General features: G+C 36.5%; 11 protein-coding genes and 4 pseudogenes across 14 annotated transcripts; 4 read left to right on the top strand and 11 right to left on the bottom strand.

The window, feature by feature from the left end:
• Positions 1 to 7,592: 7,592 nt before the first annotated feature.
• Positions 7,593 to 10,390, bottom strand: LOC147273093 (putative disease resistance protein At5g63020 pseudogene; annotated as a pseudogene).
• Positions 10,391 to 19,501: 9,111 nt separating this feature from the next.
• On the bottom strand, positions 19,502 to 22,502 carry LOC147273092 (putative disease resistance protein At5g63020 pseudogene; annotated as a pseudogene).
• Positions 22,503 to 31,613: 9,111 nt separating this feature from the next.
• LOC147273091 (putative disease resistance protein At5g63020 pseudogene) lies at positions 31,614 to 34,886 on the bottom strand (annotated as a pseudogene).
• An 8,012-nt stretch (positions 34,887 to 42,898) lies between these two features.
• On the top strand, positions 42,899 to 47,597 carry LOC147273090 (protein ANTI-SILENCING 1-like). The gene is made up of 11 exons (XM_086256704.1): positions 42,899 to 43,248; positions 43,459 to 43,483; positions 43,824 to 43,992; positions 44,925 to 45,104; positions 45,191 to 45,445; positions 45,499 to 45,767; positions 46,111 to 46,203; positions 46,482 to 46,536; positions 46,695 to 46,785; positions 47,320 to 47,428; positions 47,535 to 47,597. Exons 1-11 carry the CDS (start codon positions 42,899 to 42,901, stop codon positions 47,595 to 47,597), a joined length of 1,659 nt encoding a protein of 552 aa, XP_086112830.1.
• A 1,391-nt stretch (positions 47,598 to 48,988) lies between these two features.
• Positions 48,989 to 49,396, bottom strand: LOC147273089 (RNA-dependent RNA polymerase 1-like). Its single transcript, XM_086256703.1, has one exon. It carries the CDS (start codon positions 49,394 to 49,396, stop codon positions 48,989 to 48,991), a length of 408 nt encoding a protein of 135 aa, XP_086112829.1.
• Positions 49,397 to 52,349: 2,953 nt separating this feature from the next.
• Positions 52,350 to 56,684, top strand: LOC147273088 (U-box domain-containing protein 43-like). 2 transcript variants are annotated; one of them, XM_086227422.1, is made up of 4 exons: positions 52,350 to 52,692; positions 53,407 to 53,975; positions 54,074 to 54,383; positions 54,907 to 56,684. In XM_086227422.1, the coding sequence occupies exons 2-4, from the start codon at positions 53,421 to 53,423 to the stop codon at positions 56,481 to 56,483; spliced, it is 2,442 nt and encodes an 813-aa protein (XP_086083548.1). In that variant the 5' UTR covers positions 52,350 to 52,692; positions 53,407 to 53,420; the 3' UTR covers positions 56,484 to 56,684. The 2 variants fall into 2 exon arrangements, with proteins under 2 accessions (XP_086083548.1, XP_086083547.1); XM_086227421.1 differs by having other exon boundaries at positions 53,404 to 53,975.
• A 489-nt stretch (positions 56,685 to 57,173) lies between these two features.
• On the bottom strand, positions 57,174 to 60,438 carry LOC147273087 (F-box/kelch-repeat protein At5g42350-like). The gene is made up of 2 exons (XM_086257534.1): positions 60,289 to 60,438; positions 57,174 to 59,341 (listed from the first exon to the last, which is right to left on the bottom strand). Exon 2 carries the CDS (start codon positions 59,283 to 59,285, stop codon positions 57,543 to 57,545), a length of 1,743 nt encoding a protein of 580 aa, XP_086113660.1. The 5' UTR covers positions 59,286 to 59,341; positions 60,289 to 60,438; the 3' UTR covers positions 57,174 to 57,542.
• An 18,870-nt stretch (positions 60,439 to 79,308) lies between these two features.
• LOC147273086 (uncharacterized) lies at positions 79,309 to 83,521 on the bottom strand. The gene is made up of 4 exons (XM_086256697.1): positions 81,282 to 83,521; positions 80,220 to 80,531; positions 80,017 to 80,119; positions 79,309 to 79,932 (listed from the first exon to the last, which is right to left on the bottom strand). The coding sequence occupies exons 1-4, from the start codon at positions 81,560 to 81,562 to the stop codon at positions 79,309 to 79,311; spliced, it is 1,320 nt and encodes a 439-aa protein (XP_086112823.1). The 5' UTR covers positions 81,563 to 83,521.
• A 4,073-nt stretch (positions 83,522 to 87,594) lies between these two features.
• ISI1 (binding protein) lies at positions 87,595 to 92,057 on the bottom strand. Of its 3 annotated transcripts, none has more exons than XM_086256842.1 (7): positions 91,813 to 92,057; positions 91,398 to 91,463; positions 89,250 to 89,707; positions 88,965 to 89,170; positions 88,748 to 88,846; positions 88,584 to 88,657; positions 87,595 to 88,070 (listed from the first exon to the last, which is right to left on the bottom strand). In XM_086256842.1, the coding sequence occupies exons 3-7, from the start codon at positions 89,542 to 89,544 to the stop codon at positions 87,845 to 87,847; spliced, it is 900 nt and encodes a 299-aa protein (XP_086112968.1). In that variant the 5' UTR covers positions 89,545 to 89,707; positions 91,398 to 91,463; positions 91,813 to 92,057; the 3' UTR covers positions 87,595 to 87,844. The 3 variants fall into 3 exon arrangements, with proteins under 3 accessions (XP_086112968.1, XP_086112967.1, XP_086112969.1); XM_086256841.1 differs by having other exon boundaries at positions 89,250 to 89,612; XM_086256843.1 differs by having other exon boundaries at positions 89,250 to 89,609.
• Positions 92,058 to 98,833: 6,776 nt separating this feature from the next.
• On the bottom strand, positions 98,834 to 100,975 carry LOC147273084 (uncharacterized). Its single transcript, XM_086256696.1, has 4 exons — positions 100,865 to 100,975; positions 100,447 to 100,804; positions 100,084 to 100,271; positions 98,834 to 99,034 (listed from the first exon to the last, which is right to left on the bottom strand). Exons 1-4 carry the CDS (start codon positions 100,973 to 100,975, stop codon positions 98,834 to 98,836), a joined length of 858 nt encoding a protein of 285 aa, XP_086112822.1.
• Positions 100,976 to 108,251: 7,276 nt separating this feature from the next.
• Positions 108,252 to 109,140, bottom strand: LOC147273083 (early light-induced protein 2, chloroplastic-like). The gene is made up of 2 exons (XM_086256740.1): positions 108,869 to 109,140; positions 108,252 to 108,749 (listed from the first exon to the last, which is right to left on the bottom strand). The coding sequence occupies exons 1-2, from the start codon at positions 109,016 to 109,018 to the stop codon at positions 108,312 to 108,314; spliced, it is 588 nt and encodes a 195-aa protein (XP_086112866.1). The 5' UTR covers positions 109,019 to 109,140; the 3' UTR covers positions 108,252 to 108,311.
• Positions 109,141 to 117,848: 8,708 nt separating this feature from the next.
• Positions 117,849 to 121,780, top strand: LOC147273082 (Profilin family protein). The gene is made up of 5 exons (XM_086227637.1): positions 117,849 to 118,008; positions 118,090 to 118,159; positions 120,654 to 120,763; positions 121,241 to 121,355; positions 121,508 to 121,780. Exons 1-5 carry the CDS (start codon positions 117,945 to 117,947, stop codon positions 121,590 to 121,592), a joined length of 444 nt encoding a protein of 147 aa, XP_086083763.1. The 5' UTR covers positions 117,849 to 117,944; the 3' UTR covers positions 121,593 to 121,780.
• An 8,169-nt stretch (positions 121,781 to 129,949) lies between these two features.
• LOC147273081 (protein FAR1-RELATED SEQUENCE 5-like) lies at positions 129,950 to 131,688 on the bottom strand (annotated as a pseudogene).
• A 1,508-nt stretch (positions 131,689 to 133,196) lies between these two features.
• Positions 133,197 to 136,376, top strand: LOC147273080 (TLR4 regulator/MIR-interacting MSAP protein). Its single transcript, XM_086256806.1, has 9 exons — positions 133,197 to 133,338; positions 133,479 to 133,505; positions 133,592 to 133,671; positions 134,214 to 134,286; positions 134,357 to 134,414; positions 134,726 to 134,777; positions 134,933 to 134,957; positions 135,058 to 135,149; positions 136,099 to 136,376. Exons 1-9 carry the CDS (start codon positions 133,240 to 133,242, stop codon positions 136,148 to 136,150), a joined length of 558 nt encoding a protein of 185 aa, XP_086112932.1. The 5' UTR covers positions 133,197 to 133,239; the 3' UTR covers positions 136,151 to 136,376.
• Positions 136,377 to 136,564: 188 nt separating this feature from the next.
• Positions 136,565 to 140,036, bottom strand: LOC147273079 (putative protein phosphatase 2C 27). The gene is made up of 4 exons (XM_086256805.1): positions 139,212 to 140,036; positions 138,638 to 138,829; positions 137,813 to 138,018; positions 136,565 to 137,465 (listed from the first exon to the last, which is right to left on the bottom strand). Exons 1-4 carry the CDS (start codon positions 139,419 to 139,421, stop codon positions 136,913 to 136,915), a joined length of 1,161 nt encoding a protein of 386 aa, XP_086112931.1. The 5' UTR covers positions 139,422 to 140,036; the 3' UTR covers positions 136,565 to 136,912.
• Between the last annotated feature and the right edge of the window lie 963 nt (positions 140,037 to 140,999).

Raw genomic sequence — 140,999 nt, 5'->3', positions numbered from 1 at the left:
AATGGAATTTCCTTTGGACCATTTACAAAAGCCCAAAACAATTTGTCCTGTGGTTCTTTCTTGCCGTCCTAAGTACACGCTTTTAGGTTTTTGTTTTGTTTGCCCCAATATTCTTCTTCATCTTTCCTCTTTCCTTTAATAAATAATAATAAGACTCAAATATTTGACTTGGAAATTAACAGGATTTTGATTTTGTTTGCTTCCAAGCTCCAACCCAAGCTGCTTTCTCATCCTATTCCCGCCACCCACTTTCTAAACCCGCCTGCAGTGATTTTAGGAAATTCATAGTTGTGACAAAGGGCCCTTAATGTGTTTTTGATGTTTTCTACTTGAGGAATTCCCAGTTTAAATGTGTGTGCCTTACAAATATAAGAATGTTATAAAATATGTAGAGATTAGGGTTTGTGGAAAAGAGGAGGCAGAGAGAAAATATCAGTCTATTTCATTCATGTTATAAATATCTTATATAGAGGTAGGGTTTACTAGGTTTTAAATATTTACTAGTATACCCCTACCACTAATTACAGGAATAGCCACTTAATTATAACAATATATTTACAACACTCCCCCTTGGATATTCCATGTCATTAGTGTTGTCTCTGCTATGCACTTCTAAGTTGCCTCGTTAAAACCTTGCCAAGTAATAAAAACCCTGTGGGAACAAAAACAACCCTGGTCGAAGGAAAAAGAGTGCAACGCGCGTGAGTGTGGAGTAGTCGCATCAGGACCTCGAAAGTAGGTGAAGTCATATCTTCTGGATCATGAGCAGATAGTATGTCTATGGGAGCGGGGTGCATTAGAGTTGCTACACCAAAACCTTGCCCGGTAAACCCAATGGGAAAAACCCGTGGTCGAAGGGAAAAGATGAGCAAATGCATATATATCAGATCAACACATCTTTAGGATGTAGTATGAGTAGGGTGACCATGCCAAGATGTGCCTCATTAAAACCTTGCCAGGTAACAAAACCCAGTGGGACAAAATAACCCTGGACGAAGGACAAAAGAGTACACGATGGTCAAGCGAGTATGCTTCGGGATACTCCCCCTGATGTCGACTCCCCCTGAAGACTACATACTAGGTAAATCAGCCAATCTACGCAAACCAATACCTCGAATATGCATCAAGAACGTGGACTTTGGCAGTGACTTGGTGAAGAGGTCTGCATGGTTGTCTTGAGATCGGATCTGCTTGACTTCAATCATCTGATGCTCTTGTTGCTGTTGACTGAAGAAGAACTTCGGTACAATATGCTTGGTGTTGTCTCCTTTGATGAAATCCGTCTTCATCTGCTGGATGCAAGCGGCATTTTTCTCATAGATAATCGTTGGTTCATCAGTGGTGGAATGCAGCCCACACGTAGTTCGAACATGCTTGGAAACTGCTCTTAGCCATATACATTCACGAACTGCTTCGTGAAGGGCTAGAATCTCAGCATGATTCGAAGAGGTAGCAACAAAGGTCTGTTTCGTAGACCTCCAAGATATTGTTGTATTCTCAATGGTAAAGACATAACCAGTTTGAGAACGCGCCTTGTGCGGGTCTGATAGATACCCTGTGTCAGCATATCCAACAAGGCGGGCATCGTTCCGAGGATCGAGGGGGTTCGATCTATTCCTTGATGCATAGGGATAGAATAAGCCCATATCCGTTGTACCTCTAAGGTAGCGGAAAATGTCTTTTATGCCATTTCAGTGGCGGCGTGTTGGCGCAGAGCTATATCTAGCTAACAAGTTCACAGCGAATGAGATGTCCGGTCTAGTACATTGAGTCAAGTACAATAATGCGCCTATTGCACTTAGATATGGGACTTCTGGTGCCAATATCTCTTCGTTATCATCTGCGGGACGAAACGGATCCTTCTTAGGATCTAGACTACGGACGATCATGGGCGTGCTAGAAGGCTTTGCTTTATCATCATTAAAGCGCCTTAACATCTTCTGGATGTAATTCGATTGATGGACTAGAATTTCATCTGCACGGTGCTCGAGCTCCAGGCCGAGACAGAAATTCGTTCTCCCAAGATCTTTCATCTCGAATTCCAACTTCAGGTGTTTAGCTGTTTCCTTGATCTCTTCAGAAGTACCAATTAGATTCATGTCATTGACATAAACAGCTATAATAGCAAAACTGAAACTTGTTCTCATAATAAACACGCAAGGGCATAGATCATTATTCACATATCCCATCCCGATCAAATACTCACTTAGACGGTTATACCACCTCCGTCCGGATTGTTTCAATCCATAAAGTGAACGCCTCAAACTAATGGAGAGCGTGTTCCGTGGTCTGGAACTATTTGCATCGGGTGTCTTAAGTCCTTCGGGAACTTTCATATATATCTCTGTAACAAGATCCCCATAGAGATAAGCAGTGACCACATCCATAAGCTGCATACTCAGTTTTTCGGAAACTACCAAACTGATAAGGTAGTGGAACGTTATAACGTCCATTACGGGGGAATACTCTTCCTCGTAATCAATCCCAGGGCGTTGAGAAAATCTTTACGCCACTAGACGAGCCTTGTATCTCACAATCTCGTTTTTCTCATTACGCTTCCTTACAAATACCCATTTAAATTCTACAGGTTTAACATGGGGAAGGTGTAGGAACGACAGGCCCAAACACCTTTCTCTTTGTCAAGGAATCTAATTCGACCTGGATTGCTTCTTTCCATTTTGGCCAGTCGTCTCGACGTTGACATTCATCGACGGAGTGAGGTTCGATGTCATCGCTAGTTATGATTTCGGTAGCTACCGCGAATACAAATATATCATCGATGATAATCTCTTTTCGATTCCAGAGCTCACTTAAGCATGCATAATTTATAGAGATCTCTATGTTCTCGGGAGTGGGTTCTAACGTTGGAGCGTCCCCCAACGCCGTCTCTTCTGGGACGGACCCATAATCCGGAACTATTTCATGAGATAGATCGATTGAGATCGCGATGTCAAGGGGACTCGTTTATGCCAAATTTATCCTCTTCCAGGGATAAGAGTCCATCGAACCTAGTGGTCAACCTCACTTCTGGGCAGGGACATATGACTGGTTAGCCGCTATGGTTGTACCTCGTCCATCTGGGACGACACGTCCTCCTGGGACGATACGTTCTTCGGGGACGAATATCCTTGCAGGCACGTTTGCAGCAGGTATATGTGATCTCGTCACTTTAGCTAGATCAGAGAATGCTTCTGGCATATTATGTGTTATACTCTGTAGATCTAGAATTCTCCGCACTTCGCTATCACATTGTGCGGTTCAGGGATCGAGATGAGACATAGTGGGGACATTCCACGTCAATTCACGTCGTTCTTCAGGAACAGTGACGTTCTTATCATTCTTATCTCCCCCTAACGGCGGGAAGACTGTCTCATCAAAGTGACAATCCGCAAATCTAGCAGTAAAGAGATCGCATGTCAAGGGCTCTAAAAAGCGTATAGTGGATGGGGATTCATAATCGACATATATGACCATCGTTCGTTGAGGACCCATTTTGGTACGTTGTAGCGGCGCAACTGGCACGTAAACTGCATACCCAAATACGCGTAAGTACGAAACGTCAGGTTCGTACCCAGTCACCAGCTGTAACGCGGAGTAAGGTTGGGTAGCAGTGGGCCTCAACCGGACCAACATGGCTGCATGCAAGATTGCATAGCCCCACGCAGAAATTGGAAGCTTGGTGCGCATAACCAAGGTTCGTGCGATCATTTGTAATCTTTTAATGAACGCTTCTGCGAGACCATTCTGGGTGTGAACATGGGGAACTCGATGTTCAACATTAATCCCAAGGGGCATGCAATAATCATCGAAAGTTTTCGATGTAAACTCTCCGGCATTATCAAATCTTCTGGACTTTATAGGATAATCCGTGTGGTGAGCCTTCTGGACGAGAAGTTTAGCAAAAGCAGCGTTTCTTGTGGACAATAGTGTAACATGTGATCACTTTGTCGATGCATCAACCAAAACCATGAAATATTTAAATGGTCCGCATGGTGGTTGGATAAGTCCACAAATATTCCCTTATATCATTTGCAAGAAAAGGATGGAGTCTTTACTAGTCTTTGCATATGATGGTCTAGTATTCAACTTTCTGAGCGAGCAAGTTTGGTATAGTGTGTCACTAAACACAAGATCCTTATTAGTAAGGGGATGCCCGTGTGATGAATTGAGGATACGGCGCATTATACTTTGACTTGGGTATCCCAACCGGTCATGCCATAGAAAGAAACTGCTCGAATTGGTTAACTTCTGGTTAACTATGTGATTTGCCTCAATTGATCTAATGGTGGTCATATAGAAACCACTCGATAGGCAATTCAATTTCTCCAATGTACGCTTCTGGCCATACAAATTGGAGGTTATGCAAAGATATTCCACTCCATTTTCCTCAGTGGTTTCAACGTGATAACCGTTGGCTCGAATATCCTTATAACTCAACAACGTTCTTCTGGAACTTGGAGAATATAAGGCCTCATTAATGGTAATTCAGTACCATTGGACAACATAAAAATGGGCTTTGCCATGGCCCTCTATCAGGTTGGATTGGCCTGATATGGTTGTCACAAAGGTATGAGTAAGCAATAAGTTTGAAAAATACTTCCGATTTTGAAGTATGGTGTGCGTAGTAGCACTATCTGCCAGACAACAAACTTCCCCACTAAACATGCTTATTCATAAATTTAATTCAATGGATCACATGTATGAAAATAACTTGATTGAATTAAATAATATTCGAGCATAACCAAATTTCCAGAACAAATAATCCAAGTCATAAATCACCAAAATAATCCAAATAAGAAACATTATTCAGAAAATAAATACGGCACAAGTGCTGATCATATCCATGTCATCGAGTTTCTAGTCCTCGAAGTGTCCAGATTCAGCCTGGAAATCAGTGACCTCTAGGGTGGTATCCATGATCCCTCAATGAGGTTGATCTCTCGAGTTCCGCGACTGGCGTGATACTCATTTACAGCTTGCGCTGATGCACGGCAGGTGCGAGAGCAATGATCAGCTCCTCCACATCGGTAACAGAGATCATTCTGATTCTGATTCTGGTGGCGACGGGCCGGACCAGTGTTCCTCTCATTTCAAGTTCTTGGGGCCGAGGGACCGTGGTTCCTACCACGTGGGCCTTGGTCTCGGTCATACGAGCCATTCCTCTGAGAACCTTTCCTTCCATATCTTGGGCGGTCGGACTTTGTGCCCTTTCTATGACCTCGGTATCCTTTTTCACGGTTTGAATCGCGATAAGCAACAGCGTTTGCTTCAGGCAATGGTGCTGCTTTAGTACCGACAGGTCGGGCTTGATCATTTCTCATTAATAAGTTGTTGTTCTTTTCAGCGAGCAACAGAGTGGTGATCAATGCCGAGAACTTGGTAAAATTCCTCTCCCTGTATTGTTGCTGCAGGACCAAACAGGAGGCAGGAAAGGTGGAGAAAGTCTTCTCCAATAGGTCAGCTTCGGTGAGCTCCTCCCCACAAAATTTGAGGAGCGACCGGATCCGGCAGATCTCCGAATTATACTCATTCACGGATTTGAAATCTTGGAAACTAATATTCTGCCAATCATGTCTTGCTTCAGGCAAGAAAATGGTCTTTTGATGGTCAAACCGCTCTTCCAGAGCAACCCAAAGAGCTCGTGGATCCTCTTCAGCGAGGTACTCAACTTGAAGTGCTTCCTCCATATGCTTCCTAATGAAGATCATGGCACTTGCCTTAAGAGATTCTGCGACAACATTGTCTGCATTGATTGTCGATCTCATCTTCTTGGCAGTGAAATGAAGCTTAACATCTTGAGTCCACTTTAGATAGTTTCTTCTGGAAACTTCCAAAGCGACAAAATCAAGCTTGTTGAGATTTGACATTCTTTGGTTGAAAGGAACAAATAATTATAATTAGTGCTTCGGGCAATAATATCCATAAACAATAAATAAGAACTTCAAGTTCTATAACATGGTATAGACATGTAAAATCTACTGGTTTTATCATGTATGGTGAATTTATGAAGGAAACTTCAGGTTCCTTATACGGCATTATTGAAGCTACAGGTTCAATATTTATGTATGAACTACTGGTTCATTAATTACCTGCAATTTCTACACATATATTCTAGTGCAAAAATTTAAATAAGTAAAATATTCATATACCCAAGTAGAACAGAAAAATATCACAAAATTATTTGAATAAAAGTTTCTGGCATTTAGGATATATATATTAAACGGTTTGCATACTAACAATAAACTATCAGCAGCACAGTGGTTAAGCTGTTGTCCAGCCCCAAAATTGGACAGCATACAGGGTTCTACCCACACTTGAAGGATTGTGTAAATTCCTAACAACTTAAAATTCACTTTTGTGTAAATCTGTCATCTGATCAGATCTAATTTTGTAAGCTTGGAAGGAAATATTAGGATCAAATTCATATGATAGAATTTCTTTTTCTCTGGGGAATTGGTCAGCCTGTGATATGTATCACTTTTTCCAACAACTTTGTTATTGACTAGTTGTGCATTTTGATGCCTAAGTATACCATTGTGCCATTCATGGCTGATCTGTTAATTTTGCTGATCTGTTAAGATTGATTAGTCCATTTTGAAGCTTGCCATGATAAAATTATCTACCTAATGAGTTTAGTGCTAAAAAGATCCACCATTTTAGGATACTAAATCCGGCTCACATTATAAAATGAGCAGCATGTTTCACAGGGTCAAGCACTTGATCATGTTGCACGTTTACTTGTTCCAGATAGTTAACATATTTGCCTCCTGTTAGGGCTTCTGCCAAATAGGTTCATCAAATCAACTTACTAAATGATGTGTTCGTATACTTGGTAGTATGTTATTTGCTAAAACTAAATGAGGTGGAGAGTGGGTTTAGATTTGAATAAAATTTGATTCGTGTAGTATTATCCTCATAAATTGAAAGTTTAAAGGAATTGACTATAGATCGAAGCTCAAGTTTATATCTATAAATTCTTGGATTTATCAAAATATTCTTTGACCAGAATTCCATATTTATACTTGGCCACTGAAAAAGAGCTCTTGTATCCTGTTGAAACACTAGCTTGTTATTGTTTCTCACTCCATTGTGGAGTTAAAAGAGTACAAAAACAACAATGCAGAAACAAGTAGTGGATTACAAACTATTCCAGGTGAAACAATAAAATGAATTAGAAAAGAACCATAAAGTATTTAAGTGGTATATACGGACAATAAAAGCTGCAAATCCTATAAATGTTTCTTGCTCATGAAATATTGAAATCTCTAAAAAGCAGCAAATCTCATTAAAAGTTAATATCTTATTTAATCATTGGATGAATGCAATGCAATTTTGATGACAAGTTTGTTTGTTTGATTAAAAGGGAATGCCAACGAAGAAAAAAACTCATATTGAAAGAGTGTTATTTAATCGATCTACACATACAATTTATTGGGTCCTATCATAGAATCTACACACTACACACACCATATATGAGGGATCCGGATCCAAAAGGGATAGAGAGATGGTTGAGTTCAATAACATCAACGTCGTTTTATCCATAAAAAAAAAAAGAATAATTAAAAAAAAGAATGAAAAGAGGTGTTCGTGCAGAAGAATAATACATATATGATGTATTTCATTTGGTAGCATGGGAAGTGACCCAATTCAGACAATTAAGTGGCTACCTGCAAGTCTGCAACTGCAAGTGGGATCCACCAGCTCAGCTGCCTGCCTTTACTCAATAGGTTTGAAGGTGGGAAGGAAAACATTTGGAGCATCTTGGTCGTCCCACTCTAACCCATTCCACCACTCTTCCTCTCCTTCGATGATGAGATTGCATCCTTGGGCACTCCTTGAGTCCAGTGGCAGCTTCTTCAGTTCTGGACAATCTCTAATGTAGACTTCCTTCAGATATGGAAAGGGTAAGGCACCTTCATATATGCTCTGCAACTTTGGTAGATAGCTCAAAATCAACTGTTTAAGTTTTGCAAATGGGTTCAATTCTTTTACCTCATTTGCCACTCCACCCAATCTTTCCAAACTCATTATTTTTTCCATTTTTGGGCAGTGCTGTACAAATAAACTGATGAGATTTGGAGCAAAAATGAGCCATGTCAGATCCTTCATTTTTGGGCATCTAAGTACACTTACTCTTTGAAGGCCAACGAAGCAACTTTGGTTTATCGTCATCGATTCGCGAGGATCATTAGGACCTCGTGCTTCCCAATTAACCTTCAATTCTTCCAAATCAGTACACCATTCAATTCCAAGGTAATCAAGATTGGCCAGAGATGATGATATATCAAGAAACCTCGTTTTGTCGGAAAGTTGGAGGCTGAGCTCTCGAGTGCAGGTCACTAAGTTCTTGTAGCTAAATAACTGTTGGAAACAAGAGGCACTTCTTATGGTCAAAGTCAAGACCTCTAGGTGTTTCAAACACTGCAATTCATCCAACATTGCTTTTTCACTGTCAAAAGGACATTTGTCATCATGACCACAATACAGCATTCTCAAAACTTTTAGCATGGAAAAACTTGATATTATATGCGGTGGAACAAATTCAAGGTTCTGCGTAGACTCCAAGTTCAAGTATTTTAGCCTTACCAAGGCCTTTAACTCCATCGGCAACTCTCTTATACCAGTTTCTGACAAATTCAAATGGTGTAAAAAAGCAAGTTTTGAAACTCCAGATGGTAGTTGGGTTAAATCCCAATTGGAAGACAAATTCATAACTTGAAGAGAAGGCATAGAATCAAAGAAGGTTTCGCCAATCTTCTTCAATTTATTTTGTTGAAGAAATAAGGTCAACAAATTAGAGGATTCTGGTCTTCCAACTAAATTTTCAATATGATTGTTCATTAGTGACACCCTTTCTACGCCTTTCCATTCTTCAACATTCGGTGCTTCACTCAAATTGGCACCTGATTCCACAAGGAAATTCTTGTTTGTTTTCTTTGGATCACGAGACAGCCACAATGCCATCTCGCGAACCACATCATGCATTTTTACCAGACGTTCATCATACGCTTCCAACAAACATGCATTGAGAAGAGTGCCTATGATATCATAACTCTCATATTTCGCTTTGTCTACATTACCATATTTCTCAAGTATTCCCTCACACATCCAACAATATAACAATTCAACTTTATCTATGAGAAAATCTTCTGGAAATAAAGCACAGTATAAGAAGCAGGATTTAACTTTCTCACTTGGTAGATTATTATAACTATACTCTAATAGGCGCAGCACCTTTTCCATACCTGTAAACTCCCAGACAGAATTCTTCAAAACATCAATTGCATATTTCCATTCTTCAGGGGTCTTCTTGCTAGCCATGGCCTTACCCATTGTAATTAGTGCAAGTGGCAAACCGTCACACTTTTTTGCCACTATTTCAGCAAGTTTGAGGATTTCTGGATGAAGAAGAAGTGTTTCTGTCCCAACATTCTTCTGAAACAATTCCCATGCTTTGTTCCATGCTAAATAATCCACTTTAATCTTATGAGCATACATCTTCGGATCGAGTTGTGAAGATTATCTTGGACTTGTTTTGATCATCAGGAATAGGAACCCCTACATGGATTATTTCAACTGGCTCCCATATATCATCCAACAATAACACAAACTTCTTTTTGTTCAAGATGTTGAAGATGTCTTGAGCCTTTCCATGCCGCTCTTTTTTCTTCCATTCATCACTGGAAAGCCCAATCTTTTCACCAATCTCATCTTGAATAGTTTCAAGTTTGTGGTTCTGAGAAACCACTACCCAGATCACAAGATTGAAATCATGAAGAGCGTGGACGAACTTGTTATTGATTTGTTTTAGAAGGGTGGTCTTGCCCACTCCACCCGTCCCATATAAGCCAATTTTTCCCACTTGATCATCTTCAATGAGTCTCCAAACCTTTTCAAGCATGGATTCCATGCCCACAGTAGGCTCAACAGCTACTTGATTGACTACAGGAGCAGCTACTCTTTCTGTGACCTCTGCAAAATCTTCCTTGCTCTGTTTCTTTAAATCAGCGACTTCCAGCAACTTCTTGGCCACGTGTTTTCCATACTTGTAGCTGGACACGTAGTTTGTTGAACAGTAACCTCCACAACATAATTTCCCAATTTCTTGGCTGCCATCGGTTACAACTTGATTGACTTCATCCTTTGTACTTTCCACCCTTGAAATCCACCACTGCACATGCTCTGACCGCTTCATGAATGGCTGCTGCTCCTCGACCTCAACCCTTCTCTTCACACCATTCTTTATAGCTGTTAATTCTCGCAGAGAAGTTTGCAGAGCTTCTTGGTTTTCTTCGAGCTTATGAACATATTCTGCTCGTCGCTTAATTGAATCCCAGCAGCGAGAAACAATGCCATCGCCTGAAAATGCGACTGAGAAGATGTTGCCCATTGCTTGCAATTGAATAAAAGATTGTAAGAGAAACACAAATCTTGATGAATTATTAGATCTAGACCTTCTCAAATGAATTCTATAATTGTTTACTGCGTTAGTGGTTAAAATATTAAAACAATAAAAAATGCATCAAAATAATTGATTAAAATATGACTTCTCTCTCAATTGGTTCACAATTGATTAAAATAATATGCTTAAAATAATATATATATATATATATATGTCAATTGGTTCACAATTGACGTAATCATCACATTATGACTTCTCTCCAAGGAGTAAAATTTCATTTTTAGGGGTATGAACATTTTAATACCATACCAAATTAATTTCGAAAAATTTCGTCGAAATTTTTCAAAATCTTCGAAATTTTGGTGAAATTTTCGATGTAGAGACTGGAGAGAGAGAGGGGAGGCAGAGACCGAAGGGAAAGGGGAGGTAGAACACCGTCGCCGGCGGGAGAGGAGATCGGAGAGGGAGCTACAGAGGCGCGTCGTCGTCGGAGTCGGAGTCGGAGGGAGAGAAGAGATCCGGGGAGGGAGAGGGAAGAAAGAGATTAGGAAGGGAGGAGGGAGAGGGAAAAGAGAGATTATGAAGGGAGGAGAAAAATTGGTGAAGGGAGAAGAAAAGAAAAATTGGAGAAAAAAAAAAAAAGAGGAAAGCCACTGGAAGACGAAGACCACTGGGGGAAGAAGAGGAAAAGGAAAGAAAAAAAAGAAGAGAAAAGAAAGGAAAAGGAAAAAAAAAAGAAAAGAAAAGGAAAGAAAAAAAAAAGAGAAAAGAAAAAAAAAGAAAAGAAAAGGAAAAAAAAAAAGAAAAGGAAAGAAATTTATTTTTTTTTTTTAAGGTAGATTGAGATTTGGAGTTTTTAGGCAATTGGAAAGAAAAAAAAAAAAAGGTTTGGGATTTTATTTGGGGTTTGATTTGGTCATTTTGGTGTTTCGTTTAGTTGTAAACATAAATTATGAAAAAGAAATTTATCCCCTTATCATGAAGTTTAATTTCCTTAATGTTTGGTTTTCTAATTTTGATAATTTGTAAAATTGAAATTTTAGGTAAACCGTTGTCGCCGCTGCTGCCATCGGATTGGTTCTATTTTAACCCAATTCGGCTTAATTTAATTATCGAAAACCATTTACAAGTCCCTTTGAGTAAGCTTGCTACTTTCTATTGCCACATTGGTGATTTATTCGTGTAATTTTATTATGTAATTATTAATTAGTGAAGTATTTTTTTAACAGTATTGTTTCCGGCGCGCATTATATTCACCACATATCATATGAAATCTACTATATTATTTGATTTCTTCAATGTTTTTTATTAATGTAGTAGATAATATGTTAAATAAACATATGGTCAAGTTTTATTCAAAATTTCCATATTTTGATAGCAATTTTCGTCATTTTGTCCAATTTTATCTAAATTGAAATTTTAATCGAAATTTTCGCGAAAATTTCCGTCGAAATTTCCATCGAAAATTTCCTCGAAACCGAAATTTTACTCCTTGCTTCTCTCTCATAATATGCTTAAAATAATGTAAAAATAATGCTAGAATTAGCAGATTTGTTCACAATTGATGTACATGTAACCAAGGAGAAAAATTTCATTTTTTAGAGAAGGAGAAATTTTATCAAAATACCAACATATTTTTGTTAATATTTTGAGAAATTTTGCCGAAAATATCGGCTTGGGGCTGGGTGAGGTGGGGTGGGGCTGGCTTGGGGGGAGAGGCGGGGAGGGGCTGGGTGAGCGGGGGTGTGTCGGGGATGGGCTGGGTTGAGGGAGAGAGGCGTTAGATCTAGACCTTCTCAAATGAATTCTATAATTGTTTATTGCGTTAGTGGTTAAAATATTAAAATAATAAAATATGCTTAAAATAATTGATTAAAATATGACTTCTCTCTCAATTGGTTCAATATTTAAATAATATGCTTAAGATAATATATATATATATATGTGTGTGTGTGTGTGTGTCAATTGGTTCACAATTGACGTAATCATCACATTATGACTTCTCTCTTATAATATGCTTAAAATAATGTAAGAATAATGCTATAATTAGCAGATTTGTTCCCAATTGATGTACATGTAACCAAGGAGGAAAATTTCATTTTTTAGAGAAGGAGACATTTTATCAAAATACCAACATATTTTCATTAATATTTTGAGAAATTTTGCCGAAAATATCGGCTTGGGGTTGGGTGAAGTGGGGTGGGGTGAAGTGGGGTGGGGCTGGGTGAGCGGGGGTGTGTCGGGGATGGGCTGGGTTAGGGGAGAGAGGCGTTAGATCTAGACCTTCTCAAATGAATTCTATAATTGTTTATTGCGTTAGTGGTTAAAATATTAAAATAATAAAATATGCTTAAAATAATTGATTAAAATATGACTTCTCTCTCAATTGGTTCAATATTGAAATAATATGCTTAAAATAATATATATATATATATGTGTCAATTGGTTCACAATTGACGTAATCATCACATTATGACTTCTCTCTCATAATATGCTTAAAATAATGTAAAAATAATGCTATAATTAGCAAATTTGTTCACAATTGATGTACATGTAACGAGGAAAATTTCATTTTTTAGAGAAGGAGAAATTTTATCAAAATACCAACATATTTTCGTTAATATTTTGAGAAATTTTGCCGAAAATATCGGCTTGGGGCTGGGTGAGGTGGGGTGGGGCTGGTGAGCGGGGGACCGGGGGTGTGTCGGGGATGGGCTGGGTTGGGGGAGAGAGGTGGGGTGGGGGCTGCTGTTGGGTGGGGAAGAAGATAGAGGGATGTGAGATCACAATAGTGTAGGCTGGGAGAGAGAAATGAGAGGGAAGAGAGTCACGGGCAAGGAGGAAATGAGAGGAAAGAGAAATGAGAGGGAAGAGGGAAGAGAGAGTCACGGGCAAGGAGGAAAATGAAGGAAAGAAAAGAAAAGAAAAGGAAGGACAGAAAAAAAAGGAAAGAAAAAAAAAGGAAGGAAAGAAAGAAAAAAGAAAAAAAAGGCTTTAGGGTTGATTAGATTTGGAGTCTTTGGGCAATTGGAAAGAAAAAAAAGGGGTTGAGGTTTGGTTTTGCTCTTTTGGAGTTTCGTTTAGTTGTTTTTAAACCCTAAACCTTAATACATTTATATATAGAAAATAATTAAAAATACCCTAAAGGGCCTATACCCTAATATCTTATATTATATTGTAACAAATATAGCGTATATAAGGTTTAATGCATAGATTAAAGAATATAAAGAGTATTAGGATATATAGAGTATATATGATTTAATATTATGGTTAGTGTATAGATTATAGAGTATAAAAAAATATACTAATTTTATTTATTCATTATACTAATTTTATTTAATAGTATTTACCTCCAGCGCGCATTATATTCATCTTATATCACATGAAACCTATTGTATAATTTGGTTTCTTCAATATTTTTTATCAAAGTAGTAGATAATATGTTAAATAAACATATGGTATGTCAAGTTTTATTCAAAATTTTCGTATTTTAATAGCAATTTTTGGCGTTTTTGTCTAATTTTTTCGAAATCAAATTTAATCGAAATTTCCATCGAAAATTTCCTCGAAACTGAAATTTTACTCCTTGCATGTAACTCGAACACAATTCTAAGATACAAATAAAATAAAAAGAAAATGATATATGTGAGTCGGTGAGTGGGACAAGAATATTGTTTTAAAAAATTATTTCTAACAAATTAACAATTAGTCCAAGTTTCTTAGAAATCATTTTTCTAAAAAATATTATCACACTCACATAGTCACATATATTGTTCTTTAAACTTTTTGTCATTTTCAAATACCAAACTAATTTTTCATTTTATTTTTTAGGGCTATTAATTACAAACTCCATGTCAATATTTTCCTAAATGTTTTGTCCGCACCACGATGAGAATTTAATTAATGGACCGTCCTCTTTAACTTTTCTAACACTTTTATTTTGGCATGGAAAAAACTGCATTTTCATGAAACAAAACCAAGCCACAAAGGCGCGCAGAGTACGAGTATCAAACATTCAAACCAAAAAGTAGAAAACTAGAGAGAAAAACTCCTCACATCAAAATAGCAAAACTAATATAAGGAAAGACCATCATCCATATTAGCTTAACCATCCACCCAACTCCATTGCACTAATGAAAAACCTGAAGAGTGATTCCATATGTCACTCCTCTGACACTGTTAAATATACTAAAGAGAAAATTACAGATTTAGTCCAGTTATTTTATACCTAGTTCAATTTTGGTCCACAATCTTTTTTAAGTTCTGTTTTAATCCACTAATTGTTCTATTTGTTCAATAAAGATCCAGATTTGTTTTCTCAAATTGATCTGTCTTTTACCCTATTAAATCTCACCCAAATTCAGCAAACGTATACTTATTTTAAAGCTATGCATTTCTTCTTTACAACCATATAAAGATCATTTAAATTGGAGTTCTAAAACTCAAGATAATTGACCCCAAAGTAAGGTATCCGAAACTGCCAATTTTTCAAACTTCACTCAATCTCAATTCTCTTAGATTCTAATACCCCAAATTTATTTTTATGACTAAGAAATGATGAAATATAACTTATACTTCAATTATAATTGAAGAAAACACAATCCAAAGGATTTAAAGTCACAAATTTGGACCTTTATTGAACAAATGAAACAATTAGTGGACCAAAACAGAACTTAAAAAAAATCGTGGACCAAAATTGAATTAGGTATAAAATAAGTGTACCAAATCTGTAATTTCCTCATATACTAAAACATGGACATTTTGCATCCGTGGGAGACAAACCCCAGTCCAAATATTTTATTAACAATTACATCATATTTTTCTTTAAAAGGAGAACAATTACACCATCTTTCACTCAATAATAAAATAATTGTCTGTTGATTAAAAATATTTATTTTCAAATAAAAAGACAAAAAGTAAGAGTATAAGTATATAACAAAAAAAATATAGATTTAAACAGTTATACTATACAACGATTACAATTACATAGTTATACAGACAAACATTATTGTAATTGTTTAATACTTATACGTACGTTTGTATCATACGAATTGTCTAACATTTATGTAAACTTTAAAAAAGAAAATTGACACGTGACCTTTTTTGTGCATTGTGCAGCCATGTGCAGCCATGTGACTTTTACCGAATCAATTGACTACTGAACTTTGACCAAAAAAAAAAATTGACTACTGACCCTTAGTTACTTTTCAGTACTCAGGAATTTTTTCTCAAAATCTCAAGCCTTTACTATTTTTTTTTTTCACTTTTATTATCTCTTTCTGTCTTTGTCCAATGGTATATACTGTAAAAATGTTCGAACAAAAAAAAAATACTGCAAGAATGTTGCATGTAAATAGATCAAATGGACATGGGGTGGGGTACGTAGTTGAGTAGGCCACCTTCACCTTGAATTGGTCACATGTAAATCCAACATAAAATACGGAGAAAAAAATAAAAGAAATGATGACTCGGACGGAGGAGACAAGGTGGTGGTCTGAGAGCAATTATTGTGAGGACGGAGGAATGGAGGATGAAGTAGATGTATGGTTTTTTGTCGAAGGCGTTATTGGTATGCTATTTGCTGCTTTGATTAATCTGCATTAATTACAATTTTTTTTTTTAAAGGGTGTGTAAATAACAGTTTTTTTATTTTTTTGTAACCGAGGGTGTCATGGGTCATCTTTCGCGCACTAAACTAGTTTTTTGGGCCGGTTAAAGGCAGAACATCCACGTCAGGTCTAGGGGATTCACAAAGGATTTTACCTCCCTTGCTGCATGACTCTAAGAGTCGAGCTGAATATTCGAACTCGGGTGCCTGGGTTTACAGCTACACCTCCGAACCAACTTCTTCAACACCTTAGAGTTAATTTTGTCTCTTTTTTAATTCACCATATAACTTAAAAAATTAAGTCAATATGTCATTTTAATTTATAATTTTGTAATGTCACACCCGACATCTTCCGTCACACTTTCTCTTAAAATAAGCACTTTGTAAGGAGTTTTTTTGGTACTTTTAGGCCCAAAAAAATACAAAATGGAATTTAGGGTAATTTTAGGCATTTTTTAACTAGCCAATTGACCTAAGAGAAAGACCTAAAAGGACAAAAAAAAAAAAAAAAAGACAATTTGGTATTTCATCTAGGCCAGGAGACACCAAAAACTCTATGAAAAATAGGTCACGTGCGACACACATGCTTATTCTTTATCATAACCTGTGATGGAAAAACATTGAGATTTGACATTGTAAAAAATTAAAAATTAAGGTGAAAAATTAACTCAATTTTTATCACTGAGTTCAAAAGGTGTATTATGAAAATCAATATTTTACTTAGAAGTGAAATACGCATGTCCATGTACCAAAAAGAAAGGACAGAAATATCCATGTCCAACACGAAAAAGTATTATGTAATTAATTTCCTTAAATGGGGTAGTACAACTTATAAATTTAAGAAGGAGCAAGGTGCCTATATTTCCACAAAAAACTCCGGGACGTGGATGGAATATGTAATAAAGGCTAGAAGAACTTGAAGAATAATAGAACATAAAATACTGGACGATGAAAATAAAGCTGATACATAACTAAGACAGAAACTGACTTGAGCGTCAGAGTATGTTTTGCAGTTACCCGTCGGAGTATCTTTTGCAGTATCCCTACCCGCCATTCATAAACAAACCAAGATCATAGCGCAAGCCCATCTAACCGATCTTGAGTCTGATTCTGAAGTCTGCATCAATACTTGTAGGCCAAGTTTTCTTCTTTGAAGATTTTGGGTCCAACATACATCTACAAGTATATTCATGAGATTTGGAGCAAAATGAGCCATGTCAGATCAATGAGTTTGTGGCATAGAAATACCTCTACGCTTTGAAGGCCAACGAAGCAACTGTGGTTGATCGTCATTGAGTAGCGAGCAGGGACGAATCCAGAAATTGAAATTAGGGGGTGCTAGTCAGGTAAAGCCCGGCACTGCGAAGCGACGGAGAAATTTTTTAGGAACCGGGCAGGTAACCAGCTGAGGCAAGTTCCCAAGACTGAGTTTCGATTGCAGAGACAAAGCCATGTTTAATTCGCAACTCTAATGAGCTTTGTGAGAGGAGGAGAGAGCTTTTTGATCTCAATAGCTGCCTTCTTTGATCTCTAATTGAGTATGATATGGCCATGGAATGGTGTTTACTACAGGAAAGGTCAGATTTATGGCAGAAGGCATTACATAAGGTGCTTTCGATTTTCATAAGCAAAGTATGTTATATCAATGTATATAACAGTTCCAGGACACATGCACTGCACACCAACCTTTTACCAGAGATTTTATTATTTAAAACATTTGAATTGATATATAGGTTTTGTTGGCATAATTTTTTTTTTTTTTTTTCAGCCTGAAGGTTTGTTGACATTACGTATCTCTGAAAATGCTTATGAATACTCTTTTAGATGTGTACAACATGTCATAAATTCTATTTTCAAGTACCATATTACAATCTATAAATTAGTTAGTTTCTTCTAACTTACTAAGAGGCCAATAGTCAAACTTTTGGTATGCAAAAAAAAAAAACGCACTTTTTAATGTACTTTGCCACCAATTAAGAAAAACTTTTAACTCTTTTAAACCCGCCTGCAGTGATTTTAGGAAATTCATAGTTGTGACAAAGGGCCCTTAATGTGTTTTTGATGTTTTCTACTTGAGGAATTCCCAGTTTAAATGTGTGTGCCTCACAAATATAAGAAAGAATTTTCTCTTTTTCGTTGAATGTTCTAACTTTTTTCTCCCCTTTGGAGGCCCCTTCTCTTCAGGAACAAATGGAGGAGATAGAGTCGCTAAGGAGACAGCTAAAGTCAATTTTTAATTAGCTAACATTGTATTTCATCGATACATTGGGTAAGCTTACCATCCTACCTTTTTCATCTACAAGTTTTACACTAACATACTAAATTTATTAGTTATGTTTCTGCAGGAGAAAATTGTTCTTTTTGTGATTACAGTAGAGTCAGAGAAGGGTGCCCCAAAATTGGACAGCATACAGGGTTCTACCCACACTTGAAGGATTGTGTAAATTCCTAACAACTTAAAATTCACTTTTGTGTAAATCTGTCATCTGATCAGATCTAATTTTGTAAGCTTGGAAGGAAATATTAGGATCAAATTCATATGATAGAATTTCTTTTTCTCTGGGGAATTGGTCAGCCTGTGATATGTATCACTTTTTCCAACAACTTTGTTATTGACTAGTTGTGCATTTTGATGCCTAAGTATACCATTGTGCCATTCATGGCTGATCTGTTAATTTTGCTGATCTGTTAGATTGATTAGTCCATTTTGAAGCTTGCCATGATAAAATTATCCACCTAATGAGTTTAGTGCTAAAAAGATCCACCATTTGAGGATAATAAATCCGGCTCACATTATAAAATGAGCAGCATGTTTCACAGGGTCAAGCACTTGATCATGTTGCACGTTTACTTGTTCCAGATAGTTAACATATTTGCCTCCTGTTAGGGCTTCTGCCAAATAGGTTCATCAAATCAACTTACTAAATGATGTGTTCGTATACTTGGTACGTTATTTGCTAAAACTAAATGAGGTGGAGAGTGGGTTTAGATTTGAATAAAATTTGATTCGTGTAGTATTATCCTCATAAATTGAAAGTTTAAAGGAATTGACTATAGATCGAAGCTCAAGTTTATATCTATAAATTCTTGGATTTATCAAAATATTCTTTGACCAGAATTCCATATTTATACTTGGCCACTGAAAAAGAGCTCTTGTATCCTGTTGAAACACTAGCTTGTTATTGTTTCTCACTCCACTGTGGAGTTAAAAGAGTACAAAAACAACAATGCAGAAACAAGTAGTGCATTACAAACTATTCCAGGGGAAACAATAAAAGGAATTAGAAAAGAAACATAAAGTATTAAAGTGGTATATACGGACAATAAAAGCTGCAAATCCTATAAAATGTTTCTTGCTCATGAAATATTGAAATCTCTAAAAAGCTGCAAATCTCATTAAATGTTTCTTATTTAATCATTGGACCAATGCAATGCAATTTTGATGACAAGTTTGTTTGCTTGATTAAAAGGGAACGCCAACGAAGAAAAAAAATTGATATTAAAAAAGTGTTATTTAATCTACACATAATTTATTGGGTCCTATCATAGAATCTACACACTACACACACCATATATGAGGGATCCGGATCCAAAAGGGATAGAGAGATGGTTGAGTTCAATAACATCAACGTCGTTTTATCCATAAAAAGAAAAAGAATAATTAAAAAAAAGAATGAAAAGAGGTGTTCGTGCAGAAGAATAATACATATATGATGAATTTCATTTTGTAGCATGGGAAGTGACCCAATTCAGACAATTAAGTGGCTACCTGCAAGTCTGCAACTGCAAGTGGGATCCACCAGCTCAGCTGCCTGCCTTTACTCAATAGGTTTGAAGGTGGGAAGGAAAACATTTGGAGCATCTTGGTCGTCCCACTCTAACCCATTCCACCACTCTTCCTCTCCTTCGATGATGAGATTGCATCCTTGGGCACTCCTTGAGTCCAGTGGCAGCTTCTTCAGTTCTGGACAATCTCTAATGTAGACTTCCTTCAGATATGGAAAGGGTAAGGCACCTTCATATATGCTCTGCAACTTTGGTAGATAGCTCAAAATCAACTGTTTAAGTTTTGCAAATGGGTTCAATTCTTTTACCTCATTTGCCACTCCACCCAATCTTTCCAAACTCATTATTTTTTCCATTTTTGGGCAGTGCTGTACAAATAAACTGATGAGATTTGGAGCAAAAATGAGCCATGTCAGATCCTTCATTTTTGGGCATCTAAGTACACTTACTCTTTGAAGGCCAACGAAGCAACTTTGGTTTATCGTCATCGATTCGCGAGGATCATTAGGACCTCGTGCTTCCCAATTAACCTTCAATTCTTCCAAATCAGTACACCATTCAATTCCAAGGTAATCAAGATTGGCCAGAGATGATGATATATCAAGAAACCTCGTTTTGTCGGAAAGTTGGAGGCTGAGCTCTCGAGTGCAGGTCACTAAGTTCTTGTAGCTAAATAACTGTTGGAAACAAGAGGCACTTCTTATGGTCAAAGTCAAGACCTCTAGGTGTTTCAAACACTGCAATTCATCCAACATTGCTTTTTCACTGTCAAAAGGACATTTGTCATCATGACCACAATACAGCATTCTCAAAACTTTTAGCATGGAAAAACTTGATATTATATGCGGTGGAACAAATTCAAGGTTCTGCGTAGACTCCAAGTTCAAGTATTTTAGCCTTACCAAGGCCTTTAACTCCATCGGCAACTCTCTTATACCAGTTTCTGACAAATTCAAATGGTGTAAAAAAGCAAGTTTTGAAACTCCAGATGGTAGTTGGGTTAAATCCCAATTGGAAGACAAATTCATAACTTGAAGAGAAGGCATAGAATCAAAGAAGGTTTCGCCAATCTTCTTCAATTTATTTTGTTGAAGAAATAAGGTCAACAAATTAGAGGATTCTGGTCTTCCAACTAAATTTTCAATATGATTGTTCATTAGTGACACCCTTTCTACGCCTTTCCATTCTTCAACATTCGGTGCTTCACTCAAATTGGCACCTGATTCCACAAGGAAATTCTTGTTTGTTTTCTTTGGATCACGAGACAGCCACAATGCCATCTCGCGAACCACATCATGCATTTTTACCAGACGTTCATCATACGCTTCCAACAAACATGCATTGAGAAGAGTGCCTATGATATCATAACTCTCATATTTCGCTTTGTCTACATTACCATATTTCTCAAGTATTCCCTCACACATCCAACAATATAACAATTCAACTTTATCTATGAGAAAATCTTCTGGAAATAAAGCACAGTATAAGAAGCAGGATTTAACTTTCTCACTTGGTAGATTATTATAACTATACTCTAATAGGCGCAGCACCTTTTCCATACCTGTAAACTCCCAGACAGAATTCTTCAAAACATCAATTGCATATTTCCATTCTTCAGGGGTCTTCTTGCTAGCCATGGCCTTACCCATTGTAATTAGTGCAAGTGGCAAACCGTCACACTTTTTTGCCACTATTTCAGCAAGTTTGAGGATTTCTGGATGAAGAAGAAGTGTTTCTGTCCCAACATTCTTCTGAAACAATTCCCATGCTTTGTTCCATGCTAAATAATCCACTTTAATCTTATGAGCATACATCTTCGGATCGAGTTGTGAAGATTATCTTGGACTTGTTTTGATCATCAGGAATAGGAACCCCTACATGGATTATTTCAACTGGCTCCCATATATCATCCAACAATAACACAAACTTCTTTTTGTTCAAGATGTTGAAGATGTCTTGAGCCTTTCCATGCCGCTCTTTTTTCTTCCATTCATCACTGGAAAGCCCAATCTTTTCACCAATCTCATCTTGAATAGTTTCAAGTTTGTGGTTCTGAGAAACCACTACCCAGATCACAAGATTGAAATCATGAAGAGCGTGGACGAACTTGTTATTGATTTGTTTTAGAAGGGTGGTCTTGCCCACTCCACCCGTCCCATATAAGCCAATTTTTCCCACTTGATCATCTTCAATGAGTCTCCAAACCTTTTCAAGCATGGATTCCATGCCCACAGTAGGCTCAACAGCTACTTGATTGACTACAGGAGCAGCTACTCTTTCTGTGACCTCTGCAAAATCTTCCTTGCTCTGTTTCTTTAAATCAGCGACTTCCAGCAACTTCTTGGCCACGTGTTTTCCATACTTGTAGCTGGACACGTAGTTTGTTGAACAGTAACCTCCACAACATAATTTCCCAATTTCTTGGCTGCCATCGGTTACAACTTGATTGACTTCATCCTTTGTACTTTCCACCCTTGAAATCCACCACTGCACATGCTCTGACCGCTTCATGAATGGCTGCTGCTCCTCGACCTCAACCCTTCTCTTCACACCATTCTTTATAGCTGTTAATTCTCGCAGAGAAGTTTGCAGAGCTTCTTGGTTTTCTTCGAGCTTATGAACATATTCTGCTCGTCGCTTAATTGAATCCCAGCAGCGAGAAACAATGCCATCGCCTGAAAATGCGACTGAGAAGATGTTGCCCATTGCTTGCAATTGAATAAAAGATTGTAAGAGAAACACAAATCTTGATGAATTATTAGATCTAGACCTTCTCAAATGAATTCTATAATTGTTTACTGCGTTAGTGGTTAAAATATTAAAACAATAAAAAATGCATCAAAATAATTGATTAAAATATGACTTCTCTCTCAATTGGTTCACAATTGATTAAAATAATATGCTTAAAATAATATATATATATATATATATGTCAATTGGTTCACAATTGACGTAATCATCACATTATGACTTCTCTCCAAGGAGTAAAATTTCATTTTTAGGGGTATGAACATTTTAATACCATACCAAATTAATTTCGAAAAATTTCGTCGAAATTTTTCAAAATCTTCGAAATTTTGGTGAAATTTTCGATGTAGAGACTGGAGAGAGAGAGGGGAGGCAGAGACCGAAGGGAAAGGGGAGGTAGAACACCGTCGCCGGCGGGAGAGGAGATCGGAGAGGGAGCTACAGAGGCGCGTCGTCGTCGGAGTCGGAGTCGGAGGGAGAGAAGAGATCCGGGGAGGGAGAGGGAAGAAAGAGATTAGGAAGGGAGGAGGGAGAGGGAAAAGAGAGATTATGAAGGGAGGAGAAAAATTGGTGAAGGGAGAAGAAAAGAAAAATTGGAGAAAAAAAAAAAAAGAGGAAAGCCACTGGAAGACGAAGACCACTGGGGGAAGAAGAGGAAAAGGAAAGAAAAAAAAGAAGAGAAAAGAAAGGAAAAGGAAAAAAAAAAGAAAAGAAAAGGAAAGAAAAAAAAAAGAGAAAAGAAAAAAAAAGAAAAGAAAAGGAAAAAAAAAAAGAAAAGGAAAGAAATTTATTTTTTTTTTTTAAGGTAGATTGAGATTTGGAGTTTTTAGGCAATTGGAAAGAAAAAAAAAAAAAGGTTTGGGATTTTATTTGGGGTTTGATTTGGTCATTTTGGTGTTTCGTTTAGTTGTAAACATAAATTATGAAAAAGAAATTTATCCCCTTATCATGAAGTTTAATTTCCTTAATGTTTGGTTTTCTAATTTTGATAATTTGTAAAATTGAAATTTTAGGTAAACCGTTGTCGCCGCTGCTGCCATCGGATTGGTTCTATTTTAACCCAATTCGGCTTAATTTAATTATCGAAAACCATTTACAAGTCCCTTTGAGTAAGCTTGCTACTTTCTATTGCCACATTGGTGATTTATTCGTGTAATTTTATTATGTAATTATTAATTAGTGAAGTATTTTTTTAACAGTATTGTTTCCGGCGCGCATTATATTCACCACATATCATATGAAATCTACTATATTATTTGATTTCTTCAATGTTTTTTATTAATGTAGTAGATAATATGTTAAATAAACATATGGTCAAGTTTTATTCAAAATTTCCATATTTTGATAGCAATTTTCGTCATTTTGTCCAATTTTATCTAAATTGAAATTTTAATCGAAATTTTCGCGAAAATTTCCGTCGAAATTTCCATCGAAAATTTCCTCGAAACCGAAATTTTACTCCTTGCTTCTCTCTCATAATATGCTTAAAATAATGTAAAAATAATGCTAGAATTAGCAGATTTGTTCACAATTGATGTACATGTAACCAAGGAGAAAAATTTCATTTTTTAGAGAAGGAGAAATTTTATCAAAATACCAACATATTTTTGTTAATATTTTGAGAAATTTTGCCGAAAATATCGGCTTGGGGCTGGGTGAGGTGGGGTGGGGCTGGCTTGGGGGGAGAGGCGGGGAGGGGCTGGGTGAGCGGGGGTGTGTCGGGGATGGGCTGGGTTGAGGGAGAGAGGCGTTAGATCTAGACCTTCTCAAATGAATTCTATAATTGTTTATTGCGTTAGTGGTTAAAATATTAAAATAATAAAATATGCTTAAAATAATTGATTAAAATATGACTTCTCTCTCAATTGGTTCAATATTTAAATAATATGCTTAAGATAATATATATATATATATGTGTGTGTGTGTGTGTGTCAATTGGTTCACAATTGACGTAATCATCACATTATGACTTCTCTCTTATAATATGCTTAAAATAATGTAAGAATAATGCTATAATTAGCAGATTTGTTCCCAATTGATGTACATGTAACCAAGGAGGAAAATTTCATTTTTTAGAGAAGGAGACATTTTATCAAAATACCAACATATTTTCATTAATATTTTGAGAAATTTTGCCGAAAATATCGGCTTGGGGTTGGGTGAAGTGGGGTGGGGTGAAGTGGGGTGGGGCTGGGTGAGCGGGGGTGTGTCGGGGATGGGCTGGGTTAGGGGAGAGAGGCGTTAGATCTAGACCTTCTCAAATGAATTCTATAATTGTTTATTGCGTTAGTGGTTAAAATATTAAAATAATAAAATATGCTTAAAATAATTGATTAAAATATGACTTCTCTCTCAATTGGTTCAATATTGAAATAATATGCTTAAAATAATATATATATATATATGTGTCAATTGGTTCACAATTGACGTAATCATCACATTATGACTTCTCTCTCATAATATGCTTAAAATAATGTAAAAATAATGCTATAATTAGCAAATTTGTTCACAATTGATGTACATGTAACGAGGAAAATTTCATTTTTTAGAGAAGGAGAAATTTTATCAAAATACCAACATATTTTCGTTAATATTTTGAGAAATTTTGCCGAAAATATCGGCTTGGGGCTGGGTGAGGTGGGGTGGGGCTGGTGAGCGGGGGACCGGGGGTGTGTCGGGGATGGGCTGGGTTGGGGGAGAGAGGTGGGGTGGGGGCTGCTGTTGGGTGGGGAAGAAGATAGAGGGATGTGAGATCACAATAGTGTAGGCTGGGAGAGAGAAATGAGAGGGAAGAGAGTCACGGGCAAGGAGGAAATGAGAGGAAAGAGAAATGAGAGGGAAGAGGGAAGAGAGAGTCACGGGCAAGGAGGAAAATGAAGGAAAGAAAAGAAAAGAAAAGGAAGGACAGAAAAAAAAGGAAAGAAAAAAAAAGGAAGGAAAGAAAGAAAAAAGAAAAAAAAGGCTTTAGGGTTGATTAGATTTGGAGTCTTTGGGCAATTGGAAAGAAAAAAAAGGGGTTGAGGTTTGGTTTTGCTCTTTTGGAGTTTCGTTTAGTTGTTTTTAAACCCTAAACCTTAATACATTTATATATAGAAAATAATTAAAAATACCCTAAAGGGCCTATACCCTAATATCTTATATTATATTGTAACAAATATAGCGTATATAAGGTTTAATGCATAGATTAAAGAATATAAAGAGTATTAGGATATATAGAGTATATATGATTTAATATTATGGTTAGTGTATAGATTATAGAGTATAAAAAAATATACTAATTTTATTTATTCATTATACTAATTTTATTTAATAGTATTTACCTCCAGCGCGCATTATATTCATCTTATATCACATGAAACCTATTGTATAATTTGGTTTCTTCAATATTTTTTATCAAAGTAGTAGATAATATGTTAAATAAACATATGGTATGTCAAGTTTTATTCAAAATTTTCGTATTTTAATAGCAATTTTTGGCGTTTTTGTCTAATTTTTTCGAAATCAAATTTAATCGAAATTTCCATCGAAAATTTCCTCGAAACTGAAATTTTACTCCTTGCATGTAACTCGAACACAATTCTAAGATACAAATAAAATAAAAAGAAAATGATATATGTGAGTCGGTGAGTGGGACAAGAATATTGTTTTAAAAAATTATTTCTAACAAATTAACAATTAGTCCAAGTTTCTTAGAAATCATTTTTCTAAAAAATATTATCACACTCACATAGTCACATATATTGTTCTTTAAACTTTTTGTCATTTTCAAATACCAAACTAATTTTTCATTTTATTTTTTAGGGCTATTAATTACAAACTCCATGTCAATATTTTCCTAAATGTTTTGTCCGCACCACGATGAGAATTTAATTAATGGACCGTCCTCTTTAACTTTTCTAACACTTTTATTTTGGCATGGAAAAAACTGCATTTTCATGAAACAAAACCAAGCCACAAAGGCGCGCAGAGTACGAGTATCAAACATTCAAACCAAAAAGTAGAAAACTAGAGAGAAAAACTCCTCACATCAAAATAGCAAAACTAATATAAGGAAAGACCATCATCCATATTAGCTTAACCATCCACCCAACTCCATTGCACTAATGAAAAACCTGAAGAGTGATTCCATATGTCACTCCTCTGACACTGTTAAATATACTAAAGAGAAAATTACAGATTTAGTCCAGTTATTTTATACCTAGTTCAATTTTGGTCCACAATCTTTTTTAAGTTCTGTTTTAATCCACTAATTGTTCTATTTGTTCAATAAAGATCCAGATTTGTTTTCTCAAATTGATCTGTCTTTTACCCTATTAAATCTCACCCAAATTCAGCAAACGTATACTTATTTTAAAGCTATGCATTTCTTCTTTACAACCATATAAAGATCATTTAAATTGGAGTTCTAAAACTCAAGATAATTGACCCCAAAGTAAGGTATCCGAAACTGCCAATTTTTCAAACTTCACTCAATCTCAATTCTCTTAGATTCTAATACCCCAAATTTATTTTTATGACTAAGAAATGATGAAATATAACTTATACTTCAATTATAATTGAAGAAAACACAATCCAAAGGATTTAAAGTCACAAATTTGGACCTTTATTGAACAAATGAAACAATTAGTGGACCAAAACAGAACTTAAAAAAAATCGTGGACCAAAATTGAATTAGGTATAAAATAAGTGTACCAAATCTGTAATTTCCTCATATACTAAAACATGGACATTTTGCATCCGTGGGAGACAAACCCCAGTCCAAATATTTTATTAACAATTACATCATATTTTTCTTTAAAAGGAGAACAATTACACCATCTTTCACTCAATAATAAAATAATTGTCTGTTGATTAAAAATATTTATTTTCAAATAAAAAGACAAAAAGTAAGAGTATAAGTATATAACAAAAAAAATATAGATTTAAACAGTTATACTATACAACGATTACAATTACATAGTTATACAGACAAACATTATTGTAATTGTTTAATACTTATACGTACGTTTGTATCATACGAATTGTCTAACATTTATGTAAACTTTAAAAAAGAAAATTGACACGTGACCTTTTTTGTGCATTGTGCAGCCATGTGCAGCCATGTGACTTTTACCGAATCAATTGACTACTGAACTTTGACCAAAAAAAAAAATTGACTACTGACCCTTAGTTACTTTTCAGTACTCAGGAATTTTTTCTCAAAATCTCAAGCCTTTACTATTTTTTTTTTTCACTTTTATTATCTCTTTCTGTCTTTGTCCAATGGTATATACTGTAAAAATGTTCGAACAAAAAAAAAATACTGCAAGAATGTTGCATGTAAATAGATCAAATGGACATGGGGTGGGGTACGTAGTTGAGTAGGCCACCTTCACCTTGAATTGGTCACATGTAAATCCAACATAAAATACGGAGAAAAAAATAAAAGAAATGATGACTCGGACGGAGGAGACAAGGTGGTGGTCTGAGAGCAATTATTGTGAGGACGGAGGAATGGAGGATGAAGTAGATGTATGGTTTTTTGTCGAAGGCGTTATTGGTATGCTATTTGCTGCTTTGATTAATCTGCATTAATTACAATTTTTTTTTTTAAAGGGTGTGTAAATAACAGTTTTTTTATTTTTTTGTAACCGAGGGTGTCATGGGTCATCTTTCGCGCACTAAACTAGTTTTTTGGGCCGGTTAAAGGCAGAACATCCACGTCAGGTCTAGGGGATTCACAAAGGATTTTACCTCCCTTGCTGCATGACTCTAAGAGTCGAGCTGAATATTCGAACTCGGGTGCCTGGGTTTACAGCTACACCTCCGAACCAACTTCTTCAACACCTTAGAGTTAATTTTGTCTCTTTTTTAATTCACCATATAACTTAAAAAATTAAGTCAATATGTCATTTTAATTTATAATTTTGTAATGTCACACCCGACATCTTCCGTCACACTTTCTCTTAAAATAAGCACTTTGTAAGGAGTTTTTTTGGTACTTTTAGGCCCAAAAAAATACAAAATGGAATTTAGGGTAATTTTAGGCATTTTTTAACTAGCCAATTGACCTAAGAGAAAGACCTAAAAGGACAAAAAAAAAAAAAAAAAGACAATTTGGTATTTCATCTAGGCCAGGAGACACCAAAAACTCTATGAAAAATAGGTCACGTGCGACACACATGCTTATTCTTTATCATAACCTGTGATGGAAAAACATTGAGATTTGACATTGTAAAAAATTAAAAATTAAGGTGAAAAATTAACTCAATTTTTATCACTGAGTTCAAAAGGTGTATTATGAAAATCAATATTTTACTTAGAAGTGAAATACGCATGTCCATGTACCAAAAAGAAAGGACAGAAATATCCATGTCCAACACGAAAAAGTATTATGTAATTAATTTCCTTAAATGGGGTAGTACAACTTATAAATTTAAGAAGGAGCAAGGTGCCTATATTTCCACAAAAAACTCCGGGACGTGGATGGAATATGTAATAAAGGCTAGAAGAACTTGAAGAATAATAGAACATAAAATACTGGACGATGAAAATAAAGCTGATACATAACTAAGACAGAAACTGACTTGAGCGTCAGAGTATGTTTTGCAGTTACCCGTCGGAGTATCTTTTGCAGTATCCCTACCCGCCATTCATAAACAAACCAAGATCATAGCGCAAGCCCATCTAACCGATCTTGAGTCTGATTCTGAAGTCTGCATCAATACTTGTAGGCCAAGTTTTCTTCTTTGAAGATTTTGGGTCCAACATACATCTACAAGTATATTCATGAGATTTGGAGCAAAATGAGCCATGTCAGATCAATGAGTTTGTGGCATAGAAATACCTCTACGCTTTGAAGGCCAACGAAGCAACTGTGGTTGATCGTCATTGAGTAGCGAGCAGGGACGAATCCAGAAATTGAAATTAGGGGGTGCTAGTCAGGTAAAGCCCGGCACTGCGAAGCGACGGAGAAATTTTTTAGGAACCGGGCAGGTAACCAGCTGAGGCAAGTTCCCAAGACTGAGTTTCGATTGCAGAGACAAAGCCATGTTTAATTCGCAACTCTAATGAGCTTTGTGAGAGGAGGAGAGAGCTTTTTGATCTCAATAGCTGCCTTCTTTGATCTCTAATTGAGTATGATATGGCCATGGAATGGTGTTTACTACAGGAAAGGTCAGATTTATGGCAGAAGGCATTACATAAGGTGCTTTCGATTTTCATAAGCAAAGTATGTTATATCAATGTATATAACAGTTCCAGGACACATGCACTGCACACCAACCTTTTACCAGAGATTTTATTATTTAAAACATTTGAATTGATATATAGGTTTTGTTGGCATAATTTTTTTTTTTTTTTTTCAGCCTGAAGGTTTGTTGACATTACGTATCTCTGAAAATGCTTATGAATACTCTTTTAGATGTGTACAACATGTCATAAATTCTATTTTCAAGTACCATATTACAATCTATAAATTAGTTAGTTTCTTCTAACTTACTAAGAGGCCAATAGTCAAACTTTTGGTATGCAAAAAAAAAAAACGCACTTTTTAATGTACTTTGCCACCAATTAAGAAAAACTTTTAACTCTTTTAAACCCGCCTGCAGTGATTTTAGGAAATTCATAGTTGTGACAAAGGGCCCTTAATGTGTTTTTGATGTTTTCTACTTGAGGAATTCCCAGTTTAAATGTGTGTGCCTCACAAATATAAGAAAGAATTTTCTCTTTTTCGTTGAATGTTCTAACTTTTTTCTCCCCTTTGGAGGCCCCTTCTCTTCAGGAACAAATGGAGGAGATAGAGTCGCTAAGGAGACAGCTAAAGTCAATTTTTAATTAGCTAACATTGTATTTCATCGATACATTGGGTAAGCTTACCATCCTACCTTTTTCATCTACAAGTTTTACACTAACATACTAAATTTATTAGTTATGTTTCTGCAGGAGAAAATTGTTCTTTTTGTGATTACAGTAGAGTCAGAGAAGGGTGCCCCAAAATTGGACAGCATACAGGGTTCTACCCACACTTGAAGGATTGTGTAAATTCCTAACAACTTAAAATTCACTTTTGTGTAAATCTGTCATCTGATCAGATCTAATTTTGTAAGCTTGGAAGGAAATATTAGGATCAAATTCATATGATAGAATTTCTTTTTCTCTGGGGAATTGGTCAGCCTGTGATATGTATCACTTTTTCCAACAACTTTGTTATTGACTAGTTGTGCATTTTGATGCCTAAGTATACCATTGTGCCATTCATGGCTGATCTGTTAATTTTGCTGATCTGTTAGATTGATTAGTCCATTTTGAAGCTTGCCATGATAAAATTATCCACCTAATGAGTTTAGTGCTAAAAAGATCCACCATTTGAGGATAATAAATCCGGCTCACATTATAAAATGAGCAGCATGTTTCACAGGGTCAAGCACTTGATCATGTTGCACGTTTACTTGTTCCAGATAGTTAACATATTTGCCTCCTGTTAGGGCTTCTGCCAAATAGGTTCATCAAATCAACTTACTAAATGATGTGTTCGTATACTTGGTACGTTATTTGCTAAAACTAAATGAGGTGGAGAGTGGGTTTAGATTTGAATAAAATTTGATTCGTGTAGTATTATCCTCATAAATTGAAAGTTTAAAGGAATTGACTATAGATCGAAGCTCAAGTTTATATCTATAAATTCTTGGATTTATCAAAATATTCTTTGACCAGAATTCCATATTTATACTTGGCCACTGAAAAAGAGCTCTTGTATCCTGTTGAAACACTAGCTTGTTATTGTTTCTCACTCCACTGTGGAGTTAAAAGAGTACAAAAACAACAATGCAGAAACAAGTAGTGCATTACAAACTATTCCAGGGGAAACAATAAAAGGAATTAGAAAAGAAACATAAAGTATTAAAGTGGTATATACGGACAATAAAAGCTGCAAATCCTATAAAATGTTTCTTGCTCATGAAATATTGAAATCTCTAAAAAGCTGCAAATCTCATTAAATGTTTCTTATTTAATCATTGGACCAATGCAATGCAATTTTGATGACAAGTTTGTTTGCTTGATTAAAAGGGAACGCCAACGAAGAAAAAAAATTGATATTAAAAAAGTGTTATTTAATCTACACATAATTTATTGGGTCCTATCATAGAATCTACACACTACACACACCATATATGAGGGATCCGGATCCAAAAGGGATAGAGAGATGGTTGAGTTCAATAACATCAACGTCGTTTTATCCATAAAAAGAAAAAGAATAATTAAAAAAAAGAATGAAAAGAGGTGTTCGTGCAGAAGAATAATACATATATGATGAATTTCATTTTGTAGCATGGGAAGTGACCCAATTCAGACAATTAAGTGGCTACCTGCAAGTCTGCAACTGCAAGTGGGATCCACCAGCTCAGCTGCCTGCCTTTACTCAATAGGTTTGAAGGTGGGAAGGAAAACATTTGGAGCATCTTGGTCGTCCCACTCTAACCCATTCCACCACTCTTCCTCTCCTTCGATGATGAGATTGCATCCTTGGGCACTCCTTGAGTCCAGTGGCAGCTTCTTCAGTTCTGGACAATCTCTAATGTAGACTTCCTTCAGATATGGAAAGGGTAAGGCACCTTCATATATGCTCTGCAACTTTGGTAGATAGCTCAAAATCAACTGTTTAAGTTTTGCAAATGGGTTCAATTCTTTTACCTCATTTGCCACTCCACCCAATCTTTCCAAACTCATTATTTTTTCCATTTTTGGGCAGTGCTGTACAAATAAACTGATGAGATTTGGAGCAAAAATGAGCCATGTCAGATCCTTCATTTTTGGGCATCTAAGTACACTTACTCTTTGAAGGCCAACGAAGCAACTTTGGTTTATCGTCATCGATTCGCGAGGATCATTAGGACCTCGTGCTTCCCAATTAACCTTCAATTCTTCCAAATCAGTACACCATTCAATTCCAAGGTAATCAAGATTGGCCAGAGATGATGATATATCAAGAAACCTCGTTTTGTCGGAAAGTTGGAGGCTGAGCTCTCGAGTGCAGGTCACTAAGTTCTTGTAGCTAAATAACTGTTGGAAACAAGAGGCACTTCTTATGGTCAAAGTCAAGACCTCTAGGTGTTTCAAACACTGCAATTCATCCAACATTGCTTTTTCACTGTCAAAAGGACATTTGTCCTGAAGACCACCACACCCCCGCATTCTCAAAACTTTTAGCATGGAAAAGCTTGATATTATATGCGGTGGAACAAATTCAAGGTTCTGCGTAGACTCCAAGTTCAAGTATTTTAGCCTTACCAAGGCCTTTAACTCCATCGGCAACTCTCTTATACCAGTTTCTGACAAATTCAAATGGTGTAAAAAAGCAAGTTTTGAAACTCCAGATGGTAGTTGGGTTAAATCCCAATTGGAAGACAAATTCATAACTTGAAGAGAAGGCATAGAATCAAAGAAGGTTTCGCCAATCTTCTTCAATTTATTTTGTTGAAGAAATAAGGTCAACAAATTAGAGGATTCTGGTCTTCCAACTAAATTTTCAATATGATTGTTCATTAGTGACACCCTTTCTACGCCTTTCCATTCTTCAACATTCGGTGCTTCACTCAAATTGGCACCTGATTCCACAAGGAAATTCTTGTTTGTTTTCTTTGGATCACGAGACAGCCACAATGCCATCTCGCGAACCACATCATGCATTTTTACCAGACGTTCATCATACGCTTCCAACAAACATGCATTGAGAAGAGTGCCTATGATATCATAACTCTCATATTTCGCTTTGTCTACATTACCATATTTCTCAAGTATTCCCTCACACATCCAACAATATAACAATTCAACTTTATCTATGAGAAAATCTTCTGGAAATAAAGCACAGTATAAGAAGCAGGATTTAACTTTCTCACTTGGTAGATTATTATAACTATACTCTAATAGGCGCAGCACCTTTTCCATACCTGTAAACTCCCAGACAGAATTCTTCAAAACATCAATTGCATATTTCCATTCTTCAGGGGTCTTCTTGCTAGCCATGGCCTTACCCATTGTAATTAGTGCAAGTGGCAAACCGTCACACTTTTTTGCCACTATTTCAGCAAGTTTGAGGATTTCTGGATGAAGAAGAAGTGTTTCTGTCCCAACATTCTTCTGAAACAATTCCCATGCTTTGTTCCATGCTAAATAATCCACTTTAATCTTATGAGCATTCATTTGACCACATACATCTTCGGATCGAGTTGTGAAGATTATCTTGGACTTGTTTTGATCATCAGGAATAGGAACCCCTACATGGATTATTTCAACTGGCTCCCATATATCATCCAACAATAACACAAACTTCTTTTTGTTCAAGATGTTGAAGATGTCTTGAGCCTTTCCATGCCGCTCTTTTTTCTTCCATTCATCACTGGAAAGCCCAATCTTTTCACCAATCTCATCTTGAATAGTTTCAAGTTTGTGGTTCTGAGAAACCACTACCCAGATCACAAGATTGAAATCATGAAGAGCGTGGACGAACTTGTTATTGATTTGTTTTAGAAGGGTGGTCTTGCCCACTCCACCCGTCCCATATAAGCCAATTTTTCCCACTTGATCATCTTCAATGAGTCTCCAAACCTTTTCAAGCATGGATTCCATGCCCACAGTAGGCTCAACTGCTACTTGATTGACTACAGGTGCAGCTACTCTTTCTGTGACCTCTGCAAAATCTTCCTTGCTCTGTTTCTTTAAATCACCGACTTCCAGCAACTTCTTGGCCACGTGTTTTCCATACTTGTAGCTGGACACGTAGTTTGTTGAACAGTAACCTCCACAACATAATTTCCCAATTTCTTGGCTGCCATCGGTTACAACTTGATTGACTTCATCCTCTGTACTTTCCACACTTGAAATCCACCACTGCACATGCTCTGACCGCTTCATGAATGGCTGCTGCTCCTCGACCTCAACCCTTCTCTTCACACCATTCTTTAAAGCTGTTAATTCTCGCAGAGAAGTTTGCAGAGCTTCATGGTTTTCTTGGAGCATACGAACATATTGCTGTTTTCCAATAATGGAATCCCAGCAGCGAGAAACAATGGCATCGCCTGAGAAGGAGACTGAACAGATGTTCCCCATTGCTTGTAAATGGATCAAATTATTATTAATTCTACGGGATCGAAAGAATTAAAAGATTTCTAACTATTTTTGAGATAGAGGAATTATAGTGTAGGTAGCCTAGGCAAGGCAAGCACACACACATACAGGGGAGAGAGAGAGAGAGAGAGAGAGAGAGAGAGAGAGAGAGATGAACCGGCTTTGATTGAATGATTTTTTTTTTTTTTTTTTTGTTTTTGTGTGGAAAAGATAATTCCTCAACCAAAACAGAGGAAACCAGATACCAGTGAATTAACGGTCCAGAGGGAATGGCACAGCACCAAAAAAACAAATTTGTGAAGATTTATCCTTATTCATATTAAAAAAGAAAAAGTTTAATATAAAAATTTAAAAACATTTCTTCTATTAATTCTATAGTGCCATCGCCTCCTTCTGTGACTTTTCCTCACCTACCATTACCAATCCCATCACAGCTTGCCAAGTGCATGATTGTTATTGTAGTCGTGTGCTTGCGGTCAGTCACGATTTAGACCCTTAATTGGTTCCTGCTAGCTTGAAGACATTAGGTATGAAAGATACAAAATCATGAATTATTTTTTGATTTGTTTCAACTTTCAATATTTTTTTCAATTATACAATCCAAGAGTTCAATCTGGTGCAATAATTATTATGATTATTTTATCACAACTAGTTAAAGATAATGTTTTTTTAAATATTGTTGACATTTTCATATACCAAACGAATTGATTAGGCCTTCCGAGAGCTCAAGATCAAGCTCTGTTTCAGTGGTGAGAATTAGACCCGAATATAGAAGCAAGACTTATTACAACCATAAGCAAGAAATGACCTGCAAAGACATGTTACCAATAGCATGCCTGCTGGCCCATCTGTTCTGACTGACTGTTCATAAAATTTAATTAAAGGACTCTGTTAGTGGACTCTAAAGTAGAGGAGAAGTCACCCACACCACGCACACACAGAGACACATCATACTAAGGATCATTCTCATATCAACTTTTTGTTACTTACATAAAAAGAAAACATATGTCTTCACCATGGCAATTAATGAGGACAAAAGTCAGAAAAGTAACGACTAACAGCCCTGGCATGGTCTTCTCCTGATTTCTAAGACATGCATCTCCTGATTACTAAGCTATGTATTGAGATCAAAGTCAATTCCCACACCTATTCAGAAAACTAAGATGTTAGAGGAAAACACAACAAACTTCTTATCTGTACAGGGATACAGTACTAATCTCTTCATCCTACCATTTGACACACTGTTGGCAGTCTACAAGTCCTTGAATTGGCTGTGTAGCCACAACGATTCTGTAGTTCTGTAAAATTCATGAATGTAGATAGATTCTAGATATCATGAACTGACTCGAATTTATAACTAGAGATGGCTAACAATGGTGCATATATTCCATTTCTCCAATGGCCAATTCGAAATGAAAGTTATGTACTTTGAAATTCAAGGTAAAACAAAATACAAAAAGATGCCAGTCAAATTCCATAAACAACTAATTCACAATAGATGTATCTTTTTCTTTGTTTTTTGTACATCCAGGCACAAGTAACAATCTCACTCTCCAACATATAAACCAATTTGCAGCAAAAGCAAAATATTGATAAGGCTTATTACCACTTTTGTCCCTTGAAAGTGTAACGAAATAACAATTCCCCCCTTCTCGTTTCAATTGTCTCGATTTGCCACCTGATAGTATATCTCGTGATTCAATGTATCCCTTCGGCTCAATTCCGTCATAACCTCTGTTAGTCTTGCTGAGATGACCCTACTTAGTAGGGCATATTGGTCATTTCGACCAGCTTGGACCACTCAGCACCCCTCATTTTGCGACATAGACCCAAAAGTGGGACTCACCCCTTTAATTTAATACAAAACTAAAAAAATAAAAACAATAAAAGAAACAAATGAAAGAAAAAAAAACCCTCCCCCTACACACGGACCCCACCCCTTTCCCCCCTTCCCCCACCCACGGACCCCACCTCCACCCTTACCCTTTTTTTTTTCTTCTTCTTCTTCTTCTGCAATTCCCTACCCTCCCCCACCCAACACCAGCCCCCCCGCCTCTCTCCCCCAACCCAGCCCCTCCCTGACCTACCCCCCACCTCTAACCTCTCCCCCACCCAGCCCTTCCTCCTCCTCCGTTGCACTATCGCACCTCCCCCCTCCCAAACTCAACCCCATGCCCCGTCTCATCCCCTCCCACCAAACCCCAACCCCAACCCCATCGCACCCACCTAACCTTCTCTCTCTCTCTCTCTCTCTCTCTCTCTCTCTCTCTCTCTCTCTCCCCCACCCCACACAGCTTCCCGACGTCGAGCAGCTGCGCATAGTTGTCCAATGGGCAATCCAAGGGCACCACATGACTCAGTGCGATGAGAGGAAGACAACATGACCGGTTTGGCGTCACAATTCCGCTGAAAATGACGGATCACCGGTGAGGACTCGTCGGCGTTCAAGTCGGGTTATGGGTTTTTTGGGTGATTTTCCGGGCAAGTGAGTGGCAAATTAAGGGGGGGAAGAGGGAAGGACGACAAGCAAAACCTGACCAACACCTTCGACATTGACTGCCGGACAGAGCGTCACGCGCTGATTATAGGTGCGGCGAAGGAGAGAGAGAGAGAGAAAAAAAAATGAGAGAAAAAATGAGAGAAAGAAGATAAAAAGAAAAAGAAAAAGGGGAGGTGTCATGGGTGAGTGAGGAAATGACCAATATGCCCTGCCACGTAGGCACCACGTCAGCAAGGCTAACGGAATTGAGCACATTGGATCACATGATATACTATCAGGTGACAAATTGAGACAATTGAAACGAGATGCGGTGAATTGAGATTGCGTTAGACTTTCGATCAATGGGCAAAAGCGGTAATAAACCTATTGATAATGTCAATATGAAACCATACATATACAATATCAATTTCATAAACTGGAAAAATTTCCAAGTCTTTTTTTTTCTTTCTTCCTTGCTTGGAGAAGCCTTTCAAAATAATAATTGTGAAAATTTCAATCAACTTAATATCACATATTATCAGCCATCACCAGTAATGCAGTTCAAATAAATAGTTTATATTAACGTTTTTCCATTAAAAAAATTGAAAAAAAAAATAGATGAAGAGGTGCACAACAATAATAGTGATGAACTAATTTGGTAGCTAACTTACGTAGACAATAAATGGGACAAGGTACAACATGCAAATATTTCACATGGAAGTGATGGAATTGAGACACGTATGTCCATAAAGGTAAAATACAAGAGTTTAATACAAAAGAGTCATTTAGATATGCACTAGAAATTGTGCTCGTGCATTGCCGTGGGTGTTGAAAGCTTATAAAATGTGCATAAGGCTTATAAAATTTTAATGGAAAGATACAATCTTTAATATATCAAAGTTTAAATGGCTGTGCCCAGCCTCATAAACCACCATCAATCAAATTTTAATCAAATCAAACCAAATATTTGTTAGAGAACATTATATTTCTTTGGGCAAAAAATGTAATAGACAATATAGTATAAGAACTAAAAGTGAAATGGGCCAAGAGGGAGGATGACATCCTAATCCTACACGTATGAGAATTCAACATTGGTACAATGGTTGTATGTTATACAGCCACATCCAGGGGTCAAAAAGTGGTTGTATGACAAAAATTTCTCATTCCACTTTAATTTAGTGGAATGTGATAAACAACGATCACCTTTTCAAAGTATCTAATCTGACGTCAGTATATTGTGTCATGCAGAGACTAGTCGCAATATCCGGATGTGGTCACCTTCCTCATGAAGAGTGTCCGAAGGCATTACTTGCAGCAATATCGCCCTTCCTAAGCAGACTCTTAATCAGACGAGACTCACAAAGCCAATAGTGTACCTTCTTTTTAACTTCTAATTAGGGTTTTTATCGTTTGTAGGTTCCTTTTCCTTTTCTTTCCCATTTTTTTTGTTTTGTTTTGTTTTTTTCGTTAAGCAATTTAGCCCAAGGGAAGAGACTAAGGTCATCTCTTCTTTTTGCTATTTTTGATGTGTTAGTTTGGAGCCTTACCCTAGCCCACATTCTTTAGGGTTTTAGAGCTCTTTTCTCTTGTATTTTCATATCCCTCTATTCCTTCTTTTTCCTCTTTTGAAAATTTTAGTTTTATTTATTGTTGTTTGAACAGTACTTGTTATTATTCCCCACTAAAGGGGGTGGAAGATAGCATATATTTGTACATTTTTATCACATCGTGAATGCATGAATTTTGAGAATGGTTTTGTTCCACCAGTCTGTTGAATTGTGATTCTCTATGCCTAACACCCACAAGCACTAATAGGAGGCTCTTGAGCTGTTGTATGTTCCTTCCAACCAATGCAACCTTAAAATTGATGAATGGCAACATCATTGAGTGGTACTGATAATTTGTTTTTTTGGGGAGAAGGGGAAGATTTTGAGCAATTGTGCAAGATAGTTGAAAATGAATTGCGACAGGCACGAGTGGGTTGAATTAGCTTGTGGTTAAGTAGTATTTATCTTTACAATATTGAAGAAGTTTCATGTTCGAATCCACCATCCTCAAGAACCGAAAAACCTTCTCAATCATAGAACAATACAGCTGTACAGGTCCTTTTTGGAAAGACGACAGATCAAGTGTTTTAAGGGTTTATACATTATCAATGGAGATGGACATTACCACAGGATGTTACTTTCAAGCTATCAATTATGGGAGGGAGTACAATTACTTTCCTCTGAATTTGGCTATCATTAAGCTAAAGAAATTTGCATCATGGGTTACTTAAAGGATGAAAATTTGCTTAGTAGGTTACTTAATGAAGGAAATTTACTTTATGACACTGAACCTACAAGTACTTGGTTGAAAGACTAATCAGAACTATTCAGATCTGCAATGAATGACTCATGCAAAGATGTTGATTGATGTGAATGTTGGCATGTTGCTTTGCAAGAATTTAGTATACAAATTTAAATAAAATTATTCTTTACTTTAATGTATCAGTGGAGAACTACTAGAGATGGCATGCCACTTTGTCATGCAGGTTAATGTTAATTTAATTCAAACTTTATTAACTCCTTATCAATAATTAAATCACATATCACTCAATTTAAGTTATATTTTAAACTGATTAATCCAACGACTCAAAAATCTTACAGTCAAATTTTCATATTCTTTTGCCTAATAGGGGATATGACTTTTATTTTTTGTTCTTGTTTTGTTTTTGATATGGGATTTTTGTTTCTATGTTTGGTTACAATGGGGGTTATGCTTGTTTGCTTGAACTCACAGTGAAAGAGTGGGGCGTCATGTTTAGCTTATTACATCATCCCTTATCTTTTTGCCATTCTTTTTGTTGTTGGGTTAAGATTATAAGATGGTGGCTCTGTTTTCAGATATTCATAATTTACTACTTAACAATTGTTATAATTTTTATTTTTTTGTTACAATAGGGGTTATAAATTTTACTCAGCCAGTTGTTGCGCTCTAAAATCTTTATTTAAAGTTATTATAACTCATATACATCTTTTCTTGATTGGGAAAAACTGAAAAACACATACATAATTTCTTTGAATTATTATTGGCAAACATTATCATTTCAATTTGCACATATGTGGTACGACTCTGGCATTTTTCACACATTTCCAAAAAATTAGATACAATTCCATAAAAGGAGGGACAGTCGCGTGACTTAAAATTCAAAAAGATGGCGCGTAGAAAATCGTCTGCATCCGTAAACCCGTACTACCTTCACGTAGATAACTAAACCCCTATTATGAAATCCACCGATCTTCGCACCAAGGGTGCGTGCGAAAACCTGACGCTTCTCTTCTCGAATAAGACAAGCACGTGAATATCACTACAAATGAGACGCGCGTGAGAATTCAACGTTCTGTCCTGCCTTCCCCTCAAAGGCGTCGCGCCTCACCTCACTACCCGCGTCAATTCAGAATCCACGTAAGGATTGTGGAGGAACAGTACGCACCCGGCGCACTTTAGCACACTTTCCATTTTGGTGCTTGCTTTAATTTCGCTCTGTGTATCAAAACCTCACATACCAGTACACCACCTTGACCGTCTACACCTCTCTCTCTCTCTCTTCTCACTCGCACCACACGCTTTCCATTGAAACACTTTCTTCTGGACTCCAAAATCTCAAATGGGGCTTCTCTGTCGTTTCGTTCATCATCGACGTTGAGGTATATATCCCTCACTAAGCCTCCGTTCCAAGTTTTTTCTTCATTTTGAGCTCAACATTTGTTTGTGGGTCATGGGTTTTCAACTTTCTTTTTGACTGCCTTTCCAAAGCACCCAATGTGTTCGTTTTGTCTCTTCTTCTTTTTCCAGCTTTTCTTTGTTTTCTTTTTCAATTTTTTGTGTGTGCCGGTTCGTTTATATACATTATGCTTTGTATAAGATTGCACAGTTTTCTGCAACTTAAGTGTGCATTAGTGATTCGCTTGATTGCAAGAGGAGGCTCTGTTTCTAGATTTTCACATTCTTTTGCCTAATAGGGGATATGGCTTTTATTTGTTGTTCTTGTTTTGTTTTTGGTATTGGGTTTTTGTTTCTTTGTTTGGTTACAATGGGGGTTATGAATGTTTGCTTGAACTCACAGTGAAAGAGTGGGGCGTCATGTTTGGCTTATTACATGGTCCCTTATGTTTTTGCCATTCTTTTTGGTGTTGGGTTAAGATTACACGATGGAGGCTCTGTTTTCAGATATTCACAGTCTACTGCTTAACAATGGTTATGGTTTTTGTTTTTCGTTACAATAGGGGTTATGAGTTTTGCTCTGACAGTTGTTGCGCTCTAAAATGTGCCCTAAATGGTAATGCGCGTAGAGTCTGGTTTGCTTCAACTCACAGTAAAGGGGCATCATGTTAGGCGTATTACATGGTCCCCTCATGTTCATGCAATTTTTTTTGGGTGTTAGGATTAATACCCAGCAAATATATTCGTAGTTTTCCTCATGTTTGATAAATGTCACAGCTGATACAAAGTGTTGTTTTTAGAATTTAGGAATTTCTTAGCTCAAATTTTGAAAATAATAAACATTTATCAATGTCTGTGACTTAGTTTGAAATATTGATGCCCTCTATGTCATTTAGGCTCCTTCGAAAATTTATTACCTTTATTATAAGGTTTGTAATGGCATCTCAGGTTGAAGTGCTGAAGCATTATTTTGCTTGCAGTCACCATACTTGTGTCCAGCTGCACACCCTGATAGGTACCTGATGGAAATAGAACCTGATGAAAACATTCTTTGCAGGAATTTTAGGAAGTTTTGGAGATAGTAGAGGACCATAGAGGTGGATATAGTTTATGTAGGGTTCTTTCAGAGTATAAACAACGCAGAAAAAGTTGTACTTGATAATTAAAGCAGGTTTAGATTGAATTGTTTTTAGTTAACATAAAGGTGCAAAAAGAAAGCTTAGAAACTCTTGCACTGAAGAGTAATCTAAAAGAGAGGTTTTGTTTTTCATGTTGGGGCTCTGGTCCCATTTCAACCAAAAAAAGAATTACTGAGTTATGGAACACAGGAGATCCAAAATTTTTATACCTTCTTAAAATTATATTAGTGATTTTGGAGTTTCCTTTAGATCTTTGGATCAAAACTTTGTAAAAGGGTTTGTTGCAGCTAGCAAATGTCCAACATATCTTGCCCTGTAGGTGTCTACAGGGGAATGCTTTTTTCTTTCTTTTTTTTTAGCGTGAGGTTTTTGAGGCTCCAGGGCTCTAATGATGGTATAGAATATTCAGGGACAAATCTGGACTTATTGCTCTGCCTGATTGTTCTGACCAGAAGAAAAAACAGTGTAAACCTTTTTCTTACTTCCTCTTCTTTAAACAGCTCCTTATGTATCACTGTATCAATTGACTCTATAACACATTAAGTCTTGTGTACATCTTCGGTTTTTTAATGCTACTGGATTCTCTTGTACTCGACGAGGTACTTTGAGGTTGATCAGATGAGGAAAACACCAGGAACTACTAATATATAAATTTCAGCTTAAGTCCTAAGATCCCATATTCTTTAGATATTATATGGAATTTGGTTGCCTGCTGAGCTATGATCAATTTTGTTTCCTGACTACAGCTTAGTAGCTTACAGTATATTGCATAATTTGTTTTGCATCTCTGGTTTGAGTTTTATTTTTTATTTTCTTATTTGTTTCTTTTTATGGTTCATTTATGATAAGGTAATTTACTGTTTTAGGTTCTTGAAAACTATTGGATGGGCAAAGAAACAATGGTTGAGTTTGAAGATAGATACGCCATGGCGGATCCTGAAGAGACAAATATGGAAGATGATGTTCAATTTAGGTGGGGCAAGAAAGGTGGAGCTGGGAGAAAGAAAGGTGTCCAGTTCTATGAGTCATTCACTTATGAAGGCGTGAAATACTCCCTTTATGATTGTGTACATGTTTATCGCACTGGTGAATTCGAGACTGATGTTGGTAAGCTTGTGAAAATATACGACACAGAGGACCATAGAAAGAAGATAAAGCTCGTGTGGTTTTTTCGTCCTGCTGAAATACGTAACTTTTTGGGTGATTGTGAACCATGCTGGAACGAGATATTTTTAGCTTCTGGTGAGGGTGCAGGCCTCTCCAATATCAATTCTCTGTAAATTAGATTTAATTAGAGACATTTTATAGTCATGTCCACTTTATGTTTTCATACCTCATTTAAGTAGAATGCTATGCATGGTATAATCATTGTAAAATTAAAAGGGACAAATGAGTCTTTCTTCTTAGCATCTCTCTGGGCACCTTTGTCTATACATTTTAGAGATATTTAGAGATATTCCTTAACCTTTTAGTGTTATTTTTCTAGGTTTTCGGGTGGCTTTGATTTGAATGTAATCTGTGTTTTTGCTTGAGGATGTTAACCTAGATTTGATGGTTATCTCATGCATCCTACTCGTATCTACTTTAACTGCATATATACTTTTTATGGCAATGTGGTCAATATATTATTAGATGTCTTCTCAGCGTCTTTCCCTTTACATTGCCATGAAAGTCTTTACATTTCCATACCATTAATGAGCCTACTTCCTTTAGATCAATGTAATGCCTTTTTCTTCTTTCCTTTAAATCTATTTGGATGCCAAACTTGTAGAGTCTACAGATCGTTAACAAGGGTGTCCACATGGTTATATCGACATCTAATTATATGGAAATTTTGAATACTAATTTCAGGAATCAATTCAAGGAAAATGCAATGTTGTCTGCACATCAAAGGACAAAAAGAATCCTCAGCCCTCTGAAGAAGAGTGGAGAATGGCTAGTTACATTTTCTGTCGTACTTTTGATGTAGGAACGCGTACAATATTAGAGAACTTTCCAAATGAAATAGGCGGAATTAAAGGTCAGTCATCTACAACTGGAATTTATATAGGGTGCTTTCTGGTATAAACCTTTTAAACAAATATAGGATGTTAAATTGTTAATCAGATTCACATTTGATTGATTGATTCTGTTATATAAGAATTGAGAATTTGTCACTCATTTTTGCGATTACTTTCTATCAAGTATTGGGCTGTTGGCTGTAGCAGTTCTGTCTAATTGTTTGAAGTAGAACACTTGTATAGTTACTAATCATGGCTTCATGTAGAATAAAAAACTTTGAGCAGCTAGATTTCGTTTTTTTATGACAAATAATGAAATATGTTTATGTTAATATCTATATGATGATGCTATTGTCACTCTCAAAGCCATGTTCTCAAAAGGCAATGATCAGTAAAACTGAGTACCTTGTTGCCAGATTAGGTAGCAGTTGAAAGAGACCCACTGACACTTCTAGGAGGCATGTTAGCATGCATTTACATCTATCTGGTAGATTTGTAGTAGCTGATAACAAATGAGCATTCTATTTCAGCGAGATATAACAAGTGAGTGGTTTTAAGTCTTAGCCTCAACTCTGAAGGGCTGCTACCTCCTTTCCAAGAAACAATCAAATACCCCTAACAGATGTGATCACTTAAAGCAAACTGATGGGAGAGATCCTACTCAAAACTTGGGCTACATGTCATTAATGGTACTTGGGGACCATATAGTGATAACTGAAGGGGTTCAGCAATGACCTGAAATGCATTTAACAGCTGTTTGAATTTCAAAGCCAAATCCTTAAAAAAAAACTGAGGTTATTTTTTTATTTTTAAATTATGAGTGCACTATTTACAGCAATATTTATTTACCATACATTCATGTCTCAAAATCATTATAACTTCCCTTGTATACTTTTTTCTTAGTGGACTTTAATATCTATCATGGTCTTCAAATATTTTGAATGCAATGCAGTGGAGTGCTTTTTTAATGTGGGAAAAAGTCAAAAGCTCATCAGGACTCCCAAGTTCCGGACAAATTTGAGAGACCAAGCTGGACCATCAAATGTGTTGTCCAAGTTAGGATTGGACAAAGTGGTGGCCTCTCCAGTTAAAAATGACAAGTCCAGCAGCAGAGTAAGCCCTGTAGTGAAAGGTGATTTCTGAGAATGCCAGCTGTGCATTTTACTTCTGAATTCAACTGATTAGATGAAAATGAGATTGTTTCTGGCTTATGTGCAGAATCCGAGAAAGCAGTAGTTCGTATTGGCGAGAATTCAAATGAGGCATTAAGGTGCAAACCATTTATGCGAGCATCAGATACCCATCAACATAAGAAGGTGATAGTTCTACCTGGTGTAGCTTCCAAGTTACAGACAAATTTGAGAGACCAAGATGGACCATCAAATGTGTCGTCCAAGTTAGGATTGGACAAAGTGGTGGCCTCTCCAGTTAAAAATGACAAGTCCAGCAGCAGAGTAAGCCCTGTAATGAAAGGTGATTTCTGAGAATGCCAACTGTGCATTTTACTTCTGAATTCAACTGATTAGATGAAAATAAGATTGTTTCTGGCACATGTGCCGAATCAGAGAAAGCAGTAGTTCGTATTGGTGAGAATTCAATTGAGACATTAAGGCCCAAACCATATATGCATACATCAGATACCCATCCTCATAAGAGGATAATTGTTCTACCTGGTGTAGCTTCCACTATGGGGGAAAGTTCTGAACAGAAGACAAGAAAAACTGCTGGAAATGCAGCTACTCAACATGCAGGGGATAGGGGAGTTAAAGTTAATAGCAAACCTTTGGGAATAATTGTAAACTAGCAAATTTTATTAGTTCAATCTGGAACCTTATTTTATGTCCCAAGTTTGGATATTTTACGGAAATGCAATAATATGCTAGACGACTCCAAACACATATTCACACAACCTGTTCGCAAGTTTTGATCATGAATTTGATTAATATTCTAATTTCTCTAGTTTTCTTAAATCCAGGAGGAAAGAAGAAATTGGTTCAAGCCACTTGTGAGTTTCTATTTCCCGATATTTTTTTGTAGACATTACCATTTGTTGTTTGATTGTTCGTACAAATCAATGGTTGGCTATTGATTACATTGTAAAGTCTTAACCAGATTTCTTTCCTTGTCAAATTTTGAAGCCTTGGGAGCAAAGACTGCAGAGAGCTCAAGATGCTGGCACTTTGGTCTTACTAGACAATTTGGATCCATCCTATGCATCATCAGAAGTAGAGGTAGTATTCCCTGATGCATCTAATATTGGAAGCTTATTAGATAGTCAAAGAAATTCATTGAAACTCAGATGTATATAAAAAGCCAGTCTAGTGTACGATGCAATGTATCATCTTATTTTCTCTTAAAATAAAAACTCTCCTATTAAAGGTTCTCTAGCCACCAAACTGGATGGCAAATGACTAATACTGGATGAAGTAACAATCTGGAGTTATAGGGCCAATGTGGTATGGCCTAGTGTTAGACATTATGTTTAATCTACATCCCTTTTTCTCCTCAGGATCTAGTTTGGCGTGCACTCCATGAAAAGGTTGAGGCAAAAATGATACAATGCAGTACTTTTTCTAATCCATACTATGGTACAGCAGCTTGTTGTGGCTATATACTGATTTTTCTAATGATTTCGTGTTTTGTTTGGTGGTTGATTATTAATGCTTTTAAACCTGAAACTTAAGTTTGGACTGATTACATTTATTCTTTCATGGCCTTACAGGCAAGGCTTTTGTCATATTCACGTCAAAGATTGCTGCTGAGTCTGCCATATCTGAGTTAAAGAGGAGATGTCTGATTCTGGCAGATGGGAGGTATCCTTTTTATTTCTTCATTCCATAGATGGAGCACGTTTATTTCTTTTTGTTGAGTGTTCAAGATTCCACACATAATTATGATGTGAATTTTAATAAGTTAGTTATTGTGTGAAAACGATAAATCTGAAATCCATATAGTGGATAAGAATGACTAGCATTCTACTTGTCAATCATTTGATAATATCTCTTTTCCTCTTTCTTTTGCTGTTTATTTTTTCCTTGTTGAATTTTCTTCAATGCACTCATTGTTATGATTTAAATTGGCTGGATGCTTGTCATGTTTTTTGTGGTATCAGATGTGAGTTAGTTACCACTATGATGCCTCTGTATGCCAGTGAAGAGAAATATACTTCTATTATTTCGAACAATTAATTGTAAAAGTCTGCGATAGTCTTTTTACTTTCTATTGACTAAGAGCTCAGTTTCTTAAATTAGTTACAAAGGCCACCATTAACTTGGTACAAGTTATGAAAGTAATTTAACTCCACTCAAATTGATCTTATACATGTATATCTGACTTTGCATTTGCAGACCTGTGATTGGTATGAGAAGGACTCTTAAAGAGCCTGACAAAACAGCCAGATTTGTTGGACATCTGACCATTGACAAAATCAGGCTTCAAAGCCAACGTGAAGAGATGGTGACTCACATTGCCGAGTGCTTTGTTCTTGCTTTTGGGTTCAGGTCCCCTCTTTTGCATATACATTTTCATATACATAATATTTTCCTGTTTGTTCCTTTTGTAGAGAAAGGCAGTATCAACAGCACACTGTTCTCAGCCCAACACAATTGAGTATGATATAGCATGAACTAATGTGTTAATCCTTTTTCAAAACCCTTTCATATGTGGATAGAAAGAATTTTAATATTCACATCAGTTTATGTACCACCTTGTTCCATCATGAGATATTTCCAATTGAATTCACACTTATGAGCAGAAAATTCTATTGGTAGTGCCTCACGATGCAATCTTGTCAAGGTTAACTTGAATCAATTAACAACAACTGATTCATGATTATCTGTGAACTAAACATGAAACAGTGTTTTTAATCAAAACTTGACATCCTTGTGGGTCATGATTCTTGATGCGGAATTTAGTCATGCTTGAGAACAAAAGAAAGACATACGCTGTTATCTCGAGAAGAAACAAATATACAGTTTATACCTTGATCAACAATATTTAAACAGTCATCAGTCATCAAATATGAAAACACATGTAGTTAAAAGCTGTAAATTTCCTTAGCATGCGTACAAGTTTCTATAGTTAAAAACCAACCAAAAATTGTATTCATTTTAATTAGCATAGCAGACCAAAGAAACAACAAGAAATCGTGCAATCAGACTTCATATATATTTTAGATCTTTAGATGCATAGAATCTGTGCTCTGATACCACATGTAAGACCTTATATGCAAACATAAAGATACTAACCTTGAGAAGCCATTGATGATATTCAACTTACACACACGCAGTGACAGCAGCAACTACACCAGAAAAAGTCTTCCTCTCTCTCTGTTTTCCTTATGCACTCCTAATATGGGGTAGGAACAATATGCTCGATGGTACATGAGAGAGGGGACCTCAGCCTTCTTTTATAGGTGAAATACCTGTAGGTTCCTAGCCCATAAAGGAATTCAAAAGGTATCCTTATCACCTACTATTTTCCTGATTTCCATAACCTAGTAGAACATATATTCCATGTTGTATGTAACTTTCATTTCTCCTAATTGTATCCGGATGTCCAATTAGTTTTCCTCTTGTATTCTTAGTTTGATTAGGTGTCCTAAATAGATGTAAACTCAATGAGGTTCTTTCAGCATATTTTGCAACATTTCTAATGGGACGAAAATCACCCATCCAGTTTCTGATGTCTTGAGTAGTAAGCTCACTCCTTGAATCAAACTTCCACACAGACTGTTCTCTTAATTGACTCGGCGAAAAGGCAAGAAACTCAAACTTCTTGTCACCAATGACTATGCCATTTCTTAGAGTAGAAAGTATTCTTTTACATTTCCAATGTGGGATATACTCTCTACACTGTGTAATTATAGTAAAGAAATACATGCACAAATAATAGTAATCATTTTAATTTAACTGGCAAACCTTGACGAGAAGAAACTTTGTTTGTCGACCAGGTGGACAATGCAGCTCAATTTGGCAAATAATTTCAGAGAAGACCTCAAGTTTGTACTCAACAGAATCATGAGAGAAATCCCATCCCAAACTTCACTGAAACATTTGATGTTGTAGTCCAAAGCACAGAAAACTTTTCCTGGGAAACCTGGCATCCAAAGTGCAGTTTTGCATGGTCCAAGCTATGAGGTTCAAACAATTTTGAGCTGGGTTTGATGTCACACTTCCATTCTCGAGCTTTCAGATAAGACTTCCCGTACCACAGGCATCGATCATCAGCTAATTGTATTATCATTTTAGCAGATTCTGCACTTGTGAAATGAACTTTGGCAGATGCTCTTGATTTTCCATCTTTGGGAGGAAGAAACTTCACAGAAGAAATAGTTTTCTTTCCAGTATATCCCTCCAGAATTTCTTTCACGGCTGCTGGAGACCCAACACAGGGAAATCCGAACAGCAGAATTTTCTTAACCATGCTGAGTAATTGATCCCAACTTCTGTTTCAGAGTACAAAATACAAATTGAAATTAGTAACTCAAAACTGGAAGTAAAAGAAAATAAAAGAATGTAATGCAAATGTGAGAAAAGAGTCTTACTCTGAATTTGAAATATTATGAAACTGTATGTGAAAGAAGCAGAGCTCATGAAGCTACTATATAATGTAACTTGTAACTTAAGCTACTATAAGCATGGTGGTCAATTTTTAACTCCATCTCATTCACACCACTGCAAGTAACTTGTAATGGCAGTTATATGCCAATAGCTTGCCTCCGAGCCTTCTCTGTTTGGCGCCAATATGTAAAAGCTTTATTACACTTTACCCACCTAAACTTTGCAGTCGATTTCACTTCACCACAAAAAAAAAAAAATTGTGTCAGTTTACCATCTGAATTAAAAATTTGTTGCAATGTACTACCTCTACCTCATTTTGTTTAAACTTTTGTTGAAAAAAAAATGTGTTTTGGTCTTTTCAAGTTAGTTTCTATTGTGTCAAAGTGGGTAAAATGTACAAAAACTATTTTGATTCTAACAATAGGAACTTAAAAAAGATTAAAACACCCTTATTTTTAACAAAAATTTAGACAAAATGAGCTAGAGATACTACATTGCAACAAATTTTTAATTCAGGTAGTAAACTGATGCAATTTTTTTTTTAGGTGGTGAAGTAAGATCGACTCCAAAATTTAGGTGGGTAAAATGTAAAAAAGCCTATGTCAAATAGAGTGTAAGGGGCCAGCTTTTTTTACAAAAAGAGGAGGAATCTAATTCCATTGAGACACGTAGCATTGGTAGCAAGGTCATTGCACATTGCTGAATATCTCTCACTTGCATAGGTTGGTCACTTGTGAGATATGTAGTCAACATTGTGCTTAATAAATAATGTTGTATTTAAAATACTTTCAAATAAGATTTATTGTCTTTGAAATTTGTAAATTAAAATTAGTGTATATGGTACTAATTACAATTTGTACATGCAACATTCTTTGTATTTAAAATACTTTCAAATAAGATTTTTTGTCTAGGAAGTTTGTAAATGAAATTGGTGTATATTATATGGTAAAAAACAAAAAGTTGAAACTTAATTAGCCCTTGAGAGAAGTTTTGGCCAAGAACCTTCTAGATTTTAGAATCTCACATGGGACATTGGCATTGGATTGCTGTCCTAATACTAGAAAGCCTACTTTTTGGAAAGATGGAACTTTCCACCTGAAGTGGTCTAATAATCGCTTGTGAAGATGAATAAGTACGGATTTGAAGAGAGTTTGTTTGCTTGACTGTGAAGACTAAGCCTGTCATAAAAAAGGAATTCAAAATTATGTTATTAATTTCAGGGAAGAGTTCCATGGCATTGTATTGTCACTTGGATAGAGAGATGGTTGTGGACATTGAACATCTTAAGATTTACTGCAACAGGCCAGGTCTGGTCTTTGAAGTGACTTTTTAAGCTGTCAAACAAATTTTGGACTTTGATGTCCAGATTGTATAGTCATTACTAAAAGTAGTGGTTTCCATCCTTCAGTGAGTCCAAGTCAACATTCAATGGAATTTCCTTTGGACCATTTACAAAAGGCCAAAACAATTTCACCTGTGGTTCTTTCTTGCCGTCCTAAGTACACGCTTTTAGGTTTTTGTTTTGTTTGCCCCAATATTCTTCTTCATCTTTCCTTTAATAAATAATAATAATAATAAGACTCAAATATTTGACTTGGAAATTAACAGGATTTTGATTTTGTTTGTTTCCAAGCTCCAACCCAAGTTGCTTCCTCATCCTATTCCTGCCACCCCACATTAACATACTTCCAAGAGGAAATTATATGTATAGAATTCGTGAGTAACTCCTAAATTCCTAATTCACTTTCCTTAATCTATATTATTATTAAGAGAACTTACTCACTATGTGAACTAATAAGTAAGAAAATGACAAATGTACTCTAAAAACTTTAAAATGAAAAAAAAAAAAATCTAATTTATTCTCCTGCATAACAACTTTTCGGAGTTTTTTCATTTTTTTTTTATTAGAAAGAAAGAGAGATGAAACTTGGGTGTAATGGGCAATTCAATAGCCATTTCAAGTGGATTACCCCACAACTATTTATCGACTCCTCTTTGATACACCTATTGAGTACAAATGAGTTACTCGTTATTAATGAAGAAGTCCTAGTCTGGGAGTTAGAACTTGGACATTGAATTTCATTAAAGAACCGTTTTTTTTATGAAGGACAAACTAATCTCTAAATAGAAACTATAAATTTTATGACTCTTTAGAGATTTTCCAATCAAAATACTCCTTATCGACTATAATTTCGATTTATTAATCGACTTCCAACTTTTCAAGCATATTAACATGTTTGACTGCAATCTATGCAACAAGATTGACCATCAACTCAACTTATTGGACTTCAACATCTCCCGGCATAACGACATTTTCGATTATAATTTCGACTTATTTGACTTCTCTAAATATCTCGGTAATTTCACATAAAAAAAAGTAATATTTTCTATTTTGGAGTGAAAGTAGTTTAGTCAGTATTAAAAAAGATCCTTTTATGAAATTTCCCATGTATAATATAAGAAGATCCACCGCTCACTCTATAGTCGTAGTCTTGTATTGTATTATTTGTGTACAACAGAAGTTCGAAAACGACGCCGGTTTGGTTGTGGTTTTTATCCACCGGTAGTTAAATAGTAGTTGTAAAACCGCCAGCCTGGTTTATGAAGCTTTTTCACTGTGGGGTCGGCGGCGGGTGAGAAGCTGTGTTCTGCGTCACACTCTCTCTCTCTCTCTCTCTCTCTCTTGAGTTTAGAGAGAGAGAGAGAGAGTCTGATGACTATTCGCATTGAGTCAACCTCACCTTCTCTCTCTTGGCTTCTTTTTAATCAAAAATCAAAATGAATTTTCTTTCTTTTTCTCGTTGTTTTTTCTCTTTTCTTCAAAGTTGTCTGTTCTCTTGCTCAACCACAACCCCTCCTTCCCTCTTTGGCTTTTTGGCTTCTCCTTCTTGTCTCTCTCCCAAATCTCAACCCACTTCAAACTTCAACAACAACAACAACAAGAAGCAACACAAGAGGAAAAAAGAATGACAACCCTAATTTTGCTTCCTCTTAAAGAACCCAATTTCCTCTTCCATGGAAGAAGATGAACTCTGTATTCCTATTCAACCCTTATTCCACCTCATGCTTGTTTCTGTGCAATTATTCTCAGACTTCAATTAGGCTCGCCCTCTCTCAAACCATCGTTGACCATATCTCTATAACTCAGACAAACCCAAGGTATGCTTCTTTAATTAATGCTTTCTTGCATTTCTTTTCTAATCATTCTTTGTTTTCTTTTTCTGGGTTGTTCTTGATCATCATAGTGAAGAACATAAGCGTTTCGCTAAACTTAATTAGGCATTGTTTTCATTCACACAACTAGACTAAGCTTTTATTCGTTCCCAATTACCTGGAACATACACATATCCATTGAATTATTAAAATTAAATCAATCTGTGTACGCCCTATGAAATAAACTAATCTGAAATTTAGTTTTGCAGTTTCTTAGAACAGATTGGTGACAATCAAAACTGGGTCAGTGCTATTGTTCTTTTATCTTATTGTGCATTTTCACTTGATTTAGTCCATATTTGTACCACTTGTTCTTCAAGTGGGAAATCGAATGGCAGTGTGCAGCTTATTCTGTACAAGCTGGCATCAAGCCAATCCACATGTTTCCCACCAAGTTTAGCCCCTTACTTTAATAATCTGCTAGGCATGGGAGATTTCTGATCTCCCTTCCTCTCTGCATCAAAGTGGTGTGTCAAGACTGTTTAATTCGCTTCCCCTTCATCAAAAAAAAAAAAAAAAACAGAAAACACTTTTCACCCTTTCCTTTTGGTTCTCCTTTAATTTCAAAAGTGATTCAGTTTTACCTTTCTGCATTACTGCTAGTTTTACAAATGTTGGTATGTGGGTTTATCTTTATGCTGTATTACTTTGGTGCAGTAGGTGATTTAGATCAGATGGCTGAAAGTTGGAACAGTAATTTTGACACTGGAAGCCAGTCAGATGACAGCTATAAATTTGAGAGATTGCACATCGAGCCTATTTATGATGCATTTTTTTGCCCTTTAACGAAGCAAGTTATGCGCGATCCTGTTACCTTAGAAAATGGGCAAACATTTGAGCGTGAAGCAATCGAAAAGTGGTTCAGGGAATGCAAGGAGAGTGGAAGGAAGTTGGTCTGCCCACTGACACTAAAAGAACTAAAAAATACTGATCTGAAGCCTAGCATAGCTTTGCGGAACACCATTGAAGAATGGAATGCTAGGAATGAAGCTGCTCAGCTTGATATGTCTCGTAAGTCATTGAATCTGAGCAGTTCAGAAACTGATGTTCTTATGGCCTTGAAGTTTGTCCAGCAAATTTGCCAGAAAAGCAGATCAAGTAAGCGTGCTGCACGCAATGAAGGGCTGATCCCCATGATAGTTGACATGTTAAAGAGCAGCAGCCGTAAAGTTAGGTGTAAAGCTTTGGAAACTCTTCTAACTGTGGTGGAGGAAGATTCTGATAATAAGGTAGTCCTAGATGTTTCTGGTTCTCTCTACATTTTCTTTGACATTACTGACATGGATGCTTCTAGGGCCTCTTCTTAAGTATTTCTCTTTGATTGTAGGAAATATTGGCCGATGGGGACACTGTACGCACAATAGTGAAGTTCTTGTCTCACGAACAGTCCAAAGAGAGGGAGGAAGCTGTCTCTTTGCTGTACGAGCTATCCAAATCTGAAGCCTTATGCGAAAAGATTGGTTCAGTTAATGGAGCGATTCTTATATTGGTTGGAATGACAAGCAGCAAATCAGATAACATTTTGACTGTTGAGAAGGCTGATAAAACACTGGAGAATCTGGAGAAGTGTGAGAACAATGTGCGACAGATGGCTGAAAATGGTAGACTGCAGCCTCTTCTGACACAAATTCTTGAAGGTACTTGCACTTTTTTTTATCTTTATACTTCTCTCAACGTGTTGCTAAAAGTAGGACAGCCAAACAGCCAACACACCTTGGCAAATTTCTTTCACATATACACATGGGGCACATGGCTTAAACAAGCATTTCATACTACATTTGTTTGAGATTAAAAAGAAAAAAACCATACTGATTTACATTCTGCTGATGTATTTGATCCAAGTTAATCTTCCTACTTATGGGGCAAGTTTCCATTAGTTTTCCTAAAATACTTATATAGCTGTCCAGTCTGAGACTTCTTGGTCTAAACTCTTATATAGCTCTCCCACCTCTGACTTATGTAGTTCAGGGGGTCTGTCTATTGAGGCGATAATTTTGAAATTCCCCATGGAGTGGTGGTATAAGTTTGAGCTGCACTCCTATTTTCATTGTGTGGCTATTTTAAACCAAGAATTCCTGTTTTATCTTTCTCATATGAAATGCAATGTTTCTGGTTAATGTTTTGAGCATCAACTCTGTTGCCTTGATGGTATGATTGCAGGCCCTCCAGAAACGAAACTGTCCATGTCTAATTTCCTTGGTGAGCTAGTTTTGGACAATGATATAAAGGTCCTAGTGGCTAAAAGTGTGGGTTCATCCTTGATCAATATCATGAGAAGTGGTAATATGCAGTCAAGAGAAGCTGCTTTGAAAGCTCTAAATCAAATTTCATCTTGTGAGGCAAGTGCCAAGGTGCTGATAGAGGCAGGAATACTTCCATCTCTGGTCAGAGACCTCTTTACTGTTGGCACTAATCAGCTTCCTATGCGACTGAAAGAGGTTGCTGCAGCAATTCTTGCTAATGTTGTTATCTCAGACTATGACTTTGATTCCATCCTGGTTGGACCTGAGCACCAAACGCTAGTCTCAGAAGACATAATCCATAACCTACTACATCTCATTAGCAACACTGGCCCAGCAATCGAGTGCAAGCTTCTCCAGGTTCTTGTTGGACTCACTACCTCTCCCTCTACTGTTCTGAGTGTTGTTGCCGCCATTAAAAGCTCCGGTGCCATTATTAGTTTGGTGCAGTTTATTGAGGCTCCACAGAAGGAATTGCGTGTGGCTTCCATTAAACTTCTCCAGAACCTCTCCCCACATGTGGGTCAGGAACTAGCTGATGCCCTACGTGGCACAGTGGGCCAACTTGGCAGCATAATTAAAGTCATATCAGAAAATATTTCAATCACTGATGAGCAAGCAGCAGCCATTGGCCTCTTAGCTGAACTTCCAGAGAGGGATCTGGGCCTTGCCCGACAGATGCTAGATGAAGGTGCCTTTCAGCTAGTGTTTTCCAGAGTAGTTAAGATCCGGCAGGGGGGAAGTAAGGGCGGCCGCTTTGTGACACCATTTCTAGAAGGCCTTGTACGTGTTCTAGCAAGGGTTACTCTTGTGTTGTCTAATGAGCAAGATGCAGTTGCACTCTGCCGTGAGCTTAATATTGCTGCACTTTTCATTGAACTTCTACAGGCCAATGGACTGGACAATGTACAGATGAGTTCTGCCACAGCATTGGAGAACTTATCACAAGAATCCAAAAATTTGACTAAATTTCCTGAGTTGCCAGCACCTGGTGTTTGTGCCTCAATTTTTCCATGTTTCAGCAAGCAACCTACCATAAGTGGATTGTGCCGGCTTCACCGCGGGATGTGCTCTCTTAAAGAAAGTTTTTGTCTCTTGGAAGGGCAGGCTGTGGAAAAATTGGTAGCTCTTCTTGACCACACAAATGAGAAGGTGGTTGAAGCAGCACTTGCAGCACTCTCTACTTTGTTGGATGATGGGGTTGATATCGAACAAGGGGTTATTGTGTTGTGTGAGACAGAGGGAGTTAGGCCTATTCTTGATGTGTTACTAGAGAAACGGACGGAGAATCTGAGGAGGAGAGCAGTCTGGGTAGTTGAGAGACTATTGCGGAGTGATGAGATAGCCTATGAAGTTTCTGGAGATCCAAATGTGAGTACCGCACTTGTTGATGCCTTCCAGCATGGTGACTATCGAACCCGGCAGATTGCCGAGCGTGCCCTGAAGCATGTTGACAGGTTACCAAACTTCTCTGGTGTCTTTCCAAATGTAGGATAGGCATCTTCCAGTGGTTTTATTGTTGTGGTTTGCAAAGCTGCAAATGGAGGAGGGTATATATTGTTGTATACAGATTTTTTTATTTGTTTTGAAAGCTATTAATTTGTTTTCAAGTATGATGTGTCCAACTTGGGTTTCTGTTCATGAACTGCATTTTGTGTAGCATTGAGGGTATTAATTTCTTATTGGTTTTTGAGTAAACCTACTAGTATTGGTTTATTATGTTTTGAAATCTCTATTCAAGTCCGTTGCAGAATCAGGTAATGCCATTGACCCCTTGAAATGAAGTTTTGATCTCCCAAAGTCATCAATGCACGTTTGATGCCTGAGTTGAAAACTCCTTTTGATTCTTGATTGATTACGAGCACTACATAACATAGCCATAAAAACAGACAATTCAGTTAGGGATAAAAAATAAAAATAAAAAGAACTGTTTGTCTAAAGCATGTTAGAAATTTGTATTAGCAGACTATTTTCATTTCAGGCCCACCATTTTTCGCAAAAGACACTTCAGTCTTTAAAATCTTGCTAGTTTAGAACCATCCAAAGTACTAAGATTTAATACTTGCTATGAATTCCTGGCCAAAAAAAAAAAAAAACAAACTTGCTATGAATTGGATCGAACGCCAGGGGGTCCAGCCCCGAATGCCTAACTGAAATCAAGCGTATTGCCAAAATGTTGAAACTCAATTTGAAAAATAAGAGCCACCACTACAAATCAACAACAGCAGGACACAAATTCAATATAACTACCGCAATGAGGTCCAACAAAGAAAGAGGTGAGAGTGTGAGACTTAAATTACAGAAACAATTTTATGCATTGTTGGTGAATAAATTACATCCAAGACTAAATGAGCGTACGTATCTCTCTATTCAGGGTTTTTATTAAGAAACTCCATCCAAATCTACTCACCAGGATACAAATTGATTCTACCAAAAGAATTAAGGATCGATTTCTGGTATCAGGTGCGCCCAAAATGCTCTTGTGAGAGAGAGTTCACGTGTGTAATTTTCTGTTTCTGTGAGTTACAACATACAGAGGACTTTACAGTCTGCAACTTACAGATGTAGCACAGCCATCGATTTAGTCATGCACGAAGAAGCATCCAGTTCATGAGTAACGTGGTTCCTTGCAATATGACTCCATTTCATCCCCATATCAGACACATCGCATACAGTAAAAAAATCCAATACTTGACCAAATATTTTGAACATCTCAATGCCAAATATCAGGTTTCTGTCAGCCACAAATGCAGCATTCCAGTCCATTGGAGCATCAGGATGTACTGCGACCTCGGTCCAGTTAAGATACATGAGATCTAGCTCCCATAATTTTCTGACAGCCTTGTTTCTCCGACCTATCTGACCATCCCCTTCACACCAGAAGACAGAAAGCATGAACAGGCGGCCATTACAAGATACCAGTTTTGGGTAATATTCATGAACTCGGGGTGGGAAAGGAGTGGTTTGGATTCCAATCCAGAAATTCCTTTCTATGTCATATCCTGCCAGCTTGTCAGTTTCAGAATATACATAAAACATCCCATTACAAACAACCCCAGAACAAACAACCCCAAAATCTGCAGGCAACCTTTGAATTTCTGTCCATTTATTTGATACAGGATCATACATTTCTCCAGAATCCAAAGGCTCATCCCATGATCCAAGACCACCTACAGCAATGAGCACAAACCTTCTATAACCCTTCATGCCTGACTGATCATTTTTCTGTTTGATAAACTTGTATGACTTTCTATTGGACAACAATGAAGACTCATTTTCATCAACAGCATATCTGCATTGACGCCTCAGGGAAAGCCTGTGAGGATCTTCATAAACATCTGACACCCCACCAACCCGCGATCTGGGAATACGTCGATCTTGCCGATTTTGATAACTTTGAATGATTGAAATTTCTGAAGTGACCTCAGAGACTCCTAAAATAGGCATTGATCTTGCATACTTCATAGATGCAACTTTACGCCAAGATTTAGTTAAGGGACTAAACAGCATTACCCCTTTGTGCGTCTTAAATGAGCTCCTATCCACCCTCCCAAAGTTGTTCAGGCTAGAACAACCTCCAACAATATAAATATCATCCTGGATACTAGCAACGGAAAACATGAACCTTCCTTTTAGAATATCAGCAGCTATCCCATGCCACTGGTTTAGAGACACATCCAATGCATGAATCTCGCCAGAGCAATAACCATCTTTAACCGCACCAAATATAAACAACCATGGATTCTGATGTGAACCTTCTCGTCTCATCTGCAGGAATCGAGGAGTAGTAGTCAGGTGTCTCCATTTCTTGCACACAAGGCGTGCAGTCATGAGACTGGTTAGTGGGAGCCTCACCAAGCACATTTCCAATATGTCATCTGGAAGAAATACATGCATTCTGCTATTTCTTATTGATTCTTCAAGCTCAAAATCCTTTCTGCTATGTTTCTTCCAAAATCTCTCCCTCACCCCATATGAGAAGCAATCCACTCCAGATTCCTCAGTGCCACATATCGGTCTGTATCCCTTGCCTTCTTCACTGGCACTCGATCTCCTCCTGTTACTTGGATCCCCAAAATCATCACCTGTATCAGCGCCTACTTTGCAACCCCCACCCCTACCATACAAAGTAAGACATCTCAAAGATATCCCCCTCACATCATCCTCTTCTTCTCCTCCAGATTTTTGATTCTTCTTCCTCAGCTTTTGGCTAACACTTCTCATCAGACGCTTTGACACGCTCAAAGCCTCAAAATTTTGACGAAGAGATTCTTCGCCAGACAGTCTCTCAGAATACATTATGTTCTCTAGTCATTAGCAAGCAAAAGCATGCTGTCTTGCAAAATTCATGAACCCTGATAGAAGAGAAAGCATAAGCATAAAATATTGATCAAGAGTGCACGCCCAAAGAGAAAATACTAATGCACATGTCTACATATATGTATGGCAATCCCGAAAATCTAGATAGAATACAATCAGTGAAACTATATGCAACAAATTCGACATATTATCACGTCGTTAAATAAAAAAACAAAATATATATATTATTAAAAAATACGAGGAACTAACATTATACATCTAAGCATTTCTCTTTTTGGTAAATGAAAATAAATTTGATTACTCAAACTTAAGTCCTCGGGACAAGAAACCTATCAGCCTCTAAACGCATTTCCAATTTCATTACCAAAGCTAGCAAATTTAAATCTTGGAATTTTCAATATTCAACACCAAATGACACAGAAACTTACCCTAAAACAAAAATAAATGACAAACACAAGTCAAACATTAAAATTAAGAATTGCTTTTGTCGTTTATTCCTCAGTTTTCTCGGAAACCAATCAGTGAGCAAAGAATTACCCAATTCGAATAAACCAATGTTACAATAACAGACCTAATCAAAATCACCAACAGAAAAATAAACAAACAAAATGAAATCGTTGAGAATTAAATGGTCCAATAAAAATTAAATCCAAATGCAATTTTACAAATAAAAAAAGGAAAACATTTCGTCCATTTGGCTGCCGATGGTTAAGCAAATAATAGAATAAAAGCAAAAAGTTGCAATAACTCACTGGAATCAACATCCTAATGAGATTTACTGCTGCAGTATCCGCATCAACATTTTCAGACAGAAAAGAAAAAAAGAAAAAGAGAAAGAAAAGAGTGTTGTGTTGTGTTTGGTTGCCGAGAAATTAAGAGCGAACGAAATAGAAGCGAAGATGTAATATGGAAATGGGCACGTTCGATTGATTTGGAATAAATTGAAAAGCGAAAAGAAAAGAAAGAGAAAAAGCAAACTTACATATGCATTGAACCGTTGGCCAAAGCACCGAGCGATCTGAGAGATAATCGGAGCGATAATAACTGGAGCTAAAGAAAGAAAGAAAGCAAAAGCTCAATCTGAGATTGATTCTTCTGAGATGAGACTGAATATTGGAATTTATTTTTTAATGAAAAGAGCTCGCTCGTAAAAATAAAATGTTCATTTTAATTTTTATTTGATTTAAAATGAGATTTTATTTTATTAAAGAGCATTTATTTAGAGAGGTTGGTCGGGGTCTTGGTGTGGAATTAGTAAAAGCGACACGGCGCCTCGAATCATCACTCATTAGTAGGAGGCTCACTTTCTTAATTCTTTCTGTTTTGAAAATAAAGTGATGCAGGCCCTCCATACTCCTCTCAGTCGTCATCAGTCATCACCGGTTATTGTGCCAGCCTCTTGCATGCCAACCGTCGGATATTGAGTCCTACGGATCTCTACGTGGGCTCACGCTCTCCTAATCGGCGCCTCTCATTTTTTAAGGAAAATGTTCCCAACTCAGATTTTGATGGACTTTAAAAGTCTAAAAAAATTTAAGTGTTCTTAATTATAATTTTAATAGATTTCATAGAAATCTAGATACCCTCCAACTCATATTTTAATAGATTTTTTAAAAATTCAAGTATCTTTAAAAACTCATGAATTTTAGTAAGTGATGAATTTTGTTCAAATAACAAAAATTATGACAATTTCAGCCATTTCCCTTTGGATTTTGATTGATTCTATAGATTTTTCTCTTTTTGTTACATATTTATTTATACTAGCTTCTTGGCACATGTTTTGCACATGACAATTGGCATGTTTACTGTGATTTTTTTTTTGTTGGTATTTTGTACTCAGTTTTATAACTTCTTACCACTCTCTCAACATTTTAATTTGGTGGGGTGTATATTTTTTTTAAATAGTTGTATTTTACAATTATACTCTCATTTATTAGGTTGTGTTTATGTGACTATTTGTTAAATGAATGGTATTTTAGGTAATTCTATTTTTGGTGGAGCTTGTAACACCAAACCTTTCTTTTGGATTTATAATAGTAAGATTTTTACATTATAATACAAATAAAAGAAGAAAAAACAAATATTTGGCCCCTTTTATTTGCACTAATTCCTTACATGTGTGGGGTATCCCTTGTTTTCTTTCACTTGTTTTCTTTCTTTCTTAGTTTGATTCTTAGTTTTGATGCCAAAAAATTGTAATCAATGTCAAATGTAAATAATGTCGACATAAAATGATAACACGATTGAATTTATCTGTTTCATCCGAGGCTACATCTACGTAGGGTAATGTGACGCCCTATAATTTTTTCTTAATTTATTTTGAACTTACAGTATTTTTCTAAAATTTATTTAAGATCATTAGAATTTTATTTATTATTTTTATTAGATTGGGTTACAGTTCTAGGTATTCCTGGATTTATTCGGATAGACCTTGATTATAATTGAAGTCAGACCTTGATTACGTATACCCGAATTAATTATAGTGATTTATAGAAGTTGGATTGAATTTTTGGAAATTAAAAAGTTGGAGAAAAATAGGTAAACAATTACTTTTTCGGACGTTTTTTATTATTCAGGGAAAATGTGTAAATCTTTAGAGAACTCGAAACCTGTTGGAATATGCCCTAAAACGTCAATCATTTTGATAAACATATTGTATGTTTTCATATATTTCTAATATTAAGGGCAAACTTGTCTTTTATGTAACATCCTCCATATGCATGTTATATCCTTATATACATATATATATATATGCATAAAAGAGGTCTATTGTATTTGTATGGTCAAGAACTTACAGTTGCCAAGTTCTTTGGTGAGTTTATCTCAGTAGAAATGAAAAGTTTTGTGAATAAGATGAAGTCTTTTAGGAAAAAAAAAAAAAGTATAAGAGTAAACTTGGGACTTCAACTAATAAAAATACTAGCCTCTCGAACTCTCGCGCGTGTCAATTGGCTCTTTTTATTGTGCATCTGTTGAATTTATTTGTTTATGGTTTGGGTGGATGCTATGTTTTTGTGGGTGCCCGGCATATTGATGGTCTAAAATTTGATGCTCTATTTGACAGACCTATTACTGATTGTGACTAAATATATATAAATCTCAATAAGATAATTGCTAAATGTAAATTTAATTTCTTGAATTGGTGCTAAATGTATTTGGACCATTGCTAAATTGACCTATCACTAAATTGAACACATCACAAAATTTGAAGTTAAATCTATAATTAACTAATGTCTACCATCTCGGTGAGCGCGTGTGAATTGATTTTTTCTTTTGTATGTATTTTAAATATTCTTTTTAATAGTAAATTATGTTTCAGTACACAACTATGATAAAAAGAGCCATGTTCTTGTTCAAACCAATAGAATTGGACTCAATATTGCCCTCCTGGTGAGGACCTCTGCTATTTGGTTTATTATTCCTTGGATGACAATGCAATTGAAGATTATGACAATTTGTATGCAGATTTTATATAAGTTCAATAACACAAAAGTTGAAAGTTATTTGTATGGATTAATGTATTAGATCTTGACTGATATTTGAGTCACCTTATTTGAACTATTTGGGATTGTAAAAAAGAGATGCTTAAGTGTAAAAGCTAAATATTAAATCAACTCACACATAATCAGCAGCCACATTTCACTAAACAAAACGAATTACTGTTTTTCCATTTCATTGCCACCTCTCCATTTTTAGGTTTTCAAATTAGTTCATGCACGCAGACCCACACAAACAGAAAGAGAATCATAATGAATAATATTAGTGCGTCAATTGCTTATGCAAATGAGTCTTTGATCTGGAAGAAAATAACCAAGTCTCTTAAAGCAAAACCACATTTAGATCTTACTAGTATTCTTGCTCGCGCGATGCTGCGGGTCTGAAAAAATTATAAAATCTGTTTGGGGGTGGGAGTGGGAGTGTGCCAGAAAATAAAAACTTGATTTATTTTTTATTTTACTGTCTTTTTACTCTTTTGCTCTTTAATAATGAAATCATTAAGTTTTAACAAATTTAAACAGAGTATGGTTTTTTGGGAATATTTGAAAATTTCACCTAATGGGAGCCTTTGCTTTATATAAATAGAAGATAAGATATATAGATATAAAAAATATTTTAAAAAGAAAGGGAGTGCATGTGGAGAAACTAGAATTTCAAAATCATCTCCCTATTTTATTAGGTTTTGGCCACATGGCATAGTTTTGGTGTCCAAGTCATTAAATGTCTAGCATAACATTTAACGTTTTTTTGTTAGTTAATGCATGAATTTGAAAGCTTTTTTTTTTTTCCACACCAACTTGAAATACCTTCTATAATTAGTAGATGTATTTGTATGTGAGCCTAATTTTTTTTTTTTTCTCTATATCATAAATTGTATGCAACATAGTAATATGGAATCCAAACAATGCAACATTTGCAAAATTGATGGAAAACTTAATGAAGGAAGTGCATTACAATATGCCACAAATGTTAGGGTGGATATTAAAACCTTTTGAACTACAAGTACCAAAGTGAAAATTGATGTATACTCCTATAGTTTGAGTTTCGAGAGTGTGAAATATAAATAACCAAAATTTTATGTGAGGTTTCTTTAAAGCTTCCAGATGTTGATTGGATCAATTGTCTCACAGTTTAGCCTAAACGCAAACACAACCGACCATTTAATCAATGAAAAAAAAGTTAACTGACTGTACAGCTTAATTTTACTTTTGATCTTTGTAGTTTGAGTTAGGTTCCATTTTGGTCCCTGTAATTTCAATTAACTGTTATGATTTTGATCTTGTAGTTTACAAATTGTTGCAATTCAAGAACATGTTAACATTTTTGTCAATTAATTTGTTAAATTAATCATTAAATCACTAACGGTATGTATAATACATGATCAAAATCGAAATGGTTTGTAAAGTACATGACCAAAAGCACAAAAAGTTTGACGATTTGATGAACGGAAATGCTAAGATATCCTTGAATTGATACAATTTATAAACTACAGGACCAAAATCATAACAATTGAAACTACAGGGACCAAAGCAAAACTTAACTCAAACTACAAGGACCAAAAGTGAACTCTGGCCTTTTTTTTGCCCAATGAAAATACATCTACCATAAACCTATATATATAATCATCCTCCCCTTGTAAACAAAAGCAAACCACTCCCCATCCCTTGCGGTACTACGTTTCAGGTTGTTAATCCCCATTTTTTTTTGGTCATTTAGGGCTCGTCTGGTAACGTTTTACGGAACAATTTTCTAAAAACTGTATTGTAAAATGAAAATGACAAATTAAATTTTGCATTCTCAAAATATGAGAAGGCGTCTGGTAGCGTAATTGAAAAACAATTATATAAAACAAAAATAATGAAAACACATTTGATATTAACCAATTATTACAACCAAATAATTATATTCACAAAATATATTAATTATAAATTATTATTAATCAATTGCATAAAATATATAATTAAAAAGAAGAAAAGTTTTATAAAACCCAACCCACCTCGGCCGGCGCGACTACCTTGGAGGTGGAAGAGTTGTTGGTGGCCGTATTATTAATGGAGACAACACTGCAAGCACCTATGATCTAGTTGAACATATGTATTTTCTCTATGTAAAAGTTGTTAAGGTTCGTGAGCTTCCTGCTATGGATGTTACGGAGAGTCTTGATCCGTTTATTGAAGCGGAAATTGGAAACTATAGAGGGATTACAAAGTATATATTTTAAGAGATGGGAAGAGAGAGAAAAAAAAATAGAGAAATAGAGGAGAGATGAAGAGAGATGGGTGAGGTGGGTAGCGGCAGGGGGTAGGGCTGCCGCCGGAGGTGGGTCTGGCTAGGTGGGGAGGAGGTGCAGATCACATTTATTTTTTTTTTTTCAGTTGTAATTTTTTTTAATTTGTATTTGTGTTATCTATGTTTTCTAAATTCACTGAAAACATCATTTAGTCGTTTTCTGAATTTACACTGTAAACTAGAAATTCTATTTTGTGTTTTTCAAAATCTGTTTCTCAATACGGCAACCAAACGCATTTTTGTCATTTTTTGAATTTGTAAAATGAAAAACCGTTTTGTAAAACGTTACCAAACGCACCCTTATACATTTTAATTTTTGTTTACACCATATTTTGGTCTTGGGCTGAGATCACGGCCAGGCCCAAGTTTTGTATAAGTTGAAATCCACCAACCCAAGCCCAAGTCAGAAAGAGTGCAAATTTCAGAAGTTTCCTTGTTAGGCGCGCCAAGGTTCTCCTTGATGGACTAGGAGTTCTAAATCAGAAAAGTAGTAGGATGACTTTGGCGTGAAGAAAGGAAAAGCAAGCAAGGAGTCCTAGTTCAAATATAAGGAGTTCCTGAAAGAAAGGATGATGATCACTATATAAAGAGGCATTAGCAGAGGAAAAACTCTCTCTCAACAATATACACAACTTTCAACAATCAATTCAACACAAATTCTCAGAATTCTCAAGATTACAAGCATCTCGTGTTCTTCAAGTCCTCAAGCTCTCAAGCTCATTGTTCCTTGTTTTTAGCTCTGCTAGGGTTTACTTTTCCTTAGTATTAATCTTGTTCAGGGTATTATTCTTTGATTTTCATGTTTGTCTACTATGAGATTTGTTGTTAGAACTACTATTGTTACTCATTTTTGTGATAATCAAATTATTCACACCTTTTTCATTAAAGTTCATTATTACTACTCAAGAGATAATTCTTCGCACTTACGAGTTCGAGAACACAGTCACTAAAACCAACGATTTTTAAAGTCTTTGAGGATCAAGGCAGGAAGAACCTTCGGTGAGTTTTTGTTCTTTGCTCGTTTACAATCGTTTGAAAAGGGTTAGATTTCGGCGCAAAGCATCACAAACACATTATTTCTACGCCGGTCTCTCGGCCGAAGGCAGTTGCACGGCTGATATGCTCATAAATTCACATCATTTTATATTCCTCTTACTTAGTTTTTGTGAGTTCATTTAATTAAAACTTAAAATTTCATTTAGTTTTGTGTTTGTAGCTTCTGAGCAATAAAATGAGAAATTTCAACATTTATTCTCCTTAATAGATTTTGACATAAATTCAATTGGAGATAGAAGCTAACACCTTGAAGTTACTCCAGGTTAAATTTCATGACATTTGAAGACTTCTAAGGTGTTCATTTTGAATTTCAAAGTCAGCCCAAAACTGCACCCAAGGAGAACTGAGTCAGTTTCATTATGTAAGGCATAACTTTTTGGTTAGAGCGTGGATTGAGGCATATAATAAATGGTTGGAAAGAAGACATCCAGGGCTTTTTATTGATATATAAAACGTAAATATCTGGGTTGGTTAAGGCCTCCAAATTGTTCTCCAAAGACAGCTTAGAAATCTTGTCAGCAAAATGACACAAATTACAAACATTTTCCCAAATGCACAGACCCAAACAACAACCCTAGGTCATCCACATCTCACACAGATTAGCAAAAATCAACACAAAGCCCTAAGTCATTCATAGCTCACAATGATCATCACAAAAAACCCTAGGTCATCCATAGCTCACACAGATCATCACAAAAATCAACACAAAGGAGAGAGAAAAAGAGAGAGAAAAAGAGAGAAAGAAAGAGATACCTAGCTACTGGAGACGATGGTCGCAGAGAGCTATTGATGGTCGCAACAATTTGGGAGGGTTGAAGCGTTCGAGTTGGGAGGTCGTGTCACGACGTTCGATTTGGGAGGTCGTAGAGAGCGAGTGTGTTGTTGGGCTTAATCCAAGTTAAGCCCAATATAAAATAGAACAGTGTTCCCAGGGTGTATTAGTTAAACATGTGTCTACTGTATTAGAGGTGTTGACCGAATAAATTCATCAGGTGCCTAAATTTTAAAATGATGACACCAAACATATGCTGAAGTATTATATTATACTATCACGTGTCTTATACAGTCTACCAAACATGGCCTAATAATAAACTGAGATTACTACATTTATTAGACATGGGAATAACCCAGGTGGAGTTTAGCTAGCTTCCATGCACTACTGCAAAATCCTTCATCAGGCACACCCACCAAACAATGCCAATTAGTCTCAAAGGGCACAGTTTGCAGTGCCTATTGCTGTTCTAGTCATGGTTTGTGCGGTGGTGCGATTGGGAGGGGTATCTATTGTGACAATGTCACGGTTTACCTAACCGTGAGCCCATTCAGACCGGGTCCCACACCATTCTCATTAGCATACTTCAGCCAAGCTCATATACTTGAGCCAAGCTGATATATACAAGTGGCTTAAAGTGGCTTAAAGGAAAGAAGCCGCTGGACGATGAAGAAGCCACTCCTTTTCATGCTCTCATGGTTGTATAACCGTGAAACACTAAATAATATTAAAATATGGCATACTGTGACATGAAAAACATATAAATATTGTATACGAATTATTCATGTATATTGAGTTAAATGACCTTTGCCTTTCACCTTCAGGTATCCGTGCCATACTTCCATTAAATATATAAAACTAATATATATACAATTGCTCATATATTGTTTCATATACAATAATATCAAATAATATATATACTTATAATAATGCTTATAATAATGCTTATGTATTGAACAATTAGTTATTAATAAACTATAATTTTAGCCATAAAAAAAGTTTAAATTGCCATGATAAATAAAACATTCAACTTTCAGACATTTGCTTCACAATACTGATGAGTCTATAATTACATTAGTTTGTTCAACAAAATAACTTGCCTATTTACATCCAAAATATACCCAATCTAAGTTCACTAATATGATTCCTACCCCTTTCTTACAAGCAATTCACAATCTAACTATTATGAAAGGGTTGGCATGCTCAAGAAATCATCTACCACATATCAATTCCAAAATAACATTTTTACCCAACAGCTAAGCCAGTAAGTTCCTAAACCCATCATATCACTATGTTCTAGCAATATAATCTATACTTAAGTCCCCACCATCATTTTCACAAAAGGGGCTAGAATTCACCTGTCTAAACCAAAATGCTACCAACACTTATCCAAAAAATTATAACCATACTTGGATCCAATCATGGGCTGCGAAACTCATCATTTGCTGTGTTCGCATTGTCCACGGCCATATCAGAGACATCGAAACCTATCATCAACATTGGATTGGCATCAACTGGTGGGGTTGCTTGAGCTTCTTTGGTGGCTGAAGCTTTTGACAACATCTGTACCAAAGCCTGCACATTCAGCCCTTGGAGTGCTTGTACCCCTGCACCTGAAATAGCAGCAACTAAAGGATTGTTCAAACGGGCTTCAAATTCAGCCATCTTGTTTCGAAAATATTCATCTCTCTCTCTTGCTTCTTGTTCCTTCCTAGCTGCATCAACTTTGATTCTTTCAACTTCTGCACGCGCTTCTTCTGCTGCTTTAAGTGCTTCTTCTGCAGCAATTTGTTGGAGATCACATTGAGCTTGTAACACTTCGACTTGTCGTGACAATCCCCTTCTCTGTGTAACAATTCCAGGTACATCTTTCCATTCAACTCCAACTCCATAGCCGTGGACAGTACGTATTGCGTTTTTCAGGCCCAAATTGCTCTGCATACAACTCATCACGAACATTTGGCGTAATTTCCCTTCCCTTCTCCTGCTCCCTCTGCTCAAGTGCAGTCAACTCATCCTGCATTAAAACAAAAAAGACAACACCACATGCTCAGTTTAGTAGTATTGACATGTGTATATACTACAATCTAATTACTAAGGCACTTACAAAATGTTTAGCGACTTCTTCATTAACCGGCTTGAGTTGATTTTTCACTTTGCGGCTGTAGATGAGTTTGAAGAATGTTATACGGTCAAGCACTTCACCAGGGTGATCACGTTTCTGCACAAAATCAGCCATAATAGACACATGTTCCAAGTACTTAATTAATAATGAAAACATGCACCTAATAGATAAATGCAAATTATTTTTCTACCATCACTATCTGCCAATATTTAAGAATTGAAAAATTAGACAAAGCATCACCAAAAAATAAACAAGAAATATACTCAATTTACTTCTATCAATATACTTCTTTCGCATTTCTTAGTGGAAAATCAATAGTCTAAATTTATCGCATCTTTATCATAATTGTAATCATTATGTAGATAAATGTTAACATGACCAGTGGCTTGCTCAAAGCATAAGCAATCTCAGGATAATTACTTAATATGTAAATGTGTGTGATTCTTCTTTTGAGGCCATATAATTTTGCCTTTCTACACTATTATGGATTTCAAGCAGCAAATAAACATGATCATGAAAAAATACACCACTACTTTGGTCTATGCATTTGTACTATATTTATTAAGGAAGCAAGCATCACTAAAGTTAAATATCCTATATGAAGTAGAACAAAATTAGATAATGCCAAAACTAGCATAAAATAATCTTACACTGTTCAAAACTATCATCCCCATATATAATTGGCTGATCAATCTTACTGTCAGAGAAATTGCCAAATTCTTTCACACTAACCCTCAACATTAGGTAATGTATTAAAAACTCACCCATGCATGTCGCTTTTGGGCAAAGGTTTGTGTACCAGTGGTGTGATGCAGCCTCAATTGCCTTCGATTCCTCTTATTTATCCTTGAGTATTTCTGTGTACAAAAATCCAAATGACAATGTCAATTTTTTCCACCTACATGAGAATGCCGAAATTATGAATTCAAATATTAAGCCTTAATTTACCTCTTTCTCTATGTCCCAATCAGCCACCAACAAGCGCCATTGGTTAATGTTAACACGATTATCATTGCAAATCCACCTAGCATCTGTACCGACATTTGGGTAGTACCATTCCACCTTAAGATCATGCTTAAATTTCTTCCAACGGTCATTCAACTTTGCCTTTGTTATCTTTTCAATTGCTGCATCCTTAGCTAATGTATCCGGATCCGACCAGTCAAGAGCTTCCTGCATAATGTGTTTGTACATACGCATCATACATGAGCACATGAATAAATTTATAATGCTTGATATACTGAAACAATTGGCCTGGTGAAAGAGATCTTTACCTTCACAGCCTTCCAAGCTTTCTCCACTTTGGTTCCCTTTTAAACAATCTGAACGACTTCACATTGATTGGAAAGTAAGAGGCATTTTTTGCTATTATCCCCACAAATCTTGAAAAGTTTGCACATAGGTCATCTGGTTCAACTGCCTGCCCATGTTCATTGAATACCAACTTCTCTAGTTTCGTTATAGCAAATTTTCTCTTATTTTTTCCTCCTCCTAATCTCTTGCGCTTACCTTGTTGCGAATCAGTGCCCGTTTCATTCCCCACATCATTTGTTGGCCTCGATGATTCACTATTTTCAACCAAAAGTTCATTTGGTTGGCAAGTTGAGAAACCCACTGCATTGCTCGATCCATTGGTTTGATTTTGAGTTTGGACAACTATCTCATTCTCAGTTTCATTAACGTTGTGTGTGGTATCATCATTCACACCTCTAAGCAATGTGTACATAATGTCATCGCTTTGTCTTAAATCATAGCCATTTAGTGGAGGTTGGGTCTCGTGGTCTTGTGCTAGGTTAGTGAACAAAGGTCCAGTATGGGGTACGTAGTAATTAAGCATCTGTACTAATAAAGAACATTAAAAATCAAATAAATTATAAAGATGCAAACATACGTACATAACTCATGGAAATTCACCATAGATGAAGCTAGATATAAGGGCGAGTGATAACTAAATTCACCATCTTTGGTGTGATCAACTAATAGTAATTAATAAAAATGAAAACAAGTACTGAAATAAGGCTGAAAGTTCATTAATCCTGAAATTGAAAAAGTAAAAGTTGGTGAGACACCCAGAAAAGAAAAAAAGCAATGAGGAAGTGCATAGTGGGAACTGTGGATAAATATTCAAATAGACATTACTCTGTTCTATATTGACTCTAATTTGCTACCTTACTCTGTTCTCAATCTGCCTCCCTTCACCATCCTCCTGTGTTGTCAAGGCTAGCTGGTATTCTCTAATCTCTCTCTCTCTCTCCCACAAATATTTAAATGATAGTTAAATAATATGTTAAGGTTTAAGTTTGAAACATATTCCAGCTGACATGATCTTACAAGGATTTCAAATTGGGTATGGATTATCTTATAAGTATAACTAATCCTAACCAACAAATAACAAATCTCTTATATCAAGCTACCATTCAAATAAACTTTACTGTGTTTTTTCCCTGAATGTCAATATGGTAGTTGTTCATATCTCAGCATACTAACATTTCATGACACAACGTACTACTTGTGCGCATGGATTATGGAACACAGTGATTGTACAACAATTTAAAGAACAATGCCCCTGTACAAATTAAAAGTATTCTTCACTTGATTGTATAGAATAAAAAACAATTACAAATGTGAATAAGTGATTGTTAGATTTGTCCTAAACCATGTGGTTAATTAACTCGATTTAAAATGAAATCTAAATCTTCAGCACACTTTCATTGTTATGTTGTTTACGATTTTTACCAGAAGTCAGAAGTTTGGTTACCAAAGTTTTCCATTTCTTGAAAATATTTTGAACTGACTTTCTGAGTGTCTGATTAAGTTGTTCTACCGCAGAAGCCCAATTCTTCAAATGTATACAAGTGGCTGATTAATGAGTTAAATAATTGCAGAAAACAAAGCCAGAGTGACCATGAATATTAGCTCAAACAACAACACCAATGGGGAATAGTCAATATAAGCAAGCATATATGCCAAATCAAATATATTTCAAGGACCCAAACATACAGAACTCATGAAAATTCCCCATATGTGAAGCTATACAAGGCGAATGATATATTTAGAGAGATAGACAGAGCTAGTGACATGGGGTTATTCAGAGAGAGCGAAAGAGATTGTGAGAGAGTATTATCTACCTTCAAGAATGGCAAACAAGCATAGTCCCGATTTGCCACTGAATATTTAAGCTCCAACTGACCAAGAAATTCGCACACTATGGCGCCGATCAACAAGAACGCCTACCCTGATTCATCAGGTGGAACTGAACAGGGAACATTGGAGTTTAGGTGAGTATCGACTGGGTGGTCTTAACGAAGGTGATGGGTTTATAATGGGTCCTAAAAGCAAAGTTGGCTTATAATAGAAAAAAAAACCCTAATTCCACTTAAATTACAATAAAATAATCTCACCCATTATAAAATAATAAAACTTTCCAAAATATCTGAAATAATTGGAGGGAGAATATATGTACCTAATGGAGGGATAATGATTTTTAGAGCTCTTAAAAATATAGCGGCAAATTTCAAAACCTTCATTTTGGAAATAAAATATATCACCCTGCTATTATTGAAAAAATAAACCCTTGCACTTTATTTTCCATATTTCACAGTTTTCCAATATGTGTCATAATGCATTCAAAAACTCACACCGGTGTAAAAATAGGCGCCAATCATTCAGTACAGCAATTCATTCCTATTGTTTCCCTCCAACCATTCTGAGTTGCCTCCTTTAGTTTCATCCCTCAAACAGTAATGGATATTTTTACTTTATGTATTCCAATGGCTGGGGTTAGATTAAAATATGCTTACTATATTCCAATGTATGGGGTTGGATGAAAGAAGAGGATGGGTTGTTGTGCGGCATGTAGGTATGGCTTGTCCTATATCAGACTACTAGGCAAAATATATAGCATAAAATAAAACATAATACATACACTTTTTCTGCAGTCTTAATAATACATTTAAATAAAACCAGTCATTGCTACTAATATGGTCACAAGTAGCAAACATATATTACATTCATGGATATATGCATGATATAGGTAACACAGTCAAGTCAGCAACTTTTTTGGGCAGTGGCAAACTTCATGCTCTTGAGCTATTTTCCTGACTCCAATCCGTAGGTCTCCCTCAGATATTCTTTGTAATCACTGTCAGTATCATCTAAGTTGGTTCCTGGCCGAGTGATCCTCGCCCTGTTTGCTCTTTTCTTCAGTCGAACCTTGCGAGGTTTCGGATTTGGATTAACAGCTCCATCTTCATGTTGCTTGTGCTTCCTAATATGCAGTGGGAAACGACAATCTCATGTAAGCTGTGAGTGAGCTGTTAATAAATTTTGACATCAAGTGAAGACAGCAAAAAAATCATAAGCAAATCTTTAATTAAGTTTCCATTTACTTGATCAATTAATAAACAAACATCCTCATGTGATAAAACATCCAAACCCATTTAAAATAATTCTAGGATCTTAAAGATCACTTTTTAAAACATTTTAAAAGTTTGCCAGCAAGTGGAATCGTCACTGAAAGTCTGGTCTGAAATTGAGAGAATCGGTCCTCAAGCCTAGATATACAGAGCCACACTAACTAGAGGACCGGTCTTCAAAGGAAAGGACCGGTCCTCAAGCCAATAAAATCAGAGCCACGCTTACTGGAGATCCGGTCCGCAATGGACAGGTCCAGTCCTGAAGCCCAGAAATCCAGAGTAACACTTACTGGAGGTCCGGTCCTCAGGAGAGAGGACCTGTCCTCTAGCTCATAAATTCAGCGCCACGCTTATTGGAAAACCGGTCCTCAATGTGAAGGGTCCAGTCCTGAAGCCCTGAAATTCAGAGTAACACTTACTGGAGGTCCGGTCCTCAAGAGAGAGAACTGGTCCTCTAGCCCATAAATTCAGCGCTAGGCATACTGGAAGACCGGTCTTCAATGTGAATGGTCCAGTCCTGAGGCCCAAGAATTCAGAGTAACACTTAATGGAGGTCCGGTCCTCAATAGAAAGAACCGGACCTCTCGCCCATAAATTTAGCGCCACCCTCACTGGAAGACCGGTCCTCAATGGAGAAAACTGGTCCTCAAGCCCAAAAATTCAGAACCAGGCTTACTGGAGATCCGGTCCTCAAGGAAGTGAACAGGTCCTGAAGACCATAAATTCAGAGTCACACTTAATGGAGGTCCAGTCCTGAATAGAGAGGACCGGTCTTCTAGCCCAGAATTTCTGAGCCACACGTACTGGAGGACCGGTCCTCAAGGGAGAGAACCGGTCCTCAAGCCCAGAAATTTCTAATCGACTTACTGGAGGTCTGGTCGTCACATGGTGAGGTCCAGTCCTCAAGCCTTAAAAACAAACACGAGTACACTTACAAATCTCCCCCTTCCACGTTTCCTAGACAACACCTCTTATAGATAAAGATACAAGACACAAGACACAATTTAAGGACATAAACCTATACTAAGTCTTGCACTTGCAAATAATAGAAATTACAAACAAACACAACCTGTGGAAAGCAAGGGAAATAAATGGAAAGCAAAATAGAAAGGATTCAATGTGAATTAAGAATTGAAGCACAACAAAATATTACAACCATTGAATCAGTTCAATAAGATCCCAAAGTTAACTAAAAACACTACATCTCCCCCTTTTTGGCTAGGAAAAACCAAAGGCCTAATACAAGAAGCACTAAGGATAAAAATCAGGTAAGCGATCCTTTAGTTCGTTTAGGGTCGAGTGGATGTCGTGCAGATCCCCAGTATACCGCTGCTGAAATGCATCCATGCGGTTATCAAAAGCATCCATGTGAGAGTTAACCGCTGAGAATCCAAGGTCAAGCTGCTCCATGATGGAGACAAAGTCAGGTGCAGCAAGAACTTCAGAAGAAGACGGCTCAGAGGGAGTAGTAGGAGCTGGAGGAATCGCCTCAGGAACTTGAGCCACCACAGACCGGGAGTTAGCATCATTTTTGCGCAAAACCCATCCGTCAATCGGACCATCCGGATCCCATAGTGGATCATCATCCATCACAGGAATGTCAGAACGTTCGGCAAGGCGAGTGATGAGACAAGGAAACGAAAGTTGAGAATTCACATTTTTGACCATGCGACCACATTCCACAAGATGAGTGAAAATGATGTCCTCCAAAGGAACAGGAACATCGGGGTATTCAAGGCAATCATCAACCTACACGCTTCATCAGAGATGCGGGATTTTTGACTCGTGGGATAAACATTGCATCGAACAAACATAAATAGCATACGGAATAGTTGTGTGCAAGAACCAGAGATGACGCGATGAGAGGCAGGGGGAACAAATGTTGGTGCATCATAAAGAGTGGTGATAATGTGTTCCCGTGATAAAGAAAAAGTGAACTTAAGAAACTTTTTATAATCAGTTTTTCCAGAGGAGGGTAGTTGACAAACCACTACGAATGTCATCATGAGTGATCATACATTTGTGCTCCCGAAGAAACACATGTGAATCCTTAGTTACTTTGAAATCGGCAGGAAAGTTGGCATAAAACTCACCAACAAGATTGGTATTGTATTGAGGGAAGGATTCGACATATGGTCGCAAACCACGTGCCGTTAAAATATTCATGAAGGCAGCACTCATCTCTCGAATGACAATTGGACGCTCAGATATAAAACCTCTCTCTTCTATCACACCCCAACGGGCTTCACAGTCCGCATTGCGAAATCGTCTATACTGACTAGGGGAATCCTTAGGAATAGGAGTCTCTTTCTGAGGGTCGGAAGAACTCGCTTGAGATTTCCGTTTCTTGGCAATGGGCTGCTGAGAGGATGCTTTCTTAGGGGCCATTAAACTAGTCACCACAAAATTATAACAAGCCATACCATCAAGCAAAGATGATGAATAAGACCAACAACCCAACGACAATTAACAAAATGCAAAAACACATATAATCCCAACAATTCCAGTATTCATTAGCCACAAATAATCCCAACAAATTACACAAGGGAACACAAACCAGCAAACAAACACATGGTCCCAAGCAAGTTTAGAGAAACATAAATTGTATGTTTCGAGAAAGAGAACACATACCCGAGAGGACAAGCCATAACATCCATTTCGAACATTTTCAGAAAATAAGTGGAACCACGAAGAAACAAGCAACAAAGAAGACAAAGCAAGTTAGAAAACATAAAAAATAAATTAACATACTGTTTAAGGAGAAGGAAGAAATTGTCGAAAATTAGAGAAATACCTTGGTGAAGAACACAAAATATAACAACACAAATCAATGGGTAATCTTCAGAAGGGGCCGAAAAGTGAGAGGTAAGAAGAAATTTTGAGATTAAATGTGATTTGATGAGGGATTGGGAGGAGGAAGAGAGAAGAAAATAAGAAAGAATGAAGAGAAGAGGAGTAACGTAGAGGAGAAAGAGGGGGGCATGGGACACGAAACACGCAGGAAAGAAAGAGAAAAAATAAATGAAAAAAAATGACGGAACATTTTGGTGAAAAAAAAAAATGACCTATGGAGGTCCGGTTCTCAAAATAGAGGTCCGGTTCTCAATTGAAGCAGAAAAATTGGATTGCCTCTGGAGGACCGGACCTGTTAAGAGAGGTCCGGTACTCCATTTTTTTTTTAATTTAAATGAATTTTGTGTCCTCCAAAAGGAGGTCCGGTTCTTTGTCAAATTAGAAGCACAATGCTGAAGTATTGCCCCTGGAGGTCCGGTTCTCAATTCAAGCAGAAATGATGGATCGCCTCTGGAGGACCGGTCTTCTCAAGAGAGGTCCGGTTCTCTTTTGCTTTTATTATTTTTTTTCCTTTTTAAAAAAAAAAAATATGAAGTTTGTGCAATCGAACCTAAACACCACATAAATACATGCCCTTTAACGTTTTTTTATTTATTATACAATGAACAAGCATAATGAAATGCATGAAGTCCAATTCAAGGAAAACATTTTGGTGCATCAATGACAATAAAACCAATGATTTAACAAGCAAGATACTAACATAATCAAAATATTAGAACAAGCAATAATTAATCCTTACAGAACCTTAGGTTTTACTAATATAAGTTACTAATAAAAGCCTCTTTGGGTGTAGGAGAAAAAGGACCTATGCTTACAATTTCTTTTTCAACATGGTGCATTACTTACTGTTTTGTTCTTACGCTTAGTATATCCATAATCGAATTCGACATTTTTTTAGCAATTTGATTACCTTTCTTAGCATGAACTAACCTGTCATTTGCAGATCGTTGGCCAGGAATTGGTTCTCCAAAGAAGTTGGTGTCACCTAGGCCGTTTCAGTGAGGAAGAACGTGTAGAGTTGCTAGTACCCAATTCGCCAACACAGAATTTTGGAAATCCCTCATTTTATGAGAATTCTCACTTGAATCAGTTTGCGAGCACGCATCCGAGGGTGGTGTATCATAACTTGAGTCTTCAAACCATAACTCACGATAAACATTAAGATTAATTGGGGTTCTAACTTTCTTAGGCATGATTATTTTTTCTATATGTCAAGTGTGGCAGAGTGAGAGCATTGAATGGTTTATGGTGCATATATCGTAGAAATAAATGACAATCAACACTACACTACACTCCATGCACATGCTTGCTTATCATACGAATGTTGACTATATCTCATTGAAATGAATAAAGTTCCTGCACTTAGCAGTTGATGGTGCATGCAGTGGGAATCTTTGGTGCATGCAGTGGGAATCTCTGGTGCACTAGCTCCTGAACACTCTCTTACCAAGTTAGTAATTTCAATTATTTTTTCAACGTAATTCACACATGTATTATTGGTCTGTACTCAATCAAACATCAGGGGTATAATCCACTATTTGCCTTGTGTGTTATGACATAAAGCTGTCACCCAATTGTCCATTTCACAATAATGAACTCCATACCAAGCTATTTTGTCTAGGCTCATCAGTGTTTCAATTATTTTTCTAGACAACAATGTTTCAATAGTTAAGACTCTATAAATATGTAATCTCTACATAGAGTGATAGAAAATCATATGGGTTGCTGCATTTTGCGTTTAAAATAAACAATCATGAGGCAAGGTAGTAGCGCATCCAGTAAATCCAATCGTCCCTTAGAAAATGGAGAGTCATCATCTGCTCATCCTCATCCACTGCATTCATATGCTAATCCTTCTCATCAAATTGTTGGAGATACAGTGGATTTCAATAATTTTGAGGAAGAGCTAGTTGCATTTGATCTCCCTAATGGTATAGAGGCGCCGACACCATGCCCACCACTCGATGAGGGCCAGAATGTTACGAGTCTTAGTCCTCGAGGAGCATTTCTAGTTCTCCAAGAGGTATGCCATTTGGTCCTCAATGGTCACCATTGGTGGAACCTCCTACACCTTACATGGAGGTTAGGGAGGTATATAACCACAACACAGAACCGAAAAATAGTAGATCAAAGAGCCCTGTGAGGGATCCAAAAATAGCGTACCCGATCTACAATTGCATCAAATACTTTAAATACTAGCCTTGTTTCATATATTATCCATTGTATGTTATTTTGTTGATCATCTTAAGGTTACCAAATGAACCCATGTAGATCTTCAAAATTATCGGGTATCACATCTTTGCACATAATATATAATATCCATATTCTATGGAAGCAAATTCATAATTTCATATTATTGATTACCCAACTAGCTACTAATTATCAATACAAAATAAATCTGCATTGTCTCTTGCTAACCAATCTGCTAGTCATCACACTAACCTGCATTAACAATAAAACATTGAATTAATTCGTAACTCCATGGAACATGCCATTTAATAAACATAATGTTAAATTGGGTGATACTATCCATCCATATATGCTTTCTCTATTTGGTTCAATAGCACAATGCTATTTAAATTTCGGCAGCATTTCATTTGTTTTTTCAACAGTTACTCAAATTGTAGGACTTCTAAAACATACTAAATTACATCCTCAGATATCCACTATTATTATCACGTACCATTTCCATTACAAAACAACCATCTTATGGTGATGACAAGAAAATAAGCACAGTAACAACAATGAGTATAATGTTCCGTATTGCATGCCTTAAAATACAACATGTGAATCAAATCTACTTGTTTTCTGGATATTGCAAGTGACTTATTTAAGTTCAGATCACCAGGAACACAAATTGTAAACACCAAAGTAAAATATGTTCATATGTTCATTAGAGGGATATAATTAGTCATGGGCGAAAAACCAAATAACCATTTCATGATGTTTGCCATAAAGTGTGATATTCAAAATAAGATTTACCTGGCTGTCCATTTAAGTCACCATCACATCTTCCACATCTGTTCGGACCTCTACTTCGTCGACCACATTAGTGGCATCATCCAAGTTTTGAGGTGCAGAAATATCATGGGCTGTTACTATGCCCATGTCAAAATAATCTCTAGGCCTTGTTTTCACCGCAACATGCCAAACTGGTTGATTTAGATCTTGCACATAAAACACCTGATGTGCTTGTGACCCTAAAATAAATGTGTCCTGTGGGGGCATCAATCGAGTGAAGTTCACTAATGTAAACCCATATTCATCTATTTTAATACCACTTCGGCGGCCTTGCCCATTTATCCAGTCACAATCAAATAACACCACATGTCGGTCATTATGATAGTCTAAATCAATAATGTCATTCAGTACACCATAATAGTCAACCATGGATGAGCTCGGATTAGTATCTTCAACTATAGCATAATTCTCATTCTCACATTGTACAAATACACCACTATTTTGTGACTGGCCACCCTCATCAACAGATTTCACATGGAACCGATAACCATTCATTATGTATCTTTTCCAACGACCAGCTCGCCGGCTCGGTCCACTAGCCAATGCGCACAAGTCGTCACTAATGTTGCAAACCCCACGATCTATTTGGTCATCGATCTGCATAAATGACCAAATATTATACACTATTCCCAAATATATCAACATCATTCTAAATATATCAATTACTAGCAGGATACTAACATGTATTCGAAACCACTCCGGAAATGACAAGTGCAATAATTGTATAGATTCTGCTTCACTTATGCGTGGTCCTCGATTTTCCCTCTCACGAGCAACGTGTTCCCTAATAAATGAAATAAATGATAAGATAGTTTGACAATTATTTGAAAAAAATGAAACCATCCAGTATTATCACATTCACATCAACATCTTATGTATTGCACCTTATATATGGTTGGACTTCGGGGCAGTTGAGCAACACATGCAAGTGTGCTCTTTCCCATTTTGATTGGTCTAGGTTGAATAATTCTACTCTCCCAAGAGATCTTCCAGGTCCTGAAAATATTACTAGTCCGTCACGTGCACCACTCCCTACCGCATAAACATTTCGACCAGGCCTATTTCGACGTGTAACAGTTTCGTCCCCAAGATACATAGAGCAAAAAGTTAAACACTCTTCAACGATATACCCTTCGGCGATGCTGCCCTCAGGATGATATTTGTTACGAACATATTTCTTGAGTGTTTGCAAGTATCTGCATAAAATAATTAACGTGGTGATGAGCATAAGTAAAAGAAAACTAACCCAAATCAAATTGTAAAATATATATATAACTTGTTCATGTTTGATTCATGTAACAGAGGAGAATAAAGCAAATAATAAATAAAATATATTTATACATTACATACTACGTTTTTAATCGAAAGACAACACAAACCAGAGGGCATAAGCATTTGCGGTCCTCAATGTTCAGATAATTCATCAATATATTTATTTTTTTTAGGTAGCTGTTGGTACTTGTTAATTGTCTTTATATCCATTTTTAACGTGGTCAGTTGGATATACAATAATAGTATATAGTGTTTTTAAGTATTAAAAACTCAGGTCAAGTATTGTACTTATACATAAAGGCCAATTATATGTTATATCCCAAAGTTGAAGCAAAACTTTGGGATTTAGGGCAGCAAAACAAGAGAGACACGGTTTGAGAACATACAACACCACCTCATATAGGGACTAAACATCAGCGAAAACAAGTTTTCATCAAATTTCATCTTAAAATAAATAAAGCACTAAAGAGTAACTTAGGAAAAAAAAAAATATTAATTGACCATCATTTCATAATCCAGACTAAACAATGTGTTGTTTTTTCTAAACCAATTCGAAATTGCTTGTAAAGAATAGGAAAAACACTAACTTAATAAAGGACATGAAATGGTTTCATGGCAATTCATTTACCTTTCCTATAAAAAATCCAGCTAATTCAAAAAGTTTAGACATATACCTCTCGATTGGGTACATCCACCTGTATTGTACAGGACCAGCTATTGCTGCTTCATCAGCAAGGTGAATAGGCAAGTGAACCATTGAGTCAAAAAATGCCGGCGGCAATAACTTTTCTAATTCACATAATGTAATTGTGATTCTTCGAGACAAAACTTGAAAGTGACCAGTAGTACCAACTTTAGAACAGAGGTTTCGAAAAAATGAACTAAGCTCGAGTAGCACACGAATCACATTTCTTGGTAAGATCCCACGAATTGCAATAGGAATCAAGTATTGCATAAGTATATGGCAATCATGGCTCTTTAGACCTATTAATTTCTTCTCTTCGACTTTAACACATCTGGATATGTTGGAGGAAAACCCATCAGGAACCTTGACTGATGCAAGGACTTTGCATATTGACGTTTTTTCTTCATTTGATAAGGTGAAAGGGCTCGGGGGTAGTTTTGTTCTTCCCCCTTCAAGTATGGGATGTAGTTTTTTTTTTTTTTCACTTTTAGATCCACCAAATCCAAGCGAGCCTTGTATGTGTCTTTGTTTTTCCCATCAATACATAACAACGTCCCCAAAACACTATCTGTGACGTTTTTTTCAATATGCATCACATCCAGATTATGTCGAATAAGAAGATCCTTCCAATATGGTAGATAAAAAAAAATGCTTTTTTTCTTCCATGGACCATCGTACTTGGCAGCATCATGTTTGCGCTTGCGAGTTAAAGATTTCTTTTTACCCTTACCAAATTGAAATGTTAACCCACTTAATGAAGCCAGACACTCTCCACCTGTCATAGGAATTGGTGGTAAACCATGCTCTTGGGATCCGTTAAATGAATGAGTCAATCTTCGAAACCGATGATTGATAGGCAACCATCGATGATGACCAAGATAACATTCTTTTTGACTTACATTCAACCTTAGAGAATATGTCCCATATGCACATTGTGGGCATGCCTTCTTCTCTCTAGTGCTCCAACCTGATAGCATCGCATATGCTGGAAAATCATTAATTGTCCACAATACGGCAGCACGCATGATGAAAGTCTCTTTTTTTACTGCATCAAATGTTGGTAACCCATGTTCCCAAAGAGTCTTCAACTCCTCAACTAAAGGTTGAAGATAAATATCTATATCATTTCCAAGACTCTTTGGACCAGGGATAAGCAAAGAAAGCATTAAGTACGGTTGTTTCATGCATAGCCACGGTGGAAGATTATAAACTGAAATTATCACTGGCCAAGTACTGTGGGATAAGCTCATCATACCGAAAGGATTAAATCCATCACTAGCCAACCATAAGCGCACATTACGTGGCTCTGAACCAAAGGATGGATCCAAACTATCTAATTTTTCTCACGCTGGGGAGTCTGCAGGATGCCTAAGCACACCATCTACCTGTCTGCGTTCGGCATGCCATACCATAGAATCAGCGGTATGATGTGACATATAAAGACGTTGGAGTCGTGGTCCCAAAGGAAAGTAACGTAACACCTTATTAGCAACTTTAGTACGAGTGACATGTCCGGCCTCTATGTTTTCCTTGTAACGTGGTTTGCCATACACATGGCATGATGTATTGTTGGCATGCTCCTTCCAATATAACATGCAATATTTTGGGCATGCATCAATTTTTTCATAACTCAAACCCAAGTCAGTAATGAACTTCTTGGTCTTATAAAAACTAGGTGGCAAATTCACCCCTTTCGGAAACCAATCCTTTAGCAAAGTCAGCAATTCTGTAAAAGATGTGTTGGTCCAAGAATGCAAGCACTTGATCTGATATAATCTCACCAAGAAGGAAAGCTTAGTTCTGCCATAGCCTGGGTACAACTCTACTTTAGCATCTTCCATCGCATGGAAAAAATTTTCAACAGCAGAAGTGGGCCCAGAGGGAGGGGAGGTATCATCATTAGTTCCAGCAGTATATTCAAACCCATGCATTCCAAAGGCATCATGCAACATACCAATCATATCTTCATTCTCAACATGGGTTGCTTCAGTGTTAGGCCTAGGCAACTGCTCCCCATGCGATGTCCATGGTGCATTAACATAATCTTCGTCCATACCATCAACAAAAATGTGTTCTTCAACTTCTATAGGTGACTTCCAATACCGATTACAACATTGACTACACGGGCACTTAATGTCACCATCAAATGCGGATACTCTTAATGTATGGACGTAGCCTTGTCAAATATTCGTCACTCATACGATCCAAAAATACCCAATCTTTATCCATTGAGTTCACTCTCTACCTAGTAATTAGAAGAAAACTAAGTCAATTTCCAAAAAAAATCCAAAAAATAATAGCAGCCGAAGCCCATAAAGATGTTCAACAAAAGAGTGGATGTATGAACAATAGGAAATATGCTTGGATGCAGTTTCCCAATACATACTTATGACAATTGATGGATATATTCAAGAATTAATTTTAATTTCTACTATAACCACCTGCTTGTTGTTCATTTGCTTATACTCAAAACTGTCAAGGCCAATACAGAGAGAGAATAATAAAAACACGGGTTGGGAGGAAGAAGGATAACTAAATGGGATCAGAAAATTGAGTCATTTTATTCACTACCTTTGTTGATAACAATTATATCTACATGTAAATAGAAATTGAGACTACAACAAACTTGATTTCAATTGTGAAAGCGCACAGACCAAGCTTCAAGTGTTCTTGTTTGTTCTGTATTTAGAATCTTAAAAAAAAACTGAAGGAATATAGGTCGGATCAAATATACAAGTAGGTATTGTAATATTAAAAATGCAATACTAAAAATTAAATGCTTGCTAAATTAAAATGTTAAACAAAATACATACTTATGGGGATTATTCATCACGCAAGTGACAAACCAAATGCATACTCATATGATATATTCATAACAGATATTATAAAGTCATGAACTTAAAAAATGGGAAATCCTAAATTGCAATCAAACCCAATATTTCTATTGTTCTAAATCAATCAGATGTAGAGCTTAAATGGTAAGTCTAACATGTAATAATTCAAGTTCAAATTGCCAGGTTCTCCTTGTCAATTCCTCAATCATTAATCTAATCCGGTCTCGTGGTCTTTGTTGAACTTCCTAGCCAACAACTCATAATGGGAATGAAGTATAAGAAGACTACCATTACATACTTAATTAGGCAAATTTGGGATATGAGTATACTAAATAAACCCATACCTGGCCTTATTTGATCTCTGAGCGCTGAAAAATTTATCAATCAAAGGGGGGGAAGAGAAGGGGGTTTTGCTCCTGCGCGCGGTGGGTACTGCGAAGTCAATCTGTATTATCTATTTCGCGTGATAAATTGGAGAGGGAAGGAGGAGGGTATTACTTTTGGTCATGGCACAGTATGCAAACAGTGACTGATAGTTAAAATATTACTTTTGGTCATGGCACAGTATGCAAACCGTGACTAATAGATAAAATCTGATAGTTAAAATAGTACTTTTGGTCATGGCACAGTATGCAAACCGTGACTGATGGATAAAATATTACTTTTGGAATAGGCACAGTATGCAAACAGTGACTGATAGTTAAAATATACACAACTTATCCAAAACCGTGAACCTTTAGAAAACCACCAAACTTATATAAAATCTGAACAATACTAGTACATGTCACGGTTTGGTAATCTGTGAATTACTACATGGCACAGTTTGGTCATCTGTGAATTACTAAATGGCACAGTTTGCTCATATGTGAAGTTATTAATTTCTCAGCTCCCTTGCAGTGGCTCCACGCAGCCGAAGCCGCTGATTTTTAATAACCCTCACAGTTTACCAGTGCCTATTATTAAATTACTCACCCTTTCTCTGTGTCAACTAATTTTGAGTTACTGATTACTCCAAACCATGTATGAAAATGCTCTAATCTCATCCACCTCATAATTGTGAGTCATTGTTTGTGCCTACTGTCCATTTTTCCAGTAGTGATGTCTGACTTACATAAGTCTGTCTCACACATTACACAACTAAACTTCAGAGGACCTGTGGTGATTGGTGGGACTGGGAAGTATGATAATGCAAATGGGTATGCGGCCATTGAGAGCCTTCAGTAGGAGGACAAACACACAACTAATGGTGTGGATGGTGGACACCATTATGCAGATCAGTGTTTACCTCTCAGAGTAGTGTTTGTGGGTTTGTGTGTAATTCTTGGTGGGGGTTTATTAGCAGTTGGGTGGTTTGAGCTTTGACAATGTCAATTTTCATTTGATCAATGTGTTTTTATGTATCCTTATTTGAAAGAAAAACTTTGTTATTAAAGAGTACTGGTCTTGTATCTTATCACACTCTTGTTTGTTATTTGAATAGAGGATGAAGGTAATGTGCACGAGACTACTGATAAAAAAATTGTTGAGTATACAGAGTTGTTGGGTATAGTTTAAGTTAATTATTTTTTAAAATTTTAAAGTAAATATTTGTCCTTAATCGTCAATTTATATTAAAATTAATATTTCATTAAATTGTTGGGGCTATTGATACAAAAAATTGGGTACGAATAACGGTACATTTTTTGCAATTTAAATAGCTACTGTCGTACAGTTGTCTGACAGTAGCAATTTCTGAGCGCTCAGTGAACATTGAGAGTGCTCTGTGTCGCACGCTTCTCATTAAAGTAGACCGAGTTGAGATTTCCTATAACAAGTGGGCTGGGTTATCAGCCTAATTTCTGAACTGGACTTTAAAAAAAATAACCTTTTTTATTTTTATTTTGACTTGATGCATCAAATTTCTAGACTTAAAATATTTTTGGAGATGTGGAAATTTAAGCCTTGAACACCGAGAATTTTTTCAATGTAACCGATACAGCGCTACATGGTGTAACCAATCCAACGTGTAAAGGTATTATTAGACAGTATGTTTATAATAGTAGGGTATAGTATTAATAACATTCACCCATATTATGACACATATACTGATTACATAATATGACGGTGTATCAGTTACACCGAAAAATCTCTCCTGAACACCCCTAAATTCTCCTCAACTATTAAATAATTATAAAACCCAAAAAAATCATATTGCGCTTGTAAAATTTGTCCTTTAATCACTTGTTTGTTTTTTGGGTAAAATAATTCTCTCCTTTTGTTAAGCCTTTAAGTCTTCTTTCTAATACAAAAAATGCTTTTATCTAGGGGCCAATGGCCTATGGCCTATGGGTTACATTTCAATTTCTTCAAAAATCAAGTTCCCTATATTCTTTAATAGTTTTAAACGGCTACCATTCTTATGTTTAGAAAATGAAACTTAGGAGGAAATAATGGACTTTGAATACAATAAATAAATATATAAACATATGATTTTACTGGGAAATAAATAAAAGACAGTACATCCTTATACAAGTTATGCTCAATTATTCCATCAAAGAGAAAAGTTGTGATTCAATACATCACTTCCACTTTTTGCCTCAAGGTTGGCATAAGACACACCAGAGTCGTGCCTCCCTGGCATTGCTATACAGCTCCCATCTCCAACAGAAGAAGGAATGTTGGGCAAACTCCACAATAATGAATGACATTAGTTTTGAAGCTCAGTGCAACCCATACACATTTCCATTTCCTTGTTATACTCCTAACCAGATGCAACCATGAATTGAACCACACCATGGCCAAATTAGTAGCAAAACCCACTCTACTAACTAAAGAAAACACACGAGAACACCAAAGATTTGTTATCGAGGTTCGGCTAACTTTGCCTATGTCCCCGTGTGATCTTTCGAGAATCACAACTACACTATGAAGATTAGAAATAGATTACAAGAGCTTATTGAAACCCTAAAAATAACCCTCTACCCGCAGCTCACTCTTTCTCTCTCTATCACTCGTGTTTCTGCCTTTCTTCAAAACTTATGTAGACTTGAGAAACTCCTCTCTTAAAATTTTTAGACCTGCCAAGCCCTATTTATAGACTATAGGGTTTAGCTTACATTCATTGGCTTATTAGGATAGCCTAAACCTTTTAAAATAGGGAAAGGAACTTTCTTCCCTAAATCTAAAACCTTAAATCAACTAGGAATACAAGAGAACTATTTCCTAAAGCTACTAGGAAATACTTGTGCACACTTTTCTCTAGTTTCCTAAACTGATTAGGAATCTTAAAACCAACTAGGACTTCAACGAGCCAAACACAACAATAGTAGGTGTGGAAAGTGGGTATGTAATGTGACGTTAATTTGGTGCTTTGCTTGGAGGTTGTGTACAATGCGGTAATGTTCAATTGGAAAAATTGCAGCAGAGAAGCTGAAGGATAGAGGTATACAAAAAAGCCCAAGAAGAAATTCAGGTCTTTCTTGCTGGTGAAAAATCTCAGAGAACAAAGGCAATAAGTTGATTATGCAAATGAAAACTGGGTTTACAATTAGTTTATAGCTACAAAACAAAACAGCAACCAAGATTCCTGCTCTATGTTGTACAAAAATATGTGAATACACAGCTTCTTCAACTCAATTTCTTAAAACATTCTTGATTCTGGAACGTCAACCGTTGCAAAGAGCTTGGATGGGGATTTCCTTAAGAACAAAAGGGAAATGCCTATGGTCTATGTTCAGATTCAGTACAGGTCCAAGGACTCTAGCACGCGACGAGCTTGGATGTGAAGTGCTGTTAGTCTCTTCTCCGGATCAAGAGTCGAACCAAATTGACTGGCTGCCCATATCAAGGAAGCAGATTTCTCACCCAAAAGCCGCCTTATGTCTTCATGTACAGTTGCCAAGGGAGGCCTTTCCCTCCCATTTACATGTCCAATGAGTAGCAGCAAGAACTCTCCACATTTCAACCTAATCAGAAGCAAAAGATGTTGGTCTTCAGCTTGCATAGAATTAGCAGAGGGACCAAACCCAGGCAAAGCAATATCCATAAATCCTAACAGGCTAACTCTAACTCATTTCTTGCAGATGGCCTCGATCATTACTCATTAGACAAACAAGGAAATAAGCAAGAGGAAATAAACTCAATGAAGCCTAGAATGAACAACGAATTTTATCAAAACTCATCCGATGCACAACCCCATAAATGGCATTAAAGATAAAGGGGTTACGAATAGGAAGAGCCAAGGAGCACACACAAAAATCATGTGGCTACCATAAAGCTATTGTTGCAGAAACTTTCACATTTACCCCAAGCACGTATCAAGAAAACTTTCATTTCTCACCCTCCGAAAATGGTAAGCAGACAAAACTTCAAATCATAACTCAGGACAGTGAACATATCATCTCAACATCATAATGCTAGACCTTGTGCAATGGAGGTTACACAAGAAAACAATCAATCTGCATAAAATGGATAAGAACCTGAGGTTTTCATCAACTTGCTTGTCTCTTATGAGTTCCGCAACTTCCTCAATACCATTCAATGCCTCAAAATCCTAAACATTACACAAAAACACTGAAAGTGTAAAAGAGTAAACGACCCATCATCACCATTCAGAAACCAAATATAATTAAATTGAACATACCATTTGATTGGCTGATGAATCCAACATAATGGCGATCAATGCATCCAAGCACGCACCTTGCTCAACCACTCCTCGAGTTGGTAGTATATTCATCAACACCTACACAAACCCATATACAAAAACTGCTTCATTTCTGAAATTCAAACCAACATAATTTTAATTATGTATTAATTAATTGGGTTTTTTTATCTAACTTCTTCAGCTAAATGGGTAATACCTGAATAGCCTTGTGCTGATGAGCCAAAACGGCACATTCTCTATCAAGGAGACAACAACCTTCCAAAACTCGAAGCGCAAGCGATACCTCACCGTCCCTTGAAGGACTCGTTATTTGCAGAGGCTCGTTGCCAAAAATGTGATGCAAATTCTGCACAACCTCATCACCCGCCTCTTTCAGTGAGTGTTGAAACAGAGCCGGCACCACTGTCACAAAAAAAATAAATAAATAAATAAAATTTCATTTTCAATAATTAGAAAATAAAAATTAGGCATTTAGAGTGACCTTGAAGGTCGGGGATGGATTGGGTCTGAGAGAAGAGGTTAATGGTGGTGTCGGACTCGGCGACGGATCGGAGGAACTTGAGTAGCGAGCGGAGGCCGCGGACTCGGAGAAAAGAGAACTCGGCGCGCACGTCTCTCAGGCCGGTCCGGAGCGCAAGGGTAACCTCGCGGTACACTCGCTGCCGGGTCAACGAGTTTCCCAGGTTGCTGACAGCAGTCGGTGGTGGTTGCAATTCCGAGTCCGGCAAGGCCTTTGATGGTATGCCCTCGATCCATTGGGGCTTCTTCAAGTACATCGCTCAGTCTCACTCTCACTCATGAACGAGAAATTCTGAATTCTTCTCTCTTCTTCTTCAGAAAGCTTCTGAGAATGGTTATGGGTTGTTTTAAACACAGAAAATGGCCTAAAACATACCCAAACCTTTGCAAGCTGATTTCTATAGGCTATATTCTTTGAGTCTATTCATCATCAATTCATCACATATTCAGTTATTCACAATGTAGAAAATAAACTCCAATCCTACATCACATACTCAGATATTCACAATGAATAAAAACTGCAATAAAGTGATAAACTGCAATAAAGTGATATTAGTTAGGATCACCAGCTAGACTTACAAGTTACAACCATTACACTTAAAAGAAAATAACAAAATATCCTAACTAATATCACACTAAAGAAAATAACCATTACACTATCACTATCGGTCTATCACACTATCAATACCAGTTTGTTCACTAGACTGAAATATACATAACCTAAGCACAAAGGTCCAAATGTACAACCAATTTAACCAAATGGAAAATGACAAAATGTAAACCTAACAGCAAGCAAATAGGTGCAGCAACAAGCAAACTTCAACATTGATCAAAATCATCAAATAGGTGCAGCAACAACAAGCAAACTTCAGCAGCAAGCAAATAGGTGGCCTTCGGCAGCAGCCACTTTCTTCCTATCTGGTATCCTAAACTTGGGAAACAAGCCAGCAATCATCTCCTTAAACGCAACTCCCTCAACCACCCTAAAAGGCATTTCATCCCTAATCACAAACCTAACAACCTTTTCGTCATGCCTTTTTTGATTGAATGTATGGGGAACCAATGGAGCCCCCATACTGTCCTGAGCAATTGTGGATTGTCCTTTACCTAACTGATTACCCTTGTAAGCAGGACACTTTGTACACCTTCTCTCTATGTGATTCCTAATACCAGTTGTCCCATTATGCTTAGGATGGGCAGGCATTTCATGTTTGCAAGTGTTGCAAACAGCCCAAGGATACATGACCCCTTTTGCATTTTTCTTAAACACCTTGGTGCAAAATGTCCACACATCAGACTGCTGCCTACCCTTTTTAGCAACCTGCGGTTCAGATTCAGCTTGTTCATCTTGCCCAGGTTGGGTTTCAGGTGGATTACTTTCAGGTTGGGGTGGAGGAGGAGGTGTTTGGGGTGTTTGGGGTGGGACTGAGGTTATTCTAGGAGCATTAAGACTAAAAGAGGCAGCTAGTGTGCTTGACTGGCTAGACTCCATCCTATAATCATATATTCAAAGTTAATAACTTAATGCTAACTAGGCAGCAAACAAGTATTCAAAGTTATCATATGTATTTTAAAGCAAACAAGCAAATAAGCATTATCATATGTACTAGAATTATCAAGAAAACAAGCATTCATCCTAGAATCATATGTATTTTAAATGAATCACAATAACTTGTAAAATACAATGTACGATCATTCATTTAAAATACTAACTCCTAGTACTAAGTTTGATAATGCCATTCATTAAGTTTGATAATTCATTTAGCATTCAGCCATCCATTTAGCATATCTGTATATGTATAACAGTATATGTATAATTGTATACTAAGTTTCCTAGAATCATTTAGCATTTAGCATTCAGCATTCAGCCATTCATTAAGTTTGATAATACATCTGCCAATTCTATTTAGTAATGTATATCAGTACTAAACTACTAACTATACATATACATAAAAACAGCAATCAATTGATTCAATTCAGCCAATTCTATTCAGCCATTCATGCAGCCATGCGATCAATTAATACATATGCATACAGCAACAGAAAGCAAGCAATCAATATCTACATATACATACATGTAAACTGAAATGAAATTAATTGAATTTCATACCTGGTTCAGCAAGCAATCAGCAAGACAGCAACAGAAAGCAACCAAACAACCCACAGTTAAATTAACCTGCAATACAAGCAATGAAGAATACACATGCTAAAATTTAAATTGAGAAACACATTTAGAATTATAATCTGCACATTTAAAAAGAATTGAAGTCGAATTGAATCCAAAACCCCAATTTTTGAAAACCCAGAAAGCCCTTAAGTTTGAAACCCCTAAAATGTGACCTTTCAATTCATTGACCAACAGACCCATCTGCCATGAATTTAATTGATTTAAAAGCATAAAACCCCCAATCCGAGAACCCCAAAAGCCCCAATTTTAAAAAACCCTAAAATCCCCAAATTTGAAAACCCAGAAATTTGAAACCCTAACTGCTTAATCCAATCGATTGGGTTTAGGGGTTTCTTACCTCTGGTGGTGGTGGCGCCGGGTTGTGGTGGTCTGAGATGGACAGAGAAGAAGAGACAGCGGGAGATCGAAGAGAGGGAGGGAGATCGAAGAGACAGGGAGATCGAAGATGAGAGGGACGTGGTGGTGGTGGCGTCTGGTTGTGGACTTGTGGTGGTCTGAGAGAAGAGAGAGCTGAGAGCACAGCTTCGATGGCAAAGAGAAAGAAGAGGCAGTGTAAACGAAATGAGAGAGAGTGTACGGATTAACGTCATTTTGCTTTAAGATTTCTAATTTGAAAAAATAAGGATCATAACCGTCAATTTAGCCAATTTAATTGTTCTATCAACTTACATAATTTCCATCTAAAGCTACGTTTGCATAAAACCACGTGTTAATAACGTGGGTTCCTTCTTTAAGGCAAAATGATCCCTTGGCTTCCATTTAGACTTGATCATTTTCCCTCCTTTATTTCCCTCCTGAAACTTTTTCCCTTCTCACCCATAAATCACAGTACAATCTTCCCCATAAGTGTATCATCAAAATTAAAGAAGATTTTCTAAGCAAGACGAACAAAAGAATCAAATTACCAAGTATCTGCGGCAGAATAAACAGTGTTGTATGTGTGGATTTGTGACCCGATTGCAGACGTCTTTTCCTCGTGCAAATTCTGGAAGGAGATTCTATCCTTGCTACTCAAGGGCAACTTAAATTTTGTAATTTTTGGTTTGCTTCTAGTGTTTAATGGTGTATAATACTAAGTTTCATTTTTGAGCAAATTACAATTTAGTACCTTAACTTTACATGTTGTTTCAACTTAGTACCCCAACTTTGAAAACTTGCAAAAAAGTACCTCAACTTTCATTTTGTGTCAATTTAGTACCCCAACTTTGAAAACTTACAAAAAAGTACCTCAACTTTCATTTTGTGTCAAAATAGTACCTCCGTTAGTTTTTCTGTCAAAGTTGCAGGGGTATTTTCGTCTTTTCCTTAAATTTAAAAAATAATAATTTTTTTTTTGAATAAAAAAATTTCTTAAACTTTCTTAAAATAAAAAAATAAAAAAAATTTCCCCAGCCCGCCCCCACCCAACCAAATTTGAGGGGTGGCGCTGGGTAGGGCGGGGGGGCTGGGCGGGGGGGAGGGAGGTGGGTCGGGGCTGGGTGATAGGGGGAGGTGGGTCGGGCTTGGGTGAGGGGGAGGGGGTGGGTCGGCACTGGGTTAGGGAATGGGGTGTGCAGGGTGGGGGCGGGCTGGGCTGGGAGGTGCGACGGGGCTGGGGCTTGGGGGAGGGGGTGCAACGGCGGCAGGGGGTGGAGGGTGCGACGGCGCTGGGCTTGGGGTGAGGGGGTGCGGGTGGGCTGGGGAGGGGCTGGCTGGGTGGGGGTGGGCTGGCTGGGTGGGGGCGGGCTGGGCTGGGCTGGGGAGGGGATGGGTGGGGGAGTGGTGGCTGGGTGGGGGAGGAGGAGAGGAGGGGAGGGGAAGGGCTGAGTGGGCCGGGGATGGGAGGGGGATGGGGGTGGGCAGGGGGGAGGGAGGTGGGTCGGGGCTGGGCGGGGGGAAGGGAATTTTTTTTTAATTTTAAGAAATTTTTTTATTATAAAAAAATTATTATTTTTTAAATTTAAGGAAAAGACGAAAATACCTGCAACTTTGACAGAAAAACTAACGGAAGTACTATTTTGACCCAAAATGAAAGTTGAGGTACTTTTTTTTAAGTTTTCAAAGTTGGGGTACTAAATTGACACAAAATGAAAGTTGAGGTACTTTTTTGTAAGTTTTCAAAGTTGGGGTACTAAATTGACACAAAATGAAAGTTGAGGTACTTTTTTGCAAGTTTTCAAAGTTGGGGTACTAAGTTGAAACAACATGTAAAGTTGAGGTACTAAATTGTAATTTGCTCTTCATTTTTTGTTGATTTATTTTTTCAGGGGAATGTGAGTTGTTGTGATCGTTCAAGATCCATAATACCTGGCGCCAAAAACTGTTCGTTATATTTTAATACTCACAGTACACGAATTTATATATAATATAGATAGCAAGTAAGGTCGATCCCATGAGTACTATTGATGATCTTTAAATGATAAACCTAATGCTAAAGAAACAAAAAAATGAAACACAAGTTGCTGCCCAAGTTGTCACACCTAGGGCAGCAAGTAACTCAAACAAAACACGCATTCACAATCACACAAAATGAATGTAAGCACACTCACACGAGTTGGGGGGGGGGGGGGGAATTTTGATGACTTAGAAAACATCAAATTAAACCTAAATTAAAGACTAAGTTACACAGCTAGAAAAAAGAATGAAAACAACAAGATAACTTGTAAAAATAGATGGATGATGATACTAGGACTCTAGGACTTTACCACTAAACCTCATATTCAATGTCATGATGCAATCTGAAACCCTTAATTCTTATTGATGAATGCATTCGCATGTTCACCTATGGCATAGCATGAAATACATGATTTTCCAAGTGTACAAATTAGAGCATGGCATCTACCTTAATTTGATACCCTAAATGCAGCCTAGGCATGCTGTCTACCTAAGCATGCATAAAGATCCATTAACACGCAGGTGGGAATATGAGTGCAACTAAAACCCTAGAGCATGGCGTCTGCCCTAGGTGTTCTAGAAATGATTTCACGCAATCAGATTTTAACCAATTATTAAGCCCTAGATTGTTTATCACTCATGTTTGGAGCTGATTGGTTGCCTTCACCCTAACTTGATAAGATTCTAAATGCAATAACCCTAGGTGATCAATCAAAGATTAAAAACAACTAGAAAACAATGAAAATGGTGAAATCAAAATCATCAATTCATGGAATTATATCAAAACAGAAACCAGAACACCAATCCATTGAATACTCGGCCTGGGGCTGAACCTTAGGCCCTACAAAAAGTGATTAGTTCATGCTACACATAAGAAAACATCCAGAAATTATGTTTTCATCTAACAATTACAAAGAAAAGAAAAGAGAAGGATGAAACCCTTAGAGAGCTCACGCCTCCAAGCTGCAGCCTTTCTCTTTATTTTTCTGATATTTCTCCAAGTGTGGAACCCTAAGACACATCAAGTGTTTTAGTTTTTATATAAGAGTATAAACAACCTCATACACTTGCTTGTAGCTGATTTCCTCCCCTAATTAATCCCTTAAAAATAAAAAAAATTAAAAGAACTAAATTTGGTAACTAAAAAATTTGATTTTTAGAGATAAATTGGGAAAGAATTCCTTGTAAGGTGCAGCCAGCTCTTTCTTTTAGGCTACACGCCACCTCTGTTGGGGTTTGGCTGGGCTTGCACTCTTTCTCTTGCTCTTGGGTTTCTCCTTAAACAGCTCAAAATGGGCTGATTTGCATCCATTTGTTACCTATGGGCTTTCCACCTACAAAAAGGAAAAACAAATATAAATAACACAAAATATAAAGACTTAAGTATTAAATACATTAAGATAGAGGGCCTAAAATGCACACATTTAAAGACCCAACAGATTTCTCCAAACTTAGCTTTTGCTAGTCCCTAGCAAAACAAAACAAAAACTAATTAAGACTCTAAAAGAAAAACCACCTAACCTTCCACCAAAAATCTCAGATATGCTTGATCATTCATAACTCAACCAAATAGATTACATACTAGTTCCAGAATTTTACCCAAATGCCAACACTAACTCACAATCAACAGGGTTAAAGCATCATGTGTGTAAGACAATATCAACATAGTTTTCAATCTGAACTTTCAAGCAAACTTGAGTAATCACAAGCAACTAATTCAATTTCAATTCTCACAAAGATAGTCACTAAAAAATAAAGCACTGAGATATTGGCTAAGTAGTCACTCAAAATGCATATGTGAGCTAGTTTATGCATACAAATTCAAATTACTCACATATATGTATGAACAAAGACACAAGTGAAAGAATAATGATCTTATGAAAGATACCAAATACCTGAAATCAAATCAAAATACAATATGCTTCCATCCCATCTAATCTCCACATTAAGACTACACTTCACCTAAGATCATATATGACTTTACATATGAGTTGTAATGGGGCTAACGGTGAAGGGTTTAAACAAGAAGGGTATGGAAAACAAAAAGACTTAAAGGAACCATAGAGAATCAGGTTTTACAATTTCATTTCATTCTTATACACTTTGGCGACAAGGCTTGCATTCTTGAATTTGCACACTTGTGATACACATGCCTACCCTTTTCAATTTTTTTTTTTCTTCTTTTTTCTTTTGGGCATGGCAAACATATACTTTTCTTTTTCTTTTTTACATTGTTTTCAAGTCTTGCACACATTTGAACAATTATCATAAAGTAGTTCTCTACAATTCCTTAAGTAAGGGTAAGATATACTAAATAGAAGGGTAACTCCCCCAAACTTAGGGGTTGGCATGGGTAACATGGTTAAACAACAAAAAAGTTAACATAGGCTCAACTTGCCAACTAGGGATACAAATTAACACAAAAAGATGGCTAGAACGGTGCAAACGAGACAAACAGGGCCTAAATCATTTCCTAAGTTCCATGCAGTTACAACATGCTTCAATTAAATTGAAATGAAACTTCTATCATTTGATTTATAATGATGCACATTTCAAGCATTTGATCAAGTGAAAAACAATGAGAACATATATGACAACTCTAGATATTCAATGAACGCATGGAATATTAGCATAAAACTCTCAAAATAAAAGCATTAAGGCTCAAATCTCACAAGGGGTATATAAGTTTCACTAGAAGCCTAGATCATACAAGTCATGCAATCACTTTCAGTCTAAAGTATGCCAACATTGTAATCCACACAAAGATAGTTCAAATATGCTCAAAATGAGTTACATGTCAAAAGAACAATCAAAAGAACTAGTTTCATCAATTCGACCAAGATATGCAAGATCAAAGCATTTACAATTCATCATAGTGGTGGGAAGGAACCTAAAAGACACAAAAAACAAAAATATTTTTGGTATTTTTCAAAAATTTTAACAAAAAGTTTCAAAAATTAAAAATCTAAACCTAAAACTCTTCCTCCAAACTTAAATGAAACATTGAGGACAATGTTTCAAGCTAAGTATGCAATGATCATTCAAGCTAGGAAGACAACTACTCTAACAACCTAGAAAAACACAACAACCAACAAAAACTAAAGGGAAGCAAAAGGTTAAGAACTCCCTGATGTCCATGCAAACAGCCATAGGGCAATGTCTTTTCTCTCTCAAAATGTTGGGCTGCCTCCTAATCAGTGCAAAGTTTAGAGTCTTCAGCCAGACTTGGTAGTAGATCATGCTAATGGAACATGATCCTCCAAGAGCATGTTCTCCCCTGAATGCTCCATATTAGACTCCAAGTAATGCTTAAGCCGATGACCATTCACCTTGAATGTATTTTCTGTCTTTGTATTGCAAACCTCTACTGCACAATAAGGGTAAACATTAGTAACAGTAAATGGGCCATACTATCTAGAACGAAGTTTACCTGAAAAGAGCCTGAGGTGAGAGTTGTAAAACAAGACTTTCTGACCCACTTCAAAATGTTTCCTCAAATTGGCCTTGTCATGGTAGGCCTTAGTCTTGTCTTTGTAGATCCTGGAACTCTCATAAGCCTCATTCTTAAGTTCCTCCAACTCACTTAACTGTAGCTTCCAATGCTCACATGCCTCATTCATCTCAAAATTGAATTGTTTAATTGCCCAATATGCTTTATGCTCTAATTCGACAGGTAAATGACATGGCTTACCAAAAACCAACTTGTATGGGGACATACCAATGGGGGTCTTATACGCTGTACGATAAGCCCATAGAGCATCTAGGAGGCGGTTTGACCAATCTTTCAGGGCGAGGCTCACAGTCTTCTCCAAAATTTGCTTAATTTCCCTATTGCAGATCTCAGTATGTCCACTTTTTTAGGGGTGATAAGGTGTAGCTAGAAACCTTATGCTTGATACCATATTTGCTCAGCTTAGCTGCAAACAGCCTGTTGTTGAAGTGAGAACCTCCATCACTAATAATAGTCTTGGGAGTGCCAAATCTTGCAAAAATATGATCATTAAGAAATCTGAGGACAACTTTAGAATCATTAGTCTTGGATGGAATTGCTTCCACCCATTTCGACACATAATCAACCGCAAGCAAGATATACAAATAACCCTTGGAAGAGGGAAAAAGACCCATGAAATTAATGCCCCAAACATCAAAAAGCTCAACAATGAGAATGAGGTTAAAAGGCATTTGATTTTAGGAAGAAATGTTACCCAACATCTGGAATCTATCACAGGTGGTGTAGAAGGTATAAGCATCCTTGAACAAACTGGCCAATAGAAGCCACACTGTAACACCTTCAAAGCCTTCTTCTTCGCTCCACCATGTCCTCCATATGCATCAGAATGACAAAAAGTTAATTAGTATAGACTGAAACTCAGATTCAAGCACACACCTTCTGATGATATGGTTGGAGCACCACTTAAAGAGATATGGATCATCCCATATGTAGTACTTAGCCGTGTTGATGAGCTTCTCTTTCTGAGCTCTCTGTATATCACCTGGAAATTCTCTTGTAACAATATAATTAACAATATTAGAGTACCAAAGAACATATAGAGATAATAAAAACAACTGCTCATCTGGGAATCGCTTATTCAGAGGGAGAATGTTCTCATTTGCAGTAGAACTATAAGGTAATTCGCCACCACATTCTCCGAGCCTTTCTTATTCTTGATCTCCAAGTCAAACTCTTGAAGCAACCAAATCCATCTGATCAGTCTGGGCTTCGCATATTTCTTATGTAGAAGGTACCTAAGAGCTGCATGATCAGAAAACACAATCACTTTAGTTCCAATCAGATATGACTTGAATTTTTCTAAAGCAAATATAACAACCAAAAGCTCCTTCTCTATAGTAGAATAGTTCAGTTTGGCATCGTTGAGAGTTCGACTGGCATAGTAGATAGCATGTTGTATCATGTTCACTCTCTACCCTAACACAGCTCTCATAGCATAATCAGAAGCATTGCACATCAGCTCAAATGACAAACTTCAATTAGGAGGCATAATGGCTGGAGCTGATGTGAGAAGGGTCTTCAATCTGTTAAATGCGGCCAAACACTTCTCATTGAACTCAAACGGCACCTCCTTGGCCAACAATCTACTCAAAGGCCGAGCTATCTGGGAGAAATCCTTGATGAATCGCCTGTAAAAACCTGCATGACCAAGAAACGATCTTACGTACATCTTTAACTGTCAAAGGTGGTGGAAGATTACTTACCAAATCAACATTGGCCTTGTCCACCTCTATCCCTCTGCTGGATATGACATGGCCAAGAAAAATACCCTGTTGTACCATAAAATGACACTTCTCCCAATTCAGAACCAAATTGCATTCCTGTCATCTTTATAAAACCAAAGCGAGATTATAGAGGCATTTATCATAAGAAGAACCAAATACACTGAAATCATTCATAAATACCTCTATTATATGCTCCACCATATCTAGGGGTACAACTTGGGCAGGTTGAAAAGTCAACCCAAGCTCTATCCATGCTTTATTTTTTTGGGTTCAGGCTCGGGTTTGGGTTTAGATGGGTTGCAAATAAGTGAACCCACCACAACTCAACCTCAATTCGGGTTGGGCTCGGGTTGGGTTCAGGTTGCCCAATTTCTTTGGGTTGGATTCAACCCGCAAAATCAAATAACGGGTTGGTTATTAACTTGTGAATAAAAAATTTTATTAAAAATATAACATAATTACCTCAATTAATCAATCACCATAATTTAAAACTTCAAATATCGACTAGGTTCAAATAAAAAATACCTTCAAGGCTTCTATATACATGAAGATAAATAATAATAACAACATCACAATCATATGTCTACCAAACACCATAATTTAGATTTTACTCCACACAAAAATATATTAGATTAAATACATATTTTGACCTCATTTTAAATCTCTAGTTCATCTTTAATAACAATATATAAATTAGTGGCAAAAAAACAAAAAAACAGTATATAAATTAAAATATAAAAACTAAATATTATATAATGTAAAGTAAAATGTAATCTAATATATAGATTATAGCATAAAACTAATACAAATCGAGTTAGGAATTCAGGTTGGGAATTTGGGTTTGGGTTCTGGTTGGGCTTGGGTGGGCATAATCTCAACCCAAGCCGAACAGGTCGGGTTCGAGCGGGTTTTGACTTCTTCAAACCTTCCCACACGGGTTCAAACACCAGGTTGGGTTCCGGCGGGCTCGGGTTGACCCGGCCTAAGTTGCACCCCTAACCATATTTGAAAAGATGCTCATCATGCATCGTTGAAAAGTCCCTGAAGCATTGCACAAGCCAAAAGGCATGTGCTTGTAGGCAAAAGTGCCATAGGGACAGGTGAATGTCGTTTTCTCCTGGTCCTTTGAGGCTATAGCTATCTGGTTGTAGCTTGAATACCCATCTAAAAAGCAATAGTGGCTATGACCTGCAACACATTCCAACATCTGATCAATAAAAGATAATGCAAAATGGTCTTTTCAAGTACGTGAGTTAAGTTTCTTTTAGTCTATGCAGACACGCCACCCTGTTTGTACTCGAGTCGGCACCAGCTCATTATCATTATTTCTGACCACTGTGATGCTAGACATCTTAGGAACCACCTGCACCGGACTCCCATTTGCTATTTGATATGAGATAGATAATACCCACATCTAGCAACTTTAGCACCTCCTTTAGTACAACTTCCTTCATTACTGGGTTGAGTCTGCGCTGAGCCTCTCTAGTCGGCTTGGCTTCATCCTCCAACGATATCTTGTGCATACACCTCGAGGGGCTGATCCCCTTGATATCTGCAATACTCCACCTAATCGTTGTTTTGTGCTCTCTCAATACTCTCAACAATTTCTCTTCTTCCTCTGCATTGAGGTTGGAAGCAATGATCACATGTAATGTGCTTTCCTCACCCAAATAAGCATACTTCAGATGCTCAGACAAATCCTTTAACTCTAGCTTAGGTGCCTACAACATAGAGGGTACAAGTTTTGTATTAGAAACATGTAAAGGCTCAAAAACAGAAACGCTCTCAACTTGCTCATCCTCATGCATGGCCATAGGGCTATGAATCAAAGCTCTATCAAACGGATCACTGCTACAACTCACATTAAACACCTGTTGACAAACCAAGTCCATCACAAATACTCGTAGTGCACGAATCTATATATAATATAGATGACAAGCAAGGTCGATCCCACGAGGACTATTCATGATCTTTAAATGATAAACATAATGCTAAATAAACAAGAAAGTGAAACACAAGTGGCTGCCCAAGTTGTCACACCTAGGGCAGCAAGTAACTCAAACAAAACACGCACTCACAATCACACAAAATGAATGTAAGCACATACACAATCACATGAGTTGGGGGGGAATTTTGATGACTTAGAAAACATCAAATTAAACCTAAATTAAAGACAAAGTTGCACAACTAGAAAAGAGGATGAAAACAACGAGATAACTTGTAAAAAAGGATGGATGGTCCTACTAGGACTCTAGGACTTTACCACTAGACCTCATATTCAATGTCATGATGCAATTTCTGAAACCCTTAATTCCTATTGATGAATGCATTCGCATGTTCACCTATGGCATAACATGAAATGCATGATTTCCCAAGTATACAAGAGCATGGCATCTATAGCTACTTAATTTGGTACCCTAAATGCACCCTAGGCATGTCGTCTACCTAAGCATGCAACAAGATCCATTAACACGCAGGTGTGAATATGAGTGCAACTAAAACCCTAGAGCATGGCGTCTACCCTAGGTTTTCTAGAAATGATTTCACACAATCAAATTTTAGCCAATTACTAAGCTCTAGATTGTTGATCACTCATGTTAGGGGCTGATTAGTTGTCTTCACCCTAACTTGATAAGATTCTAAATGCAATAACCCTAGGTGATCAATCAAAGATTAAAAACAACTAGAAAACAATGAAAATGGTGAAATCAAAATCATCAATTCATGGAATTAAATCAAAACAGAAACCAGAACACCAATCCATTGTATACTCGGCTTAGGGCTGAACCCTATGCCCTAAAAAGAGTGATTAGTTCATGCTAAACATAAGAAAACATCCAGAAATTATGTTTTTCATCTAACAATTACAAAGAAAAGAAAAGAGAAGGATGAAACCCTAGGAGAGCTCGCGCCTCCAAGCTGCAGCCTCTCTCTTTATTTTTTTTATTTTTCTCCAAGAGTGGAACCTAAGACACAACAAGTGTTTTAGTTTTTATATAAGAGTGTAGACGACCTCATACACTTGCTTGTAGCTGATTTCCTCCCCAAATTAATCCCTTAAAAATCAAAAATTAAAAGAACTAAATATGGTAATTAACTAGAAAATCTGATTTTAGAGATAAATTGGGAAAAAAATCCTTGCAAGGTGCATCCAGCTCTCTCTCTTAGGCTACATGCCACCTCTCTTGGGGTTTGGCTGGGCTTGCACTCTTTCTCTTGCTCTTGGGTTTCTCCTTAAACATCAAATATTCATTTAAGCTCAAAATGGGCTGATTTGCATCCATTTGTTACCTATGGGCTTTCCACCTACAAAAAGGAAAAACAAATATAAATAACACAAAATATAAGAACTAAGTACTAAATACATTAAGATAGAGGGCCTAAAATGCACACATTTAAAGACCCAACAATAGGGGTTGGTACGATAGTGGTATATCGACGGTTTAGGCTTGGCCATACCACCACTGCTAACTACCCCTTTGGATCGGTCAGCCAACCGCTACCGACTATGTTGGAATACCAACTTTTCATGCCTTGCGGTAAATCGCACTTTGGTTTCGATCGGTATCTCGGTATTTTTGGTAAACCACCCCAACCCTAGTTAGGAGTTAGCCAGTTATGATGGCAATTTTCCGGGAAGTTGGGGCAGGTTGGACTATTGGTTTTTCTGATATCGAGTTTAGGTGGACCAAAATGGAATTTACAAAAAAATCAATAAAATATTTCATAATTACATATTAATCAATATATTATTTTATATACTTTACTTTGACCAAAATGGAATAAACTGAATTGTGGATCCTAAAAACCCACCTAAAAATACTCTTATAATTGATGCCATTGCCATCTTGACACATTCTAGACGTTAGCAAGGTGTTCAACTTTTTCACTTTTCTAAACCCTAAATATGGTGACTGTGACAATCACTAATTTTGAATCGATGACTATGTGACATTAACTGATTTTGAATCGGTGATTGTGTGACGATCACCGATTTTAAATCGCACAATCATTGATGTTGAATCACAAAATCACTAATGTTGAATTGCACAGAGTCACCAAATTTGAGTCACCAAATTTGAATCGTTGTCTCTGATTCCAATTTCTCAGTTCTAAGCTCAATTTCTTTTATTCCAACTCTAGAAACCATAATTATTTTAAATTTTCTTCACAAATTCTCATTTTTAATTCATCAAACTCCCACCCGAATGCTCTGGAGAATGGGATTAAAGGAACTCCTCTCTCTCTCTCTCTCTCTCTCTCTCTCTCTCTCTCTCTCTCTCTCTCTCTTTCTCTCTCTCTCTCTCTCGCTCTCTCGGTTTTCGCCTCAGCAATGGCTGAGGCTGCGGTTGCGGTGGTGGTATTGGCCTCTATTAGCCACCAAATTTTCATTCTCCCAGGCTGCCGAATCAAGGACCTCCTTCACCTCCACTGTGGATGATGCAGCATCGGTGCTGAGCGGGGGTTTTTTTTGTTGAGGCTGATACGGAAGTTGTTCCTCAAGAGGAGGTGTGTCATGGTTGAATTGTCGCCAAGCTCACTAGCCTTTGAATCGGAGATCGAAAGGTCGATTTGCAGGCGAGAGAGAATTAAAGAAAGTGAGGGAGAGAGAGAGAGATCAATGGGTGGATCTGCATGCGAGAAAGAAGTGAAGAAAGTGAGAGATAGAGAGAGGAATGTGGGGGCATCAAAAAAAGCTAAGGGCCAAAAATATCATTGCTCAACCGAATACTAAATGATATAATGAAATGGACTAGGCCCATTTACCATTATGAGATAAAAATATAAAACCGAGCGACTAATATGAGAAACAAAACTATTATGCAATTTTGAAAATTTTTATTGATTTATTTGTAATTCTCTATTAAAGGGCAAAGGAAGAAAATATGAATTATTATTTATAAAATTACATTAATACATAATATATTATGTAGAATTTTTTTATAGTGTTATGATATATACTTTTTTATGAATTATTAACAACTTGACGTCTATGGAATTTAAACTTAGAACAACCATCCTACGAAAGAAAGACTTTGTATATTAATATTTTTGTAGAGGGAATAACAAATATCCAGCAAAATAGGAGCAAAGAATCTCTCGCATTCTCTATAATGAAGAAAGAGATTGAAAATAGAAGCAGTGGGACAATAAGAAAGATGACAAGCCCAACTTCACTGTGCCCTCATTGTCATTTTTAATCTAGATCATAGAATGTTAGAGGATATATAATAACTTATTTGATAGAAATTTCTCGTACAAGTGATCTTTCTTAATTGAGTTTTGAGTAATAGAACATCATCTTTGGTTGCCAAGAATTGGGCAAAGGAGTTTTGTGGCTGTTGCCAAGAATTGGACACCGCAAATAAAAAAGGAAACTATACTGACATAATTGTTCATATTAGAGAAGCATAGTTTTGTGGCTGTTGCTTTTTAGCCAACCCGTGTATTAGAAAACAGTTACTGTCGAGCATTGAACCAAAAGAAACAACTTGATATTCATATGGTGCTAGTTGAATCAATGACATGAAACAAATTCACTTTAAATTTCTCTGCACTTACACCAATAGACCCTAGCTCCTAATAAGCAATTAGAGTAGCATACCAAAAATACCCAACTAGCCAACTCCTATAAACCCAAATGACCACAATACCCTCACTAATTAATCCTAGAATAACAAAACCACACATTACCACCTTCAGTCCCTCACTTTCTTTACTTCTTAGCATTGTACATGGACTCCACCTTCCCATCATTCCCACCCAACAACAAGTACTTGCTAGTTAATGGAGAATGATCTCATCCCCTTTATAATGTAATTCGGACTGTCATGTGTATAGGGAGCTTAAATTTGAGGATGATGCACTTGTTGAAAAAATTATTGTATGTGAATGTAACACCACGTCACATTTTGACATGATGTTAACAATCTACTCAAGTTATAATACATGTATCATGTGGCATAACCAAACCTTAGTTTGTTTTCTTCTTTGGACTTCAGCCTTTATGGTGCAACAAAGAGAATTTTCGCATTTTCGGAAGATAAGAATTGAAAATAAGAATGATGACAAGAATGAAGATGGCAAACCCCACTTATTCATTCCGCCCCATTGCCATCCTTAAATCCAGTTCATAATTGACTAAAAATGGAAAATGTTAAGTCAGATTACACTAATGAGTACTTGGTTAATCATATTATTAGAAGACTTAACTCCTATTTTTTTGTTACTCTTTAACTCCTCCGATTTTTTAAAAACACAAAAGTACCATAATTGTTTTGTTGGGTGAATATACTGTGCAAATAAAAGAAAGACCCATAAACAGTATAGACATCATTTTGGGATCTTTCTGACAGAACTATCGCTAGACCAATAACTAGTTGATCTAGACGATGGTACTTAAATTTTTTGGTTCCATACCTACCTCAGCCAACTAGGGATGCTTGGGGTGGAAATGAGGCAATATCTATGTACAATACCAAGATTTAATCCGATACAATTTGAAGGGTTTTGTAGATTAATTGATCAGGGCTTAACAGATGAACTTTATAAGTTTCCTAAAACTGAAGATAAAGATGAATATGAAGAAATTGTTAATTGTTAATGTCTTTTTTATGCTTTCCTTCAATTTACTTAATATGTTCTTTTAAGTCATTTGACAATTAAGGATTGTATAGCTATTGTTATGTTAAAGTCAGCAAAGTCTGCCAAGCAATCTTGGCATTGATCGAATGGGCAATCATTTTTCTGTATGCTAAGTCAACTTATGGTTATCGTCTTCCTCCAATTACGTTGTATAGGTCTTAGAAGTAGGACTTTGATTTCCTTCCTATGTTGTATAAATTAAGTCATTGTGCAGATTTAATGAAACACACGGTTGAATTCACTTATAAGCTATTATTATATGTGCCACGTTAGTAGCTAAAGCTTTTACTGATATTTTGTATAGACAAAGGTAGTTTCTATCTAAGTCTAAGTCTTAGTGAAAACAAAGAAGATATATATGAAATAGAAAAGTGCAGAGCTGTACTTATAGCAAGTTTAGCCCCAAAATATCAACTCTGCAATAACAAGAGGTCTTGTACTGTGGCACACAGTGTTGGCTACTTTTGCAGAATTGGGTCATAGTAGTGAGGTCTTGAAATTGTTCTATAAGATACAGCTAGAAAGTGTTCCACCAAATGTGATATCATGGAACTTTTTGATTTTAGCGTTTCTAAATAATGGTCAGGTTGATGAGGTTAAAGATCGATATGTTTCTGCAGATGCAATCCCTTGGAGTCCAGCCAAACCTGGTGACTTGGACTACTCTAATCTCTGGTCTGGCTGAGAGTGGTTTTGGCTATGAAGCAATTTCGACATTCTAGCGGATGCAAGAAGCTTGAATTAAACCCAATGTTGCGAGCATTGTTTGTGTACTCTCGGCTTGCATAAATATGGCATCATTACAAAATGGAAGAGCATAATTACAATTTACATGGGTATTTGATAAGGCACTCCCTCTACTTGTCAATTCCAATTTCAACCTTTTTAGTGGATATGTATGCTAAATGTGGTAATATAGACCAATCAAAGAAGGTGTTGGATATGATTTTAGACAAGGCACTACCTATCTATAATGCAATGATTTTCAGTTATGCATTACATGGTCAAGGTGTGGAAGCTCTTGCACTATATTAGCGTTTAAAGGAAGAAGGTATGAAACTTGATAGGGTAACCTTTACTAATGCCTTATATGCATATGTAGCCATGCCATTCTAGTGAGTACGTGAAGGTTTGGAGAGCTTTTCATTGATATGGTATCAAATCACAATATATATGAGTCCAAGTATGGAGCATTATGGGTGTGTGGTTAGTCTTCTTTGTTGGAGTAGGAATTTGGATGAAGCTTTTAGGCTTATTATTGCAATTAATGCCTTTCAAGCCTAATGCACGAAAACAATAAGATAAAACTAGAGGAATGTTTATCCAATGAATTACTGAAATTAGAGCCGGATAATTCTGGCCAGAAACTATATAATAATTTCAAATGCATATGCAAGAAGATGGGATGAGGTAACAAAGGTTAGGCAGTTGATGAAAGAAAAGGGCTTGTGAAAGATTTCTGAGTTTGTTGTTGGTGACAAATCACACCCTGAAACTGAAAAAATCTATAGGACTTTGGCTTTGTTGGGAATGGAAATGTGTTTTTTTGGATGTTTTTCTTCGATTCATACTTATTCTTCTAAAGGATTCATGTTCATTAATGAACTTTGTGGTGGTTGTCTAGTGTCTACTTGTCTTATCTATCTACTATCATCCTCTACTCTTGTCCACCCTCCAACTGTGTGTACCTATCATCACTATCTTTGCCCCCGAGCACAAAATAATTTACCCAAAAATAAATAAATACGAAATATTTTCATTTGGACAAATAAAAAGCGAAAATATGCTACAGGTAATATTGTCAGCCCACTAATAGTTCTGGGGTTATGTTTCAAAGCACTGGAACTCAAAAACAGAGAAAACTCTTGCTGATGGTCTGCTGAAAGTACCTGTTAATTCAGGCTCAGATGGAATTTTGTTGTTAAATAAGTGCGATGTTTTTCTTGCTGATGACCTTCAACTGAAGGATCTTTTTGAACAGTCTTCGATCTCCTCACCCAATATTTGTTTGGTACCCCCAGCCAAGCATGCCTGCCTTGCCTCTGACTATGTTGCTTGACATGTACAGGAAGATTCGTGTTCGCACTATTTCTGAATCGGTACACAAGGAAGAATTGTCCCTATCAAATGATGTTGAACTACAGATTCGTGTCGTATCGTATCGCCGTATCCGTATCGGTGCTTCATAGGTTAATTCCAAGGGGAAAGTTGATTGGAAAAGTGCTGGTCAGGCTGATTCTTGGTTTTCTAGCTGGTCCAACCATTGATCATTTCCTAGATTGCTAAAAATCTTACAATAGATTGAATTCTCTTTGTACCTCAGAGGAGTTTCTGTGCTATATGCCCTGGTCATTATATGAATATTGCAGTGTCATAATGATCCTTTACTAACCAACCAGGCCATCTGTAAGTGGCTAAGAACATCAGTTCTTCAACTGAAAAGTGAGGATTAAGCTTTACTACTCCAAATTTTTAAATTTGATTAGGTTCTTACCCTTTAATAAGGATTAAAAAAAAACAAAAAAAACAAAACAGAGTATATATACTAAGATTGTGGAGTAAAGGAGATGATCGATCTACATTCTACACAAGGGTGCCACCCTTGACATACTCAGTGAAGGCCAAAGCAACGAGACCCAACATGGCCAGCCTGCCATTCAAGAGCTCAGCATCTGATGTCATGATCCCATCTGATTTCGACTCCACGCTCACCCCTTTAAGCAGAGGAATCAAGGATGCCACTGATAGCAAAATGCTGGTGCCAAGGAACAAGGACACCCCGCCGTTGGATATCTGAGCAAACAAATCCTGCCCATTGGATAGTTCCACTGCCAGAGCCGCCACAAACCCCACCATTGCCAGCCTCCCGTTGATTCTCTCCGGTGCCGGCCCACTAAATGCAAGCACCTCTGAAAACTTTGTGCTATTATTCTTAGGCTTAGGAGGAGGAGAAGAGGGAGGTGGCTCTGAATTTTTGAAGGCATTTGTTACAGTAGACGGTTGCTGCTTCTGATCACCATCCTGCAAATCACACATATCAATTTATATACTTGAAGATCGATGAACATGTATAACCCAAAAGTCAAAAACCCAAGACATGCAGAAGCTTGATTAAGAGATCGAAGAGAGTAATTACGTACCATGGCCATGGAGCGCACCCTCATGGGAGCATAACTATGCAGAGTGGATGCACAAGAATATTTCGCAGGATTCACTCTCATGGTTTTGCCTGCAGCTCCATAAGCCACAGAGCTTCCAAGGATTGATTGCATTGCAGTTGCTGAAGCCATTGCTTTCTTGAATATCAAACACGTACTAAAAACCCAAATTGATGCAGTGCAGTACGTATTAAGAAGCTTGCTAGATGCGTAAGTATTGATTTGAAGACGTATATATATATATGTTAGTTCTCTTCACTGTGGAATTAGTTGCATGCCTTCCAGTGGCTTTATATAGAGTGTAATGGGCCTAGTGGGCCGAGCCCCTAGCTAGTTGGGGAATAGCTCAACCTCAAGCTCAACCTCAACGGTGCATAATTTGGCACCACATCGATCATATCCTAGCTGGCTCGTTTGCTTTGGCAGTAGCGCATAGTACGTGGGGGTGCAGCTGGTAACTGCTATGAGAGTCGTACGTACGTGGCTTCCTCACACACCACAATGCACAACAGCACCAATCACTTGGCCCAGTTTTGGCTACGACTACGAGTAGTGTACGTGTAGCAGTACGTGTAGCACATTCTACAATGTTCATGAATCATGACACAGCACTCATGCCCCCAAGTACGTCTTTCACTGGAACAGTCTAGAGAAAACCTCCAATATATCTTCATTTACTTGGTTGTGTTAGAAAGTAAAATAAAGGTCCAACTGAAAATATTCCTTCAAAACTCTTTTATCTATCATGTACATAATTACTAAATTATGAATGTATATGTAAGTAGATTTTTAAGTAAATTTTATTTTTCCGACGAGGAAATTAGTGTTTTCGGAGAAATTCGCACGAGGAACCCTTCCGGGAACCCCAGGCTCCAAAACTCTTTTATCTATCATGTACATAGTTACTAAATTATGAATGTATATGTAAGTAGATTTTTGCTTCTAATATATATAGAGTGTTGCTATTTGCACACCTTTTTTTTTTTTTTTTTTTTGCACACCTCTATTACTTAATTAGTGAAATTATAAATTTACTCTAATGTGAAAATACACTACACACCCCTCCCTTTTCCCATCCACCTTCCCGTGCCGCACCACCTCCCTCTGCAACACTTATCTTTCCCTCTACCCGTTCCACCACCCCTCCTCCTTCTGCCATCCCCCTCCCCTCCTCCTGCCGCACCACTTCCCCCCTGCAACACTCCCCCTGCCGCACACTTCAGCGACAACATACTCCCTTTCTCTGCGACCACGTACATACTCCATTTCTCTGCAACAATCACTATCTCTGCAACCACATACTCCGGCGACCACCCCGGCGATAGTAACCCAGCCACAAACTCATGCCCCACGTATGTCTTTCACTGGAACATTCTAGAGAAAACCTCCAATCTTCATTAACTTGGTTGTGTTAGAAAGTAAAATAAAGGTCCAACTGAAAGTATTCCCCCAAAACTCTTTTATCTATCATGTACATAATTACTACATTATGAATGCAAATGTTAGTAGATTAAATGTATCTACGTAAATTATGTTAATATATCTACAAATAATAGTGTACTTAGATATATATATATATATGAGGAGTTCTCTAAAGTTAACAATTTAGTAAGTTAATACGAAGCTAATCATGTTTTTGGGCCCACCACATCACTAATCTCATAATTCGAACCATCAATTATTCTATATAATACTCTAAAACTAACCAGTTAGTAAGTTAATACAAAACTAACCACTATGTTGGGCCTACTACACAATATAATTTCAAAATCTGAACCGTTTATTTTTTAGGCCCTCCTTCAAAGATCATTCCTATAAAAAATCTCTAAAATCAGAAGTCATTTAGTCATTTGATTATAATAACAACTATTTCTATGCTTTTATCGAAAATACTGATCGTTTATTTATTTGATCTCAATTAGATGATTACATGATTTTCGATTTAGTTGATTTTTTGCAATAATAATTTTTGAAATATGGCCTAAATAATTGATAGTTCGGATTATGAGATTAATGATGTGGTGGGGTCCAAAAGCATAGTTAGCTTCGTATTAACTTGCTAACTGGTTAGCTTTAGAGCACTCTTCTATATATATATATATATATTCATAGAGTTAAAGGATTGAAATCAGAATCTAATTTAATTAATATTATATCCCAGTTTAATAAAATTAGATCTTTATTTTAAAAGTAGAACATCTTTTTTTTGGCCATGAACAGTAGAACAGCTTAACTAGCTAACATGTGAACATTTTCAAAAGTAATTACAATCGAACGATCTAAAAGAGGTTAATAGAACACATATATTTCACCAGCTAGAAATCATGTGATGCTTTTCGCGAAGTCAATACCCATCAATTCACACGTCCAAGTTTGAACACTGGAAAATGGGAGACTCTTTCATGAGCCATGCCTCAATAATGAGCCCAAATGAGACATCTCTCACAATGAATAAAAGAAATTAAATAATGGGAAGAAACCAAGAATTACACATTTACAGTACAACATTTTCCACCTAAAGTTACCAATTTTTTTTATAGCTATTGAGTTAGCAGTTACTAGTTTTGATTTGGATCGGAAATTGCCACCCTAGCTATATATAGTCACTACTAGGGGTGGGTTCGGCACGGTAACCGTACCGAAACCCACATACCGACTTCCGACCGAGAATGAGCAGAGGGAGGATTTTGGACCCTGATATCGTGCCGACGGTAGTCGGAATCCGATGCATTCGGCATCGGTCGGAGCTAGGCGGTATCAGAACGATACTCGGCAAACCCACTAGCAGCAAAACCCATAAATTCAAACCAAAGGAGGCGGCGAGACAGAGGGGGTTTCGAGTGGGCGGAGACCAAAGGGAGAGAGGGGAGGAGGAGGCGAGTAGTCGAGCATGATGAGCTCGACCTCGTCACCAGCCGTTGTCGGAAGGCGATAGATTGAAGAGAGAAGTGATCGGGGAGGGAGGAGAGAGAAGAGATATGGGAGAGAGAATTCCATGGGGAGGGAGAGGAGGAAGAAAGGGAGAGTTTGGTGGTGGTCTCGCCGCCTAGCTCGCCGGCGTCACGCCGGACTAAGGAGAGAAGGTGTCGCGGGAAGGAGGAGAGAGAGACTTTGAGAGTGAACCAAAAAAAAATATGTTGTTTTGAGTTTTGAATTTTGTTTAAGTGGTTTTTTTTTTTTAATTCATTTCTTATTTAGATTTTAGACATTATGAAATTAGGAATTTATGAATAATAGGATTAGGGTATTTTGGGGTTTTGTTTGGGGTTTGGACTTTGGGGTTTAGGGTTTAGGGTTTTTTGGGGTCAAATTTCAATTGGAGTTTGAAGTTTTTTTTTTTTTATTACATATGTTTTTAAATTTATAGTATATAGTTTATAGTTTATACTTATAGTTAGTAGTTAACTAGTTACTAGTTACTAACTTACTATATAGTATATACTATAAATTTATAACTTATAACTTATAAATACTAAACCCTATAATTTATATGTTTTTTAAATTTTTATAGTATATAGTTAATACTTAATAGTTTATATGTTTTTTAATTTATATCATTAATTATATCCTAAACCTTAGGGTATAGCACTATAGCAGTATAGCCTATACTCTATACTTCTATAATGTATTAATGTATATAGTATATACTTAATAGTTAATACTATATAGTCTATATTACTTTACTACTTTATACTTTTATAGTATATTAGTAAATACTATATACTGTTTAGTATATAGTATATAATATAAGTTATATATAGAACTATATATTATTTACTATTTAGTATATACTATATTAGTATATTACATTATTAGTATAATGTATACTACATTAGTATATTACCTAATAGGGCTGTTGGCTAAATGACTAATACCATATACTAATAATAATATATTATACCATATTATACATTTATGATTGAGGTAATTACATAAATCATAAATAGTCCATATTGATATTAATATATTATACCATATTTTACTATATTATATCATATTATACAATATACTAATTAAATTACTAATATTATCATATTATACCCAAGGAGTAAAATTTCGAAATTTTCGGCGAAATTTCGTTTTTTAGAGGTAAGGAAATTTTAACACCATATCAAGAGGATTTCGAAAAATTTTGAAATATTTCGCCGAAATTTTCCGAAATCCTCGAAATTTCGGCGAAACTTTCGATGCAGAGACCGGAGGGAGAGAGGGGAGGCGGAGGCAGAGCACCATCTCCGGAGGGAGAAAAGAGATCGGAGAGGAAGCTGCAGCAGCGCGCCGTCGTCGGAGGGAGAGAAGAGATCCGCGGAGGGGAGAAGAGGAAGAGAAGGAGATCGGGCGTGGGAGAGGGAAGAGAGAGATTAGGAAGGAGGAGGGAGTGAGGGACTAGGAGAGATAAACAAAGAGAAGAAAAACTGGAAGTGAAGGGGGAGAAAAATATAAAGGAAAGAAAAATGTGGAAGACAAAGACCACCACTGGAAGACGAAGACCAAAGTCAAGGGGAAGAAGAGGAAAAGGAAAGAAAAAAGAAAGAAGAGAAAAGGAAAGAAAAGAAAGAAAAAAAAAAAGAACAAAAAAAGGAAAGAAAAAAAAAAGAAAAAGAAAAGAAAAGAAAAAAAAAAGGGAAAGAAAAAAAAAAGAAAGAAGAGAAAAGGAAAGAAAAATTTTTTTTTTAGGGTTGATCGAGGTTTAGAGTCTTTAGGCAATTGGAAAGAAAAAAAAAGGTTTGAGATTTTATTTGGGGTTTGATTTGACCATTTTGGTGTTTCGTTTAGTTGTAAATATAAATTATGAAAAAAAAAAAATGTATTCCCCCACCATGGGGTTTCATTCCCTTAATGTTTGGTTTTCCAATTTGGAGAATTTGTGAAATTGAAATTTTAGGTAAATCGCTATCGCCGCTGCTGCCACCGAGTTAGTTCTCTTTTAACCCAATTCAGCTCAATTTGACTATCGAAAACCATTTCCAAGTCCCTTTGAGTAAGCTTGCTACTTTCTATTGCCACATTGGTGATTTATTCGTGTAATTTCATTATGTAATTATTAATTAGTGAAGCATTTTTTTAACAGTACAACGCGCATTATATTCATCACATATCACATGAAATCTACCATATAATTTGGTTTTTTCAATGTTTTTTTATCAATGTAGTAGATAATATGTTAAATAAACATATAATAAAGTTTCATTCAAAATTTCCGTATTTTGATAACAATTTCCGTCGTTTCCGTCTAATTTTTGTCGAAATTTAAAAATCTTTGAAATTTCTGTCAAAATTTCCATCGAAATTTCCTTGAAACCCGAAATTTTATTCATTGATTATACCATATTATACATATTATACCATATTATAGTATTATACTATATACTATATACAAAACTCTAAGTTACCAATTATAAATCTATGAAGTATAAATTTATAGTATTAGACTATTAGGGTATAGAAATTAGTAATTTAGTATGAGATATGATATACATATACTATATAGGGTTTATAATTTAGTATAATATTAGGGTTTAGGATATTTTTAATTAGTTTTTATATAGAAATGTATTAAATAAATTAAAAAACATATAAGTTAATAAGTTATAGGGTTTATAAATTATAGAAAATTAGAAATGTATTATATAAAATTAGAAATTATATAGAAAGGTATTTAGTATTTTAGTATTTTTATTTAGGGTATATCGATATAGTATAGAAATGTATAAAAATAAATTATTTTAATTATATTTTTTCAATCTACGGTCAGTATCGGTATACCGTCGATACCGGGTTTTGTGAACTGGTATCGTTACTAAAATCATAGGTATCGGTATGAAAACCGAGTATCGGTATCGATAACCGAAATTTTCGGTAATTTTCAGCATAATGCTGGGTCGGTTGTCGGTAATTTTCGATTTTTGGCATAAAATCCCAGCCCTAGTCACTACTATCATGTTGGTTGTACAAGATGGAAAGACAAACAAGCTAAGGAGTAAGGACACCCAAATCAATGAATATATGGTGGAAGTACTTGTAGACAAAAACTGTCCAGTTTTGCTGCTCACTTATGCTGTAGGTAGTTGTTATTTTCCCTTCACTAGAACATGTATGGAAATTGTATTGGTGGAGCATTGATATCATTAAACAATGCCATGCTATGAATTGAAAGACTATTTTGTTAAAAGTGAGCAACACACGCTCACTAAAAATGTAGGCTGCAACCATTCATCTAATTTAATTAGTTTTGGATCTTTTGGTGACTCAATCAACCATATATCATCCATCTTTTACAATCCTAATATTTAATTCAAAAACAACAAAGCTGTAGACACTAAATATATGTAAAAGCACTTCATTCAAAGTACTATTTCAATTAATCACAAATTGAATCACAATTTGAAATATAAGCAACCAATCCTACAATAAAATAAAAAAAGAACCTTAAATTAAACTCATTATAAAATGCACTATTAACAGTTTAACCCCAAATCAATTGATTCAATTCATGCTAACCCGTGAGAGATGAGAGACAAAAATGAGAGGGTGGGATATGAGAGACAAGAGATGAGAGTGTGAGAGGACATACCTTGAAGCTGCGACCTTTGACAAAGATGAGAGAGTGAGAGATGAGATCATGAGAGGCGAGAGACTGAGAAAGTGTGATAGATGAGAAGCGAGAGAGTGAGAGAGTGAGAGAGATGAGAAATGAAAGAGTTAGAGTCACAAAGTGGGGGAGATGAGTGTCTGAGTAAGAGATAGAGGGCGGCGCGAGAGAGAGGCTTGGAGTTTGAGGTCTAGGTGAGTTTTCACTTTTCATTTTCAGTTTAGGGTTTTCCAGTTTTAGTGATTTGTAATTTTTTTTCTTTTTGTTTTTGGTCTATTTGTTTGGTTTTTTTTTAATTTTTTTCTGTTTTAGTTATTTGGGGTTTGGGCAATGGGGTTTCGTTTAGGGTTTGGGCAGATTGGGTTTCGTTTGGAGTTTGGGCAGATTGGGGTTTGGCAAAAAAAAAAAAAAAAAACATTAGGATTAGGGATTAGGGATTGGCCAAAACAGAAAATTACTAAATTAGTATTAGGATATTAACAATTAAGCTTATAACTTTATATAACTTCTAACTAGTTTAACTTATATAATAACTTTATACCCTAGAAGTATAATAACTTATTACCCTAGAAGTATAATAACTTATATAACTATATAACGTACTATATACAAGATTATAAGTTATAACTATATATAAGTTTATAACTATACTAATTACTACTATAGTTTATACAGGCTCCTTCTGTTGAGGTATACCTCAACTTATTTATGTTGAGGTATGACCTTGTTGGAGCCCACACGAGTCGTTTTGTGTCGATCCAAACCGTTCACAAGGATCATCTTCATTGATAGATCATCCTTATAAAAAATTAGCCAAATCGAAAATCATTTGCCTATCTAACTTTGATGAAACAAATGGACGGTTTCATCGAAAATATTTGGTTCGTCCATTTATTTGATCAAAGTTAGATAGGCAAATGATTTCCGATTTGGCTAATTTTTTGCAAAGATGATCTATCTATGGAGATGTAAAAATTGAACGGTTCGGATTGACACAAAACGACTCGTGTGGGCCCCAATAGGGTATACCTCAACATAAATAAGTTGAGGTATACCTTAACAGAAGGAAGCTGATAGTTTATATATAACTATATACTAACTAGTTTATAACTTTATATAAGTTTATATATAACTTTACATACATAAAACATTATTTTATATATATAGACTATAGAGTATATAGAAATAGAATATATTGATTTTATTATATAGGGTATAAGTATAACTAAAATTATATACTAAAACATTATTATATATAGGGATTAATGTCATTTTGCTCCCCAGACTATTACACATGTATCAGTTTGCTCCTCAGACTTCTAATTTGAAAAATTAAGGACCCTGACTTTTTCAATTTTGCCAATTAAGGTTATTCCGTCAATTTATACATTTTTCATCTAAAATGTCGAGATGATCAAGCAAAATTTAGCAAGAAATAAAAGAGGAAAAATGATGCATGAGGAAAAAATGATAAGATCTAATTGGAAGGGACCATTTTGCCCTCAAAGATTTGGATAAAAAATGTGTAAATTGACAAAAGAACCTCAATTGGCAAAATTGAAAAAGTCAGAGTCCTTAATTTTCCAAATTAGAAGTCTGGGGAGCAAACTGATACAAGTGTAATAGTCGGGAGAGCAAAATGGTATTAATCCCTTATATATATAATATAGGTCATAGGGTTATATAAAATATTGGGTCTAAAATAAAAATATAGCTAGGTTAATATTAATTTTATCATCTAAAATGTGTATAAAATTGTATAATATGTATAAAATGTGTATAAATAAAATCACAAAGAAACCTCTAGTTTTCCTATTTGTGGACAGCCACACAAAATATATTAGAGGAAATTGCATCATTGATCTACTTTTTCTTTAGAAAATTTCATATTGATCCATGATTTTTTTTCCATATCATATTGGTCCACTAATTTTGTGATGTTTTTCATTGTGATCCAAACTGTCAAATTAACACAAATGACTATATATTTTAGTAATGTGCTCCGCACATAAGGCATTATTGTGGTCTACTAATTCTTCACTTAGTTTCATATTGGTCCACAATAGCGTTCTTACATGTGTGGTACATGATTAAAATAGACAACCATTTGTGCTAATTTGACAATTTGGACCATAATGAAATACGTCACAAAGTTAGTGAATCAATATAAAATGAAAAATAAAAAAAGTAAACTAATATAAAATTAAGTGAAAAATAAATAGATTAATAGTGTAATTTCTTAAAATGAACCAATGGTGCTAATTTCCACGGTCCTTTTGATTATCCGGTTTCCTAATTTTGATCAAACGAAGGACATCGCCTAAGTCCAGATTACTGGATTCCAATATAGTCCAGCACGGTGCCTACAACAAACGCCGTATATACCACAGAGAGAGAGGGGGAGAGAGAGAGAGAGAGAGAGAGCGAGAGCGCATCAGGGTTTTACGATTTCCGTAAGTAGGCAAAATGGATTGGGGTTTTGTACATAAATCCTGGGACAAGTGGGCTTCTCTCAACGTTGGCTCTTCTGGTGAGTGCTCACTTCGGAGCATTGTGTGAGTGTGTGATAAGTTTGAAAATTTTGGGTTTAATGCATTGAAATGTTGTGTAGGTCAGCCGTTAAAAGCTGCTATACTCATCAACTATGACCCAACTGGACCGTCTCGCTTGCTGTCTACAATGTAAGTCAAATTCAGATTCCAATTTCATGTGCTTTTGATTTTTTTTTTTTCTTTTGTTTCTGGGAATTCGCTTGTTTTTAGTCCTGAAGTTTAATGCTCGACAATATTGATGACTAAAGAGGTTGGGTTCTTTCGTTGATTAAACTTGTTAGTTGGTAAGTAAGAAGATAAAGACATCTTCACTGTGGAGCATCTTTGCGTTTGATTTAATTTAGAGGCTGAAACCCAAATTGTTCCTCCAATTCCAGAGATTGACATGATAATTGATGCTTGTGTAGCATTTATAAGCAATATCCTAATTTGTTTTTTAGAGTTGTATGTTCATCTTAGTCATTGTTACTTGTATAAATTATCGTTATGCTGATTTTTTGTTCAGCTATTCCAGAATATTGGGACATTTTTGAAATGTCCAAGAATAAAATAGAAGGGGAAAAATTCAGGTTATGGAGGATAGGGAAATGTGTTGGACTAAAATGGTTCCATTTGCAGAGATATTGGACTCATTAATGGGTTAGTTTTAGGATGTGTTAGTAAAAATTTGCGAGTGTCATGAGTATGGTTGATCGTTACCTCTACATTTTTTTCTTTACTTTGTTCAATATCATGACAGTTGACACTAGTAAAGCCCAGCTTTGATGACCTTGATTTGGGTGACCAATTCTAAAAGTGTCAGGTTAAAAGCATCTTTTTGAGTGATTTTATGTAAATGAATTAACAAAACCCATTCTATATTTGAGGGGGAATTGGTAAGTTATTATACTGAAGAGTTTGTTCTATCCTCCTCTCTCAGTGTGACTGGCATGCTATATTTATTGATGTTTATCAAAGTTGGTCTTGGTGTAAGGATTAAACACAGGCTCTCCCCTTGAATTGACTGTTTTATCCTTTATTTTCTGTCTACTTTTTTTCTTTTAATTGGAACTTTGGTATGGTTTTTTCTCTGTCCATTTTAATCCTGCTCATGACTTGTGTATGGAACTCTACGAGTAAAAATCTACATTTGAATTTCAGCCTTTCAGGCATGTTGAATGGAAAACTGTTAAAGCAGTCTTTGAGTGTTTTCATGTTAAAGTTGTTCTTTTATTTTTCTTTTCTTCCTTCATATTAAGTTATTCTTTCAAGTTTTTGTACTTTCTTCTTTTCGTTTCCTTTGGCACAATGGCTAGGCTACACAATATAGGGTGTAGGCCTCTCCTTCCCCTGAACCCCTCCCCTCTTTTCAAGTTCTCATGTTTCTACTCCATTAGCAGTTGAACCAGGGACTCCTTGTTGTAGGGGGATTGTTACGACTTGGTTTCAAGGACCATAGGTTGTTTCTCCACCATTTGATATTTGTTATTATTGAACAGCAATCTAAATTTGACCTCCTGTGGATTAAAGGAAGTAGGAGGTCAATCAAAAAATACAAAAAAGAGATCTTAATTAATAAAAGATCCAACTGATCACCAAGTCTGTGTTGTAAATATGTAGTTACGAATAATCCAGCCAAAGTAATAGGAATTCTGTCTCTAATGATATATATAAAATTGCATGTATTTATTTTCTAATTAAAATTATATAATAAATAATTGGTTCTCAAAAAAAAAAAAAAAAAAAAAAAAAAAAAACCCTTCAAAAGGTTGGTGTATCTACTTTTCTGTATCTTCTTGTATCTGTGGCTATATTCAGTGGTTCCTATACAATACAGGTGTTGTTTCTGTAGTAGAAGAATGTGAGATTTGCAGCCAGGTAGAAAATTATTGTGATCTGGTAGTGAATGGTTGGTGGTGATGTTGATTCTGTTCCTTTTGGATCTGTGATTGCCACCAACAATGATGAAACTGCTGGTCTTTTGAATGACTGGCGGCAAAGCTTGCAACCCTTTACCAATGAGATTGGGGCTGATGAACCAAATATTGAAGAATGGAAACAATGGGATGAAGAGAAATATCATTTTGTTAGTTAATTAATTCAATATTAAAGGTGGATGAAGCAATAGTATTCTTGATAGTTGATAAATTGATATCAACCTATGCAGAGTATTACTGTCAAACTTTCGCCTCTGTATTGAAGTGTTTCCAGAGTTATGACTTTTTATTTTAGAGATATATGAATTTTTTTGGGTATTCAGGTTTAACTCTTACCATAAGTTTTTAATAATGTCTCAAAATTCTGAGAGAAATCCTATTTTTATGTGTTTGAGATCCATGTAACCAGTCTAACAAGAATTGCATCAATTTTCGAGAATGGACTAAAATTCTATACATATTCCTTGGTAGGACACATAAAAAACTTGGCTTCTGTGTCAATATTCTTGTATTCAACTTAACACGTCATATTTTGAATGTGTTCCTTTCAGAAATAATTATAGGGGACAATCTTCTTGCTTTCTCAATGCTTGATATCAACAGAAATTCTTTCTTTCAGAAATAATGAAAGGGACAAAAATGTGTCATGTTTATCATTTTGTTCGGATTGGAAGTACTGTGCCTAAAGGTTGATTGTATGCATGCAGCGCAGAACAAGAAGGGATAAATGTGAATCCCATCGAATTGAGCCAATTCATTGATTTCATCAAATGTGACAAGCTTCAGACCGAGAGCTTCATTATTGGGCCAAATCAATGTAAGTTTATACTGTGGGTGCAACCTGCGATCATTATGCCTAATATTTGACTGGGAGGTTGGGGTGGGGGTATGGTTCTTTTATTGCTTATTAAGTTATTAAGGATCTTAAAGTGGCTTTATACGGTGGTACTGAAACCTGCAGAGTTTTTTTCAGTTTAAAGTGTGAAATTTTGACAACAGATTTTCAGTATATTCATTATGTACTGTTCTTTCACTACAAGAAAGGGCTTTTTGTGAGGATAGAAAACCGCTGCTAGAAATGAAAAACATGTCGCAAATATTATGACAGATATTGTCACTTCAATTCATGAGAATTGCTCATATGTGCATCTTACAACGGAATTTTTCATATATGCATCTTAAAATGGAATGTTAAATTTCGGATTATAATATCTACAGATCTCTATAAATAGCAATTGTAATGTTTTGACATCTCCAATTGTGGTCAATTTTACTTGATCTAATATTATGACAGATGTTGTCACATCAATTCACGAGAATTGGTTCTGTGCAAGGTGCATGAACACATCAAAACCTGCTGGTGAAGGTGCTATCATTATGCAAACAGCAGCATTTCTATTGGTTGCATTGTAAGCCCATACCATCTTTAATTTTTACATTAAGCACTGAAATGAGGTTTGTGATGTGAATGTAATATGTTTAGAATGGGAAACTTAAACAAATGTGTCTATTTCAAAGAGATTTGTGATTGTTTTTTGTGAAATATAATTCATTCGTGCAGATATGATGGTTCTATTGGCTCAGCATCTCGTGCTATGGTGGCTGTTGATCAGTTTGCGTGGCAACTAAGTCGAAGAAATCTGTAACCTTGTAAAAAATATACAGTTGTAAGTTTTTGCCTCATGAAAGTGGATCATGAAAGTGGCCCGACTTGAGTGAGAAAAGGCCAAAACATTTCATTTATTATTGATGACTAAGAGGCCCAATTTATTATTTTTATAAAAGAAAAGAGTGATTCCGGCCTATTTTGAGGCCGAGTCATCTCTTTCTTTCGTTTTTTAAAGGGCGACGACCTTATAATTTTTCTAGCATTTTGGGCTGGGATTTTATTAATTTTATCAAGAGCCCATCTAGCCTGAAAAAATCAAAGCTCATGGATGGAAATTTCTTAGCCAATAATGGCTCCGCCCAAGTTGTATAAGGATTTCCCATCCACTAAGAAGTTCTACTTAAGCTAAAATTTCGTCCAAGAGAGAGCCCGAATCTAAGTTAAAGACATACTTTCCTTAAAAAAATTAAATGCAAGATTAATCAAAATCCTACCAAGGGAAGAATTCAGAAAGTTTTGGAGACCAAGAGTCCTGAATGAATCAAGAAGCCAAGACGTCCAAATCAAGAGTCCAAGTTTGGAAAGGATTTCGATCAATCATCAATAATGGCTCCGCCCAAGTTGTATAAGGATTTCTCATTCACCAAAAAGTTCTACTTAAGCTAAAATTTCGTCCAAGAGAGAGCCCGAATCTAAGTTAAAGACATACTTTCCTTAAAAAAATTAAATGCAAGATTAATCAAAATCCTACCAAGGGAAGAATTCGGAAAGTTTTGGAGACCAAGAGTCCTGAATGAATCAAGAAGCCAAGACGTCCAAATCAAGAGTCCAAATCCTAAATTCAAGAGAATTCAAATCTCATCCGTACAAGAAGAGTAGAGGGAATTCCGGGCCAAGTAATGGCTCATTGCTATGCCAACCCCTATATATAAATGCATTTAGAAGAAAAAAAAAACATTCAACACACAACAATCAACTCAAACTCTCAAGCTCTCAAGAATCTCTCAAAGTTCTTCTTGCTTTCGATTTTACTTAGTTGCTATCGTTCGAGGTGCTTTTAAGTTTTCAATAGTTCTAGTTCACTAGGTTTGTAGCTCTGCCATCATCCTTCCCAAAGTCTTGTGGTATCAATTTAGTTTTGTTCTTTACTTTTCATGCAACTTTGTTTGTCCTTACTTCAACTTTAATGCAATTTTTCTTTCATTCGCCCTCAATCTAATGCCTGCTATTTTTCATTGTTTCTTTGAATCTTCAAGTTAACTTGATTGGTCAAGATCGTATTAAGTTTCGTTATATTTTTGTTATCTATAGTTTCTTTGTTTTGCTTGGGCACTTGCACCACTTTGTGCACGAGTTCGATCACGTAATTCTAAGGAGGCCAACTAGTGGGTCGAATTTTGATTCCGACTAGGCCTTTAAGAGCCTTGTTCTCGAGGCTAGAAAAGAACCTAGGCCAAGAGTTGTTCCTAGCTTGGCTGATCAATCGCTTGATAAGAATCAATTTTGGTGCAGTTACTCAACCCAATCACTATCACATTCCGATCGAGCCAAAACTTGGCTTGCCGGTGGCATGCCCCACACTTACACGAAAACGGACCAAAGTGTTGCTTTTGGCCAATCTTGGCTAAAAACGAGTGAACACTTCCTTCTGCTTGGCTTGTGTGGAAATGATGAGTGAATAGCATAGCATAACTCTCTTGCTTTTGAAACAAACTTAGCAATGGGTTGATGGGTTGTAGCGGTTTGTGCAATCGGATGATCACCTCTTCTTTTTTACTCGTGACTACCTTCACTTTTCTTTTCTCACAATCGATTTGTGCCTGATTTTCTTGTAACCAATCCATTCCTAGAATAAGATCGTAGTAATCCATGTTCAAAGGGTATAGGTTTGTTGTCAAGACTTGGTCTTGGACTACTAGTTGGCAAGATTGGTAAATTCTATCTATCTCGGTTGTTGTTCCAATGGGCGTACTCATGTGGATGGTTTCAGCTAGAGGTTCAGCATGCAATCCTAATTTCTCAACAAAGCTAACAGAGATAAATGAATTCGAAGTACCCATATCAAACAAAATTCTAACTTCAGTAATAGAAAACAGTATAGTACCGTCAAGTGGGGCTTCTTCTAGGTTAGCTCTTATAGCAAATACGCGTCCTCCTCTAGCTAGTTGTGGTCTTCCTCCGCCACCTCTTCCTTGTCCTCCACAGTTGTTGGGTGGTGGTGGTGCCTGTTGCAATGGTTGAGCTCTAAATGGTTATGGTGCAGCCTGTATCTGTGGTTGTGGCCTGGGGGCATTCTGATGTGTTCTAGTAGGACAATCATTTCTGTAGTGGTCTTCACCTCCACACTGGAAACAAATTTGAGGCCTATTCCTTTTCCAGTTTCTTTCGTTTCAGGAAAGACCTCCCCTCTGAAAATTTCTTCTTTTTCCTAGTCTTGTTCCCTATGACTTCACAATTTCCCCTTTTTGTCTTGTTGCGAGGAAATCCTGCTCCTGAGCATAAGCAGCATTGACCACATCTTTGAAAACTGTAAACCTTTGACTTGCCAAGTATTGGCGAATCCCGTTCTTTAGACCTTGCAAAAATCTGACAATCTTTGCCTTCTCATCATTCATGGTAGATGGGACGAAACGTCCAAGTTCAGTAAACTTTCCCACGTATTCAGAAACAGTCATGTTTCCTTGCTCTAGATCCATGAATTCCTTCATCTTTGTCATCTGCAGTGGCTCGAGAAAATATATGTCATAGAACAATTCCCTGAATCCTTCCCAACTCATGGTGTTATTTTCTCGGTGCCTAATGGATCTCCACCATCTGTCAGCTTCGCCTTCGAACACATGTGTAGCTAGCTAGATCTTGTACTCATTTGGTGCGTTAATCAACTCGAGCTTCTTCCCAATGTGCGTAACCTAAATCTCAGCTAAATCGGGTTCAGAACTTCCGTGAAACTTCATCGGCTTAGTCTTAAGGAAATGATCTAAGTACTTGCCTCGTCACTTATCCTCACGTTCAGCGGAAGTGAAACGGTTACCAGCGTGTTGAGTAAAGAAAGCCTGCATAAATTCAGCCATTTGTTGCAGGTCGAACCGATTATTGGCATTACTGTTAGTTCGATCAAAATGGGGCGACATCTTGTCAACAAGACTGAAAACAAATAAGAGAATGATTGACACAAATAATACAAGGAACAAAACTGTTTCAAGGAAAAGACTTATCGAAGAATGTGTTTAAGTGGAAACTTTGAAAGAATTTGCTAAATCGGCTCTGGGTTGGCATATTCTGCATATTAGTAAAAATAATCTACTAACAATCTTACAAAGTTATTTTTCCAGGTCATATCGCTCTGATACCACTTTTTCTGTGACGCCCCGAAACTGGAAACACCACAGCGACACTTGTCTTAAAGATCTTGAGACTATAATACCCCTTACCCCCGAGTATTATATTCCTAAACTTTCTAAAACGAGTTAAGCCCTTTTATTGAAGAACCCGGGTTGGATCAGAGTAGTAAAAAAATACAACAGAAGAAATTACTGAATATACCTTATATTATAAATAATAGTGAAGAGTACCAACCCGTGAGGGTTATATGTTTGAAATACACTAACCCTAGTCCTACATAATAAAACAGTAGATAAATAGATATGTCAGGATAATCCAATCCATGCCAGAGTGATTCAGTCTTCAACAAAGTGGTGCAACAAATTGGACTCATGGGTTGCCAATGAGAGATGCCACCTACGAGGATGAAAGATAAACACCACCACGGATCCAAAGAAAGGATCTAAACCAGATAGCAAGCCTGAAACTGACAAACTGCAAGTACCATACCCACGACCTCAGTCCTAGTCTCCAACAACTGGATTATTTGCACTCACAAGAGTACAGTAGAGGGTAAGCGTCACATACGTTCATCGCTTCCCTTCGGGGAAAATCCTGGTTAGGTTTGAAACAATATTCGAAAAATATATGATTTCAAGAAAAACAGTTAAAAAAAATGTACACCCAAAAATAGGGTATCAATACCAATAATATTGTAACCAATGCTAGTAATGATAAAGATAATTATGCCAATAATCAGTAAGTAAAACCTTTGCATGCTCATACATCTTTTTAAGTGAAAATCCTTCATGTCACGTGACATAGTTCAGAAACATACCTGCGACCGATCGCGTATAGGCCAACCACCAGTATCGAAAAATTCAACCACCACCTCAATACTGTGGTGAGATTATCCATTTACCTGGTAATACCACATTGGTTAGCCTCACCAGAAGGACATTCGACTAATCAGTCCGTACTTACCCCTCCGAAGGTTTAGGGGATCGAAACCCAAGGTCACAACACGTGCCCTTTACTCTCAGGCCGTCCAAGGTATCACACAGAGAAAATCACACAAATATGCCATACAAAAATCATGCACATTCTCTGTGAAAGACATTTCCATATACATATAGTACGAAAATAGGCAGGAAATCCAATAACCGGGATATGGTACCTTGCCCATACCTGTTTTACCAAAGTATGTCATTTGCTTGATCCCTTTCATGTGTTTGGGTCACACTTGTACCTGTTGGGAAACTAGAGATCCGAATCCGACAACAGCTATTAGAAACGTACTAAACATACTCTCGACCTTGTCTGTTAAGACCATGTAAAATCCAGAGGTTTGACACTAGCGTAACTACTAGGCTTTTCTAAATTCTTGATCCGGCATAACCCTGCTCCCCGTGGCAGACAGTCATGTCAGACCATGTGGTTTCTAAGTTTATTTTAATTTATTGTTAAGGAGGTTGATTAGATATGAACCTTACAACGTGACCAGGTTAGTGAATGAGGAAACTGAGGGAGCTCTGGCTCAGTACCCAACGCCTATATATGCTCATAGACTGACCTTAGTCATCACGTTATTTGGTTACCACTGATATGGCCTCAATATTTATTAAGTTCGTTTGATAACAACAGTTAAATAGCGTTCCGTCTATAATCACAACTTAAATAACAGCAGATTAAATAAGCTGGGTTAAGGGTATACCTGTTGAAGACTTCCCACGAGCAGAGTCTCGGTACTACTAGACTTGCTAAGTTACAAGATTAAAAGAGTTTAATTAACAAGAGATTAATTTAACAAAATTTCAACAGAGATAGTTGCTATAAATAAGCTACCTTATTTCATTGATCCAGTGGACATCTTGTTCATTGCTTTACTCTATTTCATTTTTTTAAGAGTCTGTAAACATTAAGGTACTGACAACCCAAAAAGTTAACCAAAAGTACTCAATCCCACAAATTTAACTCTCAGGTCACACTCTAGAAGGCCCAACATCCAGCCGCTTGTGACAAAGACAAAAATAATAAACTCAATCCTCCAAACCGGACTCAACTTAAGCCATTTTGAAAAAGAAAAAACAAACTACCCAAACACTACTGATTTACACTTTACCAAATTTCATGCGCACAACTCACCCACAATCAGAAATCACCACCTAAAACTGCAATCTCATCTCCAAGATTAAACTGAAAGTGCTACATAACAAAAAATTTAAGAATTCTGAGACCTCTCATATTCAAATTGATATAACAAATTTGAGAATTCTAAAACTACAACTAGAACTGCAACTGGAACCGCAACTAAAAGTGCACCTAAACCCGTAACTGAAACTAAAAGTGCACCTAAACCCTCAACTGAAACTGCAATTGCAATTGAAACTGTAGTTACAACAACAATAAAATGTGCAAAATTGATTTCAAAATCAAAATCAATACGAAAACAGAGGCTACAAACAAAGCAACACCTATAATTTCACAAAGCAATCTTGCCACCAACAGCACGTCCTCATGTGATTTCTACCACTGCGACGCCACCACGCCTTCACCACGAGGAACTGAGTATTCACTCTAGTTCATGGCCTTCGAAAACTGTCACATCGGACGTGGGCAGCGACTTTCCTCTATCTTCTCCTTCGTAGAACAAGTTCAACTCCGATAACGATCTCTCCTAGTACTTCAGGTCATGATCTGCAACCGTCCTTCATTTCTGATCTCTGCAAACTCACATGATTTATGGAGAGAGAAAGAGAGAGAGAGAGAGAGAGAGAGAGAGAGAGAGAGAGAGAGAGAGAGAGAGAGATGAATCTGGAGCATAATTGTGAGATTTGGAAATTTATCAAAAAATAAAAGCAATGAAAACAAAACAATAAAAGTGACTACTTAAAGAACACATGGCTGGCCCATGCTTGATGTCTAAAATGAGTACCTGATTGTTAAGTACACATACCTAATTGTTACATAATCATGCTTAGGGTGTGTATGGTTACATACATGAGTTGACATGTAGTATATGGTAATTAATTCTTTTTTTTAATGAAGTTTTGTTTCCATAAAGGATGAAAATATGTGACCTGCACTTGTTAAATGTAAACCAGAGTTAGCTTTATAAGCAACAATCTCATCTTATATATATTTTGCGTTAGTATATCATCTATTTAATTTATCCTAAATCTCTATGTTTAGTGATGTTATGTTACTTATATGTGACGCTTTATCATATTTAGTATGGCTAACCAGTTTCATTACCGGCATGCATCCATATATCTATACCCAGGATGGCACTGAACTTCATTGCTTAAAGGTTAGCATAGTGCATTACATAGATTATGTCCTTTAGATTAACTATTGGCTCACAATCTGGAGAGTATTCTAAAGTGACAGGACTGCCCCCGAATTTCACCCTGAATCTCTGAGAGGTCTTGTGGGAATTCAAAATCAAGTAAAATCCTATCGAAAATTTGGCAGAACCTCCCCTGAAAATGGACTAACGTTAACCCAAAATTTATAAACCTGTAAAATACTTCTAAAACCAACAACCGCCTCTACCACAACCAATAAGGGGTTTCAGACCCAACAAATACAAAATAACTTATAATTTAAGTATGGTTATCAGAGCCACTACTTTTGTTACAAAAAATTCTACATTAAAGTGAAAAGAATGTTTCAAAATGGAAATGGCGCCTACACGGTCCGAATGAAGAAATAGACGTAAATGCCTCGACATGATTTGTTCGACCTCCACCACTGTTACTATCTTGGGGGAAAGATTAACAAATCGAGAAAACGTGAGATAACTCAGTGAGTGGACGTGTTAAGAAAACGAAACATAAAATTTATTTATCCTTTTAGAAATCTTAAAATAAAAATCTCTAAAACCTCACAATCGTTCTTTGCAATCCCCAAGTTTTAAAACTATTTTGCATCCATTTTCGAAAATCATCTCAAATAAACCTCGATATACTGAAAAAACAATAAAACTTTTCAAGCTGAGAAATATCAAATCTGAACTGAAATTATCTTTGTAAATTGATATCTCAAAACGCTTACACTTAAAACTCACACCATACTTGTACCCGTATTGTAGACAATGTCCTGGCCACAATCCCGCGCACGGGTAGGCTCAAATCCTGGCCACAATCTCGTACATAGCGGTTACTTTGCACAAGCAGGCTCGTATCCTGTCCACAATCTCGTACGGAGGGGTCACTCCGCACGAGCAGGCTCGTATCCTGGCCACAATCTCGTACAGAGGGGTCACTCCGCATGAGCAGGCTCACATCTGAAAATTTATAATTGCCCCAAAGTCTTTACTTGAAAATGATACATGGGTTCCACTATTAATATATGATCCCTATTAAGAGCACATGAGATTTTTTATTGAAAATTAGTATGCTGCATTTTCTGAAAAATGAAGAAATAAATTAAACTGAAAAAATAAAAACAAGCATATCATACTTGAGTTGATAAATCAAACATTGAAAATTCATGTCCAATGACCATTTGATTTTCTGAATTGCCAGCAATAGGAGTAGAATCCTATAATTTATAAACTGAAGCAAATTTAAAGACTAAAATTCATTATAATCAATCCAAATGATCAAAATTAGTAGATATTTTATATCTAGCAGTAAAAACCAATAATTATGCTTAGTAAAAATATCTTACTTGAGTTAATACATCAACCATAGAAAATTCATGTGACATATTTGGTTGCTCTTTTGAATTACCATCGGGAGTAGAATCCTGCATTATTAAAAAGAAACTATAAATGAAAAAATAATAGTTAAGACATATTAGCTTAATATATTCATCAAAATTTAACTTACCTGCATGGATAGTTTTTTTATTGTGGGATCTTTTGTGGCTTTCTTTTGTGATCTATACTTTCGCCTTTCAAGTGGGCCTTTCAATCTTCCCCATGCCCATCCAACTGTAGCTTTTTTTTTTTACTCCACGTGCTTGTATTAGTTCTACTTGCTCAATTTCACCACTTTCACCATGAACAGCTTCACCAGTTCCACCAAGAACACTTGCATCATCTAGGCAAAGATTTGTCTTCAAGTCTTACAATATTTTAAGCAACTTCACTGAATGCTCATGTGCACATGTTGTTAACTTATCATGTTCAGCTGCAACAGATGCAATCTCACAAAAATTACAGACAAAAATAACTATATCACTTCCCAATAGACTTCTTAGGATTGTCATTAGTCTCCAGTCTATGATAATGAGTGATGGTCCTGGCCTTTGCATCTCTCGTCTATCGCTTTAATATGTAATCTTTTTTTACATTTTTCTTATCTAACACTTTTAATGCATGAGAGCATAAAATCCCAACAAATGTGAACTTCATACAACTACAAGTAACTGTTACGACTGAAGTATCAAATTTAACCAAATGCTCTTGAGACTTATAAGATACTTTGTACTCACTGGTCATCCCAGACTTACCAACTTTATAGATATTGCAATTAAGCATACCCATGAACTCTTTCTGAAAGAGTCTTAAAACCTATGGGGTATAAACCTCCACTGTGTGTTGCAACATTTCCGCATCAATTGATAAATTAGGAGTGGTTTGCATCATCTTGAAGTCCGCCATTAATTCATCATATCGTCGATTTGCCAAATCTCTCTCATAATGTTCAAAGAAGCGTAAAAGATTATGACTTGGCATCAAGTATTTTTTTAACATACTATTCATACTTTCACTATGTTGTGTGCTCATCATGTCTGCTGTGAAAGTGTGTCACCGATACACGTACCAATGCCCATTTTTTCCTCACTTCAAATGTTTCTTTCAACCATTTATTCTCTTTGAGATCATAATATTCAAGCATTTCATTCCATACAAATAGCCATTCACCCTCATCTTCAAAGTCATATATGCACTTGCTAAGATCATACCATAAATCATTTGATCTGTGAAACACATGACTCAAATTCTTCGTAGCATTCTAGTAAATATGCCAAACACATAATCGATGATAAGCTTCAGGAAAAACATGTGATATTGCTTTAGCCATTACAGCAAATTGGTCTGTAAGTATGGTCTTTGGTTTCTTTCCAAACATTGCTACAAGAAAAGTCTCAAATAACCACTTAAAAGAGTCGGTCGTGGTTTCATCATATAATAAAGCTGCACCAAACACAACAGTTTGCTTATGATGATTAACACCAACAAATGGTGCAAATGGTTGACCATATTCATTTGTCCGATAAGTAGTATCAAAACAAATTACATCCCCAAAAAGACCATAATTACTCATGGAACGTGCATTTGCCCTAAAGATATTGGTGATCATATCATCCTCATCAAGTTGTATTGAATAGAAATAGGATGAGTTATCTACCTTCATCTTTTGAAAGTATTGAAATATAGCCCCAGCATCTCTCTTTTTTTTTATTTTCAACTTTCGCTTTTTATGTATGTAATTTTGATAATCCTTATTCAAAAAACCAAGTTTCTCTTGCCCTCCAACTTCTCTACTCATGAATTCCAATGTTGCTTTTATTTGTATCTCTAACTTGTCTGCATCATCCTTTTGAGCTCTAGACATGCCGAGATTAATCTTTAGCATATGCTTCATTGGTGTTCTAATCAAATCATTGTTGTGGTTATCATTAAATGACACGACTTTAAACTTCTCATTTTGTTGAAGTTTGCAGATCATATGGGCTTCACAACCAACCCTTGAAATTGGTAAAGAATAAGATGCACCTTCACGCTGTTTGTTGTTTCGGTGACCTTCTTTTGAGCAGCAATATGTTGCCCTTGTTATAACAGCTGCCTTGTTTTTCATTTAGTGATGTTTCCTCACATTGAAATCTATTTTCCCATCATACTTGACATAAAAATTGTATGCACTCTCTGCAGAATCAAACTCCATTCCAAGTTTTAGTTCTTCATTGATTTGGTCGTCTTTATTGGGCTCACAAGTAGGTGAATGACAATGACCTTCACCTTGAAACTCCACTTTGTTACCACTTGAACAATCTAGATTCTCCATGACCCACAATATAAAAATTAATAAATTAGAATAGATATCATTTTTAAAAAAGTCATCATATCGAATACAAGATATCTAAAACTTTCTTTTCTAAAATACAAGAAAAGCAATCAAACAAGCAATGAAATATAACTTCACAATAATATATCTAAAATAAAAATGTAAATAAAAAAAATTAAAAAAGTCAAAATTGGGTCTAAGCATGTTGACTAGGAGATTTAGGGGGAATAAATAAATAAATAAATAGAGGGTTATGAATTAAGTGTCATTTAATGTGGGGTTCTAAAATAACCTAGCTCCTTAGTGGGGGCTAGTAATAATTTACTATATTTTCTTATTTGAAGAAAGGGGATTCAAACTTGGAAACTCTTTCTCAACATTAAAGAAAAAAATATCACTAAATTAATAGCTAGTTGAAAATCTAAGATCTACCTATGAAAATAAAAAATGCGTCCATCAGAAAAACTAGGGCTGAACTATTAATAATGTTGGTGAGAAGGACAATCAGCTTAATCACTTGAGTTTCAAAATAAAATTCATATGCAGAAATGCAGATGCGACATTTTGTCTTTTAGGTTAGGCTTAGTTTGGGATTGCTGTGAGAAAAAACAGCTGTGAAGTAAAGCAGCTGTGAAGTAAAGTCAGCTGTGAAGTAAAACAGTTGAGTGTTTGGTAAACTATATTTTCAAAAGTGCTGTGAGTACAAAAAGCAGTATGAAGGTGTTTGGTAAATTGTAATGTAAAACCGCTGTAGCTATTTATAATTACTAAAATGAGGGTAGCTATTTATAATTACTAAAATGAGGGTAGCTATTTATAATTACTAAAATGAGGGTATTATGGATAAAATAAAATTTTCATTATTGCTGTGATTCACTGCAGCTTTCAAAAACATCTACAAACTTGCTTTCTATTTTTGCTGTGGAAAGTTGAGAATTGTAGGGCAAAACATTTTTTCATTTTTTTACCAAACACCAAAACTGCTGTGGGTGATTGAGAATTGTCATCCACAACAGTTTTTGGGTCCTCCACAACAATTCCAAACAGGACCTAAATTAATATCACAATGTCTTCTTAAAAAGTATATTAGTGGTTTGATTATAAAATCTAATTTACTAATAAAAATCGTAGTACGTTAGCAATGGCATTACGTTTTTACTGACAGGTGGGGTTGGGTTGATCCATCGAATGGATATGGGCCGGGAGTCCAGACCCAGCCCATCAGCCCAGATAGCAATCAGAATTCACCCTTCAACGCCCGGAAGAAGATCAATGTGTGAATTTGTACGAGAGAGAGAGAGAGAGAGAGAGAGAGAGAGAGAGAGAGAGAGATCCAAGTAGAAGATGGGGGCGTCAATGGTGGTAACGGTGGTTTTGGTATTCGCCATATTGTCAGTGGCTTCTTGCATTGACGACAAATGCGATGCGTGCAATGCGGTCGCGGTAAAATCTCGTTTCTTTTCGTTGTCTTCTTGTTTCTCCCAGTTCCTTCATCTGAAAATTGAAATCGTGGATCTTGTAAAAAAAAAAAAAGATAAATAATTACTCTTGGAATTTAATTCCGGTGTCAAATGGGTTTGCAGGAGGAGCTAGAGTTGGGACTTTCCAAAGTAAGATTTTTAATTCATATGCTTTTGGATTTTCCTCACACTACACTAGTAACTGGGTTTCAATTCATACCATATTTAATTTCCAGGAAAAACCCAGAAACCACTTGGATATGAGACACCGGTTGGACTCTCAAGGTCAACGCAAAGGAAAGGTAATCGATTACAGGTATTGCCTGCATTGCTTCCTAGTTCCTTCTCTCACTCACAATTGTACTGGTACGTAGCAGGGAGTTTTAGAATAATATATCATGATTTTACCACCAAATGTGCCACATCGAAGAAAAAAAGAAACCCGAATTAGTAGTATAACAGCTCTTCAGCATCCTTCACTTGGAAGCTATAGACTAGATTTGGTATCAGAGCATTCTGCAACTTGCCAACTCCACGAAATGGGTGACCTATAGACTAGACTAAAATGCCTTGATATTGTATATGTGCAAAGTGCTTAGTCATATTTTAGACTAGATTTGGAAGCGTGGTGGAATATAATGATCCAAAGATTCCACATAATATAATGAATAAATAAACATCCTAGGCTAGTATATGGGATGATGACTCTCTGTCTTTTGAATATATAAATCAGTACCCCATAGGGAATTTTAGCATATAAATCACTAATACTTATGTGATAACTTGTTGTATAAGTTGTTTTTAGTCCACTTTCTTTTACTGGTGGCTGATGACTCTTTCTGCAATTGTTTCCAATAGAGTCAGTGAGCTCAGAGTTGTTGAACTCCTTGATGGGCTTTGCGAAAAGATGCTCGATTACACTCTTCAACAGGTTAATGCTCTTAGGATTCATTTCTTTTTATCACATTTGTAGTTTTACCAACTCTGGTTTTCATTTGCAGGTTGATTCAAACCGACAAGAGTGGATCAAAGTATATAACTGGGCTAACCTCACAATAAGTATGTATTCCGTATGATATAGATTCTATAGATTAAGTTTGTTTCTTTAAACTGAGATTTATATTTGCATTAGACTTTTTTTTCTGACGAATTTATAGTCACTAAGCAGCAGGCTGATGTGCCATTTTTCTTTTTGATCAAAGAGAACATAACTAATAATCTAACAGTTTGCCTACAAAGTTCCTAGAATAGGAGAAAAGTTTGAAACAAAATGAAATTTAATCTCTTTAGTTGTTTATCTATACTATACATTATGAGATTTTAAACAATCGAATTCCTTTCTTTTTTAATTTCTTTGTGTGTGTTTCTAGGTAAACAAGAAGCTAAAGCATATTCAAAGGATATATCAACTTATTGTGGAAGGTAAGATGCCAACTTTGTTTTCCTGTACTTTGTACCGAGAATTCAATTGTGAACTTTAAACTGGTTGTCCTTGTCCTATGAAAAATGAGGATTTTTATAAACCAGTTAAGCCTCCCATGATTCAGAAGCCTAACCCGTGTATTTATTTGGGACAGATTACTTGAGGAAACAGAAGATGAGGTGACCTAATATTCTTATTCTTGCTATCAATGAAAGAAATAATTAATGGTTGCATTGAAAATTAATTCTTCATCTGCTGATCTTTCAATTACTTTTGCAGTTGGCAGAATTGATAAAGAAAGGATCTGTTAGAGTAGGAGATGTAAGCAAGGTTCTATGTCAAGATCTGAGTGAACACTGCAGCAGGACAAGGTAAGTTTGATTTGCAATGCATCATACCTTTACAAAATGGAAAAAGAAGAAAACAGGAAAACATAATTTCTACTTCTCCCCTCCCAGGGCCCCAGCCATTGCAAAGACCAATCATGGCATGATATCGGTGATAATTGATAATTAACACTTTTCTTTCACACTGGGCAGTTTAGTTTAAAGGTTTTTATTAGAGCAACCCAACCTAGTTTCTGAGAAATATGATTAAGCGACATCTGTGGGTCTACCCACCAATTAGGACTTAGAGCATTATTGCCCAGTAAGGAACTTTTGTGGGTTTTTCTACTTGGTAGAGTTCCCCTTTGTCTAATTGTTCTATCCATTTGGGTGGAATGATTTAAAAGAAAGGGTTTGGATTTGATGGGAAATTTTCAAGTAAGGATGTCCTTACTTTAAGAAAAGTAAGAACATCATCTTTGGTCCTACAATTCAATGATCGGAATCGTTTATATTCTAGAACATCATTTAAAGATCACCCTTGCAAAAAATTAGCCAAATCGGAAACTGTTTAGCCAGTTTATTACAGCCAACATCATTTTAATTTTATCTGGAGAACTGTATTTGTTTGCACAGTTTAGATGACCAAACAATTACCGATTTGGTTGATTGTTTACAGGAGTGATCCTTCAGAGAGGATGTTCTTACTTTTCTTAAAGTAAGGACATCCTTACTTGAACGAGAATGTGGATTTGATAACTATATATATATATATATATATATATATATGTGAAATAACTATACACAAGGAATCATTTGAAATCCATGTATTTTCTTCTCTGTTTTTTTTTTTTTTCAATTCAAATCTTGATATATATATATGGATTGTAATAGTTCAATCAAGCAATTTGACCACATAATGTTTACTAAATCCCAAGATTTGAAGTCACTCCTCCCAAATGAGCCCAAAATTATTTATTGTGTCTATGTGCAGTGTATCACATCAGGAAAATGGTTTTGATGGTGGATCAGATGGAGAACTCTGAGTTGCTCAAATTCAGATGTTACACCAGCAAGAGGAGATATGCAAGCCAATTAACTTTTAGTGAAGGTTTCATCGGTTCAAGTTGGCATTGTTTTTGAAGTGTTATGCTTTTGAGGGACAATTGCTTATGCTTATACCACAGATTTTGCTTCTAAACTTATGCCATTATGTACCAGTTTGTTGCCAACTAATACAAGACCAGAGTCATGCATCTTTAATCGAACTCAATTGGATTATTGGAGAGTGGTTTTTTGTCTTGTCTATTGCAGTGGTTCCTGATAGGACCAACATGTAAAGCAGATAGCAAGCCTCCTTCCTTTTAAGTGATTTCACATTTGCATGGCCCAAAATTTGACTGTTTCCAATACCAAAAGCAAGGGGGAAAACTCTCAAAAACACTGGGTAGGCTCTAACATGCTTGCAAATATATATATATATATATATATATATCTTTTTTTCATTCAAATTTTTTTGATGTGGGACAAATGGAGAATAGTAAGTACATATTTAACTGGAAATCAAAGAATGAATACTTCCCACTGGTACAACCGTACAACACTTGTTAGATGTATAGGATATACAACATTACAAATAACCCCGCATAAATAATACTTCCCTGAATGAGGCTGAGGTTGAACTCAAATAATTGCTATGGGCCTCTAATGCAGCAGCTTAGGGGTTAAAGATTACCCCTGACCGGTCACCAAATTTAACCCTTTGCATTTATGTACATAACCGTAGAAGCATTCCTCTATCTCATGAGTTAACAGTCCATTGCACCCTTTAGTAAATTAAGCCCTTCTAAGGATATGCTCCTCCTAACTCGGGTTTGCGGTATCTCTATCCGGGGGGGAGCGTCTAGGGAAAAACAAACCACAATGACAGTTAAATTATCACATGTGTTGCGCATGAGCGCCTCCCTCACTAGTTCTCTTGAGCATCTCTCTGGATCATTGTGGACCATCAATTCTTTCCTCGCCATTGTCACAGCACATTGGCTGCTCATTACATCCCACAAACCATCACACCCCATTATCAAAAACTCATCATCCTCCATCAGGTGTGTCTCCTGCAACTCAGGCTCTGCACTTAGAGGGCAGGCAGAACCTTTTGGGCCCTTCATGTGCCAGTCTCCAAGAGCGCGAGCTACAGATAGTTGGCCATTGAGGTAGCCATCATAAATGACACCGCCAAGTTTCTCAATTCTTAGCCTTTCGGATGTGCAATTCGGTTTGTGGTCTTTTGACATCTCTATTGCTCTACCCCGCCTCCCTAGCACAGCTCGACAATCCCCAGCATTGGCAATTATCAGGGTCCTGTAAAGAGTAAAAGTATGTAAGAAATGAAACAAAATCCTGAGTCCAAAATGCAAAGTATCTAAACAGCAGCGCTAGGAAAACTCAAAGCTCATCCTTAAATTTCTTTCTTCTTTCATCACTTTCTAGAGCACTATCACAACTATAGTTAGATATTAGTATGCCATGTTCCAATGCAGTTTCTATAGAAATCAATATTTGTAATTGCAAGAGATGTCCCGACACCTGGGAGCCAAACTTGTGTCTAATTAAAGCAGCTGTCAGAAGAACTCAAGCTAAAAGTTCATCATTATGAGTTACACCCTGATGCAAACAAGTACCTAAATGCAGCGAAGGAGCTGACTTACCTTCCCAAAATGAGAGCAGTCAGAGCAGTGGTGCCAGAGGAAATATCTAGAGAACTCGCATCTGCAAATGCATAATCGGCTTTCATGTAGGCACTCTTAATTGCACTCTCCAAACACATTGGAAAATGGGAATCCTCAACAATGAATCTAAGAATGTTATGTCTGATAAATGATGCTGCATCTGTGCCTCCATGGCCATCAAATACCTGTTCACATATATTTATATTAATATCAGTAACTGTATAAATTACAAGGAACACCACTTCCTGAGATAACTGTCCAAAATTACAAGATTGAGAAGGGCGGACACCATTGAATTGAAAGGGAAGTAAGCGAAGAAATTTTAAAAAAAAGTTATAAAAGAATGATCAGGCGAAAGTTAAACACTATTGTGGTTAAATATAGTATACCTACCTGTCTCTCTTCAGCCAGTTATTCTCCAATTCATTTTATCCTAATTTCCCAATCCAGGGAAAATTTTCATTTCAAATAGATTAAGTGAAACCATTTAGTACAAGGGAGATAAAATATCAATCACTGTAGGTCAAGTGGAAAAAAGTAAATTAAAGAACCTCTTCAAAATCCTGTTCGACCTAACAATTATTATATCGCCATAGAAAATTCACAACAATTTTGTGGAAAAGGATTATGATGTTGATCAAAAACTTTTGAGTACTGACTAACAAGTGACAGCCATGTCATATAATCTAACAAGTGACTAACGTTTCCATCATCCATTACATTGTCCAGCCTTAAGAGGGGCTTTAAAATTTTTCTGATTAATGAGCAGGTAAAAGTGATAAGGTATGAAGGCGACATACTCACCCCATAGAAAGCTCCAGGTGAAGGAAAGTCAGAAGTTTGACCTATTTGTTCACTAAGATTATCTACGCACACATGTTCATCCTCCATGTACTGTTTAGGTCCTCTTTCAGCACAGCTTCCTGACCGGAACACAGGTAGAAACCCCGACTTTTCATCGGGAGGTGATTTGTTGGCTACAATCCCATCATCCGACTGGAAAAACGTCAAAAGAAAACGCCAGTTGAGGTGCAATCCCAAAATTTGATGCCAAAAGAAAACAGAAGAAGAAAAGGACATTGTTCCAAGTACAATAAAAATAAATGCAAGGTGTAAATTTGCTGTTTACTATTTCTGGCAAAGGAAAAACAGAAATTGGAATCTTACAACTTCTGGGATTCAATCAGTATTATAAAGATTCCAAGTCTGATTTTCCTTTTCGAGTTCATTGCAGATAAACAGAGAAGAAAGCAAAACATAAAAGAAGTACATAGAGCATACGCAAAGATGAAGTAAGTTTGACACTTCAAAATATATTGCTAAACAAGAAGCATATCATATGATATATGGTAAACTTAACAGATTGAAATGAACGTACCAAATCATTCAAATTGAGTTTAACAGAGCTGACGCTGTGGCGCAAGAGCGGGAGATGGCGCGGAGGTTTTCCATTTGGCATTTGTTTGAAAGCATTCAAATTGTCATCATCCAAGGCCGATATGTTGTCCTTTGTGTACCCACCTTCTAATATGGTCGACGAGGGAAGAGAAACGTCCGTACCAGCAGCCATATTCACCTGCACAATCATGAATCAATTGCTCCAATACTAAAACGACCCCGTTTCCTCTGAGCTTTGTAAATGGATCAAAGCAAAAAGCAGCTCAAAATTCCAAAGTAGAAGCTTGGCATATAACCCTTGAATTAGCAACACAAACAATTGCTTCAGATCTAAAACAACCCCAGAACAATAATTACAAACCAAACCAACAGCATCACCAAATGCCCAATCTAGCTTATCTTATCTGATCAGACTCACTTCCTTGAGGAATCAAATATGGAAATAAATAAATAATGCAAAGCAACCCCTTCAATTGAATTCTTTGATCCCACGAATACTAAAAATTATGATCGAAGATTCAATTCTCTCAGATGAATGAGAAGAAGTTTAACCCCATATAATTAAAATAAAAAGGAAAAGGAGTGGTATGGGCAATAATTGGGGGTATGGAAAAATGTAAATTATGTTGAAGAGAAGTTGGGGAATTCTCAGAGTTGGAGAGAGAGGACAATGAGGATGAGGAAGAGGAGGATGATTCTTATTCCTTATGGCTATGGCTTTGTGGTTTCTTTTTCTGAAAACCCTAAAAAGATGTCTGACTCAGAGAGAGAGATAGAAAGAGAAAGAATCATTAGCTTTTTTAGAATGAGAGAGATGGATGGGCGATGAGTGATAGATACCTGTTATTTGGGCTTTACGATGGGTCATAGTTATATTAGTATTGGGCTTATGGCAGGATAATTCAATAAGATGGCTTCAGAGTATGTGAATTCTAGAAAGGTCTTCCTGCCAGCTGTCTTGCTCACGTTATTAGTATTGTTAAGCCTTAGTAGTTGATTTTTCCTTTTGAGCAAATTTCTTTTCTTTATATGTATTGCAGTGTAACAATTGTAAGTCAGACTTGGATGAAATGATATTTTCTTTTGTGGTGATGACCAGTTAAATCATCTTTTTCGTCTTTTTCTTCTTTTCTTGCTATTTTTCTTATCTGCTCAACTCAAGGTGCCACCATAGGTATCAGAGCCAGTACCTGCATATGGGTCCTAAATCAAAAAATCAAGGGCTTCTTGACTCCATGTCCACCAATGTCGACCTCTCAAATGCACTTATGGAGTCCAAATTCAATGAGATCCACACTGCCATCTCATCCTTGACTAGCCAGCAAGATGATTTCAAAGCTACTGTTCATAGTGAGTTTCTTACTTTTCAAAAAACTCTTTTGGAGGAATTTGGGAAGCTCCAGATTGGTCCTCACCCTTCCATTCCACCAGATTTCATTGTTTCCCGTCCTCCACCTTCCACTCCACCAGATCTCACTGCTTCCCTTCCTATTTTTGGTTCTCTTCCACCGACCCATTCCCTCCCTTCCCAGCTTCCTCCTTCCTCGGGCCCTACTACCACCCCTATCGGGTTGGGTTTTCTTTCCACCGACTCGTCGCCTAGCCGTCCTTCAAGTTTGCCTTCCGCTGGGCCTCCTTCCCTTTCCATCTACATACCCACCTCGTCCCACCCATATTCCCCACCTTTCCCCCATAACCACCAGTACAACCCACCACCAACCCCTTCCCCATACCCTTCCAAATTATGGTTTCCACCCCTCATCAGCAG

This window comes from Dryas octopetala, chromosome 9 (assembly GCF_963921425.1).
Source record: "Dryas octopetala chromosome 9, drDryOcto1.1, whole genome shotgun sequence".
Taxonomy (NCBI): Eukaryota; Viridiplantae; Streptophyta; class Magnoliopsida; order Rosales; family Rosaceae; genus Dryas; species Dryas octopetala.
The sequence above is the reverse complement of the archived record's forward strand: the minus strand, read 5'-3'. Positions and strand labels throughout refer to the sequence as shown.

Coding starts and splice junctions, on each gene's coding strand:
- LOC147273087 (XM_086257534.1), bottom strand. CDS start 59,285: ATGTATTCTGAGAGACTGTCTGGCGAAGAATCTCTTCGTCAAAATTTT.
- LOC147273086 (XM_086256697.1), bottom strand. CDS start 81,562: ATGCAATACTTGATTCCTATTGCAATTCGTGGGATCTTACCAAGAAAT. Junction 80,120..80,219: donor GAAGTCCAACCATATATAAG/GTGCAATACATA, acceptor TTCATTTATTAG/GGAACACGTTGCTCGTGAGA. Junction 79,933..80,016: donor CGGAGTGGTTTCGAATACAT/GTTAGTATCCTG, acceptor TCATTTATGCAG/ATCGATGACCAAATAGATCG.
- LOC147273079 (XM_086256805.1), bottom strand. CDS start 139,421: ATGATTGTGCAGGTGAATATGGCTGCTGGTACGGACGTTTCTCTTCCC. Junction 138,830..139,211: donor AACTCAATTTGAATGATTTG/GTACGTTCATTT, acceptor ACGTTTTTCCAG/TCGGATGATGGGATTGTAGC. Junction 137,466..137,812: donor ACTGCTCTCATTTTGGGAAG/GTAAGTCAGCTC, acceptor TACTCTTTACAG/GACCCTGATAATTGCCAATG.
- ISI1 (XM_086256842.1), bottom strand. CDS start 89,544: ATGTACTTGAAGAAGCCCCAATGGATCGAGGGCATACCATCAAAGGCC. Junction 89,171..89,249: donor ATCCATCCCCGACCTTCAAG/GTCACTCTAAAT, acceptor TTTTTGTGACAG/TGGTGCCGGCTCTGTTTCAA. Junction 88,847..88,964: donor ATCAGCACAAGGCTATTCAG/GTATTACCCATT, acceptor GGGTTTGTGTAG/GTGTTGATGAATATACTACC.
- LOC147273083 (XM_086256740.1), bottom strand. CDS start 109,018: ATGGCTTCAGCAACTGCAATGCAATCAATCCTTGGAAGCTCTGTGGCT. Junction 108,750..108,868: donor GGGTGCGCTCCATGGCCATG/GTACGTAATTAC, acceptor TGTGATTTGCAG/GATGGTGATCAGAAGCAGCA.
- LOC147273084 (XM_086256696.1), bottom strand. CDS start 100,975: ATGGACTTGGTTTGTCAACAGGTGTTTAATGTGAGTTGTAGCAGTGAT. Junction 100,272..100,446: donor CAAATGGGAGTCCGGTGCAG/GTGGTTCCTAAG, acceptor AATGTGTTGCAG/GTCATAGCCACTATTGCTTT. Junction 99,035..100,083: donor TGAGCATCTTTTCAAATATG/GTTAGGGGTGCA, acceptor CACCTTTGACAG/TTAAAGATGTACGTAAGATC.
- LOC147273082 (XM_086227637.1), top strand. CDS start 117,945: ATGGATTGGGGTTTTGTACATAAATCCTGGGACAAGTGGGCTTCTCTC. Junction 118,009..118,089: donor TCTCAACGTTGGCTCTTCTG/GTGAGTGCTCAC, acceptor AATGTTGTGTAG/GTCAGCCGTTAAAAGCTGCT. Junction 120,764..121,240: donor CATTATTGGGCCAAATCAAT/GTAAGTTTATAC, acceptor ATATTATGACAG/ATGTTGTCACATCAATTCAC.
- LOC147273080 (XM_086256806.1), top strand. CDS start 133,240: ATGGGGGCGTCAATGGTGGTAACGGTGGTTTTGGTATTCGCCATATTG. Junction 134,958..135,057: donor TTGAGGAAACAGAAGATGAG/GTGACCTAATAT, acceptor TTACTTTTGCAG/TTGGCAGAATTGATAAAGAA. Junction 135,150..136,098: donor GAACACTGCAGCAGGACAAG/GTAAGTTTGATT, acceptor GTCTATGTGCAG/TGTATCACATCAGGAAAATG.
- LOC147273088 (XM_086227422.1), top strand. CDS start 53,421: ATGGCTGAAAGTTGGAACAGTAATTTTGACACTGGAAGCCAGTCAGAT. Junction 53,976..54,073: donor AGGAAGATTCTGATAATAAG/GTAGTCCTAGAT, acceptor CTTTGATTGTAG/GAAATATTGGCCGATGGGGA. Junction 54,384..54,906: donor TCTGACACAAATTCTTGAAG/GTACTTGCACTT, acceptor GTATGATTGCAG/GCCCTCCAGAAACGAAACTG.
- LOC147273089 (XM_086256703.1), bottom strand. CDS start 49,396: ATGGTTAAGAAAATTCTGCTGTTCGGATTTCCCTGTGTTGGGTCTCCA.
- LOC147273090 (XM_086256704.1), top strand. CDS start 42,899: ATGGCGGATCCTGAAGAGACAAATATGGAAGATGATGTTCAATTTAGG. Junction 43,484..43,823: donor CGGGTGGCTTTGATTTGAAT/GTAATCTGTGTT, acceptor TACTAATTTCAG/GAATCAATTCAAGGAAAATG. Junction 45,768..46,110: donor GCAAACCTTTGGGAATAATT/GTAAACTAGCAA, acceptor CAAATTTTGAAG/CCTTGGGAGCAAAGACTGCA.